Genomic DNA, 144,179 nt, shown 5'->3' with positions numbered 1-144,179 from the left:
TTGTAAAATCGAAAAATAAATATGAAAAATATTTTCAGTTTTCCATTTTTAATACTGAGCATATTTTTTTTTTCTTTTGAAATGAAAAACAAATGATTAAAAGACATTTCCCTCACTAAGAAAAAAAAGCTCAAACATTGTTTTAGATCTACATAAAATTGAATATTTAGGACTTTTGATCCGTTTCTTTTAATCCGAATTTTTTCTTCTTCTAAATATTATGTCTAAAATGGTCTGGCCCACATAAAATCGAGTTGACGTTAATGTGGCCCGCGAACCAACCTGAGTTTGACACCCTATGAAGAGACTGAACCAATTTTGTATATTCTGTAATGGCTGTAATAATTCTTTAAACTACTGTCTTAATGTCTTAATAAAGGTGAAAAATGCATGATCTACCCTATTTGTGAAGATAAAATAGGATTCTAGCGTTTTCTATTTTGTCATGGAATTAACTTTCCATTTATGTCTCCAGAAAAAACAAAGACTAGCAAAAGAATAAAAAGTTCATCCAAATGTTTGTTCGCTTCCTGGCTTAGATCAATGTTTACTCGGCTACACAGTTTGGCATCATTTAGCATTGTTTTACCATATCGTTTGTCATCTGCCGGGTTTTACGTGCTCATTTCATTTCACAGACCTTTGGAACGCTTGGATTTAATGAGCGTTGGCCTTATCCCGCAGCTAGTGTTATCGCTTTTAAAGCAGTCACTATTCAGACTAAAAATCTTGAGGGGTGATTAGTATAAAAGGCGAGGGCCTGTGCTTATTGCCGAGAGACTGAAGCCGTGGGCGGCCATTTATGAGCTGTTAACATGAATGAAAGAAGCTTTTAAAGGCACAGGAGGTAAGAGAGGATTTGTGTGGTGGGCGGGCCCTCGACTGGAACACAGGTTGCTTTTAAATTGAGGGGCGGCGGCCTACACCACTTAGACTAAACCTCTCAGTACCGGAAACTTTGAAGATGAGGACATTTCTCGAACAGGAACCCAGTGAGGCTGGCATGCCATAAGGACCAAACGTTGGGTGAGAAGATGCGGGTCAGCTTTTGATTAATTGATTCCAAAATTTACTGGAGTTTTTATTAGGGTTGTCAAAATTCATCATGGTATATTCTTTGGACAATTTGGTTTGATACATTTCATTGATATACTGCAAAATTATGAACACACTTAACACAATTGGCTCCAATTCAACTAAGGCAATAACAAACGTGAATCAGTTTGTGGTAGGATGATTTTCAAAATGTTTTCCTTCAAAAAAAATCTCAAACACCATATTGTGAAATTATAATCATTTTGCATTTTTATCAACTAAGATCCAATTGTGCTAGACAAATAAAAAAATCAATATATACAATCAATATAGTAAATAAATGCCAAATTGACTGGAGTTTTTTTCGTTTTCATTGGTGACAAGATGTTGGGCGGCCCGGCGGATGAGTGGTTAGCGCGTCGGCCTCATTGTGGGGGACCTGGGTTCAAATCCAGGTTGGTCCACCTGTGTGGAATTTGCATGATCTCCCCAGGCCTGCGTGGGTTTTCTCCAGGTACTCCGGTTTCCTCCCATATTCCAAAGACATGCATGGCAGGTTGATTGGACACTTTAAATTGCCCCTAGGTATGAGTGTGAGCGTGAATGGTTGTTTGTCTCCTTGTGCCCTGCGATTGGCCGGCCACCAATTCAGAGTGTCCCCCGCCTCTGGCCCGGAGTCAGCTGGGATATGCTCCAGCACCCCCCACGACCCTAGTGAGGATAAAGCGGTTCAGAAAATGATATGAGAGGAGATGAGCCAACTGGGATGGCAAGCCAGTTTTTTTGGGTGGCACTTGCCACCCTGGTGGATGCACCTATGGGCCATGAGGTGCTCGATAGCGACAGGGGTCCAAATTGAATTTCCGCATTCATGATTTTATCCATCTGCTGGGGTCAAGCCCAAATGTTGTGATCTGCTAATGCATTATTTATCGTAGGTGTGTGTGGGAGGGGAAACCCCGATGACAAGTTTCCCACCTTATCCCAGCTGCTCTGAGCTGCCAGCTGATTTAGGACGTCCTCCACCCCCACCACTCAGTCCCACCATCGCCGCCGCCCCGGTATGTAAACCATGTGCTGCAGGAATGTATAAGCAAGCCGTAAAAATGGGATTCGCCGGCGAGATGTACAAGACGGATTACGCCGTAAAACAAGGTGCTCTTTGGGTTGTTTTGGGGGTTTGTGAAGGGTGGTGGGGGTCGTGGTTCCCACATGATGTGGAGAACTATTGTGGGTTTGGGCGGAGTGCTCGTGTTTAAAAAAAAAGCCCAAAATGGATTACAAGTCGGATAATATACGACCCTCGGGAGGGAGCAGAAGGACTTCGTCCTGCTCGCGTTTACGTCGCCTCACGCAGTCTCGAGATGTTTCCTAAACGGGACGACACCCCAAAACTTAATACCACAACACACCTTATGCTAGACTACATGCAAAGTTACATACCAATGTCATTTCTATGCTGAATAACATGATTGATTAACATTTATAGTTCACTCATATATATATTATATACAGAATATAAGTGCATATGAACATTATATACTGTAGTATATGAGTAAGATTGTATGAGTGTATGGTATAATTTACTGAATGTGTCGTTTTAAGTATATTACTTATTGAATTAAAAAAATTAACCTGTATCATATTTTTTGTGAATTAGCTTGTCTTTTGTTAGTTTAAAATTCATTTATTTATATCGTAACTAATTTATTTACATATCATTTTTTGTGCCCTGTCATTGGCTGGCAACCAGTTCAGGGTTTACCCTGCCTACTGCCAGTGGTTCGCTAGGACAGGCTCCAGCACCCCCTGGCCCACATGAGAAGGTGTACAGAAGATTACTGACTTTTCAATGTAATGTGGAATTGTTTTTATTTCAATTTTATTAAGTCATGCATTTGTTTACATGAATCGTATTTCCAAGTTTCATTTGTATTATATAACCATGCTTTTTAATTAATTCTTATCAAGTGTTTTATTTTCAAATTTGTATAATGTATTTATATCCATTTTAATTGAGAATGTATTATGCAATTTTATTTGTGTCGTTTTTGTATTTGGACCACCCCCCATTATTTTCATTTTGACATTTTATGAATTCATGACTAGATACAACATTATTTTGCCAAGTGTGTATTTGTGCGCTTTTGACATCTGAGCAAACGTGACTTTAAAGTAACATTTGGGTGTAGTAAAGGACGTGGTTTCTTCTTCGTGTGAGTCATCAGCCCATTCATCTTGTTTCACGAATAGCTTTGACTATCCATCTCGAGCTTTGCGGTTCACATTAAACCAATACGATTGCTCGCATACCACTCAAAACAAAACAAAAAAACGGTTGCAGATAAAAGCAGAAACTTGGCAACGATTCTGGGGAAGGGAAGCGGACGCAACAAGCTCATGTAGCCCAAATTTGGCTGATGGATTTTTTATTTTGATAAAGAAAGTGTCATAAATGTTGACATATCAAACGAAGCCCTTGTGATGATGTCATACGGATGCTTCTTGTACTCATCATGATAATCAGATCAAGATGGACAATGTTCCTTAGAAGCCCATAATCTCCTTTTAATCATTTAAAGCTTCCTGAATGTTGGTTTTATTGTTATGGGATTTACTGATTTTTTTAAATTGATTTATTTCAACATGCAAACTCCACACATTGAGGACGGACCTGGGATCGAACCCACCGCCCCAGAACTGTGAGGGCGATGCGGTAGCCACTCGGTTGCTGTGATGCCAAAATTTTCATTAACCGTAAATTTAAATATACTTCTGAAACTGACAGAGATTGCAATTATTCAACGTAAAACTTGGATTGTACATCTAAGGCCGTCCGTCCCTGGTATCCAAAGAGTTCAGATGCATACTAAAAAAAGGGTGACTATCCCTCTTCTGTATTCCACAAGAATGACATTTGTCATACGGCGTGACCGCAACTCCCACATGCCCTGATGTCATTGACCTGCGAGTCACCAGTGGAAGTTCCGAGAGTCTTTAAATTTACCCGACTTGGCGACAGGAAGCACGACTCCCCCACGTGCCAAAATGCTAAAATTAACACTTGTCATACAGCATCACGCCAACGCTCCGCAGCGTTGCACTTAAAAGCACCAGGATTCGCTTGGGCCACGGGACTCCTCATCGTATGTAAGTTTACCATTAAATATGGCATGAACATTTGAAAACAATCACTTTTATATCTTACATGGCATCTAATGCACAACTGAGGTCGTGTGTTATAGAAGCCAAGCCGTAATAGAAAAAAAGCCCATGGGGCAAAAAATGGAGGGGTTTGAAAGCAAAAAAAAAAATGGGAGAAGGAAGGGCGGCAATACAGGGGGCGCCTGTTATCCCTCAGAGGACAAACGGACAAGTGGAGTTGACATGCAAAAGCCGGCGGAATGAGAAAATGGTGCGCGGGGTAGTGCGATCGCGCCTCTGCCAACTCCCAGAAGCCCTTGCCAAATAACACGCCGTCCTTCTCTGCCAGTGACGGCCATGGGCGTCCAATCTATTTGGACTAGGAGAATGGACGCCTGTCTGCGTCAATGGTAGACATTGCCCTGCTTCCCTTGAGCTTTATTTGACTGACATGTCATTCCAGTCCATTTGTTTGAGTTTTGATTTATTTGATAAGGGACAGCACATACATATATATATATATATATATATATATATATATATATATATATATATATATATATATATATATATATATATATATATATATGTGCTGTCCCTTATCAAATAAATCAAAACACAAACAAATGGACATATATTTATGTGTGTGTGTAAATATGTAAGATTGTAGCCGAGGGCTAATTTCCATCTTTAGTCACTTGTGTAGCTGTATAAGATAAACAACGACACACACTAGACACACACTCACACACGCACGCACACACACTCACACGCGCAAGCACACTCATACACACGCGTAGCACAATTTTAGACAGCGTCGTGATCGCAATTGTGTTCGTCTAACAGCTAGGCTTTAAGATGATTGGCGAAGAGGTTCAGAGATGGGAGTTCACGTATGTTAATTGGTATTGAGTTCCAGGTATGTGCGGCGCGGGCAGAGACTTTTGCTTTTACTTTTACTTTTGCTGAAAGCACTCTTTTTAAAGGGAACTACACAGTCACCTCTAGAGCCAGCCCTTGTCGATGTGTTGGAATTTTTGTGTACAAAATATTTCAGCGTAGGAGGGGCTTTGTGTTAGAAGATTTTGTGAACTAAGGTGGCATCTGAATATTTAACAGTATTGTCCAAGTTCAGGTGTTGGTGTTTTTTTTAATATCTGACAGTGGTGGTGTGTTTTTGGCTTTCTGTCCAATACTTTCAAAGCTTGCTTATAAAATGTTTCACTTGGTTTTAGCGTTATTTTGCAGGCTGATGACCAACTTGTTAGGCAGTATGTCATGTATGATTGATAGGTTTATTATTAATACACTTTAATCAAAACAGGGAGACATCATTAACATACTCTGGCTACAACTTGCAAGGAAAATCACTCCCAACTCGCCTTCGTCCAAGAGGATTCTAAAGAAACGGCATCTTCCTCTGTCAATTTAGTCAGCGCATAATCAAAACATTTAAGGTAATCTGATTCAAACAATTGCATAAGCTAACTGAATAACACCATTAAGATAAGCCAAAACAACTGTGAAAGAATTTGCATGAATAAGCATAATACCTTCTTTATAAGGTAAACAGAGCGACCGTATTTTTAAACAATAATGCAATTATCGCCATCTGCCGGAATCCAAGTCAAAGCAATTCAAGAGTCCCTTGTAGATCTTCATTGCCAACTCAGATCAACAGTCTCGGCCTGGAACATGGTGTCCTGTTCAGTCAATAGTCCTGAAAACAATTAACTGGCCTTGAAAGCAGCTGTGGGGGGAAAGTGTCGAGCTTACTCGGTCCCAACATAAAGCACAAATTAATTTATAGCTTCATTACCTATTAAAATGCTTAATGAACATATAGTAACATCCCAGAATAAACCCAACAGATATGATCATTGTGTCAAAATATAATTTTGCTCACTCAGGTGTTAGATTGTTTCTAATGAACCTAATTGAATTAAATTTTATCTAGCATGTTTTTTTTACCTGTCGTTGGAAGGCTAGTTGAGAGTCAGGAGTGATTCCTAGGTATTTAAATTCTTGGACTACATTGATTGTTTTTCCTTGCTTTGGGGTCGCTGTCGCTATTTTTGAGAAGTCCATACAGACAGTCTTAGATGTGTTTAAATTTAGTTGAGATTTTTCAAGTTTCAGATCTAGACATGACAACTTACCGGTATCTCGACATTGAGTCATCCCTGTGGGCAGCGTTTGATGATGTCATCACTGTCAGGACGTTTTGGGGGTCAGGGGTCCACTGGCACCAGCAGGGCTTATCCCAGATTGACCCCCAGCCTCTCATCTCTCCTTTCCCACACAAATGAGTGTCCTGGGCAGCCACAAAGCACTCACATTCAGATTTATGGGGGCTCCGATGAGCCCCATCTCACGTGTAATTTCATCAAGTTGCTCTTATCTTTACAAGTATTTTAACCCAGAAATCCATGCTAATTTATATCCAACGTTATCAGCCGTACACTTCTTCCCACACAACGATTAAATCTGCGTAGTGGCTTTGTCGCTGGGAGAAGCCGCTATTTTGCAGGGATGGACAAAGTGCGGTTCAGTAAAAATTAAATCAGAGTATGACTAATTAATATGGAAAAGGTAATGTCTCCAAATTGGGAAAGGGGAGGGTTAGGTGCAAGCCACAGCCCCCAAAACGGATACTTTTAGATCAGTGGTTCTTAACCTGAGTTCGATGGAATCCTAGGGGTTCGGTGGAGCCTCTGCCATGGAGGTCTAAACACACCGACTCATCATGTCTCTACACGATAACATGCCCCGCTTGACGATCACTGGCTGCAGATAATCACATGACATTGCTTGGCCAATCAGTACTGCAATGAATTTGAAAAAAAAAATCATTTTATTTTACACCAAAGTAGGGTTGGTGAACACGCATATGAAACTAGTGGGGTTCGGTAGCTCCAACAAGGACCACTGCCTTAGATGCAAGCATAACATTAGACTCTGAGAAGACTTCTTGTTCTTGGTAAAATTTAAAACAAACTGAAACTCTAGTTTTGTTGCTTTTGCACACAAAAAAAGTGCATACAGTTTTTGATTATTACTGAAAATTCAACAAAATCATCATTCTGTAAGAAATGAAAATCCCCACATTTGGGGATAGATACTCAATTTCGAGAATGTATAATAAAGAAATGTTTGGATTTTTTGGTTAAAGATGGCAGAATTGCGAAGAAAACGTGTTTTACCTCAGATTAAAAGGGGAAGAACATAACCATTTAAAGGATATTGATGCTATTTTTGAGTCACCTGTAAATGAAAACACATATTTTCATATCTATTTATTGTATACAGTGAACTTGTGGAAATATTTACTTTCCGCCTTCTTTTTACCAAAAAGAGGAAAGAAAATCTGTTTTTATTCATCGATTGTGCATATAGCATATTTTTGTCACTAGACAGTAACAATTTACAGAATATTTTGAAAGTTTGCTGCATTTTTTACTTAAATTTGAAAAATCTAAAAAGGTCTATAACATTAAGAATATATGTATATGTAATTGCGGCATGTACTGTACATCCAAAAATGCGGAGGGTTTTTTCACCCCCCAAAAGACAAATAAACAACACTGATGTATGCATGTATCTCCAAAAATATTTTTTCCAGACAGTATTGGAGATGGATGCATTTCATTTACCAGCATCAAATATTATTTCTACACTATTTTCATGTAATGAAAGGATACTTGTTTTGGTTGAAATGTAGAGAAAGCCAAAAAGTCACAATATTGGGAGAACCGTGGTTTTCATTGAGGAAAGGCTCCCATTGCAAGCTCAAATAAGGAATATTCTCTTCATTTTGCATGTTACAGTTTATATCAAATGAGAAGTAGAAACCGGCTGAGGTGTGAAAACAATCTGCTGGCCACTCCACTGCTTCACAAGGCGTTGCCGGTGTTCTGCGACTGATACCACAAAGGTCATCGACCAACCGCTACGTACAGCCTTGATAAGCGTCCAATGAGAGCGGGCATCGGCCGCCCAATCGGAGTCGGAAAGCTTTGTGTGGCATTCCACGAGGCCGATCAGACGCTATCACTAGAGCTGCAGGACTATTTTTAGATGTTTCCAGATAGGGCTGAGTTCCGACTAAAGCTGGGACACAGGAATCGCTTGGGGAGGCATTTACACAGCACCGACTGAGAAACCCCCCACAAAACAACTGAAAATGCATATTGTGTCCAACATGGTAGGCAGGGTGGCCAAAGAACAGCTCTTAAACTTGAGTTTAGATCCCCTGCCCCCCAAAAAATCACCTTCCAGGTAAAACTAATGGCACATCTGTGACCCATTGGTCGGCTTTAATGAGCCTGGATGGCGTCGTGTATGAATGAACTTTAACTAGCTGCTGCTGCCATTAGGGGCCGTTATGTTTAGCCAAAGCACAATGACCTCCAGAGTGTCGCTGCATTTCTTCCTGATTGGATGAATAGCTTTTTTTTGCTAAAGCGGAATCTGACTTTTACGCTGTCAACGACCGCTTTGTTTTATTCGTCCAGTGAGGTGAACGACAGGAAGATAAGGGAGGAAATCTAAGCTCAGATTCAGTTGTATCAATGTTTTCGGTGTGTTTATTTTTTAATTGCATGGCTAAAAGCAATATCATATTTTGAGAATGCCTATGGCGATGTCTTACTGTGCATTAAATACAGAGATTGATTATGTCATGGTGAATTCCTGGAATATTTTCACTTTCTGCTTGTGTTTCAGTGCTGACAAAAGGAAAGTGTAATACTATACAGTTCAACCCAAGTGGACTATAAAAGTAAATCCGTGCATCTGAAACAGATTGCTCATACAGGACAAGTAGACGTGGATTTTGGAGGGTTTCTTCTGTGGATTAAGAACAATTCGGGACTCTTTACATGAAGGTTATTTCATTTAAAACAAGAACAACTATCTGTGTTACAAATCAAAATGTTTTTTTCCATTTCATCGTCAACTAAAAAAGACCTTTTTCTATGAAAAAAGACTGCCTATTTAATTTTTTGGTGCCTTCCTACTTTTCAAGAAATGGCTTCTTAAGACTTTTTTGTGGGTGACTCATAATAGTCATGCCTACAATATTATCAGTTTTTAACTCATACTGAAATCAGGGGCTTGGGGCTTTTTTTAGTTAATTCAAGGGATGTCAAGGATACAAATATGTCTACTCCAAGACAAAATGGCAGCCTCCTGATTGATTGAGACTTTTTTGTCGGTCGACTCATGATCAACAATACTGAGGTCAAACGAAACCAGCTTTACAAACTGATTTTTGAAAAAAAAAATTGATATAGCCCAGGTTTGGTTTTGAGGCATTTTATCAGTCTTCGTCTACCCAATAATGACAAATCAACCAAATTTCAATTTTCTCAGCGAAAGCTGCTTCTGCAGTTGATTTTATAAAAGATTCAGCATGTACAAAATTTTCGCCAAAATAACATTAGGTTGAAAATTCCTTTTCAAACATTTGTTATTGCATCGGGAAAAGCCCTGGCAACAAAATAATTTTAAGTGGGCTGTTTTCTCAGCACGCCATAATAGCAATATTTGGGAGTCTGGAGAAAGGCTTCTAAATGCTTTTAGCGACTTTAGGATCCCCGAAGTGTCTCCACCTGGAGGTTCACTGGGGGTCAAGCCTTTACGTACCCCTCCACCTGTGTTTTGACTGTCAGGCAGGCCGCAATCCTCACGGGCTCGTCTGACACAGAGCAGCCCCCTTCCCCGCCAATCCCCCCTGTTAAAGCTGCTGCTGTGAAATCATTAGAGCCTGGGTTCGTCCACCGCACTCTGGCCATGCACGCCATGCTTAAGCATGGGCAACAAATCCACGATCATCTTTCATAAATACGCCCATTTCTATTGCACTTCAAGTCATTCTTACTGATTTTGTAATTCTGTTTTCAGTGGTTTTCTTGGTTTAAAAAATGCTAATGTGCACCAATAATAACTTTGCTTAGTAGCAACAAAAACTATACACTGTATATTAACAAGTTTTTTTGTTTTTTTTACTGAAGGCATGTCCGTTTCTTCTATTCAAATTTACTGATTGTGCGTACTTCCTTGTGGACTTCTTTTTTTTTTCCCCTGACTGCTGAAGCTCTGTTGATTCACCCTGCACTTAATGGCCATCAAAGAAAGAATTTTACGAACATTTATTTTAAAATAATACAAAGTATTAATACAGAGCCCACATTTAATCGGTAATTAGGTTAGATGTTCCTCTGTGGTGAATATTGATCTTTAAATAGAATATTAATCTTAAAGTACATTTTAAAATTACTGCTAGTGACCTCTTGAAATATCAAATCTGTTGCGGAGTTACTTAGGGCATGTCATGATGTGTCTTTTTCTTCTTTAGTCACTTTTCTGTGGCATTCCAGACATGCGCCTCTTATCTTTATTGGCTGTGGACGGGCAGAATTACAGCAGACGGGTCCTGCTGGATCACAGAGGGCCCGCAAAGTCCTTATCAAAGGCCTGCCGAATGAAATATAGATCTAAATGAGACGCTTTGGTGATGGCCAGCATCGGCAAGGCCGGGCGACACCCTCGATGGCCCAGAGTGGAGTGAAGTGGCTGCCGTAAAAGCTAAAGCTGCCAGATGAGCAGCAGTTGAAAATGTCTAAGATTCTCTTGAGGACGGCTTGAGAACTGTCCATCAAGATGCTGTCCAATAAAAAGCACAGATGATTTTTTTAATTATATTTTTTCGATTAAAATGAACACCCACACTTCCCTGAATGGACCCGGGCAATAGCTTGCGCATAACGTTTGGGTTTAGTATTAAATTAGCTCCATTAAAAAATGCTTAAAATCTGTGCCATGATTTACCAAATATTTGCAAATTGTCAAAAAATTCAAAAACCAAAGGTATTTTTTTTTTAATGCGCGACTTTTCTACGTGGCATTTTTTTGATACCATTCCCATTTTTTTCCAAACATTTTTTTCATAAAAATTTAAAATAAGCTAAATTATTTTACGCACTGATTTTTTAGTACAAAACATTTACATTTGCAAATGATGTGGCAGGATTCACAACGTCAAACTACTAAATATTCATTCATTCATTTTTTGGACCGCTTAACCTCACAAGGGTCACGGGGGGTGCTGGAGCCTATCCCAGCGGACTTCGGGCCAAAGGTGAATTGGTGTCCAGCCAATCGCAGGGCACGGGGAGACGGACAGCTATTCACACCCACACTCATACCTAGGGGAAATTTAGAGTGTCCGATCGGCCTACCATGAAGGTTTTGGGAATTTGGGAGGAAACGGAGTACCCAGAGAAAACCCATGCAGCCCTGCGGAGAACATGCAAACTTCACACAGGAGGACCGATCTGGATTTGAACCCAGGACCTCAGAAACTGTGAGTCCGATGCGCTAACCAATCATCCGCCGGGCCGCCCTCTACCAAATATTCAAACCTTTTAAAACAATGTTGGATGCGCTAGCATTAGCAAAATAAGAAATAAGACAGAATCCTAATAAAATAAAACATTGGTCAAAAATACATGAGAATGACCCCTTTTTTTCCTACTGGTCAACTGCCAGCGGCTGTCGAAACGGCGCCGCCGCCCGTCTCGAAAGGCCCGACTGGCTCCTCTGAACGATTCCGATTGTGACGTTTGGATAGAAACTTGACAGGATTTTTTTTGGTACTTCTAAGGGAGACAGCCGCCGTGACGTGACTGCCGCTTTTCCCAGAAAGACTAGCTAGCCGCGGTGGCGTCTAATTGAAGTCATTATATTGAATTAGCCTAGCGTGGTGTGCTGTAGCAATGGGTAAACACACTTTGACTCAAGGGCCCGATTATTTGTTTGGAGATGTAGGGAGGAGAGTAAGCACCCCAAAGAGTCGGGAAGAGGCGTCTGTTGAAAAGTCGACGCCACGACACAAACAATTACGCCGGGAATTCATAACACGGCCAAGATGGCTGCCCGTGGCCTTTTTAAGTCGCGTCCTGGCAAAAAGGGGGAAGTATGTGTGTGTTGGAGCTTTTCAGCACCTCGACAAACTCCTATCAAATCCAAAAAGAACATCAAGACAAGTTTTTTTTTTTAGAACAAAAACATGACGCAATGGTATGTAGAATAAAAGATTTCAAGAAGAGATTCGGGGAAAGATGGGATGATTGTTTTGGGGTTGGAGGCTTATATTTCATGTCTGTGTAGTGGATGTCTTAATTAACAGTGTCAGGTTTGCTTTCTGGACACCACATGGACTTTTTCAGGCTGACAGCGACGGGGAAGAAGCAAGGCGGAAGCGGCCTGCGCCGCAATACGGGAAATTCATTTTTAATGTCAACATTCAGATGACTGGGTATGCAGTAAAAGGAGATAAATTTGGGCATATCAGATAATCATTTTCTCCCCCCAAAAAACTCAGAAAATGTATAATTTGCAAAATTTTGACATCTGTAGGAAAATATGAAGAAAAGCCTCATGGTTTGTCATTGTGACAAACCAAAGGCACACAGTAACACAATTTCCATTTACATTTAGGGTTGAATGTCAGTAATTCCTCCAAATATTTCCATCAAATTGTAATCACACTTATATATTGTTAAAAACATTTTATCACACAAGGATTTTCTTTTTAACTTGTTTTGTCAAAGTTAGCATTTTTTTTCAAATATGCAATTCTGTTTTAAAATTTGCTAAATTTGGAGTTGCATTAATCAAAATGTAGCTCTTTAATTTTTTTTCATGGCAATTAGAAATCTGTTTGCTAATTTTATCTACATGCAGTTGGTTCTTTATACCCTGCATTTTTCTCAAATCCAATGAACAAGAATAACTTTAGGGTGGTTTTCGATTTTTTATTTTTTTAAGGGAAAAACAATATGCAAAATGTGTCTTTTTGTCGAACAGCAACATGTTGGGATTCAGAAAGTGTACTAAATTGGTTTAAACAGATGAAGTGCAAGCCACATTCTCCTAACTTTTTTTCAGACATAGTACGGACAGAGCTCTAAAGTTTGCACTGGCTTAATTTAGAGGTGATTATGAGCAAATTCCAGATATAAATATGAAAACACAATATAACATAATCTTTGATTTAAGAACTGTCTTGATTTTGCTAATTGGCCCCGCTTAAAAAAGACATTGTTCTTTAAAAGGAAATAATGTGGACCACCTCCCTCAATGCAGACAGCCTGTTGAATTAACGGCCCATGAAAGTGAAAGCAGGACTCAGGGGTTCAACTAAATACAGCTTGTTAGTCACGCACATCAGCACTTTACAGGGTGCTTTTTATAACAACATTCAGCTAGCTTTGTTTCACTATTTATTCAGAGTCAGCATGCATAAGGCCCTGAGATCTTCAAAAAAGTAGCCTCAGATATGAAAATGGAAGCCCCGTTCCTTACAAACTCACCCTAAATTCTTGACAGATGATTATTTAAAAGAAAAGGCAGCAAAGTGGTGATGTGTAAACACAGTAAAGAGAGAATGAGGAGCTTTTATGGAATATAGAAAAAAAAGAAGGGGAATAAGAAAAAGCAGACAGCCTGATTTATGATTGTATTTAGATATGCGGCTCTTAATGGTTTGAAAATAGCATGAAGGTCACGCATTCGTTTTTCTTTTGGGATGCCATCAAGATAGAACGGAGGCCAGAAAAAAAAGAGGAGATACAACAACTTAACACAAAATAGTAATTACCCAAGAGAATACAGCAACTAACCCAATAGCTTCCATTGACGACAATAGACGTCCCATCCATATGAACTGGAAGGACTGGATAACCATTTCCATGGCACTGAAGCGTATAATCATTAACTACCGAAAATGCCAGTTTAAACGGATTGGACGTCAATGGTCATAGGTGGGAAAGAAACAGCATCATGTTAAAGAGAATTCATTTTATTTTATGATCCAGTAAAATGCGGAAAATGCTTTTGCATTTACTTTTGATGTACTTTGCAATTGATCTGAATTTTGAAGTTTGGTTTCAAACATTTGTTAAAGTTCATTTGTTAAATTGATTAAATGTGTAAGAAATATGAATTAAATTGCCGTGTTATAGTTTCTGAATTAGACACAAAAAATATACATATACTACTGTATTGTGTATTTAGCCAAAGTTCCAATTAGAACGGACTGTGCCTCATTGAACATAAAGCCTGCCCTGCTACTTTATTTAATGTCAGTTATTGGTAGTACTTTTAAAAAAAGGTGTTATTACATGTAGAAAAGTCGAGAAATGTGAATGTGTTTTTCTTTTAAGTCTTCAGCCATCATCCTGACCACGCAGCAATGACGTCATTCAAGCAGTGAGCTCAACAGTGCGTCAAAATTGAGAGGAAAACAAACCCCGCCCACTCTGTACAACTCTCCACTTCATTGGCTACCTTCGGGATGCGCACTTCTTATAAACCTGGGGCCCTCGCACCTTCACACGGCTCAAAATTTCCGACCAACCGGTAGGACATCACCGCGTGTGAAGCAAAAGTGGAGTTTGGGGTGGGGGTTTCAAATTTGGAGACATTTTGTGTATAAAAATAAATAATAATATTAATAATAATACAATAAAAAAAACGATATGTTGGATAAACACGTGAGCGGCGAATGACTTACGGGAATCAAGAAGTAAATCGTGAAGCGAGAGCAGCAGCAGAGGCCAGTCCAGACCAGGATGAACCTGATCGGGGGCTACCAGCACCACCACCATCATCATCACCACCACCTCATGCACGAAGCCTTCCCGTTCGTGCAGCGCTGCCACCAGGATGCGCCCTACTTCCAGAGCTGGGTGCTCAACCACGGCGAGGTGCCTCCAGACTTCCAGATCCAGACGCCCTACCCGGCCACAACGGAGCTGACGCCGGGCGCCTCCGTCGCCGCCTCCTCGCAACACGATCACGGCCGCCTGGAGGCTCTGCAATCGGGCATGAGCAAGCGGAGGACGGCGGGGCCCAAGAAGGAGCGCCGACGGACGGAGAGCATCAACACGGCGTTCGCCGAACTCCGGGAGTGCATCCCTAACGTGCCCGCAGACACGAAGTTGTCGAAAATTAAGACTTTACGCCTGGCGACCAGTTACATCGCGTACCTGATGGACGTGTTGGCCAAGGACGCCGGGGACACGGAGGGTTTCAAGGCCGAAATTAAGAAATTTGAAAACCGAGACCTGAAAAGGAAAAGGGACATGGTAAGTGTGAGCGTTCACACGGCCCGATTTAAGGGAAACGATTGTCAAGCATCCGTTTTTAACGCTGGTTGGCCTGACATGAGAGATCATCATGTAACAAAACTCGGATGTGTGAAAACACACATTTTGCAATGGGGATCCAAATACTAGACGGTAATACATTTGGAATTTTACATGCAATCTACTTTTCCGGAGTGAAGTCGATTCAAATGGTGTGGTATTATTTAAATGATCGAGATTTTGATCGGATTTAAATTTTGAGTTTATTTCTTTCTTTTTACAGGGCTTTGCATTACATCAACTATTTTAATGAGAGCTTTGTGTTTAAAATAACATTTTAAAATCGTGTTTTTGCCATCTAAAAAAGAGAAAGGGACAGGATCAATTTGGACATTTAACAGGCAAGGTTGTTGTTAAATTGGATAATTTAAATAATAGTTTGGTAGGCTTGTGCTTTTTTTAAAAATCAACATGTCAAGTTAACACATTTTCAAAGGCAGTCTGTGTATTCTAAAAAGTGTTAACTTTTTAGTATGTTTTAAATTTTAACTGGGTAGTTTTGAAAGTAAATCCTTTTTTAAAATTGCATTTGACTTTACGTTTAATAATTGGTAGAAATGAAAAGGGCAGTACAGAATACTGATGGTTGAATTGTCCACTCGACTGGAAATGAGAGAAAGGAAATTTGATTTAATGTTCTCTTTAAATTAGAAGTGTTTTGCTGGAGGTTTCGATCAAATCGGCAGATTTCTAACAGGACTCTACCAAAAAAAGACATTGAAAATCTAGGCTCTGAGGGAAAAGGGGCGATGTCAAAAGCAAAAGTTGGACGTGCATGCCCAAAATTGAGGGAAACAATAGTAAATATACCCCACTTGATGCTGTGTTCTGGTTAACGTTGGCAATTTTGATCAGTAAGAGTCTATAATTTACAAATAGTAGTCATATTTAAGAATTTGAAGCCGGAAAGAGATAACTTTTAAGTGGAGACCTTCACATGCTCTATCATGACAAAAATATTAGGTCAATTGAAGATCCTTTAGTGGAGGTTTGCTTTAAAGTTTCTTCAATTGGGATACAAAACTAAATCTGGGATTTTGGAAAAAAAATGTCGGGGGCAAAAAATGGGGAATGGGGTTTATCATGCTTTCCATTGGCATTTTTAAAAGCCTTTTTTTCCAATTACATTGAATAGCAGTTTCCTATTCTAAAATAAGATCGAAAATGATGTTATTAAATACATTTAAAAATATGCAGTTGGTACTTTGAAAATATATACTTAAATGTGACATTCTCTTCTTACTTAAATAGAAACTGAATGTGATCTTAAAATGATTCAAAATAAGGATTTTTAAAAAAGTTGAAACGGAGGATGGACATTTGCATGCATGCTTAACTCTTGCAAAAAATGGAAAATACATGTACTATTAATATCTACTATTAACATTTACCATTGATATTAATATTTATATTACCATATTTTTAAATCGGAAATAGGTTACAAATCCATGCACCAAGTCTAGTATTAATACAACACGTGAAATTACATTAATAAAATTTGAACAGGGCGTTTTTTTGTGAAATAACTGATTTTTCCCCATGATAAAACTCTGAAAATAGTTAATATATAAATTTATGTAGAATATATAAGATCACATGGTCAAGAGTTGATTGCTGCTGTGTTCATAAATATTATGAGTAGACGTATATTGAGAATGTATTTTCACATTGAATACAAGATGAATAAAAAGGGGAAATACCGAACCACTTTATCCTCACCAGGGTTGCGGGGGGTGCTGGAGCCTATCCCAGCTGACTTCGGGCCAGAGGCGGGGGACACCCTGAATTGGTGATCAGCCAATTGCAGGGCACAACGAGACAAACAACCATTCACGCTCACACTCATACCTATGGGCAATTTAGGGTGTTCAATCAGCCTACCATCCATGTCTTTCAAATGTGGGAGGAAACCAGAGTACCTGGAGAAAACCCACACAGGCCCGGGGAGAAGATGCAAACTCCACTAGGTGGACCGACCTGGATTTGAACCCAGCTCCCCCACTGTGAGGCCGACGCACTTATCCGCCGGGCCGCGGAAATATAACTATAAGCAGTAATGAAATAAACGCAATTTTAGTTCATATTGAACGTCAGGTGCGCAAATATATATACAGATAGGAAAATAAAATATTTTACAAAACATTTTGAACATTGGCTATTTTCTGTTGTTTGTGCTTTTACGTTTTTTAATTACGAATAATGTGGTTGTCTCCATCTGGCCCAGAACGAAGGGGCACCACAGGACTCGTTCGGCACCGAGAAGAAGGCGAAGGGTCGGACCGGGTGGCCGCAGCAGGTTTGGGCTCTGGAGCTCAACCAATGACACCGTACGACCACCCTATAAAACAGCGTCAACCACTTGTACGACCGTACCTGAACGCATCAATCGACTGAGCAAAAAGGATCGGTTATTCGTCTGTCCTGCTTTGTTTATTTGTTTATTTGAGAAAAGGGGAATATTTTATCCCCCCGTCACGTTCTGATACAAAAATCCGGTGAAAAACGTTTAAATTATGTATAAATAAATAAATACAAATAAAAACACTAAAGTAAATTATTCATTTCTTTTATCACTAGTTTTGTAATTGCATCACGTGTACTGTCTTCTGCCATTTTATTTGAGGATTTAGAGGTTACTTTTATGGGGCACAATTTATTTCTTGGTAGATTATTTGTCATTTTTTTCTGAATTTTGTGGTAAAATCAACATGCTCAAATACGTCAAATCGAAAGGATTATATCAGATGACGGTGTTCATGGTATTTTCCACGGAGTGTGAAACCATACTCAGGCAAAATACATAAATATATTGATATGTTTTTGTTGTTTATTCATGTTTTTGTTGTACCATAAGAATGTCAATCTACCTCAACGTGCTCACTGTCCGCTTGAATTGACCCACGAGAATGTTGTTCACTCTAAACACCGCTTGACACTAGCAAATGACAAGGAAAACCACCCTTTCAACTGTATATTAATATTAATTTTGCAAAAATATGGACAGAAATGTACGTTAGACGTGAAGTTATATAATAAATTGTTATTTTATGGGGTCTGCCATTTTTATTTTAATCTTAATCAGTTTGAGAAAGGTTAGGTTTCATTACTTCAAAGATGAAGCTGTACTTTGACAAGAATGTCAACGAGCATCGTTTTTTACACGTTCCTCTTAATGCTAAAGGTTTCGCTAACGTTTTGTCATTGTGTAGGCAATTCATGGCTTGTAAATTTGTGATTCTTAATATGAATTTTAACAGGTTTGTGTCATTAATGTGATTGTAAGGTAGCAAAATTGAAATTTTGCAAGAACGTACTTTGGAGTCCTTTCTCAATATTTGGAGTTAAAACGGTAGAACGTTGTTATGATTTTTTTCTCTCGAAATTACTGTTTTAAATCTCAAATGTGAATGTCTAGATTTAGCATTGAACAATTTTAAAATGAAGTAAAGCTTTATAAACAGTTTGGAATGTTACAGTAAAATAAAACAAACCATGTTTGCTTAACAATACTGTCACCTAGCGGTGTTTACCTAGTACTGTTGAAGTTTTAAGATGTTTGCTGGGTCACGCTTCAATCAAAATAAAGTATAGTATTATTATCCCTAATTCAATGTATCAAAATGGACGAAAAAAGGTGTTTGGAAAACACTACCATTACTTCTTGTTTTATCCAATCATCCTGTACATAATAAATAAGCACGTTCTCAAGACAAGTACTCACCCAGATGTGTTGACCTGTACATTTATTCTTAGGAGCAATAAGAAGCCTTATTTAAATACAAGTTAAGTTTCTAAGACAATAGTTATATGCTGCTGTTGTCATTTAAGTGTGAAGAAAAACAAATGTTATTTTCTAGCGAAGCTAACAGAAAAAAAGGTAAAACAACCCCTGAAAAATCCCACGTAAGCATGTACAAGGACCCATGTGGTGAAAAGCAGACAAGTACAACATTTAGGGTTAAGAATGGTAAAGAAATGCTAAAGAAAAAGCAAACCAAAAGGGGCATGTTACATATTAACGCCCACCTGCCGAGAATTTACCATGCATGTAGTTTAATTTGACCCTTATTAACGTTGCTTTCTCAGGAAAAGTGGGAGAATGGGTCAACTGACTGACCTATTATGCAAAAAGTAATAGAAAAAAAATCCCATTAAAGATGGCTTGTGTCATAAATCATTCCATTACTTAGTATTCCAATCACTATTGTAGTTGTTTACAGGCAGCTAGCTACTGTGCTTAATACTTTTGGCACACAACATAACAGGAGGGTTTGAAACTGGGCCAAGACTTTGAAGCATCTCAGTGCTAAAAGTTCACAAATACATTAACATATCTCAGGAGAACATGCAAGATGTCAGCAGTGCTTGTCCAGGGTCCCTTTATTTGGTAAAAATTTGTGACGGTAGCTTTCCCGACAAGGTTTAGTCGGTTGGTGGGAAAGTGAGTTGTTATCCGTCAAAACCCCCAAAAACCAAAAAATCAGAGTCCAGGTGCCCGAGTAGCGAAAAGTACAGGGAAAGGGAACGACGATCCGTGGCTGCTTGCGGGAGGAAAAAAAAAGTCCTCCAAGGAAACCTAATAGTGCTTGCAGAAGTGTCCAGATTTTAGCTGTTCTTAGATTAGAACTTGATTTCATTTTATATTCGGGAAATGTCTTGGTGGCAGTAGCAAGACAGACAAGACACACAAAACATTGCAGACCTATGTAAAAAATTGGAACCACACACAGGAAGTCTTCCATTAGATGGGGAACTTCTCCAGACTGTGACCGAGGTTGAAAATATGTAGAGTCACTCTTCCAAGGTTATCCGCACACACAGTCCCTCAATAGTCTGGATCTGAAGAATCAATCAACAGTAACAGAGTACAACCCCTCAACTCCGTTTCCGGCCTGGTAAGCACCGACCGCTCTTCCATCTTATCGGGGAGGGATCTCACTTTCCCCATAATAATTAGATGGAATGGTTGGTCTGAAGCGTCGCTTTTTTCATTTAGTCCAGTGGTTTGCTGCTGCTGTCGGATTTCTGGTCCAATCGACTTTTGCTGCTCTTCACCATGTAAATAAAGTAGTTCAACGTGTCCTTCTCGTTCACCGGAATGTTCCTGAAATGACGGCTCACCGTCTACAGATGCACAGACAGTCGGAGTCAGAGGAACGCTCTCTTGACATTGAGGTGCAACATATCAATTTGACAACTAATTATCATTGGATTGTAATGTGTATATTCAATGCTTAACATGTAATGGTCCAAATTGGTTGATTTCAGTCTCAACACAATAAATATTGTCGAATATGCATCCTGTTGCCTTCCATGACAGCAGACTGACCTGAACTGTGCTAGTTACTGGTCGACCGACCATCCATACTTGTATCCAATCTTGGCCTATTCATGACTACAAATTTTATTAGCATTGGCTTAGGGAGCATTTTTTTCTGCAGTTCTAAATAAATCACTTCAATGGATGTTGATTTACCTTATTGGCCATTTGTAAGCCAGGGTTTTAGGGTCCTGACTGAGAAGTGTTTCTGACATTTGCTTGACAGCACCTGAGCTTGGCGGACAAAGTCTAGCTTTTTTTCCTTTAAAATAAAAGATAAACAAAGAACGTGGCTAAATGCTACGGCAGCAGCCAGGGGCACAGCTGCGGGTGCTAGCCGGCTGTCGCAAAGCATTATTAATGATGTGCGGGCCTCGTAAAAACCAAGTCTCGCTATCCCCGATTCGGCGCGTCTGGGGAAACATTCAACTTGCAGCCGGTGCCATTCATCCGGCGTTCAAATTTGACGCCCCCCCGCCACCCTCTCCCGCCGGTCGGGACGCATACAGGAGGTTTTCATAAGGTGGCTGCGTAAAGCCCACCTGGCGATGCGGCAAATTAGTCTAACAATCTCTCAGTCAGCAATTACGACCAAGTGGGTGCTGTGACACTGCGTACGTCAAAGTGAAACACCACTACAATTGCAAGTAGCGCCTATAATGAGGACAACATGGTTGGGGTAAACGTCAAGCTAAAAAAAGCAAATTTCATAAAAAAGTAGGCATTACAAATCTGTTTTTAGCCCCCGCTGCTACAATTGAGTGAAGCCGATATCAAGGATATGGAATAGTAATCCCTCAAATATCGCGGATAATGTAGACCAGACATGGCCGCGATGATTGAAAAATTGTGAAGTAGGGTCAACCCTATTATAACTTTTTCTTTCTTTCAGTGTTGAGTCCTAGCAGCAAAAGCGGCTCCGCTTACGAGTTTCAGCGTGGATTTTCACATTTTGATGAACTTAAAAAATAAAATTAATAGCGGTGAAAAAAAAATCAGTGATTTCGCAATAAGTGAGGACGCGATAATTGAGGGATTACTGTGGTTGTACTTATAGGCAATGCCTACTATTATATGTAGGCATTATAAGTAAATAAATAAATAGTATGTGACAGGCAAAAACGCTATCTTTTCAGGGATAAAAATCAGAAAAGTTTGGACTACAAATGTAGTAGATTGGATGTACCGTATTTTCACACCTATAGGGCCACTTAAGTCTAAAATTCTCTCTAAAATGGCCCAATTGGTCAGTGCGTTTTGTCTGTGCACTAAACTCAATTTTTGTATGGCCCTGACAGCTTGAGTGACTGGTTTTATTTCTTCCCGGCACGCTACTTATTGCGATCAAACCAGCGGACGTTCACTCTAAAAATAGCCTCCCGCGCATTCCAAGCATTACGGTAAATCCAATCAAAACATCCCAAGGGAGTGGCAAGGCATTTGACTTCCGTGTGATTGCAGCGCTTTTAACCCTCAAAAACACTCAATACTTAAAGAAACAGCATATCAGAGCTATGCAGAGTAAATTCCTGGCGTGAATTACAACACAATGCGGGTGTGAACGCTTGGAAAATGGACTGAAGCCATGGATCGAACACAATTTAACAGCTTTGCTAAGATGGCCAACGTTGTAGTTCGGGCAGGCAGCGTCACACGAGTTACGTGACGATTTGGAATGAATTGTCGATGGCGATAAAACAGCGAGGAGAATCAAAGGCTTGGGAGTGTTGCATGTCGCGAGTTACAATGGATTGTGGATGACTGGGCTCAAGTGTCGGCCAGCACTGTTCGAGCCTTCGCCAAAGCTGGAATCAAGTTCCCAGAATACACAACTCTGACTTACAGTGGAGCCTAGCATGTTAAATGCCGAACTCTTTATATCAGAGTGTACCTTACACCTCAATAAAGCATTATCAAACTCAGTTTTGCTCGTGCTGCCTTTAAAAAACACGCTAGTGCCAAGCCTAACATACGCTAGCAGCTAGCATAATGTACGCTATCAGATAGCATAACATATGCTAGCGGCTAGCATAACATAGATACGCTAGCGGATAGCATAACATAGATACGCTAGCGGCTAGCATAACATAGATACGCTATTGGCTAGCATAACATATGCTAGCCTAGTGTCATGCTAGCCCCTTATCGGACGAGGAGTCTAATGTATTGACAAAACCAGAAAATATACCTGCAAATGAGACTGCGCACTATCACACTGTGTTTTATAGGTATGAAAATACGGGGCATATTTGTGGTTGCCCAAAAATATTTCACCGAATTTGCGGAAATGTGCGGTCACCTCGGCAAGTTGGGCTTTGTTGAGGCCTGGCCTGGTCTGCAGCTTGTAGTGTCGCTTGTAGCGTCGCAATGTGTTTACCTGCAACTGGAACAGATCCACCTGGAAAGACATGAGTCAGTTTACCATCTCTTTCAGTGGCCATGGTGTACCGTATTTTACAGACTATAAGTCGCACTTTTTCCTCACAGAGCTTGGCTGACTGAACCTGCGACTAATACTCAAGTGCAACTTAGGTATTTCTTTTCTCTCTCTGACCCCGATAGACTCTTTTTTTTTTTTAAATTTAGGTTATAGTTATCTGAAAACCTGTTATATTAACATCTGTCTATTTAGCCTGTTGTTCTCCATTTTGCTATTGTCACTTTAATGAATGTTTGTTCTTGGTTTCTAATAAAATAATAAATTGCCCTCCCAAAAATCCAACATATATTTTTTTCCTCTTCATTGTGTATTCTTTGGCTGGTGCGACTTAGTGCTAAAAATACTGTACTTGGGCCATTTTTCCAATAAAACTGATGTAGAAAAGAGGCAAGAGAGTGGAATGGTAATGTTGTATCAGCATGTTTTCTCTCTTTTGTGGGTATAGAAGCTCAAGTAATCCTGACTAACAACAAATTTTAAAAAATCCAAACTCTACACCAAAAATTTGAACTGTATTAATTTGTGTCTTAAAAGCGTCATAATGGAAAACTCTACCTCTGGTACCTCCACGTCATGATCTGGGGACTCTCCGCCGTCATCACTCGTCTTCCTCTTTCTCTTGTTGCGCACGCTCTGAATGAAATTCTTGTGGAAGTCGCAGATGTACAAATGGCGTACCTGCCAACAAAAATAAAAAAACATGTTGGGCATAATGTGTTGAAGTGCATTTCGTAGTGGAATAAAAGTACTCCCCTGACTAATCTGAACATTTAGCCCAGTAGATATCTGGAGTGCATCAGCTATGCGCTTGGGGAGAAGAAAAAAAAAATTCACGGGCTTATGTGTCGTCCACACTTAAGAATGAAATGAACTTCCATCTAGCAGCTTGTGTAGACTTCCTACCAAATTGTTCCATTTACTATTTCCTTCTGTGACCTTGATGACGTAGCAGTGTTTCTTTCCCAACACACTGGTGTGCCGTGAGCAATGTTCAGGTGTGCCGCGGAAAAGATATACAATGTAGTATTCAGAGAGAAAAAATAATTTGAATATAACAAGATTAAAATCGAACTATTACAAGGTTAAAATCAAAATATGATGAATGCTAAATTATAGATTATACTATTACAAGATTCAAATTGTGAAAGTCATTTTGTTGCTTATTTTTCTATTGAAGTTCTTTGGTTTCTAGGGCATCAACTTTTGGCAATGTAAAATCTGTGAGCACAACATTTTTTTGCTTAATATTGAGATTAAAGTAATATTTGGAGATAAGTCATAAAATTATGTGATTTAAAACATTACATTACTTATTTTGCATCACACGAAATGGAAGCTGTTCAGGGTTCGCAGACATCAACTTTTGGTAACAAAAATTAGATTTTGGAATAATTTTGGATGTTGATGTGATTCCTGCTATAAAACTTTGATGAATGACTATTGTTAATATAGGCGACATTTTAAATTAAAAGATTTTCAGATGGTGGTGTCCTTTGAGATTTTTTCAATGGAAAAAGTGTGCTGCACCTCAAAGAAGGTTGGGAAACATTGAAGTAGCAAGCACGCCATTTCTCCATCACTGCCTGCGGCATGTGATGGCCCACGTGTTCTTAAAAATTGACGTTGGTCTATAGAGCATCGTGTGTGTGGAGTTACAATGTTTTGTTACATCTTTTGCTGCAATTGTAAATCTTTTTTCGTTTTACTTGGTTTCCGAGTTTTGAAGCGATTTGACAATCAACGTTCTTAATTTAAAAACCTATACAGTAATACCTCGAGCTACGCGGAATTCTGAGATACGACTAAAATTCTGAGCAAATATTTATCTTGAGATACAAGACAATTTTTGGGATACGAGCATTCGAGACAGCCGCAAGAGGCTGCCTTTGATTTCAGCGCACTGTCTTTCTCGCCGCATCTCTCTCGTGCAAAGATATCTACTTTTCCAGTTTAAGATCCTATTTTTTGGTGTGGTTTTTTTTCAGAGGGTGGGAACAAATTAATTTGTATTTAGTTCATTTCTATTGGAAACGTTGATTTGAGATACGAGTTAATTGACATATGAGCTCAGTCCCGGAGCGCATTAAGCTCGTATCTCAAGGTATGACTGTACAGAAAAATATTTTTTCAAAGAGTGGCCTGGCCACTGACATATTTGCAATCTCTATCATCTTACTGTTGGACAATGTGACGAAAATTTACTCAATTTGAGATTTAAACTTTAATATTCATTTCTGTCTTCCACACTAGGAGGGGGTCCACCAGAACAGACTAAAGGAAAGGGTTCACATGCTCCATTTTCTACTGTAACGTGAGGGTCTTCTTCAATCAGAAAGTCTAAAAAAACATCTAAAATGATCTCCCAACATACAATTTATTACAAACACAAATATATAAGCCTAATTGACTTTACACAATTATTGGTTCATACTCCGTTTGAAGTTTCCAACCAAACAAAATGTAAAAAGGTTGTGATTTCTGGGAGATATTGTAACGTTACTATTTTCACGAGGGCAGAGTACTTTGGTGCACCTACACTACAGTATTTTCCAATATGTAATGTTTTAAAGCCCTTTAGATTGTAAAAGTAGTGAAGTTTATTAATGTTGTGTACAATTAGAGTGACGTGGTGTGTTGGTTGTCCCGTTCATTTTTCAAATAACTTTGAAGTCATTTCTTAAGAATAAAATTAGTGGGCAAATGTCACTTGGACCAAGTTGACCTTTTTATTACTTATTTTTAAATACAGCAAAGGTTAAGGTAACGTTAGCACAGTAGTTTAAACGCAGTGGCTATACGAAAGGAGCATTAAATAACCCATCCTTAACCTTAACAAAACAAACTTCAAAGCGGCTGACCCCCCCAAAACGATCCAAACGGTATTAAAATCCAAGATTGAAGAAATTCCGTGTTCACTTAGCATTAGCTGTCAATCAACCGGCTAACTTGCATTTGCCGAATGTCTTCCAGAACCCAACATGTGCAAAAGTAGCCCTTTTGGTTCTTTCTAATGTCACTCACGCTCTTGTCGATGTCCAGCTTGAGCTTCTTCTGCGAAATGCTCTTCTGAATCCGCTTGCTGAAGGAGGCGTTGCCGGCGGAGCGGCCGCAGCGTTCGCCGTCTTCGATCAGGCAGCAGCTCTGGCCGTAGAGGGGCGGCGCGGGCGGCCCATCGTGGCTGTCCTCCTCGGTACTGAAGCCATTCATCCTGGAAGGAACTACCCCGGAGGGGATTCGGTGAAATAATGTGGGGCGATAAAACCCGACACCACCAAATCCCCTATCAAAAGTGTACGCTCGGGCTGATTTTGCCAAAGGTAGCGTTTTATAGCCCAATTCCTCCGTAGTGCCTTGATATCATGCTCCCGTCTTCTAGCGAACCGCGGCCGGCTAACGTGTGCTAGCCCTGACGAGTTAGCGCAAACGCAAGGTGGGCTGGATATTCCAAAACAGCTAACGTTTCGCGAATGACAGCAATCGCGAGCGACTCGTGGGTTGGTAATGATAAAACTCGACGAGCGAAACAACTTTGTTTATGATAAATACAAACAAATCTGTAGTTTAAATCGAGACAATCGCATCGTACAATAGACGTGCTGGAGTGTCGGTAACGGAAGTTTCCCTCGCTCGTCACGATTGGTCATTTTTTGGAATAAAGGCGGGGCAGTGACAAAATGCCACTGTGTGATTGGCTTTGAGGAACGCCGGTCTCGAACTGGCACCGCCCTATACAACACTTCGGTGTTTTCCACACAGCTTGAAAAGATGTCGTTGTTGTTGGGTCGGACGGGGTATTAAACCAACTATTTAGCCTCGTAAGAACACGCTGAGCCACAAAATGCTCAGTAAATCGCGTGACAAAATCATGATGGGTGAAATTAGAATCGCGAAACAACCTGTTAACGCGACGTTACACTACACCCACATTCACTAGTCCAGTGTTTCCCAACATTTTTTGAGCTGTGGCACACTTTTTGCATAGAAAAAAAACTCAAGGGGGACACCACCATTTGAAAATCTTTTAATTTGAAACTATGCCGCCTGTATAAGCAATAGTCATTCTCATCAAAGGTTTATCAGCAGGAATCACATAAACCTACAAAATTATTCCAAAATCTAATTTTTCACACTGACCTAATGTCACTAAAAGTTGATGTCTGCGGAGCCTGAACAACTTCCGGTTCGAGTGATGCAAAAATAAGTAATGTAATGTAATGTGAATTTAATAGCACAATTTTATGACTTTTCTCCAAATATTACTTATATCTCCTAATATTACGCAAAAAATGTTGTGCTCACGCAGACATTACGTTGCCAAAAGTTGATGCCTTAGAAACCAAACAACTTCCGGTTCATGTTAGAGAAAAATAAACAACAAAATGACTGTTTCACAATTTCAATCTTGTAATAGTAGTATAATCTATAATTTAACGTTCATCATATTTTGATTTTAACTTTGTAATAGTACAATTTTAATCTAGTTATATTCATATTAATTATTCTCTCTGAATTTTACATTGTATTACTTACGCTTTTCTGTATATCTTGGTTACATACATCGCTGTACTGTGATTCTATCTGTCACCATCTGAGGGGCGATAAAGTCAACTATAATTGGTCAAAACAATATTACTAAACTATTTGGACCTAGTTAGCAACACATTCGAACGTGACTTTATGTACACAAACTGTAAACAACACACGTGATGTTGTCATCATGTGTTGTTTGTTGTGACTTTAAAAATTGGGTGTGAATGTTGACTTTCCGTCAAATTTTAAAAGCCTATTTGCATAGGAACAGCCGTCTTAATTAGAACATTTAATGATTTCATTTCGGTTATTGTCTCATCTCATTTTCTGAACTGCTTTATCCTCACTAGGGTCGTGGGGGGTGCTGGAGCCTATCCCAACTGACTTCAGGCCTGAGGCTTCGGACACCCTAAATTGGTGGTCAGCCAATCGCAGGGAACAATGAGACAAACAACCATTCACGCTCACCCTCATACCTACGGGCAACTTAGAGTGTCCAATCAGCCTACCATGCATGCTTTTGGAATGTGGTAGGAAACCGGAGTACCCGGAGGAAACCCACGCAGGCACGGGGAGATCATGCAAACTCCACACAGGTGGACGTGACCTGGATTTGACTTACGTTTGCCCCAAAAAATATATATAAGGGCCGTCCGGCAGGTAAGTGTTTAGCGCGTCGGCCTCACAGTGGGAGACCTGGGTTCAAATCCAGATGTCTTTGGAATGTGGGAGGAAAATGGAGTACCCGGAGAAAACCCACGCAGAACATCAAACTCCAAACAGGTGGACCGACCTGGATTTGAACCCAGGTCCCCCACTGTGAGGCCGACACGCTAACCACTCATCCGCCAGGCCGCCCTCAGGTGTCATTACTGTAATAGGACCGGAGCACAAATTCTCTCTCGGATGATGTAGCGGGTTCAGACCGAGGACAGCATTAAAAAAGATAGCAGCAGCAGAAAGCAAATTAGGTTATTGTGAAGATGAGGCCAAGAAATGTTCCAATGGAGCGTTAAAATGTGATGGGACTGTAATAAAGACATATGGGGATGGCCTGGCATTAGATGATACAGCAAACAATAACACAAGTTTCTATGTGGTTTAGTTATTGTGGTAATGCCTCTAATGAGGTCATAACAAGGATAGCTGACATATCTGCTAGGAAGGCCATGTAAAGAGAACTTTGGTGAATGTGTTTTCTAGAGGAAATGATTTAGTAGTATTTTGTGAATCTGGAATTTACTAGAAATGATTGCTTCAAGGCGGCAATCTGGGCTCCTGGGTTCAAATATAGGTCGGCCCACCTGTGTGGAGTTTGCTTGTTCTCCCTGGCCTGTGTAGGTTTTCTCTGGGTACTCCGGTTTCCTCCCACAAACCAAAAACATGCACGGCAGGCTGATTGGACACTATAATTTACCCCTAGGTATGGGTGTGAGTGTGCATGGTTGTCCATCACCTTGTGTCCTGCGATCGGCTGGCCACCGATTCAGGGTGTCCCCTGCCTCTGACAGCTGGGATTGGTTCCAGCACCCTCCGCGACCCTAATGTGGATAAAGTGGTTCAGAAAATGAGATGAGGGGGAGAAAATGAATGAATGGTTGCTTCGAACCATAATGCTTGACTTCAATTTAGTACATGGATGGGTAACACATTTCATTCATTAATTTTCTGAGCTGCTTATCTTCACAAGGGGCGCGGAGGTGCTTGCGCCTATCCCAGCTAACTATGGGCACTGGGCGGGGGACACCCTGGTGACCAGCCAATCACAGGGCACAAGGAGACAGACAACCATACAAGCTCAGTCTCATAACTAGGGGCAATTTAGAGCAGTGGTCCCCAACCATCGGTCCGTGGACCGGTACCGGTCCAAGAGCCACCTGGTGCTGTTCCGTCAGCGTAATAAAACATTAAGGTTTTCAATATCGCCCTCCTACTTGAAATGAGAAAAGTTGTTATAATAATAAATAATTTCTATTATGCTTGGGACACGCGGTCAGAAAAAGGTTGGGGACCGCCGATTTCGAGTGTTCAACCTACATGCAAACTCCACACAGTGAAGACCAACCTGAGATTGAACTCTCAAGCCCAGAACTGTGAGGCTGATGAGCTAACCACTCAGCCGTCGGGCTGCCCATGCTTTTAGGTATTTTTCAAACATTTTCGGAAACAGTACTGCATAGGTTTTGGAGCATCATTTTTGGGACCCCTTAAAAATTTGAATTTCAAACAAGATTCACGGTTTTGCCTAAGGTGATGAGCTTTAGAGCATGTTAACGTCCTCAAAAGTAAATTTGAATTATAATTATTTTTAGAGAGGGTAACATTGAGTGAATTTTTGTTTTACTTTTGATTGAGTATATCCCAAAAATATATATGTTAAACCAGAGTTGAAAAGTCTCAACTTTTTTTCCTGAAATTGAACTGATACCCCAAATTCCCAAAACTAATTTCAGATAGATGTAATCGCCGAAGTTTGAAATGCTTGGTTTTTTCTTCACCAATACTATAACAACTGACAAATTTTTGAAAACTGGTATTTTTCTCAGGCGGCCCAGCCCGTTGGCGCGAGTGGTTAGTGTGTCAGCCTCACAGCTCTGGGGTCCTGGGTTCAAATCCAGGTCACTTTCACCTGTGGGGAGTTTGCATGTTCACCCTGGGCCTACGTGGGTTTCCTCTGGGTACTCTGGTTTCCTCCCACAATCCAATAATATGCATGGTAGGCTGACTGGACACTCTAAATTGCCCCTAGGTATGGGTGTGAGTGTGCATGGTTGTCCGTCTCCTTGTGCACAGTGATCGTCTGGCCACTGATTAAGGGTGTCCCCTGCCTCTGGCCTGGAGTCAGCTGGGATAGGCCCCAGCACCCCCCGCGACCTTAATGTGGGTAAAGCGGTTCAAAAAATGAGAAGAGATGAGTGAGAGATGGTATTTTTTTCTCAATAAGGACTCAGGTCACACCATTTAGCCAGCACAACACTAGATGGCGGTGATGTTTTGTATGTGTTAGTGTATGTGCCTCTGGACCCAATTTTCATCCCCAATTTGAAATACATAACACTCCAAGTTATGATTCCTAAAAGTCACCGGAAATCCTTTTTTAATGCATGAAATGATTTTGCTTCTTAGTTGGTATTCAAATAAACAGAGAGCGTTGAAGGAGGGTTCATATAAAGGTCGTGCTCGAATTTTGGGCTGACGTTTATATGAAAGAGCAAGGAAGTAATGGCTGTAAGAGTGCCCCAAGGAGATAAATATTTAGGAAACTGGGAATTTGTGAAGCGGTGAAATCAGTGACATATCAACCCGGATTTCCTGCCTCTGGATTAGATCATATTTCTGCAGGATGTGTTGAATATGCTATTCATAACACATTGCTGGGCGGCCCAGCGGTTGAGTCTTTAGAGCGTTGGCCTCACAGTACTGGGGTCCTGGGTTCAAATCCAGGTTGGTCCACCTGTGTGGAGTTTGCATGTTCTCCTGTGTGGGTTTCCTCTGGGTACTCTGGTTTCCTCCCACAATACAAAAACATGGATGGTGGCTGATTGGACTCTATAAATTGCCCCTAGGTGTGGGTGTCTGTCCATGGTTGTCCGTCTCCTATGGCCCTGCGATCGGCTGGCCACAGATTCAGGGTGTCCCCCCGCCTCTGGCCCAGAGTCAGCTGGGATAGATTCCAGGTGAGATCTTTAAATCTCATTATACTTGTATCATGACAATAAAAGCATTCAATTCAATATACTACAACTATAAGCTATCAGAACTGCGAGGACTGGTAGTGATCAACAATGCACTTGCAAAGGGTCAATAATTAAAATGTACAAATATGTTCAGTTTATTACCATCTGGTGGTCAAATGATAGCAGAGCGACACGAATCAATCAGGTTTATTGTGTACTTTTGACTGCTACCGTTTACGGGGATTTATCTATACTACTTTTAGTTAAACAGCCACGACAATGTATGTGGACCATAAAGTACAGCACATAATGCTTCGATGCAATAAATGAGAGCTATAAAAACACGTTCATTGCATGAAGTGACGGAGATAAAGATGAATTGCAATATTTACTGGAGTGGCGGAGCAAGTGGGAAAATAGAAGGATCACAAAAGCGTCACGTGTGATGCAAAGGGCGGGCGGCAGTAGTGGCGCATTAAAGGTTGGAGTCATTCATCACATGAGAGTTGTCTTTGTTCTCCTCACTTTAGTGAGGGTTCTCCATCGGTCAATGTGTCCACTCGGAAGGCTAAATGAGCGATCGATTTGGCCACTCTGGGATAATAGCTTGTCAATGGTGATCAGTGAACCAACATGAGTTTCTGCATGGGACACCTTTTCAAGTCCATCTCCTCCATTCTCATTTTTCACCAGTTTAAATGGGATGGAAACATTCTTGCAAGGCTTTTCCTGTCTACTTTGGACAATGGAAAGTGAAGTAATAGATGTCCGTTGGCCCTATATAAGGAAGGAAATTAGTAAAAAAGGCCACAATCACCCGTGAGTGTGGCATACTTTCCTACATACTCAGACTACTCATTACATACTCTCTCAATTGCATGTGGAGAATAGCTCAAATGGGCCCGGCAGCTGAGTGGTTAGTGCATCAGCCTCACATTGGGAGACCTGGGTTCAAATCCAGGTTTGTGGATTTTGCCTGCGTGGGTTTTCTCTGGGTACTCTGTTTCCTCCCACATTTCCAAGACATGCATGGTAGGCTGATTGGACACTCTAAATTGCCCCTAGGTATGAGTGTGAGCGTAAATGGTTGTTTGTCTCCATGTGCCCTGCGATTGGCTGGCCACCAATTCAGGGTGTCGCCCACCGCTGGCCCGAAGTCTGCTGGGATAGGCTCCAGCACCCCCGGCGACCCTAGTGAGGATAAAGCAGTTCAGAAAATGAGATGAGAATAGCTCAAATGACCCAATTTGTTCCCCCAACCAAACTGACAAATTTCTTGTGGAAAATTTCATTGGAATTCTCCTTGATAAATTATGTTAGATTAGTTCATGACTATTATGCATTGCTTGAGTGCATTTAAAAAAATGTCTACAACTCTTTGCTACCCACAAATAGTTTATTAAACCAGGTCAAAACTGAATAAAATGTGATAAGCAATTCATGTTGCTAAGTATGTCGCAATAGCGCAGGGGTGTCCAAACATTTTATCTCAGATGACAGCTTAAAATAATAATAATAATGATAATAATAATAATAAAATAAAAATCAAAGGATGTGAGGGCCAACTTGATAGATGCTCAATTCATTTTGACCTGGCAGGCTAGCAGCAAATGAACGATCATAGTCAAATTGGATTGGTCAACTATTGCCCTCAATGGAAGTTAGACATGATGGATTAATAGCAGCTTTCCCAAGTTGAAAATTCATGCAATGTCTAAAAATATCAAGGGAAATGAATGAGTTAAGCGCTACAAGCATATTGCCTAATATATTAGATTCGATTAGATAACTTTATCCATCCTGTATTCGGGAAATTCACTGTCGCATAGCAAGAGGGTGAGAATACAAACACAGAAAAAACATTTTAGACATAAATAAATAGGTAATACATAAGTAAATAAATAAGCATGTTCAGACGTTTCTTTTGTTAAAGAGCCTGACAGTTGATGGGAGGAAGGATCTGCGGAAGCGCTCCTTCCTCCAATGAGGGTGCAGCAGTCTATTGCTGAAAGAGCTTTGTAGGGACTCCACAAACTCATGCAGGGGGTGGGAGGTGCTGTTCATGATGGACAGCATCCTGGCCAGCATCCTCCTCTCTCCCACTGCCCCCATAGAGTCCAGAGGACAGTCCAGAACAGAGCTGGGCCTCCTGATCAGCTTATTCAACCTGTCCCTGTCCCCTCTCCGTGCTCCTGCATCCCCCAAAAATGAGATGAGAGATGATATATATACATATATACATATATATATATGTATATATATACATATATATATATATATATATATATATATATATATATATATATATATATATATATATATATATATATATGTATATATATATATGTATAATATACATATTATTATACAGGTTAACACAAAAGAAAGGAAACTTTTTAGCAATCCAATAAAACAAAGAGTGATAGAAGAAACATTTTTTCCAAAGTAAATGAAAGCTTTAAAACATGCTATTTAAGAAATACTGACTTAATTTTAATTTGTTTAAAAATAAGTCCTCTTCCTGTACAAATGCATTCTTAAAATTTTCTTTTTAGATTCCTCATTGACTGCCAAAACATATACATATGCTGCAATAATAATAATAATAATCGGACATAGGCCATGTCGTCATTACCACAACACAAAAAAGCCTACTTGTCATCACACGCAGAAACTGCGTGTGACGAAATTGATGGTGCTTCTCCATAAGCTACGTTTAATCGGCACAAGACCTAAATAAGTGTAAGTTACGGACAATACTTTGAATTTTATCCTGAATTCACCATGGTAACTAAAATAGTGGCCTGATCACACGCTCAAGGTTGCGGTTTTGTAGTGCTCTCCCTTGCTCAAGTCTGCCAGTACACATTTTATAAATTCCCATTTTTGGGGGGTCACTCTGTACACTTATATTTAGATGTTACATTACTAAGAAAATTCTAAACAGTTTTTTACATTTCTTTTAAAATGTTAGATTTTCACCCTCAGTTAATGGCGAGGGACTATCTAAGTGACTAGCTCCATCTTGTGTTAAAGCTGAAAAGTGCAATGGAGGTTGAATTTAAGCTTCTTGTGCGGATCGTGTGCAAGCATTTGCTGCGGGCCAATAAAAACTGGGCAACGGGTTTGAGTTTGAACACCCCTGCTATGAAAATGTAGAAAACGGCTGAATTTTAAAGTTGGATTCCTTCAAAAATATGATAGTCAGAATGTACCTGAGCAGTGAGTAACCTGCCCTCCTGACATTGGCTGCCGTTTTATCTCCCATGTTCCCTGGCCTATATGCCCACAAACGCCGTAAACCCTCCTCTCATTGACCTTTGCTGCATGACCTACGAGCGCCATGTTTAAATATTAAAAGGACCCAAAGGACCCAAAATGCCTGGCTGAGCGAGTCTCCGGTGGCTTCGACCCGGAGAATATTAGACGTCTTCTTCCTAATGGGGGTTAATGAAACGAAGCGATGTTCCTCCTCGCTGCCTTCATTTCTAATTCTGTAATCCGTTTTCATTTATTCAAGTCTCTGTCTTTGTTGCTTGCGGAGAGCATGTCCTCGGAGGCCAATTATTTTTTGGGTCTCGTCTATCTACTTGTGCACACACACATGCTTAGTTCATCATGAGATGATGGCCCTCTGTCCGGGTCATGTCACGTAGTAATGAGATGGTGTTCAGGTAAAATCTCGAAACCCCACGAGTCATGTTGCATGTTACTAGAAAATGCAATTTCTGGAGATTGTGTCAGAATGCATTCATAGTGCACAATAAAGTCCCTTCCAGGTCAATTCCTATTGATTTGATCTTTCCGGGCCACCTCCTACTGTTCCTTTGTATTTATCAGTGAAATTGACCAGAATTGAGATATTTTTTGTAGGTCCACCTATTTGAGGTTTTTTTGTGGGTCTGAGTTGAAACCCAGGAGGAGTAAATAGATAATTATTTGATGATGATTAATGTCAATGTGTTAATTTGAATGTACTGTTGAAAAGAAAAAAAGAAAAGAAAAAATGGTTCTTGGGAAGCATTGAATTTTTGGACAAAAATACCTCGGTGTTGTTTTTGAAACTGAAAAAAATTCTAATAGTGACTTTTGTTTTTCTCATATCAATACTCTACTGTGCATCTTTTCATCCACTGCCATTGATGGCAATGGATGTTCAATTCCTTTGAACTGGGAAGGCTGGCAGGGAATGATAAATGGCAGCAAAAGAGTTACTAAGTTACACTCACCAGTCCTGATGATCAGTCATTTGATTTGTATTGAATTGAATGCTTTTATTGTCGTAGTCATGTTACCAGTGTTTATAGTACACTTACATTATTATTCATGCAGATTATATTATGGAAATTGATCCATCGGAGCGGGGGGCAGTAAAAGTGAAGGTGTGTCACGGTCAAAGTACCTGCCTGCAGGGATGCCAGCGCAGGTGCACGAGGGGAATAATTGTTTGTGACGTTGTCCAAACCATTTACGTCTGCTGTCTGTCTGCACGTCTCCGTAGCCTCGCTATTTGATTTTTATTCTCCCCTCAATAATTGACATTCAACATTTTCCCCCAAGGATGTAAATTGAATTGATCCGAAACTGCCATCATCGTAAATATTATATTAAGAGGATGTTGGAAGCAACAATTTAAGAACCCTAAGTGTGAAGATATCAGTGGCGGGCGCTGCATTTTCTGGTAGCGCCTTCAACGTATCAATCCAACCCTCAAAAACTATTTTATTGCTATAAAACCTCTACTGCAGCTACAGCTGCGACACATAAAAAATAATCAATAAATTAATGCACAAAAATGGGGTAAAATCCACTTCCTAGCAGCAGTTCATGATTAAATACAAATACTGGAGCTTTTCAGACATTAAAACCAGGCCAGGGGGTGATTTTCGCGGGAAAAGACAGCGATGAACGTCAATGGCGTACGGGCAAACATTGCCCGAAAATGGGGTAAAATCCAGCCGAAAACAGCATTTATTGATTAAATACAAATACTGGAGCTTTTTAGACATCAGAACCGGGCCCGGAGTATCATTTCCCCGGTAAAAAGACAGCGATGAACGTCATACGTCCATACGTGAAATGACAAAAAATGCACTAAAATACTAAAATTAGGTAAAATCCACTTCCTAGCATCATTTATTGATTGAATACAAATACTGGAGCTTTTGAGACATTACAACCAGGCCAGGGGGGTGATTTTTCCCGGGAAAAGACAGCAATGGACATCAATGGTGAAACGCCAAAAATTAAACTGGGGTAAAATCCACTTCCTAGCAGCATTTTGTGATTAAATACAAACACTGGAGCTTAAATACAAACACTGGAGCTTTTCAGATATCAGAACTTGGCCCACAATTGAAATATTATTTAGGAATTTAGCCATATTTGTAATTTTACTCACCAAAAATCCTTTTTACACAATATCCATCCTCCTTTCTTTCTTCCTTCTTTCCTATCGCCATCGAAGCTAATGATGAAAGTCGAGCCTGTCCTGTCATATTTCCGGCATAGTCCGTTTTGAAAATGGCATTAAATCAACACAACAATATACTATTTGCTTGTGGAGCTAAGTTAGCACGCTGAAAGTGCCCCACACACCATTTTCCCGGCTGTAACAGGCTTGCTAGCTTCGGAGTTGACCGCCCTTTCTTAATGATGTCCATTTTTTTCCTGAAAAAGTCCATCTAGAAAATAGCTTTGTGAGCAAACAGAATCTATTTGTTTTTGCTTCTGTCGGCCATAGTGGGTGGAGTTTGCGATCACGGCTGCCTCGGTACTGCTTTGGCCCGCCTACTAGCCAATCATAGTTTGTGAAAGCAATGACATGTCCCAGCCAGGAAAATGCTAACGCCTATGAAAAATCATTGTGGGGTTGCCAACTCGAAATCTGATTGGTTAAAAGCAACAGTCTAGTTTAATGCAGCAGAGCCCGCAAGAACTGATTGTGCAGGCTTTGAGGCAGATCTGATCTGGCAACAAATAATGGCTGAAATGTGATTGGTTAAATGCTTCAATATGAAAACACACATCTGGAAGCACTGCAACCAGGGGGAAAAGCAATGAAAGGAAGCTAACAATCCATTTGGAATAATAAGTACGTATTGATGGACAAAATATAATATGATTCAGATATTTCTTAGGCCAGCAGAGGAAGGCCTTGAAGGCCCTGACGGCCCGCCACTGGAAGATATACATGAGATATTCCCTCATTATACTTTCTTTAAAATGTGATCCGTTCCACTAAAATTAGACGTTTTGGGATTTTTGGGTGTGCTTTTGGCACTTTTTGATGAGCTTTCTGAAACTGCAAAAGACATGTAAAATCCAAATCGAATTGTAGATTTGGCAAAATTATGCGAGTTTGCTTTTGAAAAATTCTTCAGCAACTATGCTTTGTTTAGACAATTCACCTCATTTTGATAACAGACAGTGTCATGTAAGGGGTGTCCCAACTTTTTTTCTTCCAGAGCTGCTTTCAGAAATATCAAATCATGCAGAGGCAAACTTGAAAAGCTTCCACTTTCATTTGGGTTAATAAAGATTGGGTTTTTAAAAAGTATTTATTTTTATGTGTTAACTCATGGCCTGGCATTGATGGTGATAGATGTCCAATCCAATTTGTCTTTGAGGGAAGGGGTTCTTGCATAACGGTCGAGCTGCAATCCCTTCTGTTCAATATGGATATGATGTCTATCGCTGTCAATGGCAGTTAAACAAGATCACTCAATGCCAGCCTTGGTAGTTCAAATGGTTATGTGTCTATAACTGTCAAAAGCAGAGAACAAGTTCAGGGTTACAAGCAACAAAATGAACCAGAAGTATTAGGATTTTGAATATATTTACCCGCATATAAGCCGCCCCGCGTATAAGCCGCACCCTTAAAATTGCCTTACAATTGTTGAATTTTACAATTTCTCGCGTATAAGCCGCTCCCTGATTCAAAATTTGGTTTTAATAAGGAGTACAAATATGTTACTTTGTAGGGATTTTTTTTAAAGAAAAATGAGCGCACGGGGTATTTCTGAGATACTGTATGAATCAAAAGCACATAATTAGGATCAATATCATAAGGAAGTTAATACGCCTGTCTTTGTAAATGCAAAATATCAAATAATTTAATTTGAAAAAAGAAATAAGTCCATCTTGATGAGAACCTGATGCCTTTTAATGAGAGAAATTACAATTTTCTTACCAGAAGTTTAAGATGTCATGGCGGCCACTTACTTCTAGTGTCAAAATATCTTGTTTTTTTTTAGGGTTCATATTACTGCAATAGTTGGCACTGTCAAAAAAGAAATACAAAGAAAAAATAATCAAAGCGGAATTTTGTTCTAGTATTTCATAATCACAAATGTAGAATCATTTCCTTTCAAAAAGGACATGACGTAAGCACAACCAGGAACTGTGTCCAAATCTCTGGGTGCAATAATATCATGGGATACGTATTACGCAGGTATCAAGGCTGATATTTTAACGATCGACCGCAAGACCTTCGATCAGCGTTAACAACTATTGGGATGTGCTGACATGGTAAAAGCTACGAACACATCAAGGCTACTTGCATCTGGCCAGTCAGTGCACATTTAACTAGGTAAGACGGTGGCGCCGTCGGTAAGATGGTGGCGCCCTTAGCGAGCAGGACAGGCACAAGTGAGTTTTTTAATGTTTTATGCAAGATAAGGTTTATTTTTTTCTTAAGTTTCATTCATAGATGTCAAAATAAATTTTGTTTAGCGTTTTATCTGCTTATCTTTTCTATATTTTGAAATAAATTACCGTATTGGCCGCATTGTCTTGTGTTATGGCGCCATGGCGTTATTGTGTTATGGCGTTTCGTCTATGTCACTTTGCAGTTTCGTGCATGTCGTCTTTTTATTCGCATATAAGCCGTACTCTCGATTCAGTCATCATTTTTTTGTCCGACAAATGCGGCTTGTATGCGAGTAAATATGGTATGTATATTTACTGAAACAAAGAGGCAAATGTTCAAGTGACAGAAAAAAAAAAATCAAGAAAATAACAACCATGACAGCTCAATTTCTCACATTGGATTATTCTTTCACTTGTTTAATTTTATTTATGTAAAACAGACGGCCCGGCAGCTGAGTGGTTAGCGCGTCGGCCTCACAGTGGGAGACCTGGATTCAAATCCAAGTCAGTCCAACTGTGTGGAGTTTGCATGTTCTCCCCGGGCCTGTGTGGGTTTTCTCCGGGTACTCCGGTTTCCAGTTTGAAACCAAGACTGGTCTTGAGTTTTACAATAATAATCAAAACTCAAATTTGTCTTTCTAATACAGACGCTCCCCTACTTACGAACATTCAACTTACGAACAACGGTACATACGAACATGTCTGCAAATTGCGTTTAAGTCCAAAAATGTTCGCAAGTCCAATTTTGTATTTCGCCCCTTTTTCGGAGTAGTACTTCTTTCCGCCGCTAATACCGACGCCTGGCGCTGTGAGAGCTCAGCTCACCCAGCATCTACCTTCTTCTTCGTTGCAATGCGGAAGTGCCTGAATGTATCTCCAGTGTGCAAAGAACCTTTTTCATTTGTATCATTAAATATCTCATGCATCCAATATTGAATATGGTTGGTAAAAAGCTAAAGGCTTCTATTGAGGGAGTTGCAAGGAAGAGGCAAGCCATTTCATTTGAAACGAGTGGCAATAATAACGAAGCTTGATGCGCGTGAGAGTGGTGAGCGTTGCACATTCAGTACCATTTATAAACAGAAAGATCGAGCAGCAGGACCCAAATATTGAACGTTGCACAAAGTTTGCAAATCAATTGAATGATGCCATACAGTGCTACCGCATCATTTATGATGAAAAAAAGAAGAAAACTGTGCAATCGTCATTAGGTCGCTTCTTTTGGCCAGTTTCTAATACATAAATCTCTCTCTCTACAGTACTGTACATATTCTCTCCATTTTATTAAATGTTTTTTTTCAGTACAAACCAATGCGTGTTACTTATACAATCCTTAAACATACAAATGCACTTGTATAAACCTTCAATATACTTATATCGGCCTTAAACATAAATTATAATACAAAATATAGCACTGAATCAACTTACAAACAAATTCAACTTATGAACAATCGCTCGGAACCAATTGCGTTCGTAAGTAGGGGAGCGTCTGTACCTTGACATTGCATTTTATCATCACTGCACTCTATGGGGAAGGGATAAAAAAACCCAAAAAACAACCAAACCAAAAAAGCCCTAGAAACTGCGCAATCCCTTTAGTAAACAATTCGGCCTGTCCTCATGCTTGTGGTACGTTTTTGGGTTCATCTCAAGCTGCTTTGCTATCTGCTGTGCTGCAGTGAGGCTGCAAAAGCCCTGAGCAAGAACCCTCATTTATTTTACTGCTGCCTCGGTAACTATTTACCCTGTGAGCTTTTCGTTTCTATTTTTTTTTTCAAAGCGCATGCATGTGTGTGTATTCAGTTGCAGTGGGATAAAGTAAATCCCCCAAGGGTGAAAGTGATCGGCAAGGAGAGAGAATAGGACCTTCTCTGGAAATCCGTTTGTCGCACGCTCGGGAATGTCCGGCCATTTTAATGACATTTCACAGCACGCTGATTTAACGTCTCACGAAGCAGCAGGAGTCGGAGAGGATCACAAATGGGCCTCACGGGTAGTCTGTGGCTTTGCTTCACTACTAATATACCTTACACCTTAATCCACACCTGAAATACAAGCCTCTTCTTATTACATCTCACTCTTATATCTTTCAGTATTTGAGTTTGTGATAGTCAGTGGTAGTATCGTAATAATCCATAAATTAAGAGGCCCTCTCACTCTTTCAAATCGTGGCAGATTTCGTAACATCGGCAAATATCGTGTAAGTGCCCGAATAATCGATACCTTATCGTCATGAAATTGATTTACACCCCACGTTACATTGATGGAAATGGAAAACATACATTGTTAACTTTTAGATAGGATAAGGTGAAAATTTGTTTTCAAATTTACTTTCAACATTAAGAACATATTATTATTCAACGAAAGAAAGCAGTCTTTAAATTGAGAGTGATGAGCGGCATGTTGTTCTCCAAGTTACACTCCAACAAAGGTCTAGACTAGTGCATTATCTATCGGGGAAACGAGGGTATTGCAGGGCAAAGGGAAATGAATGAGGTCATTGATTTTTACTATAATTTGGACAACGTCAGCGGGCCGGATTAAAAAGCCTAACGGGCCATATGTGGCCTGCGGGCCGTAGTTTGAAAAACATGTACACACACGCCAATACGAGCGATCCGGGAGTGAGCGAGCGAATCCGGCGATGAATAACATGTACACACATGCCAATAATACGCAACTTATTGATAATTTTGATATTAGATATTTAGATATTAATGGTGCAGTAGACGTAGTAAAAGTAGTGGTTAGGAGGGCTAGGTTATGCATCCACACTAGAAGGAATGTCATGACTTGATTAACCAATATTGATCCATTTATAAGGCGCATCCGATAACAAGACGCACTGTCATCTTTTGAAAAAATGTAAATCTTTATGGTGCGCATTATTAGATTAGATTAACCTTTGTTCATCCCGTATTCGGAAAATTCAGTTTGTAGCAGTAGCAAGCACAGACAAAGCAAAAGATAATGTAGACTAGCATAAAAAACTAAGCTAATAGCCTTTCACACGCGATGGGTGGAGTCGAGTCGTAAAGGTCGTGAAAACATTAAAGAAAAGGTATAAAGTACAAAGTAAAGTATTAAGAAAAGTATTAAGAACTATTAAAATGTAATAAAAAAGATAGAAAAGCTGTAAAAACAAAGAAACGAATAATAGCGGACCAGCTGCTCGTTGAGTGGCGCCATCTTGGTTGCAGTAGCAAGAACAGATACAGACAGGAAAAGACATTGTAGAGCTAAATAAAACTGGAACCACACACAGGAAGTCTTAGTGCGGGTTAACTTGATTCAATAAGTTAGGAACACTCCAAAAAGTTATTTAAAAGAACCTAAGAAGTTAAGTCGTCTACTCTCAGCATAACTTAAGGTAAAATAAAACTTCCAAATAATTAAACTAATTGGAGGTTTTATTTTTATGATGCAGTCAACGAATCAGTTGTTCAAATGACAGACATGTTTCTTCATATTGTGTTTGATTTCAGCTACAAACCGCTACCATGCATTACTTCAAATGACACAAAACCAAGTTGAAGCTTTAATTCATATTGTTACGGCATTGCAGACGCTGCACTGTATGTCTGAAACAATCAGGGTGGACGAGCACGGTTGTCTCTGCGCTTAATGCCGCCAGATGGAACCCTCCGAAAAACCACAATTGGATTACCGCAGCCGCTTTGAGTGATTGCGAGAGAAGAAGAAGCGGTCGTCCATTGCAGATAACCAATAGCCCATTGAATAATTCATCCGCGAGCACAAAAACATAAGATAATATGTTTTTCTAAGTATGATGGATGGCGTTTGGTTCAAACAAGCGGAACATGAGGCGGGGTGCTTGCCAGGCCGTCGCCGAGGGGGAGGAACAGTTCGGTTAGCCGGCTGCAACCCCATAGAAAGTGACAGGTTTGATTTTATAATGAAAATATCATTTATCTCGAGAATGCAATTGGAATGCAGAGTAGTTTGGGCCATAGCCACATCAATAAATTTGAGGGTTTTTTTGGTGTCTGTAAATCATTGGCAAATAGATTCGACATGCAGAGCTGGCAACCCCAGTCGAGCCCATTTCAGGAGTACCCTTGTCCCATTTCCAGGTTTTTTCCGGAGTGAATGCGATTCATGCAAAATCGATATAAAATGTAAAAAAAAATAACGTAGGACAATTTAAATCAAACTGTTATTATCATGTCTCATCTCATCTCATTTTCTGAACTGCTTTATCATCATTAGGGTCGCGAGGGGTGCTGGAGCCTATCCCAGCTAACTCAGGGTCAGAGGCGGGAGACACCCTGAATCTGTGTGCGGTCGATTGGTCGGCGGTCTTCTGGTCGCCGTCTTTTGGTCGCCGGTCTTTTGGTCGCGGTCTTTTGGTCGCCCCGACCGCGACAACGGACGACCAAAAGACCGGCGACCAAAAGACCGACGACCAAAAGACCGGCGACAAAACAAGGTAAAACAACACGGTCTACGCATCAATAAAGGCCAACAATGGCCATGAGCAGTTTCACTGAGCCGACGTGTGAGTGTATAAGAGTTTGTATGTTCATGTGTTGTCCCTTTAAGAAGCTACGTCAGTCAGGGTCTTAACAAGTTCTCCAACAAAAAACAATAAAAGTCCGGGAAATTTGGAGCTTTTCTTTAGCCTAATAATTACTAGGGCATTAAGTATGACTAAATAGTAATTCACAATTTGTATTTAGGGAATTTGAGCAACGATTTAAATAGTAATTATCACTTACCTTCCGGGCGACCAAAAGACCGGCGACCAATCGAACGTGTACCCCCTGAATCGGTGGCCAGCCGATCGCAGGGTACAAAGAGACGGACAACCATGCACACTCACACCCATACCTAGGGGCAATTTAGAGTGTCCAATCAGCCTACCATGCATGTTTTTGGAATGTGGGCGGAAACTGGAGTACCTGGAGGAAACCCACGCAGGCCCGGGGAGTACATGCAAACTCCACATAGGTGGACGTGACCTGGATTTGAACCCAGGACCCCAGAGCTGTGAGGCCGACGCGCTAACCACTCGCTCCGCCGGGCCGCGATGCCTTTCATTAAAAAACAATAAAAAAATAAAAACACAAAGACGGCTTGCAACCTCTGTTTGATACTTCTAAATTGGGGGTTCAAATTAATTTTTGTAGCGGGGCACATTGTAGTTAAGGGTTTCCTCTAGAGGACCATTATGTCGGCAGACCCATTGGAATATTGAACTCATTTGGCTGCCATTGACAGCATAAAACGTCAAACGTCCAATCCAATTTGACTGGAAGGGGCAAATGAACAAATGTTCAAATTTGATTGGACGTCTTGCACCGTCAACTGCAGTGAAACTGGAGTTGCCATGGCTGACAAACAACTAATTGATTAGCAAAAGAATATTTTAGAGACATCTACGACTTCTAAACATTCCAAATCCTTTTTTGAACCAATTAATAGAATTTTCAAATGTCTATAATTTTTTTTTTACGGCCTTAAAATTGTGGAAAAACAATATTTTATTAACATTTTCTTCATATTTAATTAAAAAGGAAAATATACGACTTATTTTTAAAATCTATTTATTTGGGTTCCATTTTGGAGGACTTTTTGTTTTATTTAGTTTTTAATTTCAGGATTTCAATGTAATAAAAGGGAAAACAGAAGAAGCTATTTTCATTTTTTACCAACAACATTGTATGTTATCTAATATCTTTAATCCAGGAAGAAATTTTATATTGATTTTATTTTTGAGAAAAATATCAAGTTCATGTGTATAATTTACCTTTGGGGGCCGCACAAATTAATGTGGCGACTCGGATCTAGCCCCAGGGCTGCTAGTTTTACACCCATGTTCTAAATGTTATGCTACATCCAGAATATGTTGCATTACATAGCATAAATTGTTCCGCTACAGCAGAATACATTTTACCGTAACACTCCATTTACCACTAATACCACAATCCTGTTGCGCTTGTGAAAGACAATTGTGACACAAAACTGCTTCATTTGGCAGTCACAGCCGTGAATTATTCAGCTCAACTACGACCGTCTTATCTGTACAACACAATGTGATTTCACTGACGAGAAGACTCGCAATCTCATTTAGTCAGAGACGACATGCAGAGTTAAAAAAAAAAGTTGTGATGTATATTTGATGCCATGTTGGACTTTGCATATCACGCTTTCGCTACCTCTCCAGGACGCCATGAAACATTAATCGGCTCAGTTGAATATCAGGCCACTTTTACGCCAAACTAAATTTGGGGCGGAGGAATTACCTCGCCGGTTTTATTGGATAGCTGTACACACGCATAACACACTGAGGGCCGGATGTCTGTTTCAGGGTACAGTTGTTGTTTTTTTCTTTTCTTTTCTGGCACTTATACCTCTCCGAGTTTGACACCCATTCTTGTTTTTTTGTATTCTTTTACACCTTAAAAACGTGAGATAAATTGTCAGCATGTAAATCTCTCATGTGTGAAATCCTCTGTGCTTAAGGAAGACGTCTGCTTCTATGTCGTTACTGCTGACAGCGGGCCGTGAGTGACAACAGAAGGTTTCATTTTTCAACAGCCGTCACGTCCCGCTGGAAATATTTTGACACCGTACTGTCGTGACGGTGTCAGTCACGGCTAAGTGGTAGCACTTTGTGCCGACTTTATCCGAAAGGCTTACGAAAGTGTCACTACTAATACCACTCACTAGCAGGAAGCCAAATCACATCAAATCTTAAGTGTTCCCATTTTGGTTGCGTATCCTTTGTTACGCAAAACTAGGAATTTGGGGATGACTGTTGCAGAAGAAATTTCTTCTCAAGACATTTCCTTGTTACCCTATTGTATGTAATAGCATCTTAAAAAAACATGTGTCAGACAAATAGCCATACAGCGAAACTTTCTAAACAGAATATAAGTGCTTAAAATGAAACCTTGAGGCATACCAAATGCAAGGGTGGAGGTGGATGGACAGTGGTCATTTATATAGTTATTGCAAAGTTGTGCACTATCAGATCATATTAATGTACTCCAGGACCGTTTACACGGTAACAGCAGTGAAAACGTAAAAGCTTTTTCAAAGAGCCCCATTGTTTACAACAGCGTTTTGGTTGGCTGAAAATGCACAAAATTTGACATTGTTCTGACCCGCCGTCGGAGTCTAAATGGTTGACAATGCCATTCTGATATTTGAGTGATGTCTGACTTCTGTATGGAACAGTAAGTAGCAATAACTTTTCAATATACTGTATTTGTTCACGTAGCAACCTTCCACATGACGCCATTGTCGTCAACATCGACATCTAAGTCTCCCTGCTTGTTAAGAAAAAAAATAACAACTTTGTTGCTATTAACAACCCCAATTGAAATGGATGAAGATCTAAACTTTTTGGCAGTTCATTCTTTTTCTGACCCACTTATTCTCACAGGAGTCGTGGGGTGCTGGAGCCTATCCCAGCTAACAACGAACATTAGGCAGGCTATACCATGAATTGGTTGCCAGTCAATCGAATGGAACACAGAGACTAACAACCAAAGGTGCACATGCTTTTACCTAGAGCCATTTTAGAGTGTTCAATAAGACTATGCATGATTTTTTGGGGATGTGTGAGCAAATTAGAATACCTGGAGAAAATCCACACAAGCCCAGGGAGAACATGCAACTCCACACAACAAGGTCAGAACCCACCATCAATCTCAGAACGAGGTGGACCACTCTGTCACTGTGCCTCCCTTTTTGGCAGTTTCCTGCAGTAACAATTGTATTCAATAACCCCCCCCCCCCCCCCCCCCAACCCTAATTTTAATATAAATTTTCCAACTTCCCAAATCCCTCTAAATTTTTAAGCCTATTTGTGAATGTGTGCAGGTGGCTGGCTCACCCCAGGTGCATTTCTGATGCTCTGTAGTTCTGACTGATAGAGACCAGATGGCCCCTGGCTCAAAGCGCCCTTGCGTGAGGGTCACTCCATGAGACCTCTGCTACTTTTTCTGCCTCATTAGGAAACTGGCTTCCTCTCCTGCGCTGGCCGGCAGTCAGCCAGGAGTGAGTATATATATATAATATGTACATTTTTAGGGTTGCAGGTAGCTAGAACTTACCCTGACTGACTTTTAAGCACAGTCCCGAGGGTTCACAAAGGTCTGGCTGACAGTCAATGAGCTACGTACTTGGATGCTGTACGACCAAACAGTGGCAATTTTTTCATTTTCTTATTTCTTTCATTATTTTCACAACAAAAGCATAAATAAAAACTTATTGGTATACACCCTTGACTAGTCACAACTTTTGCATAACAACATGTTTCATTACCGCAGTGATCCTAGCTCTATAGGACTAGGTCCTGTACCTTCTTTCATCTTTTATCAACATAATGGATCCTCCTTGGCAGCGCAATTAACCTCCATGGATTGGTCACGCTTCTTGGTGCAGGCTCGGTCGTGTGCGTCCAAGCGGGACTGGCGCACATGGAGGAAGGAAAAATGAGCGGCAGAAAGTTCTGTCGGTCGAAGTCACCTCAGGAGCGAATTCCTATGTAAATTCCTACACTAAACCAAGACAAACCTAAAATACTTACCAGTTTTGATTCTCTCTTACAAGGGATAAAAACGCATGAGATGTTTATTAGTGTAATATAGTGACTGCTGATCTAACTGGATAAACAAAAAGCGTCTTGTTCTGTACTCTGTAAAATCTTTTTTTTTTGTTGGAATGGGTCTAGAGAAAGCTGTGATGTTTAAGTGCAGCCCAAGGCTCTTACTGATCAAATGATTAGCTTGCTGCCGTCTTGACAAAAGAAGAAAAATAACCTCAGCTCCCCTTCTAAGTTACTGAAAATATGAAATTGGTTTGTAAAAAAAAATGGGCGACCGTGAGTTTGCTTTCTTGGGTTTTCATACATTTATTTTTCGCTCGTGCATTGGTTTGCCTGGCTGTCTACGCACATAATTATCACCACTGTGATTGTGCAAAGCGGGCACGCATACTCTGCCTTTGTTTAAATTCACCTTGGTCGTGCACTACATTACACGTGCAATGAGCCATGTGTGTGCCTGTGATAAAACAAGTGCCATCAAGTGGTGGAGTCACCATGGCAACACCGCATCGATGGACCATAGTGAAACTGAAGGTTGTTTATTATGAGAAAGTAGAGGAAAAAAAATCTCTCCGTGATTGAAACGTCGGTGAAAGGTCAGACAGATATTTGAAAAATGGTAGAGATTTAACAATAACAAAATAGAGTGATATGCGACCTGATATGAGATCGTAGGAAGGCAAAGAAGCTACACAGTCACGCGGCTAAGGAGATTACTGCGGGTCTGAGGTTCAAACAGCGACTGGAGTTCATCATTGTTGTGCTGAAAGCCGCCCTGAGCTAGTCTTGCTCTTCCTTCCCTTCCCAGCCACTGTGGCTCTGCCTTTGATTCATCTCCTTCGATCCGTCTCTGCCTCTAAGCAAGGTGACACTAGCAACTTTAATGGATATTAATAGGATTTCTTTGGGAAGATGCAGAAGTGAAGCCAAGTGAGTACGTCACACATCCTGATGACTTTTACATGGCTGGAAGACGAAAAAAGATAACGAGTCGCTATACCAGGGGTCGGCAACCCAAATTGATAAAAGAGTTACTGCATTGGAAGAAAAAAATTGTCTGGAGCTGCAAAAAAAAGCCTTACAGAATAATGAAGGCAACACATGTATCTATATTAGTCTACTATCAAAATGTCTAAGCATCATGAGCATTCATGATTAAATGTTTATGTTCCCTGCAGTGCATTCTGGAGAGAATGACGCACCACGAGACTGCTCTGTTGTACGATGCCGCCTAAAATTTAACTTCCTTACAATATTAATGAATTATGTTTTGATGAAATTAAAGAAATCCGATTTTTGATGTTATTTATATTTTGAGGAGTCGACAAAACCACAACAAAATGGAATGTGCATAACACGCTCTTTTGCCATCTGTGAACGGTTTTCTATGCTTTATAATCTTGCGAGTTGCAACAAAAGTAGTGGAATGTGGAGATGGAATCCACTTTTTCCAACTATTTTTGCACTTTTCTAATTTCTCCAGAAGTAATGCAATGGCACTTTTTCGCTCTTTCCCGACTGGGTACTCGGCTGCAAATATAGCATGCCTTACCTAGAAATGTTGACAACTTCTTGCTACAGAGCGAAGATTCCAGCAATCTTTCTGCATTAGCAATAAACGCAAATGATTTCGTTAAAGAAACATTCCTCTTCCGTTTTCCCCAATTATTTTTATCTTTTTCCCTTGGGATCCATGGCCCATCACACAGTCGCCGGTTTGTTTACAACAGCAGGGGCAAATCTTCATTGACAAAAATGTTGAAATTTAATATTTATTCTACACATTCTTACAGCATTGGAAAACGTTAAGAATGTCTGTGTCATGTTTGTCCTCCTACAGAAACTATATTAAAACAAAAAATATACTTCTTTCCCATATTTTCAAACATTTTTAAACAAGCTCCAGGTAGTCACTTGGGCAGTGCTAAAGAGCCACATGCGGCTACAGAACCTATGGTTGCCAACCCCCGGGCTATATCAACCACTATAGTATAAACGGTCTTCCTGTCTTTTAGTCCTGTCTACCCTACAAATTTCTGTCTTTGACCAACATACTGCAAACAGGTGAGGACTTTACCTACAACTTTGACCTTCAACATAAACTACAGTGGGACAAGATATCGGAACCTTCTAGTGGTGTCCCGCGAAGGACTCCCCCGGGAGACCTTCCAATCCGTATCGACACACCCAGACTCGTGCCATGGGAGGCGCTTTTTTTTCCTCTCTGTTTCCCTCAGTTTTGGCTCTTTTTTGTTTTCTTTTTTCTCTCAATCTGCCCAGTACTGACGGCAGCTGGGTCTCTCTTTCGGCGAACTTGCCGGCCTCCCAATAGCGAGTCTAGCGCTTCTGAAGATTACCGTCAGGCACTTTGGGTGATTCCACAACAACAACAAAATAAATTACATATGGATGTGAAGTATATACTACTAACGTTGTATGTACATACTGTGATCCTTCACCACTTCACAGCTTTAACATTCACAGCTTCAATACATCGCGTTTTTGTATAGTAAGCATACAAAAAAAACATAAAAATGGCAAAATTCACGCGGAAACTCCCGAGCGTAAAACAGGATATGAAAAATGGCGGAAGTCACGGCTCTGCTTCTTCGGTGCTGAATCGGTGACAGTCAGCACAAAATAAGAAGCAAAATTTCATTGTATAGAAGAAGAATGATGCGCCGAATAATACAAACAGCTGAGAAGGACGTCTTCTTGCCTTTTCTTTGGATTACTACATTTCGCGTCGTGCACAGAAAGATTAAGCTGACCCTATTCCAGCATTGTTTGGATTTTTGAATCGCCGTTTAAAATGCCTCCTAAGCGTCCTGCGTCATCCAAGGCATCCTAATGAATCTACCGCGTGTAACATTGAAAAGGAAGAAGCGAACATTTGGAAAACAGCAATGGTATATTTTTTCCAACGACACCAATCGAGTGGTAACCACTAGGAATAAAATAAAAACATCGTTAAGATGGAGAATGCCCTATGCGTCTGGATCTCGGACTGTAGGGAGAAGAAACGTCTGGATACCAACATGATTAGAAACAAAGCCAAGACCTTTTACGATAGCTTAGCTCCCTAGCTCCTCAGCTTCATACCAGTGCTGCGAGTGAGCGTCATGGTTTTATTGCATGCAAGGGCCGGTTTGAAAAGTTTAAGAAGAGGTATGGTCTACAAAGTGTTTCGCTGTATGGGGAAGCCTCATCGGCAGACCAAGAGGCAGCGAACGCCACGTCGAGGAAAAGTTCCCTCACATAAGTGAAGAGGATGGTTATCTTCCAGAGCAAGTTTTTAACATGGATGAGACTGGCCTTTTTTGGAAGAGGTTGCCTTCCTGGACATTCTCCCACAAGGATCAACATGTTTGGGAAAGCTGCTGGCTTCATGATAAAGCCAGGCTTAATCTACAAGTTCGACCGCCCTCATGTTTTAAAAAACAAGAACAAAGCCTTGATGCCTGTCTAGTGGATGAGCAACAGGAAAGCCTGGATCACAAAAGCCCTCGCAAAGGACTGGTTCTTAAACTGTTTCATCCCGAACGTGAAGCTGTACCTCGCTGAAAGGGGGCTGCCCTTCAAGATACTACTACCGGATTGTGCAGGGCGACTTGGATTGAATTCAATGCCTTTATTGTCATTATACGAGTATAATGGACATGGATTTAGACTAAAACTCCCTTTAACTGTTTTATTTTTTATATCAAGCGGAGATGAACTATTTTTGCTGTGAGTACAGTATTTAAAGTATTTACTTTTTCAAGATATAGTAGTTTATATTTAGATATTAATACATTGGTCTTTTCATATGCCTATAACTAATATTTAATAAATACACTTCATGATAATTATACTTGTGCACTTGTATTTTTGTATAGGCAATCTTATTGAACTAGAGCAGTTCTAATATATTGGACGCCTATCTCAATCCGGAGTACCTAATGGTTGGTATCCAACAATGTGTTCTATAAACTTTAAATGTTACTAATCCCCCGCTGTTTTTATCTGTCAGATGCATCTGTTTTCACTTGAAAGCCACCGTTGTCGCCAATCCTCACATCTGCTTTAATTGAAACCTTGATCATCCCACACTGAATGTCAACTCGGCAAAGACAAGGTCCAATTAGCCTCATTGCAAAACCAACCCCCCAAACCCAATCTGTCCTCCCTCCACACCACGAGTGAGTTCCAGGTGCTTCCAAAGGATCTCGTTTAAAGAAAAGCCGAGGTGAACACTTGAGTTGTTTCAATAAGAGTGACAAAAAGGCTTCTCCACTTCTTAGTCCCATGGCTTTATTTAGCTGCCAATCAATTGCTCTTGTAAGAAATCCAACAGTCTGAAAAGAAGAATGTTTTGAAGATAATAACACACTGATTGCATCGTCTTCTGTGATCATTATAATGAGAAGAGCAGCTGTAAGACACCTGCAGAAAGCAAGAGAAGAGGGGAAGGGAGAGGTGCATCTTGGGAAATATCACAAAGGCATTATAAAAATAACCAGAAAGGCACATGCGGAAACAGGAATGTATAGTCACTGTCAGGACCGATACTGGCCTTTATTTCATCAAACGTTGAAACCATGGCCCAAGTACGATGACAAAAAGTCAGTTGTAGTTCAGTTTCCGAATGACCGCACGTCTAAGATGTAGATAGAATTTCAAAATGATTGTAGAAAACCTCTGTGAAACCTTGAAAGCCCAAAAAAACAATGACAAAGAACAAACAAAATGGGAAAAGAACTCTAAAATGTCTGCTCAAGTCAAAATGACTTCTTTTTCTTATCCACCCTTCATGGTCGCCTGGAAAAGACAGAATGACTCAAAACTGGTTGCTCCAGTCAAATAGGCTTATTTTTTTAATTCTACCCTTCTATGTAAATTTGGCTCCTGGGGGTAAATTTAAAATAAAAAATGGGGGTTGTAGCAACAAAAATGACCCTGTTAGGGCAGATTCAGAACCAAAATAGCCGACTTCCTTATGTCTTTCTTAGCATTGGTCCGTGAAGCTTTTTTGTGGGTCTCCCTTAATGATAGACACGCCAACCGAATTTCTTGGTGCTAAGTTAAATCGGCTGTGGGGGCTGCATTTTCACGCGTCCTCACATCTGCAGTTGACTGTTAGTGTTTTGACTGAGTGTGCAGCCAGCAGCTCTCGACAAGCAGCCTGACACATGTTGTGATGCGTTTAGGGAGCGTTGGCCCTGCAGGTGCTTTCAACAACTGGGTCACATATCTAAAGAGCTCTGAGTGCGTTTGCACCAACCACGCAACATTTGACGATATACAGCAGGTGTTGAATTTATAATGGGTTGATGCTTAAACAAGGCGGGGCGCAAAAGTAGCCTGAGAGCGTCAAGGCTAAAATATTTTCTCCCAAAAGTGTAAATACAGTTTAGTGATGATAAGATGACATCAATGTAATCTAATGCAATTTTCATGAAGAAATTTTATTGGTCAATGTCAAAGTGTGTGGAAAATACTAGTTATGATGTAGCCGCCGTTGAAAAGGAAGTCAGTTTTTAGCCATTTCCACCTCGACCTCAGTTTAAGGAATTGACAGGAAATTACCGTTTTTTGGACTTCAAGTCGCACCAGCCAAAGAATACACAAAGAAGTGGAAAAAAAGTATATTTTTGGGAGGGCAATTTCTGATTTGATCAAAAACCCAGAACAAGCAAACACTAAAGTAAGTAAAATAGTAAAAGGGAGAACTGGCTAAATAGCATCAGTAAACTTAACAGTTTGTTTTAGAGGTCTTATAAATTACTAATAAAAAGAATAAAAATATTATCGCGGCCTCATGGTCTAGAGCAGGGGTCCCCAAACTTTTTCCTGTGAGGGCCACATAACCTTTTCCTTCTCTGATGGGGGGCCGGTGTCAGTTTGTAACAGAAAAAGTGTGACGATCGTAGGGGAGCTTAAAAAATTTATTGTTTTCCAGAAAGCCACACATAACCAAATAACCCTTTCCAGGTTCTTTACAGAAAAAAAGTCAGGAAACAAATAATAACACTATTAATGAAATAAATAATAACTAAATAACCCTCTCTGAGATCTTCACAGAAAAAACAGGAAATAAATAACACTATTTATGAAATAAATAAGAACTAAATAACTCTCTCTGGGTTCTTCATAGAAAAAAAGCCATGGAACGTTAACTTTCTGTTGTGCCATGCACAATCTTCACAGATAAAAGTTCAGCTCAGTTGTCAGAGCAGAATCTCTCTCACTTCAACACTTTGCAGCACAGTGATTGCTGGTGAATTAGGCAGTGGACTCGTAGCGGGGCGGTGAGACCCATTTTTTACAACTCCCGGTTCATGCGTCCCATTATTAGACCGCGAGTTTCGCCCACCATGCTAGGAGCCCCGTCAGTCGTAATGCTAGCTAGCTTTGACCAGTCCAGGTCCAACTTCTCCATGGTTTGGCACACTTTGTCAAAAATATCCTCTCCCATTGTAGTCCCTTTGAGACTTTGGAGGGCTGCCAGATCTTCGCAATTCTCAAAGTTTGCGCTAACTCCACGAATAAAAATGAGCAGTTGCGCTGTCTTGCACGTCCGTGCTTTCATCCAGTGCTAATGAAAAAAAGTCAAATTATTTCTTCTTCTGCTGCAGCTGGGCATATACATTACTCCCGATTTCTTCAACGCGTCTGGTCATTGTACTCACCGACAGACTTACGGCATTAAATGCATCTTTCTTCTCGGGACACACCTCCTCCGCGACAGTATCCATACATTTCTTAACAAACTCTCCGTCAGTGAAAGGCTTACCGCTGCTTGCTATCAATTTAGCAACCCAAAAGCTGGCCCGAACGGATGCCTGGTTCTGCTGAGATAGTAGTCCACTTTTTCGCTTTGAGAGTTTGTCTGCTCGTATTTGGCCTTGCAATTTATCGTACTTGTCTTTGTGACGGGATTCATAGTGTCGGCAAAGATTGTATTCTTTGAATACCGCCACCGTCTCTTGACAAATGAGACAAACAGCCTTTTCTTTGCATTGAACAAAAAAATAATCGTTTGTCCACTCCAGGTTAAATACCCTGCATTCTGAATCAATTTTTCTCTCACCTAACTTTTTCGCCATTATTCCGTTCTCAAACAGGTTGCAGTTTTAATATGCTTGAATAGTCCGCGATGGTCCCAGGGCTCCGCCCTCACCTGCGATCGTCCAGATGTCTCGGTAACACTGCTCGTGCATGCAACGGTGGACGTGCCCGCATGCATCAAAGGGAAACACTCTCCCCATGCGTGTCACCAAAGAAGCAATGCGAAGCCCCGCTTCACTGGGATGATTTGTGGGCTCAGCAGGGGTGCAATGAACCAAACACAAGATTAAAACGTCCCAGTCTTCAAGGCCAAATAGGACAAAAAAATCCGATAGCGTCTCTGGTATTGTTCAGAGGGCCGGTCCAAATGTGCCGGCGGGCCGCATCCCCCCCCCCAAAAAAATTCCGATAGCGTCTCTGGTATTGTTCAGAGGGCCGGTCCAAATGTGCCGGCGGGCCGTATCCGGCGCGCGGGCCGTAGTTTGGTGACCCCTGGTCTAGAGGTTTACTCTTCTGACTTCGGTGCGGACAGGCACGGTCTTGATTCCCAGTGGAGGCCGTATGATTGTGAGTGCAGATGGGTGTTTGTCTTCATGTGCCCTATGGCTGACTGGTGACCAGTCTAGTGTGTACTGTGATCCTTCACCACTTCATGGCTTCAACTTTTGCGGCTTCTGTACATCGCGTTTTATTATCTTAAGTATAAAAAAAAGTTCAATAAAATGTCAAAATCTGTGTTGAAACTCACAAGCGAAAGACAGGAGATGTAAAATGGCCGAAGTAAGGGTCGCGCTTCTTCAGCTGAAATGGCAGCAGAAGGAGAAGAGATATTTCAGCGTAGAAGAATGACACATCGATAATACAAACAGCGTCGTGCCATTCTTCTTCGGATCATCACATTACATATATTGCGCTTCACGTGGGGAAAGACGACAGCGAGCCTCTTCCAGCATTCTATGGATTTTGAAAACGGCGTTGAAAATGCGTAATGTCAAAAGTCACACTGAAATTCTCAAGCGGAAGACGGGAGATGGAAAATGAAATGAGGCAGAAAGCAGGGCAGCGCTTCTTCTTTGGCGCTGAAATGGGTGGAACTCAAGGCTTTGTGCGTATTCAGAAGAAGAAAGGCACGCCAAATAAAACATATAATATGATAGTATTAATAGGGGTGATCCTACTTCACGTTTTGTCGATTATCGCTGCCAGGTCTGAGAAAGAGAAAGAAACAAAGCGCGACTTATTGACCGGAAAATCCGGAAAGTGGACAAGTTCATGATAGTAGAATCCATAATAAAGTTACAAAAACGTGTGTCTAACTATGATTAGTCACCGATTCTGTTCAGAACTTTTATGGCTAGAATATCTAGTCACAGCTGTGGCTTCGAGGGGGTCTGGTTTGGTGGCCTCAGTATTGCATCCCTGCTTTTTGCAGATAATGTGGTTTCTGTTGGCTTCATCAGGCCGTGATCTCCAGCTCTCGCTGGGACGATCCGCAGCCGAGTGAGAAGGGGATGGGATGAGAATCAGTACCTCCTAATCTGAGATCATAGTCCTCAGAAGGAAAAAGGTGGCGTACCTTCTCCAGGTCAGAGTCCGGATTCTTCCCCAGGTGGAGGAGTTTAAGTATCTTGGGGTCTTGTACACGAGTGAGGGAAGAATGGAGCGCAAGATCAACAGGTGGATCGGTGCAACGTCTGCAGTGATGCGGACTCTGCATCGGTCCGTCGTGGTGAAGAAGGAGCTGATCCAAAAGGCTAGTTTCTCTATTTACCGGTCGATCTACGTTCCCACCCTCATCTATGGTCACGAGCTGTGGGTCGTGACCAAAACAACGAGATCCTGGATACAAGCGGCTAAAATGAGTTTCCTCCGCAGGATGTCTGGACTCTCCCTTACAGACAGGGTGAGGAGCTAGGTCATCCGTGAGGGGCTCGGAATAGAGCTGATGTGAGCCAGATGAGTTGGCTCGGGCATCTGATCAGGCTGCCCCCTGAACGCTTTCCTAGTGAGGTGTTCCGAGCACATACCTGTCAACCTCTGCCGATAACTGCTCTTATAAATGATTATGATTCCCCTTACTAACCCCCAAAAAACCTTACAAACACCGTACGAGTCGTACGGTGTTTGTAAGGTTTTTTGGGGGTTTGTAAGGGGAATCATAATCATTTATAAGGGCAGTTATCGGCAGAGGTTGAAAGGTATGCGAGCACGTCCCACCGGGAAGAAGCCGCGGGGCCGACCTCGGACATGCTGGGGAGACTATGTCTCCCGGCTAGCCCAGGAACACCTTTGGGTTCTCCCGGAAGAGCTGGGAAGAGGGAAGTCTGGGCTTCCCTGCTGAAGCTGATGCCTCTGCGACCTGACTTCGGATAAGCGGAAGATGAGCTGAGACGCGACTTTGATTTTTCATGATCAAATTCCATATTAGGAAATTTGGCCAAATGAAACTCATTTGGAAGCGGAGATCCCAGTCAGACGGAGACGTTATACGATGATGCTTTGCTTTGTTGCCTGTATGCTCTCTAATGCTGATGGAAGATGGCGTCAAAATTGGATTGTCGTGGGGGATTAACCATAAAACATTGGGCCGTAAGCGCCCCTTCATCATTGTTCGCAGCTTCAATTATTTTTGCTTGAGAGCTTTTCCTCCAGATGACAATCCTCATTAGCATCGCAAAGGGTCCCTTTCTGTTGTTTTCAGTAAAACGTTGCCTTAAGAAATAAAAAAAAACAATATGAAAGCACTCATAACCCCAAAGTCACCCCTAAAAGAATCATAATTATTACTAATAATGATTGAATAATAAATAATATGATTATTGATCATTGTTTTCCCTAAAAGCGCTACTTTGATTTGATCCAAGATCGACTCGATATGAAGCATTTTTTGTGCATAGAAGTGTTACTATATACTTAAAGTATATTCTCACCAGCCTACAACCCTATTGACATTATTCACAGTAATCATATAGTGTTTATATTATGACTGAAGTTGTTTATACATTGTACATTACACACTTATCTTGAGACTGACCCATAGTTCCTTCTTTCTAGCTGTCCAAAAAGCCTGAAAGCTCTCAAGGCCTAAGTATTAAATCAAGTTCATTAAAAGACTAGCAAACCTTGGAAAAATCCTAATATGGAAATTCATTTTTAACTGAAACCCACACACTAATATTCAAATTAACGCCCACCTTGGGCTGAGAGAGAGATCTTTTAAGCTGGAGTCAGATCACGAGAAGTCGTCCTTTCCCTTGCGAATAAAGAGAATTGACCATTGAAGCTTTAATAATGTCTTGTCTTTTTTATCACTCATCTCACAAAAATCCTTCAGAGCAAAAATGAGAACACTATCGGAAGAAAAACACCATCAAAAACAGAATCTTAATGTCACCCCAGGCTGAATTATTCTGGGGAATTAAAAAAGTTATAGCGATACTCTTCATCTCTTTATTGCCGTCGTCTTCCCGCTGCACAGATTTACGAGCGCATTAGCGTCACGCTAACGCCACACGCTAGACCATATTTCTTAGTGAAAGAATGGAAGAAAAAAAAATATCATGATGATCATTTGGACTTTCACTTCTCAATACAGCTGGAAGACAGCAAGTCGTTTTAGCATTCATTCCATATCTTTGATAGCCTTTCTTTGTCCTACCAGTCTTCATAAATATCCTATCATGGTTTGATATCTCATCTCATCTCATTTTCTGAACCGTCTGCTAACAAATGCAGCACATGCTGGTTGGGTTACCGGCGCATCATGCAGCACCAAAACCAGTAGAAAAACAGCAAATTTGCTACTGGTTTTACTAAAACCAAGGTAAACTGGATTTTTTTAATCTAGGTAGTGTGCTGAATTTTATACCGGTGATGGCAAAGACAGTACTAGTACCCATTTGCTAGCCATTGATAGAGAAGCATCCGTTTTAACATTGGCGGCCGATAGATTTTTGGTGCGTACTGATGAAAGAGGTTCCCTCCTGATGAGACGGAGATGAGTCTCTGGCGATTTGGAACAGATCCTTCTCGTTCGCTGACAAGCGCATTTATCAACGGCGCTTGGAGAGCAACATTTAGCCGTCACTGGCCTGACAAGAGAGGCGACGGGGTGTACGCCAGAATGCCAATGAGGGACGACCTAAAAGAGACATCGGAGAATACCTGAAGTACATGCAGAACATTTAAAATCTTTAGATTGTGTGCAGATAGTATGTACTATCTTGCTCAAATTCTCCGTATTCTCCGTTTATGCTATTTGTCATTTGTTTTTGAGTTTTGCCCCCAAAATGACACTTTTATATAAAATGAAAATAGAGTACTGCAAAAAAAAAATCTCAAGATTTTTGGATAGTTTTTACTCCCAAATAAATTAACTTTTAGAAGTAAAATTATCATTTATAAGGAGAAAGCATTGAGAGGAATCCCTCAAAATGACACCTCTCCCGCTTGCTTTATTACCAAAAAGTTCTATCCAAGAAATAAATGACATAAATACGACCAAAGGCATATAACCTGCCATTTTACTTTGCAAAAATGCCAATCAGGTGACTAATGGCGTATAAATTTCTCTTGTTTTTAATTCTCCAGCTCATGGAAAAAATGTCCAGAGTGAATAAAATGCATCGATGGATTGATTGGTGAAGCGAACAATTGAAGTTGGCTAAGTAAAACACAGGTCAACACGGTCATAAACTGTTTTGTTAAAAAAACATAGTTTAATTCAAATGTCTGAAACATTTCACCATTAAAATGGTCCGAAATGCCACATTTTAGGGAAGGAAAATGTGTTTGCGTGCTACTGAGGTTAAAATAACAATCAGCCGCTAATAACAATTGACAAGGGCATGTAATGGAAATGGCCAGTTAATGAGACAACATGCCCCAAATGGCGTTCCATCATTGCAAAAAAAAAAAGGAATATAAGGTTGACATTTTAGGAACCCTAAGCCAAGAATGTTAACATTTAGTAATTTAGGTCATTTTCAAAAATCTCAGAGTGAACAATTATATAGCTTCCATATTAATAATTTATGAAACAAAATGAGCAAAAGATTCTTATTTTTTTGCAATCTGACATTTTTTACAGCCCTTAACAATGATGACAGATAATTAAAAACATTATATCCATTAAATGAGCTGTAATGTCCAATCTAAAATAATAACTTCAACTCAGAATGTTTTTCAAATATAAAAACCTTTTATTTTTATTTTTTAAACAATTTCCGCAAAATATCTTACATTTCCAGATCCATTCTATATTGTTAAATATCGAAATAAACCTTTTTTCCCCAACCACTTTTTGTGACATCAGTAGAAAATAGGATGTCACAATTCACGCAGTACAAAATTTACACTTTGCTACACACAAATTGGTCACATGGCAACAAAACACGGAATAGGATTCATTTCTTCGCTGAGTTTAACGCAAGAGGAAAGTTCTCCTAAAATCACCAAACTGCCCAGAAATAAATGATTGAAACGGCCATGAATTTGCATAATACAGCATGGATTTTAGACATAAAAAACCCTTTTTGGTTGCCTCAACAAGCCCAAAAACCCTCCGATTTTGGCAAGAAAGTATATTCAAGTGAAAATTGACAATTGTAGTTTGAAGCAGCATTTTTGCATCATGCCAGCCAAAAGAGTGCAAAAAAGCCCAATTGTTGACTAGTCATTAATTAATTAGATGAGGTCAAAATAAAGAATGGTTGATGAAAAATTTGAAAAGGCAAATATAAATCATAACCGTTGGATATTTTCTCATTCACAAAACGTGGATTATTTCTTCAATTCTGATTGAATTTCAAAGGAAGCTAATCAAGAGCAAGAAAAGGACATCCTAAAATCGAATTTTATGTTTACAGCAAATTTGTTTCCAAGCAACAACGACTGGTTAACCCAACTCCTCAGGAAAGAAGAGAAAAGAGCCGCATCAATCTTCTGTTTACTGGTGAAATGAAACCGTTTTTGTTCGATGCTTCTTATGTGACAAAACAAATTTCAGTAGGTTTGAACTAACAGTTGGAATGCCTGAAAATGTGCAACAATAGTTCAATGAGCAAAATGCAAAAAGCCTGACACGAGGAAGTGATTAACAGGCCTGTTAAGTTTTCCCAAATCATCACATTTAAGGATCACAAAAAAAAAAAAAAACGTAAAACAAACAAAGAAAGCCAAAAGAATTGGTTTCATAAATCAAGCAGAGCATCATGTCATGATTCGAAATAGCCACTTAATTCTCAAGTGTGGGAGAGGTCAGTTTTGTTGCGATGAATCCACATTCTTAACATGCACACGCACTTTCACACAGAAAAAAATTCAACAACAACAAGGCACTAAGAATTTGTTCAAGTTTATCACAAGTGCATTAAAGTCGGTCCCAGTTACTCTTTCCGACCTGCCAATCACATACCAAGTGAGGCAAGACAGGGTGACCCCATGCTCAACCGCCTGTGACGGGGTCCTCCCAGTGAGCAGTGACATCCACAGAGTCCAGAAAAGGAAAAAATGAGGAGATGTAGAGAACAGGGGTCAAAGATATTCTGAGTGGTCTTTTCTGAGAGATTGTGCCTGCTTTCACTGTGATTACGGCCATGCGGCCCACTCCAAAAAGGAGGCAGTGAGACGTAAAAGAACGGCGACAGGACGAGATAAGGAATTCGGCGGTGAAGAAAAGGCTGGAAAAATAAGGCGGCGAAAGGAGAAAAATAGGCAGTAGTGGGGGAGCGCGGTGTCAAGTCCCATCCTTCCAATCCAGGTGGCCCCCAAAGGGATGAGATAGTCAACAGCAGGTACAGGAGGTCCGCATTCAATTGGCGGCGAGGTGGTTAAATCGTTCCAGCACGGTGGCGTTAGTCTTCTCGAAGAGCCAACGCTGGCTGGGCGAAGAGGGGTCACACGTGTTCATGAAGATGCGCCGCTCGGCTGCGTTACCGTCCACGCAACTGTTGCTTACCGGGTGGAACAAGCTTTTATCCTGGTGGGTTGGAGGTAAAAAAATGATAAATTGGTGTGTTGTGGACAAACTTTAAAGATTTTTGTGGTTAGAAAATGGGATGTGAACATGATTTACATCGACACAATGATGAACGGAGGTCGGTGAGTAGCCAAAAAATTGTACTCAAGTAAGTGTCGAGTTACCTTAAAAGTGGAAGATGCAGTTTTGATAAAAATGCATGAGGATTCTTTGCTGTCTGTGGACTTTAGGTTACTTCCTATTAATTAGGGGCATTTTCGGGTTATCATTTTGTTAATTTGTCACCTGCCATTTATGGCGTTAGAAGTCTAATTCATTTTATGTGACTAAATTGTTATAGCTGATTAGTATGATGGAGTCCTGTGATTATTGTTGCTACGTCTCATTGGTGAAATTGGTAGAGCCACTTTGGGCAGCACCACTGTATTTTCCACATTGTACGCCGCACATTCAATGAATCAATCTTATAAATTTGTTCCATATATCAGGCGCACCGGATTTTAAACAAAGTAGCAGTAGTGATTGTGGTAGTAGTAGTAGGGGATTTTGTTGTACATCCAATAGATCAGTGGTCCCCAACCACAGGTTCATGGACCGGTACCGGTCCGCGAGCCACATGGTACCGGTCAATCAGAGAAATAAATATTACCATTTTCAATCTCCCCCTCTTACTTGAAATGAGAAAAGTTGTTAAGATAGTAATAAATAATTGATAGATATTATGCTTGGGACTCGTTTTTTGCTGTCATGGATGTCCTCCATGGAACATACGGCACTCCCCTCTCCACATACGCCGGACCACGAGAAAACAGGAAAAGCTTTACCGGTTCGCGGTGAGAAAAAGGTTGGGGTCCGCCACAATAGATGGAGCTTTGGTGGTAGTGGTTAGGGGTTGTGTTACACATCCACTAAAATAGTGGTTCAGTGCGGTAGCAGTGGTAGCGTTAGTAGTGGCAGCGCTAGTAGTAGTAGCAGTAGTAGTAGTAGCAGTAGTAGTGGTGGTAGTAGCGGTAGTAGTGGTGGTGGTAGTGGTAGTAGTGGTATTAGTGGTAGTTGTAGTAGTAGTAGTAGCGGTAGTAATAGTAGCGGTAGTATTTGTAGCGGTAGTAGTAGTAGCGGTAGTAGTAGTAGCGGTAGTAGCAGTAGCGGTAGTAGTAGTAGTAATAGTTGTGGTGGTGGTAGTAGTAGTAGTAGTAATAGTTGTGGTGGTGGTAGTAGTAGTAGTAGTAATAGTTGTGGTGGTGGTAGTAGTAGTAGTAGTAGTAGCAATTGTGGTGGTGGTAGTAGTAGTAGTAGCAATAGTGGTGGTAGTAGTAGTAGCAATAGTGGTGGTAGTAGTAGTAGCAATAGTGGTGGTAGTAGTAGTAGCAATAGTGGTGGTAGTAGTAGTAGCAATAGTGGTGGTAGTAGTAGTAGCAATAGTGGTGGTAGTAGTAGTAGTGGTATTCGTGGTGGCATTAGTGGTATTCGTGGTGGTATTAGTGGTATTTGTGGTGGTATTAGTGGTATTTGTGGTGGTAATAGTGGTAGCGGTATTAGTGGTATTTGTGGTGGTAGTAGTGGTAGCGGTATTGGTGGTAGCGGTAGAGTGGTAGTGGTAGTGTGGTAGCGGTAGAGGTTGGTAGCATAGTGGTGGTAGCGGTGGTCGTGGTAGCGGTAGTGGTGGTAGCGGTGGTCGTGGTAGCGGTAGTGGTGATAGCATAGTGGTGGTAGCGGTAGTGATGGTAGCAGTAGTGGTGGTGGTAGCGGTAGCGGTAGTAGTGGTAGCGGTAGTAGTGGTAGCAGTGGTAGCGGTAGCAGTAGTGGTAGAGGTAGTAGTAGTGGTAGTGGAAGTAGTGGAAGTAGTGGTAGTAGTGGTAGTTGTAGTAGTGGTAGTGATAGTAGTAGTGGTAGTAGTAGTAGCGGTAGTAATAGTAGCGTAGTAGTAGTAGTAGCGGTAGCAGTAGCGGTAGTAGTAGCGGTAGCAGTAGCGGTAGTAGTAGTAGCGGTAGTAGTGGTAGTAGCAGTAGTAGTGGTAGTAGCAGTGGTAGTAGTGGTAGTAGTAATAGTGGTAGTGGTGGTAGTAGTAATCGTGGTAGTAGCAGTGGTAGTAGTAATATTGGTAGTAGCAGTGGTAGTAGTGGTAGTAGTAATGGTGGTAGTAGCAGTGGTAGTAGTAATAGTGGTAGTAGCAATAGTGGTAGTAGTAATAGTGGCAGTAGCAACTGTGGTAGTAGCAATAGTGGTAGTAGTACTAGTAGGGGATGTGTTATACGTGTTATACATCCACAAGGAGGACCTGTAGTAGTAGTAGTAGTGGTTGTAGTAGTAGAGGTAGTAGTAGTAGTGGTAGTAGTGGTAGTAGTAGAGGTATTAGTAGTAGTAGTATTAGTAGTAGTAGGATTAGTAGTAGTAGTATTAGTAGTAGTAGTAGTAGGGGTTGTGTTATCCATCCACAAGAAGGACCTCTAGTAGTAGTAATAGTAGTAGTGGTTAGGAGTTGTATTATACATGAACTAGATGGAGCGGTGCTAAAGTGAATTTCATACAATGATTAAGCAATATTGATCCATATATAAGGTGCACTGACGTTTTTTGAGTCTTGTAGTTTTATATTTTTAGTTTTAGCTTTATAGTGTGGAAAATAGGGTAGCGTTTTAATCTTCCACACATCTACTAAAAAGAAAGTATAACGTATGGTGTGGTAAACTACTTTTAGAAGTACAGTCATACCTCTACTTGTGAATGCCTCTATGTACTAAACTTTCAGGTTACGAAAGCTTTTTATATGCAAATGAATGCCTCAAGATCCAAGTTACGAAGTACCCCAAAAAGTAAATACATTTCCTTGTTCGTTATTTTATTTTGAAATTGTCGCGGATGCATTGACTCACTTTAGAACACAAAAAACACTATCCATGTTTCAAGATTCTCTCTTATGTACTTTTGAGCGCGGAGTTCGGACGGTGTTTTTACAAGTGTGGATAAAGCAGCTGCTTCTGTTTTTAATCATCATATCTCCCAAGAAAATTACCAGTGCGAATGAAAAGACGTGGTCAGCGAGGAGAACAATGACAAGTTGGTCGAGGGGCATAGAAACGAACTCTCTAGAGCAGGGGTCTCGAACTCAATTTACCTGGGGGCCGCTAGAGGCCAAGTCTGGGTGAGACTGGGCCGCATCAGGATTTCCACAAGAAAAACACTGATAAAACTTTCCAACGTTATCAAATATCTTTATTTTTTAACAAAAAATAATGAATTAAATAAATTAACTTAAAGATGAATAAAAAATAAATCAATCAGTAATATAAAACCAAATAATACTAATGAGCATACAGTAGATATACACTGGCTGGCTAAGTAGAGAAAATGAATTATTTTTATTCCGTTTCAAATGTCTGTATTAACAGCTCTTTAACCTTTAACTTTCTGAACTTGAATGGAACATTGAACATGAAATATTCTGAACACGGCTTCTTTTGCCTACTCCTTGCTGCTAGAGACCTGGCAGCGCTTCTTCTCACATAGTCACATTTGGCTTGAGGGAGGAAGCAGTGGAGACCCTCAGTAGAGCTTGAAGATGCTCATCAGTAAGTCTGGACCTGTACTTGGACTTATTGAAGTTCAAGGTGGAGAAGAGCTTCTCACACAAGTATGTGCTCCCAAAAAGGCACATGGTCCGCTTGAACCTTCGGGAAAGTTCAGGGAAGCTGGGGGTCAACTCTCTCAAAAATTGCCCAAGCTTGTCTGCTTCTCCACTCACCTCCCTGAACTTGGCTTTGAGTGCAGAGTTGCACTGCAGGTCAATGAGCTCCATTTGAAGCTCAGGAGGGGCATCTTGCACATCAAAGGAGAAGGGGTCCGCAAAAATTTGAAATGTGGCTTTGTGTGTCTTGAAGTCTGCAAATATGTGATCAAATTCCTCCTGTAGCTTCGAAATGGCCTCAACATACTTCTCACCACTGAATGGTGTGCCTGCATCCACGAGAGCCTTGCATGCTGGGAAATGGCAAAGGTTTGTCTGAGAGAGCTGGGCTTTCCATAACACAAGTTTAGTGCAGAATGCTCTCACGTTGTCATAGGCAGCACTGACAAGTTGCCCCTGGCCTTGTAGCTTCTTGTTCAGTACATTAAGCTCATGTGTGATATCAACAAGAAAAGCCAAGTCCATGAGCCATTTGGGATCACTTAGCACAGGATCAATCAACTCACAAACGGCGTAGCTAGCTTTGACTGCTGCATTACTGTCTTTGGTAGCCTTCTTGAAGAGATCCTGTTGCCTCAGAAGACGTGTTTTAAGACTGCCAACCTGGTTGGCTCTCTCATCTCCCTGGTATTTTTCGTACTCCTCAGCATGTCTCATAGTACAATTACGTTTCAAATTGTATTCCTTGTGCACCGCAACTTTTTCAGTGTAAATGAGACACGTCGGGGTGCCCCTGTGTTCAACAAAGAAATATTGCACTCCCCACTTTTCTTGAAACTGTCTGTGCTCATCACCGACCTTTCTCTTCACGGCAGGCTTTGAAAGAGACATCTCTGGGGCTCTGTAATGTTTTTCCACTTGGAATGAGTCTCGGGTTGATCTTTCACATTCAGTCGCGCGGGTTTGTGGCGCATGTGCACTTTCGCTCTCCGTTTCAATCGCGGAGATGGCTACAGACACTGACACAGGCTGGATCACGGATCATAGCGCCTCATTCAGTTCTATGCTGAGAGCAGCGGAGGAGTGTGCGCGCCGAGCGGAGTGATCGGCCTCACGGCTTCTCCTCCGCCCAGCTGATTGGAGGAATGAATGAGTGAGTGAGCGAGGCACTGGACAGCCCGGCCGATGTCCCGCCCTCCAGAGCCGTATACCTCACCGTGATTGGTTCATTCAGCTCCGAACCAAAGTTCCCTCTAATTTTTTGTTGGTCTGAGCAGAAAGACAACCTCCCTGAGCGCACTGAGTACCAGTGTGAGCGACATCATCGGTACTCGGATGATTCGCCTAAAGACGTTTCGCCGACGGACGTTTGACAGACGGGCAGGTCGCCGAATGGACGTTCCACCGAACGTTCATTCGGCCGAACGGAGGTTTCGCCGAAACGGGATTCGAACGCTCGCCCCGCCGGATCGTGTGTGTACAAGTTTTTCAACCTCGGCCCGCGGGCCATATACGGCCCGTTAGGATTTTTAATCCGGCCCGCCGCCGGTGTTGTCCAAATTATAGTAAAAATCAATGTTCGTCTACCATCAATGGCAGTCCGGGAATAAGCACTCTTGGGCAGGCAGATGTAGCAGAACCGAGCCGTAAAATGACAGCAATCGGGTCAAATCCATCCTAAAACAGCATTTAATGATTAAATACAAATACTGGATGATATCGCGATGGAGGCAAAAAAACGTCTATAGACGTCCATTCGCCAAACGGCTCAAAATGCTCTCAAATTCGGTCAAATCCAGCTGAAAACAGCGTTTAATGATTAAATACAAATACTAGTATTTGTATTTAATCATTAAACTAACAAATACTAGTACGACCTGTCCGTCTGTCAAACGTCCGTCGGCGAAACGTCTTTAGGCGAATCATCCGGTCACGACATCATCATTGCTCGCTATCGGCACACCAGTATCACACCTGCCACAAGCAGGTGCATGTCAATGTTCCCTCTAATTTTTCATGTAAAACATGCTGTAAAACAAGAAAAACATGAGTGGACAGAGCTACTGCCACTGGCTGCCACTTAAACGGCGCCATCATGGGGAAAGGGGTAAAAAAAAAAAAAAAAAAAAAAAAAAAATTAAAAAAAAAAAAAATCGATCTTTCATATTAAGACGGGGGCCGCAAATTATCGTCCCGCGGGCCGCAGTTGGCCCGCGGGCCGCAAGTTTGAGACCCCTGCTCTAGAGTTAATAGAACACTCGGGAGGGACAAATCCTGAAAAAGTGTTCACAAGTTGTGCGATCGCCCAGTTTGACGACGTTTGTCCGTTGCATTATAGAAACATCATTAAAAGTCAGCAAAGACAATCGTCTTTGGAGTAGTTTATTTTTCAAAACATCCGTCAACCAGCCCTGCAGAAGGGCAAGTTAAATCCAAACAGGTAAGAACCAGTAGTGACTAATAAAATGGGTGAAAAATGTAATTCCAAGGAAATCATAAAATGTTAATGTTTGTTGTTGATTAATGTTGTTTGAATTCTTAATGATGCGTTTATGAGATGTTCATGTGTTCGTGTGTTTGTGTGTGCTCTCCCTGTTGCCTACCGTTAGCTTCCTCTTGTTCTCCTGCGTTTCAACAGGGATAGATTTTGTATTCTTGTTATTCATTTTAGACCATTAATAAATCATTTTCTTATCATTTTCTCTCATTTTTGTGTTTCTCACATCTTTCATACAAAATTGGGATGCTGACCAATTTTAAAGGGTTTAGTTGGTAATTGTGTGAGGACCGTGGAAGGAATTAGAGAATTTACATACAAAATGTTCAAGTTACGAAAAAAGTTCTGGAACCAATTAATTTCCGAAGTAGAGGTACGACTGTACATTTTCCTCCAAAAATCAACTAAAATGTAACGGAGTAAATGTACCGTGTTTCTACCCACCTCTGATGATGAATATGAAAGCTGATGTGCGAGCCACCAGGTCATAGTATATATCGAGTATCCTTACCTTGCGGTAGCGCCACAGCTGGTTTCCTTTCATGCCGTGGCAGTCGTAGAGCGTGACGGGGCTGCTGTGGGAAACGGCGTCGAAGCAAACCTTCTTGGTGTGCAGGGGGTCGCCCACGCGGATGTCCTGACGCCAACCAAACGTAAACACCTGAGAGCAGGAAGAGTTGAACATTTTGAAACGAAAATAACTTTTTGTTCTTGTTTAGACTAGGGCCCTTGAAACTTTTTCTGGTGTCCTGTTTCTTGAAATAAAGGCTGTCTAACCAATTTCTTACCGTCTTTTGGGGTGAATTCCCTTGTGTGCAACATTTTTATGGATTGTGATTGACATTTCATGACACAGGGTGTATTGGATAATTATAGTCTATGCGAACAAATAGTACCAAATGAAATAACAGATTCTTGTTTCACCAGAAAAAATGGTTTGTACAACTTTGTTTTTCAGTAGGGAGCAGTACAACGTTGCTTGGTTCCATTAAAATGCTTCAATGTCTTTTACAAAGTTCTTTGGACTAACGAACTGGGCTAATCTTATACCGAAAATAGAGAGCTTTGCTTTCTACTGCTATCTGTGATTAAAAATGTTCATAAACTTCTACGGTGGAACAATATTGGACCAACCCTGTCCAGTCATAATCATAAAAAGGCAGAAAAAGAGTTACTATACCCGCTGTGGAATTTGCCAAAATTATCAGTCTCAACCATAAATGGGAGACTTCGTCAATTTCAATCGTTTGTTCTGGAGATGTTTGCTTGAGCCACCGTTCAGATGAATTATCTACCAAAAAATCTAACAATATAATATGGATAATTTCAACCCAACTGACAAACCACTTGTTTAATTTCATCCCTTTTATTCAAGACTTTCTTTACTCCTGTTTTGATTTTAATGTCTACCTCATTTGTCGGCGATTTGTGAAAACGGCATCAGATACAGACGCTCCCCTACTTACGAACATTCAACTTACGAACAATGGTACATACGAACATGTCTGCAAATTGCGTTTAAGTCCAAAAATGTTCGCAAGTCCAATTTTGTATTTCGCGTCTTTTTCGGAGTAGTACTTCTTTCCGCCGCTAATACCGACGCCTGGCGCTGTGAGAGCTCAGCTCACCCAGCATCTACCTTCTTCGTTGCAAGGCGGAAGTGCGTGAATGTATCTCCAGTGTGCAAAGAACCTTTTTCATTTGTATCATTAAATATCTCATGCATCCAATATTGAATATGGTTGGTAAAAAGCTAAAGGCTTCTATTGAGGGAGTTGCAAGGAAGAGGCAAGCCATTTCATTTGAAACGAGTGGCAATAATAACGAAGCTTGATGCGCGTCAGAAAGTGGTGAGCGTTGCACATTCAGTACCATTTATAAACAGAAAGATCGAGCAGCAGAACCCAAATATTGAACGTTGCACAAAGTTTGCAAATCAATTGAATGATGCCATACAGTGCTACTGGATCAATTATGATGAAAAAAAGAAGAAAACTGTGCAATCGTCATTAGGTCGCTTCTTTTGGCCAGTTTCTAATACATAAATCTATCTCTCTCTCTACAGTACTGTACATATTCTCTCCATTTTATTAAATGTTTTTTTTTTCAGTACAAACCAATGCGTGTTACTTATACAAGCCTTAAACATACAAATGCACTTATATAAACCTTCAATATACTTATATAGGCCTTAAACATAAATTATAATACAAAATATAGCACTAAATCAACTTACAAACAAATTCAACTTATGAACAATCGCTCGGAACCAATTGCGTTCGTAAGTTGAGGAGTGTCTGTACTAATGTTTTTCAAAATTTCAAAGAGTGGAGTTTTGAAGGTTTTGCGTTCAACACTATCTAACTGACAAGCAGTGTCAACACACTTGCAAAAATTGCTTTTTTTAAATTGAAAAATCCCATTAAAGAATGGCTTTCAGATGTTTTTACTTCAATTTGCATTGAATCAGTGTTACCAGAACACAAATGATAGATAAAACAACGATGCGTCGCAAGTTTCAAGCAATTAAAGTATCAGAGAAGCTTAGGCGTGCTGACTCTCAAAAACAGACACACATTCCATTAGGGCCATTCTATAAACTGGAATTAGACATCTCCCAACAAATACATTCACTCCTCTGGGAGCGTGCAAACTAAATCAAGCTCAAAGTGTGTGTGGGCATACGTGTTTGGACATAGAAACACAATTACCTGCAAGACAATTTACTGCAACAACAATAGGACACTGTGGCAGGAGTTCAGCTGTGCCTATCTCAACGCAATATGCACATTGTCAATGTAATTAAACTAGCATTAGTAGCTAATTTGAGCATGTCTATCACAGAATGGAAGCGTCTCCGATTTGACTTACAGAGGAGCAACTCGCCCAAGAGTGAATAGCAAAAATCAGAACATTGTAATGCCCAGTGAAAATGCATTGGGGGAAAACGCAAAAAAAAAATTGAGGATGATTGAGATTTAAGTTTTATAACATTTAAATATAGAGTGTACAGTCATGGGCGTTCATGTATTCCACCGCGACTTTCGGGGCGAACTTTCTGCTTCTCCTTATGTATTGACGAGCCAGCTCAGTCACCCGTACACTACTCATGTTTTTTGATTATTTCGTGTTTAATATCGATTGTCATCATACGCTTTTTCTTCGCACTACCCTTCATTGCACCGGCTTGCTTTAGTTCCATAGTGTTTCCCTTAATTTTGCACTGACTAATGCAAAAAAACAACAACAACAAAAAAAACGGAAACAATGCAATGCTCCGCCCAGTGCGCGTAAAGATCTTTGCACGAGGGAGATGCGACAAAATCATAAAGCAGCCTCTTGCTGCCTAGCGAACTGGCTGTCTGAAATGCTCGTATCTCAAATTTTGTCTCGTATCTCAAGGTAAATATTTGCTCTGAATTTTACATTTTACTTGTATCTCAAATGTCGGGGCACTCGTATGTCGAGGTATTACTGTGTATATAAATATAAATATATATATATATATATATATATATATGTATGTATATGTATGTATATATATATATATATATATATATATATATATATATATATATATATATATATATATATATATGTATATATATGTATATATATATATATATATATGTATATATATATATATATATATATATATATATATATATATATATATTCATTGTCTTTCCTTTTTTTAAATGAAAAACATGATTAAATAAAACTGTTTTCCCTTTTGGAGAAAAAAAGTTCAAATAAATATTTGTAGACATCTTTAAAAAAACTATATTTAAATTTTTCCCAATTTTTTCATCCCAAAATTAAAACAAAAAATTGAAAAATCAAATAAAAAAATGTCTATTCTTAAAAATATATTATTAGATTTCTTGGCCCGCGACAAAAATGAGTTTGAGACCCCTGCCTAATAGGGCTAAATAATGGTTGGAACAATAACTCATGAATGATTGAGCGTTCATTTGTATTCACTCACCTGCCCATGGCTCCAGCTGACCTCACCCCGTGCATTGCCACAGTTTTCCATGCGGATGGAACTTCCCGACACAAAGTGCTTTGTTTCCATACACATTCTGCTTGCCTCGTTTCGTATCTGCGATGCAGACAATAAATGGTTATAACAGTCAAAGGATAGCATTAAATAATATAAAAAATAGTGCTATCTCACAATTCAGAATGTGCAATGAAGAATATCATTGATTTTCAAGTCATTCTTTTTTTTAAACTTCTTAGTGGGGTTGTTTCAAGGCTTCAAATTACCATCACATTGATGGTCATTTTTGTGTGTCTTTTTGCTTATAGTCAAGTCTAAGAGAAGTAGTGGGCATACCGTGCCCCAGGCTGCGGCAGGCGGCTCTACAGGGGGGTAGTGCTGGGACAGATCCCAGGCCACCTCGTTCATGAACCACTTGAAGTTCTTGCATCCAAGGCGGCTCCTCAGTTCCTTCTGCTCCCTTACATCACCCACAGACATGTGACGGTACTCGGGCCGCCGCTGATAGATGTACTCGGCATACTCGTCCATCCAGACCTCCGCTACGCGCTTCAGATTCTGGAAAAAGAGAAAGGCTGCTGTGAGCTGAGTTGGAAAACAGCAACTCTTTGGGCCGGAGCCTACTTTGTTTTGGTAATTTGTAAATGATCACAATGGTTATGAGGGGCATTGGATTGGATAACTTTATTCATCCCGTATTTGGAAAATTTCATTGTGACAGTAGCAAGTAAAGGCATAGTTATAAGTCAGACAGTAGAGTCAAAGGCCGCAGAACAACAAAGCAAAAGCAAAAAGCACAAAGTACAAAGCAAATCAAAGTCAATGGGATCATTAAGAATCACCAAATCATTGAGACAGAAAAGCAGCAAAAACACAAAAACGAGCTACGATTTTCGGTAGCAAAAACGGATAGACTCAAAAAGACGTAAAGTTGGACAAAAGGGCAGGGGCAAAAGTAGTAAAGTACTCGTCTCCCAAAGCACTATCTTGGGGGTAGAAAAGTGTTAAACTGTAAAAACCCATTAACAACATTGCATTAGACCACTTGTGTTCAACCTGTGGCCCTTTGCCTACCGTATTTTCACGACTATAAGGCGCACATAAAAGTATGAAATTTTCTCCAAAATAGACAGGGCGCCTTATAATCCAGTGCGCTTTATAGATGGACCAATACTAAAATTGTTATCACGATAAAATAAAATAAATCCGTCGATAGGACAACTATGGCAAGCAGGCCCTGACTCTACTATTTTCCCGCAGATAAAGTACTGCGCAGTGACTGCTGGGATATGTAGTTTTTTTTGTCAATACACCCAATGGATTGTGGCCTGCCGATCGGCATCAACACTAGCTAGCTACTATTTGTGAATGGACTGGCCTGGCGATCGGCATCAACACAGTTGCGAAGCATGGAAGACAGCCTGGGAATACTAGTTACGCTAGCTACTAGCTAGCTACCATTTGTGAACGGATTGAGGCCTGGCGATTGGCATCAACACATTTGCGAACCATGGAAGACAGCCTTGGAATAGTTACGCTAGCTACTAGCTAGCTACCATTTGGGAATGAATTGTGGCCGCCTGGTCGAACGTATTAAACTCAGCGTTTTCGATGGACAAATGTTCAATTCGGACACAGATAATGAGGACTTTGATGGTTTTGTGGGTGAAAATGATGTGAGTACATTGTAAAATGGCTAAATAAAGTACAACCTAACTCAGTCTTGCTTTCGTTGCCTTTTTAAAAACGTGTTTTTAGCGTGCGGGTGTTGCGTGCATTTGGTACATGTAGCACCAAATTAGTGTGTTTGCTGTTGTAGTATATTGATATTATTGGATTGGATAGGATAACTTTATTCATCCCGTATTCGGGAAATTTCGTTGTTCCAGTGGCAAGAGGGTGAGGATGCAGGAATAGGAAAGGCATTTTAGACATAAATAGATAGGTAATAAGTAGGTCAAGAAATAAATACATGAATAAATATATAATTAAATAAGCGTGTTGCTTAGCACATATATACATACATACATACACATAAATGTACATGCATGCATATGGTAGGTCTTAACACACAACCATTTTTTGTTAAAGAGCCTGACAGCTGATGGGAGGAAGGATCTGCGGAAGCGCTCCCTCCTGCAATGAGGGTGCCGCAGTCTATTGCTAAAGGAGCTTCGGAGGGACTCCACAGACTCATGCAGGGGGTGGGAGGTGCTGTCCATGATGGACATCATCCTGGTCAGCATCCTCCGCTCTCCCACTTCCTCCACAGAGTCCAGAGGACAGCCCAGAACAGAGCTGGCCCTCCTGACCAGCTTATTCAGCCTGTTCCTGTCCCTCTCCGTGCTCCCGCATCCCCAACGAAGCACTGCATAAAACACTGTAGATGCCACCACAGTGTCGTAGAAAGTCCTCAGCAGTGTCCTGCATACTCCAAATGACCGTAGACTCCTCAGTAGGTAGAGGCGGCTATTAGAGGCCTATTAGTGCAAAGTTATCACAGCCGTCAACCTGGGTGTATTGACAAAAGGACTATTTATCCCAGCAGTCACTGCGCACCGGAAATAGCGTCTGTGGCTGCTTTCGTAGACAGCGCTATTACGGTTCGATAATCATCCATAAATAATATATATATATGCCATGGCTGGCTTCACGAAAAGTGGCAGGCAGCGCCGGGCTTCTTACGCTACGATTTGTGAATGGATTGATGGAAATGACGGTGACTCTGAGAACGAAGAGAGGGGACCCGGCTTTTTGGAAGGCTCGTTTGGGCAATTGTTTAATTTGGACACAGAAAATGAGGACTTTGAGGGATTTGTGGGTGATGATGACGTGAGTGAGTTGTAAAATGTCTAAATAAAGTACAACCGAACTCAGTTTTGCTTCCGTTGCCTTTTTAAAACATGTTTTTAGCGTGTGGGTGTAGCGTGCAAGAACTATATTTCCCAGCAGTCACTGCGCACCAGAACCCGGAAATAAGCTGCTTCCGGTAGTCAGCGCTATTGCGTTTCGATGTTCATCCATATATAATATATAATATATATGCGTGTAATGAAACGGTGCGTGCTTTGTGTGTCTAAAATACAGAAATAGCACTCGTTACTGACACTGCAGCTTAAATACAATGCGCCGAATAGTCGTGAAAATACGGTACTTTTTATTGGCCAGCGCACAGGAAGCTTAATTTCACTCTACATGTTTTTGAAATTCTCAGGTTCAACACTAGATGGAGTTAATCAATTAAACAGGGTTTCTCCATTATATAAGGGTCTACTCCTGACAAAAGAAATCAATGTTGAAAGCTGTAGAATTTCAGTATTTTTTGTTTACATAAATACATTTATAGATACAGTGGTACCTCGACATACGAGCATTTCGAGATATGAGTAAAATCACTCCTATTATTACTACATTCCATACTACATGTTTTCTCGCCAATACAAAAATACATGTACACGAGTAAAATGATCAAAAAACGTATTTATTAAATATTACAGTTAGAGGCATATGACTAGTGTGTTAATATCGAAGTACAGTGGTACCTCGTCATACGACCGCTCGTCATACAAAATTCTCGTCTTACGAGGGAAATTTCGATCGAATAATTGCCCGTCATGCGATCAAAATTTCATGATGCGACCATCTTTCGTGTATAACAATATCTACGAGCACGGAACGATTAATTCAGACGAGTTTCTCATACGACCAGGAAACGCACAACGCGCGGGCAAAAAGAGGGCTTTCTGGGTAATGAATTATACTCGTGCACACAACACCCATAGGCAATGGCAACCTTTCTCAGAATAAAACTTCATTACCCACAATCAATACGTGGGTAAGCTCAACTATTGTATTTCCTGTTATTCTTTCTAAGGAAAGACGCTCCCGCGATCGTTCTTTAAAGACTATTTCTCGTTGGCAAGTGGTCGTGCCTTATCCTATTGTGATGACATTTGTATGCGACATTATCGAAATATTTTGAAGGGTAGACAAAAACAAACAACTCTTGATGCGTTCGTTTTGAAGACTTCGGCGGAGCGGCCAGGTGGTGTCAACCCGTAGAACTACGCAAGGTAAAAAAGATTACAACAAATTTAGAATTTAGTTTTGTTTGAAGTTACATAAAACGTTGAGTGACTGTATATAGTTATCCAAGTTAATTTAAATTTGTTTGTTCGTTTACGAGTGCATTGTTGCCGTGGATAAAGCCCCCCGAACAGCCCCCCCGCCTCCGTGTATGCCGCTGTCTCTACCCTCCGCGAAATGTGTCTAATTTTACTCCTTTTAAACACATTATTACTATCAAACCACTCGTTATTTATTACTTTGTCAATATATGGCGAATTATAAGAAATAACACATTTTTTTCAATCCAATATCCTGTTTTTGGTGTTTTTTTCAGAGAGTTGGAACGAATTAATTTGTTTCCCATTCATTTCAATAGGAAACTTCCGCTCGAGTTACGAGAATCTTATCATACGAGCTCAGTCCCGGAACGGATTAAGCTCGTATCTCAAGGTACCACTGTAGAATATATTAATTAAAATTGTAAATACTTTAAGTACTGACTCACAATGAAAATAGCTCCTCTGATTCATTTAAAAAAAAACAAAAAAACAAAAACAGGTTATTGTGAGGTTTAGTCCAAGTCCTCTTCGTCAGATTCGAGAGGTATTGGATCATTAGTGGAATCTTCAGGAGGCAATATAGGGCCAGCAGGAGGAGCTTCTTTCTGCGGGAGGTTTTCCGGCGCACAAGGAACATGGCGACCGCCGTTTCTTTTCTTGTACAAATATGCTTTGGTAAAAGGGCATGACACTGTCAAGACGATTGCCAAATTCAATGCCTCTGACCATTTTGTCATCAATCTCCTGGACCCGTTGTTGCAAATGTGTGCCATATGCCAGGAGTTCAAATTTTTCCTCTGTAGACGACATTTGTAAACCTAAATATCTCCCACCCAGTGGATCCAATCGCATTAACTCCTATTGTGCTCTATAGAGGATATTCAGGGGTTTTCAATGATACCAAATTTCCTTTGCAGTATTCCTATTACTTCACATAGATTGGGGAATTTCAAAATAAATGTGATTGGACAACATTTTTTTTCCTGGTAGTCAGGAGGCTATTGAAGATCTCTGGCAGAAGGAAGACCATGTTCCTCATCCTCGTCGTTGTCTGCTGCTTCTTCTTCTGCACTCCTGCTGTTGACGTCCTCTCAACATCACTTTTTTCGGTCACTGTCATCATGTTTCATTTTTTTCCTGGGCTCAATGGATGCCAGGACGCTGAGGACATTATCAACGGAGACTCAAAATCCAAACAAAATTGGAATGGGCTCGGGAAATTCACTTGCAACAAAACAGGAGAAGGAAAGATGTGGCCCTTCTCGAGCAACGTAATTCAGTGCCGAAGAAGAAGGAGAGCCCTGTCTTCGACTTGCGAGTTTCTGCGTGAATTCTGACATTTTTATGAATTTTTAAAATAATTAATATGAAAAAACGCAATGTACTGAAGCCGTGAATGTTGAAGCCGAAAAGTGTTGAAGGATCACAGTACAGTAATAGCTTGACATACGACTGCCCCGACATACGGGTGCCCCGACATACGAGCAATTTGAGATACGAGTAAAATTTTGAGCAAATATTTATCTTGAGATACGAGACAAATTTTGATATACGAGCATACAGCGGACGCGAGAGGCTCCTCATAAGAACAATATGGGCACTGTCTTTCTGGTCGCAACTCCCTCATGTAATGTCTCTGCGAGCACTAGGTGGAGCGTTGCATTATTTCAGTGTTTGTTTTTCCAATCCAATATCCTGTTTTTGGTGTTTTTTCAGAGGGTTGGAACGAATTAATTAGTTTTTAGTTCATTTCTATGGGAAACATTCATTTGAGTTACGAGTAAATTGACATACGAGCTCAGTTCCGGAACGCATTAAGCTCGTATCTCAAGGTACCACTGTACAGTCATATCTCTACTTAAGAATGCTTCTAGATATGAATTTTTTATATGCAAATGAGTGCCTCGAGATACGAAAAAGATCCAAGTTACAAAACCCCCCAAAAAGTAAATGCATTTCCTTATCCGTTATTTTATTTTGAAAATATTGTCGCGGATGCATTGATTCTCACTTTAGAGAGAAGTTTTTAACAGTGCTGAGTTCTAGTAGCAAGCGGAGGACAGGGGAATGGCTTTCAGCAAGGATTTTGACATTTTTATGAACTTACAAAAAAACGTAATTAACCCCAAAAATTTTCCGCAGAAAAAAATACATAATGTAGTGAGGTCGCAATGGTTGAAGCCGTGATATTCGAGGGATTAGTACCGACAATAAAAGTATTCAATTCAATTGGCTGTCTCACAATAACCACTATCCATGTTTCAAGAGTCTCTCTTACATACCCGTCCAGCTCGGCTAAATGCGCCCCTTATTAAGCGATTAAAAACTGTACAAATGCAATACGACACATACTTTCACACTCAAACGCGCGCACACAATCACACGCACAAGCACACAAGCACACGCACAAGCACACAAGCACACGCGCGCACGCACACGCACAAGCACACGCGCACAAGCACACACGCGCGCGCGCACACGCGCACGCGCACACACACACACACACACACACACACACACACACACACACACACACACACGGCAGACGTTAAAGTCTAAAATGTAATATAGAGTGAACAGCTTTCAGCCCTGGTACATCTGGCGGAAAAACATGGGTATTACGTCTCCCATATAACGGCGGCGCAGGGTACATTTTCATATGCTTGTTATTCATTTTAAGACATTAATCAATCATTTCCATATAATTTTCTCTCATTTTTGTATGTTTCCGGACATCTTTCAAACAAAATTGGGACACTGACCAATTTTAAAGGGTTTAGTTGGTAGTTCTTTGAGGACCGTGGAACAAATGAGAGTTTACATATAAAGTACTGCTATACTTACAAAATTTTCAAATTACGAAAAAAGTTCTGGAACCAACTAATTTCGTAGGTAAAGGTACGACTGTATGTGGCTTTAATGTTGGATGGCTTTGTTTAAACTTGGAATAACTCCATTTGGATGTGCTACTGGTGAACACTTACCTATATATCCGCAAATAATCAAGCAAGTCACGCAAGGTTATAAACACAGCACAGTTTCTTTCCAGACACCTTTTTTCAGGCTCTAACAATTGCTACCATCAAAGACTTGAGAGTAATGAAGAACAAATCACCTATCTAAAACATTCTTTACAGGGTCGCTATGTACAAACAAAAAGAAATTATAAAAAAGTCAGCCTTAAGTGCATGAGCCGACAAACGGAAGTACTGTATGAGTTAGAATGAAGACAAATCACCCAGCCTTGGAGGGCCGGAAAAGATGCACCCACACAGCCTGTTGCATGCTTCATTGCTTTTAGCATGGCACAAGGTGAAGCAACCCTCTTCTGTGCTTTCCACGGTGATAAAATTCAAGGAGGTGGAGAGGTTGATCTCTTGAACTGCACGAAGGCTAGATTTTCAGACTGGAGATTGAGGAAAAATCTGTGATGCATTTGTCTGCTCGTGTGGATGTTTAGAGCGCCTCCACCTCGATGTTGACTGTAATTGTGTACGAAACAGCAATGACCGAGGAGAGGCATTTTTGTGTGTGTGGGATTCGGTTGTGACATCATCGCCATCAGCATGGACGCTGGCTTGACTAGAGTGCCTCGTTGCTAGGCTGTGAGCGTGCATGTCATGCATAAAGTACAAGTTAAATTATGTGTAGGCATGCAGATAATGTTTTTGGCAGCAAGAAAGGTAGATTTTTTTGTACTTGTGTTCATTCATTCATTCATTTTCCATACTGCTTATTCTCACAAGGAATGTAGGGGGTGCTAGGGCCTTTCCCAGCCAACTATGTGCACCAGGCAGGGGACACCCTGCTAACCACCGGGCCGCCAACTTGCGTTCAGTTTCAAGTATTTTTTTTGGTACCACTATCACTGTTTTACAGACTAAATAAATGATGGAATCTTGTCAAAGTGTATTTAAGAATAAACTATTAAGACTCACAGAGATCAATAACAATTGAAATTTTAGATTTTTTTTCTTCTTAATCTAATGCTGAAGATCATCGGTCCTAAAAAACGAAGACGTAGCAGGAGGACAGGAGCCGGCACACGGCATATGACTCAATGGAAAAAGAGTGTTTATCATGGGATGAAATGGGAGTAGAAAATTGAATGTTGGTCAGAGGAGGAACTCAGTCCCCAAAAACATGAAATTTTACTCTACAAGTTCAAAGCTGGGGCTCAAGCTCCATAACACCAACATTGCGACTGAGAGAAAGACGGGTGCCCGACACGGAAGAATCTTTGGGCCCCAGTAACATCGTCTATAATCCTTATAAAGCGTGATTTATGGGTTTGTGCGTGTATGTTAAGATTCTATCGCTACGTTTGTCCAAACCATGCAACGTAGAGAGTTGAAATTTTTTATGGTGCCCAGAAACGGCTGTCGGATCCTAATTGAATTTTGAGTAGGTTCTCTAAGTGTGTAAACTCAACTTTTATTTGTTACAGCTGAAAGCAGAGTTGATGTATGAATCGTTGTTTTCACATAATGTGCCCTAAACGCACCGCATGGCTGATTGGTCCGCCAGCGAGTTTCTAGGTGCTCCCCGGAACACTTTTTTTTCTGTCGTGACGGGAGTTATAAAACATCCACCCATCCATAAATCACGCTTTATCTATTCTCTAATCCTTATAAAGTGTGATGTATGGATGGATGTGTGGGTGTGTGTGCACCTCGAAACTCGCTGGCAGAAATTATTCCCAAAATAACGTTTGTAAATGACCTTGAAAGGGGTCTTGGGTCAGCGCGTCCAGCACCATCGTGTCTCGCCGAGTCTTTTCCGTCACGATAGGACACGATAAGTGTTTCGGGGAGCAGGAATACATAAAGCGTGATTTATGGATGGGTGGATGTTTTATGTTAACATTCTCACTCTACTTTTGTCCAAACCCTGCATTGTAGAGAGTTGACATTATTGTGGCCAGAAGCGGCTGTCGCATCCAAACCGTGCATCGTACAGAGTTGACATTTTTTATTGTGGCCAGAAAAGGCTGATTGAATTTCTTTACCTTCTCTAAGTGTGTAAACTCAATCTTTTATTTGTTAACCAACCATTTTTCAAAAGAGAATTTTATTGATAGCGCAACAATCTTTTGGTTCTAAACAAGTTGGTGGGACCCTCCTGCTTGTATCTACTCAATGGTAAATATCTTACATTTTCAACCCTGGACTTTACACACAAGCATCGCGATTGAAAATCTAATTTGAAATTTGAAACTGGGATTTTTTTTCTGGTGCATTTTTGGTGACACTGGCCACGGCCAAGAACACTAGCCTTGTTGTTTTGGCTCCCATGTCATTGTTAACTATGGCAGCTAGCCATCATGGTAACTACTTAATACTGTTATATTTTAATGGAGTTTAGCCCAAAAATAACCCAATTCATTGGCAACACGTCATTTGTCACTTGGTCAAGGCACCCTTCAGTAAAATGTTTGGGGAGTTTTTTTGCTAAAAGTAACAGAAAAAAAAGAAAACATTTGTGGGAACACATAAAACTAAAACCTTGGCCACCAAGGCAAAAAAACCAAACACTTATTTTGTTTATTTTACAAAGAAAATGTCCATGGGTTGTGGCTCAGCTAAATCCGATCTACACATTCAGTAAAGTAACCCATTAGGCAGGGGTGGCGAACAAAGATTTTAAACTGTGAGAGTCAAAGAGCCACACCTTATGTCAGAAGCAGCATAAAAAAATCCAATCTGCCAAATTATTGTTTAAATATAATTTATTATTTGTTTTTGATAAATTTGGGTGTGTTTGAAGAGAGAAGTATATACAAAATATGATAAGAAACAAAGAGCCACGTGTTTGCCACCCCTGCCCTTATGTGATAGTCCAACTTGAAGTAAGAGATTTGAAGAGTCTTTGTTTAACTCGTGTGCATTCTTTACCCACCAATGCCAAATTGATGTGTGTTCGTGAGGGTCAAACTGAGGAAACTTACCCTGGCAAGGCTGACTCCACCGGGCACTTTGTATGGGACGTACTTCCTGTAAATATGTCCCACCCTGGAACACGGGATGTCTTCCATACGACCACCGCACATCCACACCTGGGCGTAAGTACAGTATTTAGTATCATTATAGCCATATTATAAAGTGTATTTTCTCATTCTTAAGAATTCAGTCCCCGTCAACAGGTTCATCTGAACAGACAGTATATAATAAAGCAGATTTGACACCTCAATTCATATTCGTATCAAAGCCGGTACGGCGCAGACAACATTTAATCTCCCATCACAGAATCCGTCTAGTTAAATCAGACTCCCCTAACGGAAGAAGGGGCGGGACAGTTACGGGGTGGGGGCCCTTTGTGCTTGATTAAGTGAGACGACAAAAGCGAGGTGCGCGTTCAAAGCACAATTCGATTACTGAGCGGTGCAAGGCCATCAGCTTACTCGACTGACTGGAAGAGTGGCGGGACGGCTCTTTACGATTCTGACCATGTCGCTACCACTCATACGGAATAATTCACGTTGAAATGGCAAACGAAAGCTCAATCTAATAACAAGGCATTGTGAGCGTGATTGATGTAAAGTCGCTTGGGTTTAACTCTAACAAGAGCCAAAAACTGTGCGCCTGGGGACCTTTTTCCTCAATCAGGTTTAATATTTTTGACATTATTACACATTATGAGCTTCTGTGACTGATATTTTTGCCTCCTGCCGAGAACCAGCCATTGTTGAAGTTCCGATCACTGTTGGATGAACATCATACATATATATGTACGTATGTATATGTATAGATATGTACTACATATCTATACATATGACTATTTCTGAGAATGGGTGCGCACGTGTGTATGTGTGTCCGTGAGGTCCGAGTAAAATGGAGACAAGATCGTTAGTCCGATTTGAATGCGGTTTCCACCAAAAGTTGGCAAATTTACGCCAGTAGGGATGCACAGCAATTTTCGAATTTGGACTCCAGTTTTTCAGAAAATCCATATTTGTACCAGGGTGTCGAATTTTTGAGGTCGGAAAAGGGCAAATTTGGGCAATTTTTTTCGGTACTTGCGAAACTTTCAGATCAAAACCACTCTGTTTTGTAAAAGCACCATGACGAGGACAACATTGCACCTGCATCATTTTCCAGGTCATTCGTGTTGCCTTGCTAAAAATCGATAAAAACCCTCGATTTTGGACGCTTCCAAAAACAGCCATTTAATACGGATTGGACGCAATTTCCACATTTTACGTCTGATTTTAATGTGGTTTTCGACTATGGTTAGCTTCAATAGTGAATTGTGTCATGACAGGGCCCGATTTTTGAATTTCACTTTTGGTTCTTCAAAAAAAATCGATTCAAATCGAACCCGAGGTCGCATTTTTGACCTTTGACAGTTTTTTAACACATGCAAAACTTTTAGACCACAAACGATTACAGTTTTTGCAGCACTATGCAGGCGCAGATGCGGCATTTATCTGCTATTTAAAGTGGTTTGCCTAGAGGCGTAAATTTGCCAACTTTTGGTGAAAACCGCATTCAAATCGGACTAACGGTCTTGTCTCCATTTTACTCAGACATCACAGACACACACACGTGCGCACACATTCTCAGAAATAGTAATATGTATATATATATATATACATATATCTATACATATATATACATATATTTACACATATATATATATATATATATATATATATACACATATATACATATATATATATATATACACACACACACATATATATATATATATATATATATATATATATATATATATATATATATATATACATACACATATACACACACACCCACCCACACACATCTATATCTATATATAACTATATATCTAGATCTATATATATATATACATATATACATACATATACATGTACTGTAATTACTTTCTGTATAAAAAATAATTTTATGTTCAAAATGTCTTTTTTCAAACTTGAGTCCTGAAAAAGAGGGGGTCGTCTTATATTCGGGCCAACACGGTAGATATTGGTTAATATCTCATCTTATCTCATTTTCTGAACTGCTTAATTCTCAATAGGGAATGGAGTCTATCCCAGCTGATTACGGGCCCGAGGCGGGGGACACCCTGAATTGGTGGCCAGCCAATCGCAGGGCACAAGGAGACAAACAGCCATTCACGCTCACACTCATACCTAGGGGCAATTTAGAACATCCAATCAGCCTACGATGCATGTCTCTGCAATGTGGGAGGAAACCGGAGTACCCGGAGAAAACACATGCAGGCCTGTGGAGAACATGCAAACTCCACACAGGTGGACCAACCTGGATTTGAACCCAGGAATCCCACTGTGAGGCCGACGCGCTACCCACTCATCCACTGGGCCGCTCAACATCTTGGTTAATACGATAAACACATTTCAATGAAGCCATTCATTGTTGCGCCTCCACAAACAACATAGTAATCACATAAAACATTTCTCATAGCTCCAATGGTGAGTAAAGTAAGAGAAGGTAATTGTTTCCATCACCTTGAAGGAGATCTCATACTGCTCTCCTCCCCAAATCTCCAGACCTGTGTCGTACCCTCCTAACTCCCAGAACCACTTCCTGTCCATGGCAAACAGCCCACCGGCCATTACAGGAGACCTAAGCCGCCAAGGGAAAAAAACATTTTGGTTGACAGGGATTGGTCACATTGGTTTCATTGACTAAATTCCCAACTTCTACTAATGAACCTGTGACACCAGGCTGTAATTAGTGTTTAACATATTGAAGCCGATATAAATTCTAATCTGAAAACTTGTCCACAGTCTCAAATGTCAAAATTACATTTGAGGAGGAAATTTGAACCAAGACAGTACATTTAATTACAGACGACTTGATGCTTTCTATTTCTGCTCAATTGACATCGAGGATAGAATTTTTTTTGGGTGGAGTCTTTTTTTTTTAATAGCTCAGGCCACAACTGTGTCAATGTCAATAAAAATGAAAATCTTTGCAACTTCAATTGGATTTGCGTTGAAGGTCATCTTGTCAGGCAAGACGAGATGACTAATTCCAAGAAATGAGGATAGATTCCGTCTGTCAGGCAGCTCTATTTTTCTGCTTATCTTCCCCTGCCACAAGTGTATTTGCTCCTCAAGATTCTTCAACAGCTTTTTTTACAATGACCATGGAAAATCAGCTTTTTCATAGCCTGCTGGCCTTTGAAAGGTAAAAGCAGGAGCATGGATTTGGGGAGTGGGAATCATTCGCAAGAGCGCATCAAACTCGAGAAATTACAATACTGTCGGCTTAACTGTTGGAACTTAAAATAGAACAAGTCATAGTGAGTGCAACTCACTCAAAGGGCTCGCTAAGGTCGGTTTTCTGCAGCCGGGCGGGGATGGGGATGCGCTTGTAGTACATTTCCCAGTCGAAGGCCCCCCGCATGGCGTCACCTGCCTGCGTCTCGTAGCCGAAGGTGTCATGGTCGATCACATCGATCATCGGGCACACGATGGTCTTGCGGTTTTCTGCGATTCGGTCTGAGAATTACAGACTGTGTTACGGATTTGATGGGGCTTGCTTTTCATAGCTTGCTGGCTTGCATTTTGCATTCATGACATTTATTGTTTAAATTAAACTTATGACTCATTCTGGCTCATTGGTGGACACTATTGTTTCACAATCCTTTGTTTATTGGAGAATTTATTGTTGACAGCTTGCAGGTTTTGTTTTCATTTAAAAGGTAATTTTTTTCCATTCATAACATGTACATATCAAGAACCGAAACCTGAGTGCCCACACGATTTTGATTTTTCTCAATCTCTCACACAAAAAGTTACTATTGTCACTAATTTTCTAAGTGTCTGACAGACTAATTTCCTCACCTAGTAGTGGAGGCAGCCAGTTGACATTAGCCTCGCAGTGCGAGTCCAGGAAGGTGATGACCTCGCCCTTGGCGGCAGCAGCCCCCAGCAAGCGAGTCCGTATCAGACCCTCCCTCTTTTTACTCCTCAGAATGCGCACTTTGGGGAAGCGGACCATGTACTCATCCAGAGGGGCCTTGAGGTGCTCTGTCCGAGGAGAAATAATAATGACTGTTTCGAGAATGACTGCTTCAAGTTAAAAAAGCTGACTTGCTGTGTCTTTTTGAATACGGTTTAATTTTTTTGACGAGCATGGAGATTAATTTTTAGCGTAATTCAATTCAATCACAGCAACAAATAAACAACATAAATATAACCAGTTACATGCCTAACATATATAATGAGAGAGAATGTGAAAATCCTGAAACAGTGAATTATTTGAGTAATAAGTATTCAGAGCAGCATAAATACTGTGAATTAAAACTTCAATAGCACCTTACTACTCTTACAATAGATGAAAAAAAGTTAACCATCAACAATAAATAAGGCATCTGGCAGTGCCACCTGCTCCAAACTTAAAATGTCCCCCTTTTGGCCTTCGAAATTATAACTCAACTGGAAATTCTTTTTCCTCTGCAAACTTTTCTGCAATCTGCTGATTTTTTACTTTTTACTGCTGTCGTTGGACTATAAGGAGGGTGAAACGCAAGTGTAGGACATAAAAAAGTGGATGCATGCATAAACACTGCTGGCACAGGAGTAAGACTTTAAATGGTCAGTATTCAAGAAGAGTATGCATTATCAGAAATGTATGTGGCTAACAAGGGAGTCTTATAGCAAGTCATGCCTGGAAAGAACATCCAAACTCCACAGAGAAGACCGGCCTCGGGATCTGTTGGGGTTATTCTGGATAATATTATAGATGTATGCATTTTAATTACTTTTGTATAAGAGTGTCTTTAATTTGAGACTGGGGCAAACTCAAGGTCACCCTGCTGGCTCCAGCTTGTTGACGCAACACCTCACCCTCCAAGGACTGTTTACTGGGAGATACACCTCGCAACCCAGACACCCAGATGCAAGTTTGCAATGAAGATCTGCGAAGGACTCATAAATTGATTTGACTGGGATACCGGCAGTTTACCTTATAAAGAAATTATTATGCTTATACTGCAAATTCTTATGCAGGTGTTTTGGTTTCGATCTAATATGAGCAGTTGTTTTTTGACCTTAATGGTGTTATTCGGTTAGCTTATGCAATTGTTTTGAATGAGATTACATGAAATGTTTTGAGTATGTCGCGACTAAATGGAGAGAAGAGTATGCCGCTCTTCAGAATCCTCTTGAACGAAGGCGAGTTATGAGTGATTTCTCCTTGCAAGTTGTAACCAGTGTATGTTTAAAGATGTCTTCCATGTTAATTAAATTGTATTAATAATTAATCCATCAGGATCGAACCCACAACAGTGTGACATACTAGAGTGTTTGATCTATTAGTGTGACATACTAGAGTGTTTGATTTATTAGTGGGACATACTAGAGTGTTTGATTTATTAGTGTGACATGCTAGAGTGTTTGATTTATTAACGATTGCATGTAAAGAAGCTATGACGAGTTTGGATTGAATGTGTGTATCGGTGTTCGATTGGTGATCCTTGGATCCACATGGCAAGTGTGGGGCATGTTAAAGTAGATCGGTATTCGATTATTGATGTCTTAGCAAGTAGCTTGAGGCACGGGAGGTATGCTGAATCATTACAGTAAAAGTTGGATTGAACTAACAACAACATCTCGCTGTTCTGATTATTTCCCCCTGTGTGTCAAGGTATGCTGTTTGTTGTAAAGGTTGTTTGAGTTTGGGGTTTGTAATATACACTGTTTAGCGTGTGAGAAAAGAGATAATGGTTATTAATGTTTATTTACTTTTGAATTACGGGCGTGAATGTGAGAGTCTCGGGGCACGCACATGGAATAGCATTTAGCACGCTACCTTCGGCCACCATTATCGTTGACAGTGTCTATAACGGTCATAGAAAGGATGTTATATTGTTGATATTGCATTGTTTGCCCTGTTGAATAATAGTAGGACTACTAGAAGTTGTAAAAGTAAAAGATATAACAAGTTATGACCGTGTGTTGAACGAGTGTGTGTGTGCATTGGGTTTTGGGTTCTAAAGTGTTGAATATATATATATTTATATATATAGGTGTAATTGTACATTATGTTTTGGGTTCTAACGTGTTGATAATGTATATATATGGGTTTAATTGTATGTTATGGGTTTTTGTGTTGAATGATTACAGTAAAAGTTGGATTGAACTAACAACAACATCTCTCTGTTCTGATTATTTCCCCCTGTGTGTCAAGATCGAATGCAGGGTGTAACATTTTGGAGGCACCGCTGGGATTGCTGTTCAGATGTCCAGTGTCCAAGACCTGCTCACTGAATTCTGAGCCAGCTAAATCCCCCCACAAAACCAGGCCGATGGCAGTGAGAGGAGGTGTTGCTGTTTAAGAAGAACTGGAAGTTGGCGGTTGAGTACTTGTCATCTGAGGCCTACGAGATCATCAGATGGACAGTAAAGACGTGCCAGTTCAGAGTTCACTCCTGTACAGTCAACAGAGCTCCTAGATCGTCAACAAAATGGAACAGTTACTCGAAGAGGTGGTAGGAACATTGAACAACCTGACGGAAAATAACCTACTGGAAATATGTGATTTTCTTAACATATTAAGAAGTGTTAAACGGAAATTGCGTCTATCATTAGTGGCTCACATTGTAAAGTACCTAGAAAGAGAAGAACTAGAGGAACTGCAGGATGAAGGCATGTCTGAATTGTTGAAACTGAAAGAGAAAATATCAGATATGAAGCATGAAGTCAAAAGAGATGAAAACGAAAAGCAAGGATCAAGATTGGAAGAGACTCCAATAACTTTGCCCCAGCTACCAGATGCTGCGGACCCTCAAGGGGGTGTGTCTCCCCAGCCCCAGCCAAGCTCATACTGGCGCAAGGACTTCAAAATTGCCGGCCAAATAGGTGAACCAGGCCAGAGGGACAAGCTGACATTCTCCAGCCTTGTTCATCAAATTGAAAATGGACTGAATAGGGGTTACCTAGATCTGGAAATTATTGATGCAGTTATCAGAGCTATCTCCCCCAGTTTGCAGCTACGTAATTATTTGGAAGAGAAACCTAACCTCACTCTTCCCACACTCAAACGCATCCTACGCGCTCATTTTCAGGAAAGGAGTGCTACCGACCTGTATGTGCAGTTAGCTTCAGAAGTGCAGCATATCAAAGAGACTCCTCAAAGTTTCTTAATGCGAGTCTTAGTTCTTAGGCAGAAGGTACTGTTTGCATCTCGAGAATCAGAATCAGGAATCCAGTACAACCAAAGTTTAGTCCAGCGTATGTGCTTGCACACGATACTCACTGGTCTCCAGAGTGACAGTGTTAGAGTAGATATGCAGCCTCTCTTGCTGAACTGTAAGACTTCAGATGAGCTTTTACTAGAGCGGTTAAATATAGCCTGTGCTAATGAAGTGGAAAGGAGAAATAAAAAGAAGTTTAGTACCCCACAGGCAGCGACACATGTTAGCAAGGTGCAGTCAGAAGAACTACGACCTACCAATTGCCCTGTAGAAGAAAAACCAAAAGTGTCCCCTGAGGTACGAGCGGAGTTGACTGAACTTAAGGCAAGTGTTGCTTCTCTTAAAGATCTCAGTGCAGAAATAGCTCAGATAAAGGAGATACTACAGCAGTCTACGTTTCAGCCTCAGTCCTACCTCCCACCTTCAGTTAGAAGACCAGTTAGGGAGCCCCAGCCACCGTTTGCAAAACAAAATTACTACAGCAAGCCCCCAGCACCCCCCTGGAACACTAGCCGCCCTGCTTATGTCCCAAGAAGGTGTTTTGCTTGTCAGCAGGGAGGGCGAGATGTGAAGTGCACACATTGTTATCGGTGTGGGAGTGGAGAACATTTCCAAGCTGGATGTAAAATCCGAGGAGGCAGACCACTAAAAGAAGAGACAATAGCAGAGCTAACTCAGGAAAGGGAAGGTGTGGTTCGTGTGCTTTGTGGCACACCCAGTCCACTGGCCATCGTCAATCCTCCCAGCATGCAACAGCAGCAGGTGGGAACTCAGCAACACCTGATGGTGGAACCTACCGATTCAAAGGCAAAGATCAGACGACTTAGACAAGAGCTAGAAGAGAGGAATAGACAACTGCTAGACAACAGACACCAGCAGGAAAACATGGAGGAAGAAATAAAGAGGCTCCAGCAGGAGAATTTGAAGCTGCTCGTAGACGCCCGTGCAGCCCGCGCCTATCGTGATGAACTGGATGCGCTGAGAGAACGCGCAATCAAAGCTGACAAGCTGGAGTTATACAAGGCCAAAGTGGAGAAAGGGAGACAAGGGATGGAGGAGGCGTACACCATTGCCACCGTGAGTGTACGAAAAGCTGCAGAACGAGGTAAAAAGCACTATGACACCAAAGTGAGGAGCTCCGTGCTACAACCAGGAGAGCGCATCCTGATAAAAAACCTGACACCAGAAGGAGGAAAAATTGACAAGAGTATGGAGAGAAATAAACAGCAGCCGGTATCTCATCTTCAAGAGACAGACCAAGACAGTGGTTACGAAGATGACTTTCACTACAAGCCCCTCCAGGTGCTAAATGAGGGAGATGCCCAAGGGATGGAGTCTAAGTACAGGCCACTGCCAGCGAATCAGAGACTCGGAGTGAAGGGCCCTGCTTCCGGACCAGTACAACGAGAAGAGGACTATCAGCGGGAGGACCTGCCTGGTGAGGGAACAAATCTGGCTGTTGAAGATCCTCGTGATGATCATTTATCAGAGACCTCTCCGCCAACCACTGTGAATGAACCTGAGGCGTTGACTTATGAACGGCCAAGAAGGGAGAGACATCCACCACGACGAACGACCTATGATCAGCTTGGTGTCCCCTCCTGTTATAGTACTCAGTCACCACATCAGCTGCTACCTCCTTACCCTGCACCAGGAGTGGTTCCTTGGTTAGTACACTTGCAGCCATATTACATTCAACCACCCTTTATGTATGGACTCCAACAGGCTTGAGCCTACAAGGGTGGCATGTATTATGCGAACATGGACTGTTACGGACTGTGATTACAGTTTCCATCCAGTGAACGTGGACCGTACGAGTTGTGGATTATATTTGAACTGTGGCCCTTGCCGCCTGGAGTTTTCATGAGTATCAGTTTACAGAAGAGGATGTGAAATGACAAGTTCGCTAGACTGTTCAGCATAACAACCAACAAGGGGAAGATATTTGGAATATACTGATGTCGGGACGACATTTGTTTTTGTGGGGGAGAGTGTGACATACTAGAGTGTTTGATCTATTAGTGTGACATACTAGAGTGTTTGATTTATTAGTGGGACATACTAGAGTGTTTGATTTATTAGTGTGACATGCTAGAGTGTTTGATTTATTAACGATTGCATGTAAAGAAGCTATGACGAGTTTGGATTGAATGTGTGTATCGGTGTTCGATTGGTGATCCTTGGATCCACATGGCAAGTGTGGGGCATGTTAAAGTAGATCGGTATTCGATTATTGATGTCTTAGCAAGTAGCTTGAGGCACGGGAGGTATGCTGAATCATTAGAGTAAAAGTTGGATTGAACTAACAACAACATCTCGCTGTTCTGATTATTTCCCCCTGTGTGTCAAGGTATGCTGTTTGTTGTAAAGGTTGTTTGAGTTTGGGGTTTGTAATATACACTGTTTAGCGTGTGAGAAAAGAGATAATGGTTATTAATGTTTATTTACTTTTGAATTACGGGCGTGAATGTGAGAGTCTCGGGGCACGCACATGGAATAGCATTTAGCACGCTACCTTCGGCCACCATTATCGTTGACAGTGTCTATAACGGTCATAGAAAGGATGTTATATTGTTGATATTGCATTGTTTGCCCTGTTGAATAATAGTAGGACTACTAGAAGTTGTAAAAGTAAAAGATATAACAAGTTATGACCGTGTGTTGAACGAGTGTGTGTGTGCATTGGGTTTTGGGTTCTAAAGTGTTGAATATATATATATTTATATATATAGGTGTAATTGTACATTATGTTTTGGGTTCTAACGTGTTGATAATGTATATATATGGGTTTAATTGTATGTTATGGGTTTTTGTGTTGAATGATTACAGTAAAAGTTGGATTGAACTAACAACAACATCTCTCTGTTCTGATTATTTCCCCCTGTGTGTCAAGATCGAATGCAGGGTGTAACAACAGCAGGACTGTGAGGCGATGCGCTAATCACTCGTCCACCAGGTCACCCCCAATTACTCATACAGATCCATAATTATTTAAATTGTGCAATAAAAATGATTTCTATAAGAGTTTGCCTCTGCATTCAGCAGAGGGCATATGACTCAAGGGAAAATAGTAGACAAGACTCGTTTGTATTGTGCGACAAGTTAGAATCCAAAATGGAAAGTGTGTAAAAGGAAGAAGTCAACCCCGAAAAGCATGATTCCGGGGAGATTTTACCATATACGTTCAAACCGGAGAGATAATTACCATAGCGTAACGGAACCATCTTCGGCTACATTAATTTGGGATTTTGGGTGTCTACAAAAGGGTATATATCTTTCATTCATGCCTCTCAACTCTAAAAGCAAGAATAGTGTTTTAAAAACTAATAATTACTCATCTGAAATTATTAAAAGCCCCAACAGCACCGTATATATCAAAACTGCAAGTAGTGTAGCCCGTGTGTACTTGGAGTGGCTGTGTTGACATTGTGTCAGCATTGATCAAGTTTGAAATATGCACTTGCTCGTACTAGTTCCATACATTTAACACAAATCAAATTCACAAAAAGAAATACCTTGAGGTACAGAGCATATTAACTGACTTCTGACTCTCATTTTAAATATGTATGAAACATTGTTCCTGCCACTATGCCCTCGATGTTGTTCATCATGTTTACAGCAGATACTGTAAATAAACCACTTGAAAACTGTTATCTTTGAGTTATTTTTCAATGCCTTTGATCTCTTTACACAAACATGCTCAAACAGAGATAAAAAAACAACAACTAAACAGTAGTGAACATAACATAACACCACTGTATCTAAAGGATGTTATCTCATTTTGCCAAGCATCTGCTTTTGCAGGAACAGTTCATATATTTCTAATATTTCCCATTTTAATCTTCCACAGAAAGTTACAATTTTTTTTGCTGTGATTCAGTGTGGGTCTTCATTTCATCCATGAATTGTGTACTGTATTCCCTTCAAGACATAGGTGTTTGGGCTTTTGTTGTGGCTTGAAAAAAAGCATCAATCAAGAAAAAAATGGCATCTGGCTTTTCTCCTTTGTCACTTTTATGGAAATAAAACATGTAAATCTTCACATCTTGAGGTTGTAATTTATACTGTGCCGTAACTGTCGTTTCAACGTGGTGGAACAAACAAAGCGCTCAGCTGCGCTGTCTGTTTTTTTTTAGCGCTAATTCAATAAAGGGAGCATTTACAAGGCCCGAGCAAGCTCGCTCTGGTCCACCCTGTCTCATAAAAACACTGTGTTAGGCCAAAGTCAGTCATGAACAGTGGAGGAGGTTTTTAAGGTCTTGCATTAGCTTCCCTTTCAAATTCTAATAGTAATTTCATTTATCATTAAGAATTATTGGTTCACTAGCATTTGGTTTGTCATGCGATTTGGTCACCTGGTGTGAGGCCGCTATAATTATTGCTCCTAACTTTTTTTTACAATTACGTTTGGGACTCCAAGGCCACTGCCTGGCTAACTATCCTTGTCTTGTCCTATCTCCTACCTGTTGCGCCCCCTCACCATGTCCTGTTCTATCATGTCACATTTTGCCACTCATCACATTCCCCATTCTCGCAGGCTATGCTGCCAGGCTCAAATACTTTATCCTGTCCAGTTTTAGACTGTACTTTTTTTCACTACCCCTGCCCTTGTACATCCTCTCCAAGTCGCTACCGGTCATATTCTTTGTTAAATAGCACTGTCTTACTCACTCCCACCGTCGAGTCCTCTTATTTGCTACTAGTTGTGTTTCTACTTTACAAAACTCAGAAGTTTACGTACACTAGTGCTTTCCCGTATAGTGGTTAGTGTGTCAGTTCCGAGAAAAGGGTTCAATCCCAAGTTCGGACCTTCCTGTGTGGAGTATGCATGCTCTCCCCGGGCTTGCATGGGTTATCTCTGGAGTATCCTGTTCTCTCCCACATCCCAAAGAGATGCGTGGTAGGCTGGTTGGACACTCTAAATTGCCCCTAGGTATGAATGAGAGGATGAATGGTTGTCCGTCTTTTTGTGCCGTGCGATTTGCTGGCCACCAATTCACGGTGTCCCCCACCTGGTCCCTATTGTCAGCTGGGATAACCCCTGCCACCGCAACCCTTGAGAGGATAAGCGCTACAGATAAAGAATGAATAGGGCTTTCCCGTCCTGATTGATTGCTGCTGCTTTTACACATGTACTTTATAACGTATTGGCTATTGTTTTTCAATTTTATTTCTTACTGTTCAGTTTGCTTCATTTCCTTCTTCACACCTGCTAGTACTACCTGAAAATTGGGAATCAGAAATTTTATGTATTTATTTATTTTTTAATAGGGGTGATACTACTTTGCGGCTTTTCAATTATCGCGGCCATATCTGGTCCACATTAACCACGATATTCGAGGGATTACTGTATTACACTGTTCTTTTGCTATTTAGTAAAGTCTGAGTGACATTTGTTTAAATCTTAAAGCCAAGAGTACATGTTTTTGTTTCTGACTCCTCAAAAGTTATACACAAATTCACTCAAATTTTCTTTTGTACCAAAGCCTAAAGTGGACTATAGTTACTTGGAGAACATGAGGTCTCATTAATAAAATATTACCACAGTCAGTGTTCCTCCTTGATAGCAGTTCTTACAAATGGGCTGCTCACTAAGACATCCCCCGTTCCCTTAGCCCCAAGCCCCCCACCCTCGCAATGCATCTACTAATTGGATTCTGAATATCAGAGGACATGATGGAGGACAGGCAGTGGTCCTTTTAAACCATTAAAGGATAAACTGCGGCTGTTCGAATGACACACAGGCATGTTTTATCTGAGCACTGACTCAATTTTCCATTACATTTCTTGCTTCCTTGCATGTGCTTGTTGGTTTTGATATCACTTGGCACCCAGTTCTCTCAGGAAGGCATCATTGATCTGGCAGGCAGCGGGACCAGCCAAAACTGACAGAATCTTCAACAAGGCCTTTCAAGCCTTCTGTGGCTTTAACTATCTTTTTGGTGTCTTATTGAGTGACCTTTTAACAGTTTAATATATTTACCTACTGTATTTTCACACCTATAGAGCACACTTAAAAGTCTTAAATTTTGCCCAAAGTGGACAGCCCAATCAGTCGCCTTTTTTATGCACTAAATTCAAGATTCTGTGGATGTCGCTGTATGACGCTGACCGTTTGATTGTCTGGGTGCATTTCTTGCTGACGTGCTATTTATATATAGTGGACGTCCGACAAGTACGGCATATGAACTCCGGGCTTGCCGTCATTCCGGGAGGCTTGACGAAGGAACTACAACTGCTGTACATTGCCATAAACAGAGCATTCAAAACAAAGTTGTGAATGGCTTGGGAGCAATGGATGTCCGATGGTATACACAAAGACCGGTAGGCAGCATCGGGCCAGTCTCGTGACAATATGTTAATAGATTTGTGGATGCCAGCACTGTTGTTCAAGCTTTTGCCAAAGCTGGCATCAAGTTCCCTGAATACCTCGGCGACAACGCTGACTCTGATAGTGAGATGGAGCATTGCATGTTGAACGGCGAACTCGCCCACTTGGCCGAACTCTTCATATCAGATACAGAAGATGAGGAGTTTGACAGTTTTGTAGATATTTAACTGCTTTAACTTCTATTAACGTGAGTACCTTTTACCTCAATAAAGCACAATCAAAGTTAGTTTTGCTCATGCTGCTTTTAACACAAGCTAGCATAACATACGCTGGCATAACATGGTAGCATAACATACAATAGCATAGTGTCAGGCTAGCGCCCTTTGGGCCAAAGTGCCTTATCGATGGGCAAAAAAACAGCATTTACACCCGCAACTGAGGCGGCGCCATTTCAGGCAGTGCGTCCTATGGGAGTGAAAATACGGTAATTTACTCTACTTAATGTAGCTCACTTTATACGGTGATCTGAAATAATAAAGTAAATGTCAAACAAAGTATCATGAAATAACAAATTAATGTCATTGCAAGCAAAGTTACCCATCGTGCATAAAATTAGACCTAAAAGGCTCATGATAGCAAAGAGGTCCTATTGCTATCGAGTTATCATACTTCGTTGGCATACTAACAAGCAATGACCTTGGCTTGATTATCATACCTTGTTTGGTAGTGATCAGGCAAAATCTCTCAGAAGAGTTAGCTTTTGAAGGAGTTGTGGAAATGATCAAACTGCATTGAAATGTCAAATTCAAACTAAAATGGCAATCTTCCTGTTTCCTTTTGGAAATGGCTTCTTAGATGTACAGTCATGAGACAGACCAACAACCTTTAGTAGTGCTAAGTGAGACTGGCTTTAATTATAGTTTTGATGCCTAATCTTGCCTAAATTTCAAATAACTTTTATTGGATAAACCGTTTGAGGTTATGCTTATATTGCCTTCCGAAGTTAAAATTTCAACAGAGTGAACACTGAAAAAGGCAAGGTATGTACTTGGTTTATAATCCTTCAGGGACCATTTGGGAATCAATCTGACAGATATGCCCCTAAACGTTTTAAAATTATGTCCTCAATATCATCATATAATAGTGTAATTTGTTATTCCATGTTCCAAACAAATGAGTCTGCCAAAGAAAAGCAATGAGTATAGAGAGTTGGTGCCACTTGAGGTGGGGGGGGGGGGGGGGGGGGGTCAGCCGTCACCTTCATAACATAGCTATAGGTCAAGCCATTAGCGAGAACCCATTAGCAGATCGATTTGGGCTAAACTCCAGGCATCCACAGACTGAATCTTGCATAACCTTCTCCCAAACAGGCGGAAGCGGCAATCATTTCATTACATGTTCACACATTAGGGAACAATGCAAGGCAAAGGTTACAGCATCTAATTATTTATGGTTAATTTGCCTGGAATAAATTGGGATACGGCTTCACCGGTTTACGACCAATTGGCAGGGCTCTAAATCACGATAATTGAGGAAGGGTCTATGTTAGAAAACAAATTAGTCTATATTAAGAGTGCGGTACTCTTAGGTCATGTATGTAGACTTTATTAAAGGGTCATTTATGCGGTACATGCATCCTTTGTATCTGTTTCCACCAAAATGGCGAACTTCCTGTTAATTTTCAGCCAACAGATGTTTTTGGTAGACATACTAAAAATTTCACTTCACATTTCACTCAGAAACATGAAATTCCATGCTAAAATTCCAAGTACCTTTTCCTTGCTACCAAGTGTATACAATAATCCCTCGAATATCGCGGATGATGTAGACCAGAAATGGCCGCGATAATCGAAAAACCGTGAAGTAGGATCACCCCTATTATTACTACATGTTTTCACACCTATACAAAAATACAAGTACACGAGTACAATTATCAAGAAGTGTATTTATTAAATATTACAGTTATAGGCATATGAAAAGACTAATGTATTCATATTTAAATATAATCGATAAATAAAAAAATGTAAATACTTTAAATACTCTACTCACAGTGAAAATAGTTCCTCTCTACTTGATTTAAATAATAATGAAAAAAAAGTTATTGGGAGCTTTTGTTCAAGTACTCTTCATCAGATTCAAGAGGCATTGGATCATCGATGGAATCTTCAGAGGGCGCCGTAGGTGCAGCAGGAGGAGCTTCTTTCTTTGAGAGGTTTTCGGTTCACAAGGAACATGGCGACCGCCATTTCTTTTCTTATACAAATACAGGCATACCTCTACTTACGAATGCCTTTAGGTACGACATTTTCAGGTTACGAAAGCTTTTTATATGCAAATGAGTGCTTCGAGATACGAAAAATATCCAAGTTCCGAAATCCCCCCAAAAGTAAATGCATTTCCTTATCTGTTATTTTATTTTGAAAATATTGTCGCAGATGCATTGATTCTCACTTTAGAACATCTCTACACTTTACTGGGCTCTCATTGGCTGTCTCATAACAACCACTATCCATGTTTCAAGATTCTCTCTTACATACCTGTCAACCTCGGCTAAATGTTCCCCTTATTAATGATTGCAATTCCCTTATTAAGCAATAAAAATGTACAAATGCAAGGCGGCACACATTTTCACACACGGAACACGTAGAAGTCTAAATTGTACTACAGTGGGCAGCTTTTTGACGCCGTCGGTTCATAGGGAAATGCACGTGCGCATATCATGCTTCAACACAGATAGATTTTGTATGCTTGTTATTCATTTTAAGACATTAATAAATAATTTTCTTATAATTTTCTCTCATTTTTGTGCGTTTCTCACATCTTTGACCAATTTTAAAGGGTTTAGTTGGTAGTTATTTGCGGACCATGGTGCGAATTAGATAATTTACATATAAAGTACTGCTCTGCTTACAACATTTTCAAGTTATGAAAAAAAATTCTGGAACAAATTAATTTCGTAAGTAGAGGTATAACTGTATGCTGATTTACAAGGACATGACACTGTCAAGACAATTGCCAAATTCAAGGGCTCCGACCATGTTGTCATCAATCTCCTGGAGATGTTGCTGCAAACTGCGTGCCATATTGAAGATCTCCTGCAGATGTCTCGTCATGCCAGCTTCATGGCCGTATCTATGGTGTAAATCCCTCATAATGCTGGTTCTTTTTTTTTTTTGTATTGGTAGTGGTTAGCAATCGGTTGGAAAAGGATATTGTGGCCGTCGTCCGAATGTTCATTTCTTCGTTCTTGGTAAAAAACACTTTCAATTTATTTTTGCCGCAATGGCGCACTACAATTTTAGCATAGCAACGTCCCTTTTTTTAGGTCACTGTCATCATGTCTCGTTTTTTCCTGGGCTCATTGGATGCCATGCGTTATCCCTTGTCTTCCACTTGGGAGTTTCAGTGGGAATTTAGCCATTTTTATGAACTTTCTTTTAATACTTAATATAAAAAACGTGATGTATTGAAGCCGCAAAGTGGTGAAGGATCAGTAGTTCACATTAACTTCTTCAAAAACACCAAAACTTTGGTTGCCAGCTGCCTTAATTACACGTTTGTGAAAACACCCTAATATTCATGAATTAGATTACACTTTGAGGTCTTTGAGACTTTCCTGCATTTTACGTCAAATTCGTTTAATTTGTGCCAAGGGCAAAGTTTTCAATTTTGTTCAGGTGACCCTGGCACATGAGGACACATTTCCTATGAGTTCATGAAAATATGCCCAGTAATTTACACTGGAATGGCTGCCCTACAGTTCAAATTGGACCATTAGTCTGAGACTTTTTCATGACTCCTGTGGAGACCTACATAAATATTATGTCAGTTGGTCTGGGGATATTTTCATCTTTTTAAATAATGCAAATACTACAATTAAAATTAAGCATGGAAATCTTGGCATTACACCTAAAAAAAATCTGTGTTGCGAATGCGTAACCCAAGTTGAGCCATAGAAATGCAAATTCATTTTGTGGCCAATTTAATTAGCCTCCATTTAGAGCAGGATCTATTAAAGCAGCAGCACTTTTCCCTGTTAAAATGCTGGATTATTTCCCGCAAAGGAAGATGCCAAGATGCTAATTCATCCCTCCAAAACATGCCGCACATACTGCACTTTTTTTCTCAGTCTGCCAAGAGGGGCATATTTTGAAGCTGTATTTCTGCAAGCATCGTATAAAAAAAGGAAAGCATACGCCAAGGAAAAGTCTGTGATAATATAAGACAGTCTAGAGGGAATTTAAAGATCCCCTTCCTCTACCTTATGTTTTTCTACTTTCACATAGAATACAGTTTTAAGAGCCTATGAGAAAAGACATTATTCACTTATGCTCAGCATTGACATTGTAACTTTATGAAAGGAGAGGACAATTTAAACTTATTGCTAAAAGCGCTGCCTGAACATGTGGCTATCTGCATTTGATTTAGTCAAAATTCAACAGATTAATTTTCTTCCACACTGTGGTAAAAACTAAACAGAGATCAACAGTTTATTATATGGTCTGCTCATCTTTCATTCATTCATTTTCTGAACTGCTTATCCTCATAAGGGGGTGCTGGAGCCTATCCCAGCTGACTTCGGGCCGGAGGCGGGGGACACACTGAATCGGTGGCCAGCCGATGGCAGGGCACGAGGAGGACAACCTTTCAGACTCACACCCATACCTAGAGGGAATTTAGAATCTGCTCATCTCCCACCCAAAATAGATAAGAATCCCTAACGGAGGATTTAATGCAGTCTTCAATCTCCTCTTTTCTATACAGGAAGTTGAGAGTATTACTTGTGTATATATAAAATCGGTTTGACAAAAAGATTTTCGATTGCAAACTTCTCCAAATATGCTTAAATGTGCTTGCTTTGAATACTCCATTTATTTGTTTACCGCAAAATCTACATGGAAAATGAAATCAAAGAGAAAAACTTCATTGGCTAAAGGTTCAACCAAACAAAAGGAAATTTGCATTGTATTTCTACATCTTTAAACTTTTTAATAGGTGATCTTTGGCTTCCTAATCTTAATTTAGATGGCCATCTTGCACTAGACTTCAGCACTGCTCAAGGCACCGTGGGTCAACGGGCTCACAGCGTAGGCTGGCATCTCTAAAAATCCATGCATCATTGCATGGGTGACCAAACGTGTGTTCAGGCAAGCAAAAAAGGGGGGCAACAAATTGAACGCAACAAGGAGAATATAAAGTGGCTTCAAAGAGGCAGTGCAGAGTCACCATTAGTCACTGTTAACACGACCCCCCTCGTTCAAAATCGCGTGGCTGACAAACATTGCAGAAATATACTAAGCCCCCTAACCGAACTCAGACCTTGAGAGTCTTTGCCAAGAGAGTGTCTTTTCACTGGGTGAACAGTGGTGATTGGGTGGAAAGCATCTTGAAATTAAAAAAAGCAACCTTAATTAATGTTAAAAGGCAAATTTGATTGACTTTATTTGGTCACTGCTGTCCAGACAAAATAATATTACATTATACATAACGTTGCGTAAGAAAGGTATTTCTTTTTTTTCTTTGAAATGCACATTGATGTGTTTTTTTTTTCCACGGGGCTAGCTCAATAGAAAGAAATCCACACAGGCGAATACAAAGAAATCTTCAGAGAACAAAATTCTCAATTTTTGTTAACACTGGAGAAATGAATGGGCGAAAAGTGTATGTAGTGATAAAAGTAAGTACACATGCAATCGACATCCGGCTTGTTCTTTTCAAAAATGTGCTTTTCGTTCACAATGACAAGGCTATTAAAACGGCAATAATGATATCAGACATTTGCTAACTTGATGCCAATTTTTGTTTGAGGTCCAACAAATTAAAGCCGGGAGACTTCGAATTACATATTCAATTGAAACTGCAAATGTCAGTGACATTTTGAACTAAAAAAGAAGCGCAATTCCCTGGTGCAAAACCAATACGTTTCAATACTCAGCTGGGAACAATAATAAAAAACAATTCCAAGAAGGCCTTCTCACCAACTACGCCAATGTTGTTTTTCCACAACAAATGAGTATTTATTAAAGTCAAACCAAACACAGCTTCTCATGCTCATCTCTGTCCTCTAACTAGCATGGAGACTTAACAGGTGCTAATGAAGTGTCCCCCGAGAGCAGTTCGCATTTCCAAAATACACATCAAATAGAAGCAGGAGGAGGAGAGGGGAAAAAAACAGTTGCTAAAACAAGACAGCACATTGCTTTGCCTCTTGTTTAAAAACACACACAAAAAAATGTCACTTTATACAATGAGTATACGCATTGTTTTCAGAAGCTGCCAACAATATTGCAACTCTGCTTTGCTTTTGGCTTTAATCTGCCGAGTAATAGTCGAGGAAACTCCATTTGAAGGACATGTTATTGAAAATAGCCTAAAATAAAAGTAGGGTGCTATGACTAATTCTGTAAAAAAAATCACGTAAAATTACAGCTTTATTCGTGCATACAACAACCTTATTTTGTCACAAAATCAAATGAGAAAATCGAGTTGATTTGATATAAGCTCCAAGACAAATAGAACAAATAAAGCCAAATTGAAGAAGAAATGAAAACCTATTTCAGGGCTACTCCGGAATTTCAGGAGTTTCTTCCGAAATGCAACGCAAACTCCGGGGCTCTGGACAACCTCCCTAAACTCCGGAAATCCCCAAAAATGTTCTTTTTTTTTGAAGCAACAATTTTGGCAAAGTACCAAATTTCCAATTTAAATCTCTCGAAATTCACACCATCACTACGGCCGGCTTCCGCCATCTTGATTCAACTGCACTGTAAACCGGAAGAATTCGGTAACACGAGTGCATTCTGAATCATCCGAGTTACAAGTTCTGACGAATGATTCGTCTTGTGCGACTTCAGCGTTGCAATCGATTCGGAATCGTACCTTCTATCGCTTTAACATTTACGTTTTCATTTTTTTCCCCACAAGGGAAGTATTATTAGGGCTGACTAAACCACTAGTCTTTTGTTTTTAAACAAATCCTATCAACTCTGGGGTTGTTCTAAAGCAGAGGTCTCAAACCGGTCCTCAAAGGGCCGCAGTGGGTGCAGGTTTTCATTCCAAGCCAACAAGAGGATACCTTTTGCAAGTGTAATCAGTTAATCAGTTGATTGCAGCCAGGTGCTACTTATTTTAGAAGACACCTGATTGGTTAAAATGTTGGCACTGGATCGGTTGGAACAAAAACCAGGACCTACTGCGGCCCTCGTGGAATCGGTTTGAGACACCTGTTCTAAAGGAATAAGCGTACACAGCACTGGTAAGCCTGCTCGGGTAAGTACCAAATGGATGGCAATTTGGATGAAACTTCTAATTGCAAACCCAGACACTCGCAGAAGTTTATTGGTTCCTACTCGACGAAATATCCCATGTTGAAGCCGTCTCCAAATGGACCGACATTTGCCCATTGTAGAACATGCAAGTGCGACTTCAGCGTGACACGTTGGAATTACTGACTGTAAAACGGACGTAGAAGGACCCAAACACAAATATAAACTTAATTTCATTATGCTGTACTTTTTCAATAGTTTGCAAAAACACAATATTTCAATTAATGTAAAAACATGATAATAAAAGTTTGATTTAAATTGTCCTACGCGTATTTTATTTTATTTAATATGGATTTTGCATGAATCGCATTCATATGGGACAAGGGTACTCCTGAAATGGGGTCAACGGAGGTGGGCAGCGCTGCTATTTTCAGAAATATATTTCTAGTTTTCCTGTGTATATGTTACATTTATGAAGTTACAACCAATACTGGGATGCAGGTGGAAAGTTATCTATTTAATACTTTTCAGAGTCTTTCTCGTTAGTTAAAGAAGTTGAATACCAAGTGTGGCTTGTCTGAGTCACAAAACTAAGATCAGAAAAAAGCAGCTCTTGAACACACTAGCATGTAGTTCCACAGTTTTGTATCTAGCTCTCGCTGCCAGCAGGGTAAAAATTCTCATAGTAGAACAGATGGTGATCACAGGAATCCACAGAGAATGGAGCCTATTAGCACGCCTCACCTTGAAAGGGAGCTGGGGTGGGGCACCCTCCAAATATCTGCAGGGGGACTGAGAATTGAACAGGATCCCTGCACTAGCTTCGGAAATTCAATTAGGGGTTAATGAGGCTGGAGATTCTTGTACACACCGAAAGGTGGATTAGAGGGTTCTACCATTTTCAACACCGAATTCCACTCCTGCTGCTCTGTTTCTAGCGATAACGAACTGTTTTTCCTGCTTCTCGTCATCCTGCCTTGAAGCACTGCAAATTTGGAGAATGTTTCAGAATTTAGATTTGGATTTAATTCATGTAATAGCCAACCTGATAAATACTGTCATCCTTCACCACTTCGAGGCTTCAACATTAAAACAATTCAACAAAAAAGTTCATAAAAATGTGAAAAATGCATGCTAAAACTCACAAGTGGAAGACAGTTCCCTCTCTTCTGCTTGGCATAAGAAAATGGCGGAAGACAGTTCCCTCTCTTCCGCTTGCCATAAGAAAATGGGGGAAGACAGTTCCCTCTCTTCCGCTTGCCAATAAGAAAATGGCGGAAGACGGGACTGTCAGTTAATACGATTTGCGCAAAATGTATATAAAGTGTAAAAAACAAAAAATAACGTAAGACAATTTAAATAAAACTTAATATCATGTTTTGGCATTAATTGAAATATTGTGTTTTTGCAAACTATTGAAAAAGCAGGAAAATAAGGTACTATTTCTTTTCAATACAACCTGTCGAACTGAACTGATGTTAACATTTATATTTTGTTAACATGCTTTCATAAGTAAACACAATATTTGAAAATCTCTCATCTCATTTTCTGAACTGATTTATCCTCATTAGGGTCGCAGGTGGTGCTGGAGCCTATCCCAGCTGACTCCGGGCCAGAGGCGGGGGACACCCACCCTGAATCGGTGGCCAGCCGGTCGCAGGGCACACTCACACCCACACCTAGGGGCAATTTAGTGTCCAATCAGCCTACCATGGATGTTTTTGGAATGTGGGAGGACACCGAAGTACCCGGAGGAAACCAACAAAGGACAGGACAACATGCAAACTCCACACAGGTGGACGTGACCTGGATTTGAACCCAGGACCCCAGAGCTGTGAGGCCAACGTGCTAACCACTCACGTCACCGAGCCGCCCAATATTTTAAAATATAAAAGACAAATAGTTTTTATGTGACTCACAAAATTAAAGAAGTCCCCTTTTGTCACTGGTATTGCACCTTAATTATATCTCATTTCCTCTACATAAGTGCATCAGTCAAAGGCTCTCTCAACTTGTGCACTCATTTCATGTGTTTTCTGTGTCTTGTCGCAAGTTGTTCGTCAGAACCGGACTTTAAATTCAGCTATAACTGTTTGGACTTATTAAACATCAGTTATCAGCAATGAATTAAGGTTTCTAGTGACTTCCACCGAGAACACAGCATCTCGGAAGAAATTAAAGGCGCCCCCATGGTTTGTTATAGGGTCTGGTCGGCGAAAGAGAAGGTGTCGGGAGAGAAAATAGAAGCGATGCTGTCGAGCGGGCCTGTTGTGTTAGATCAGGAAACAACCACTTAAACCACGCCTGCCAAGCATATATTCCTCTCCAACGTCAGATCTATTCTAAACTAAACAGACAATTTGGAATTAGAGCTCGCTGCTAATCGCTACATTTGCGAATGCTACATGCTAATAATCACAGAGATGTGCCTCCACCCACAAATACCCAACGCTACAGTGCAGCTAGCAGGCCACACGGTACTGAGATCAGACAGGCCATGTGACTCAGGGAAAAAAAGAGGTGGTGGGCTTTGCATTTATGTGAATGAGGGATGGTTTAACAATAGCAATGTTCTGGTTAGACACTGTTCCCCAGACATACAATTCATGTCGGTGAGATGCCGACCCTTCTTTCTGCCTAGAGAGATAGCTGCTGCCTACATCCCACCGGACGCTAAGGTAAGTACCGCGTTCTCCCTACTAATGGACACAACGAAAAATCACACGAACGCCTACCCAAGTGCCGCGCATATATTTGCAGGAGATTTTAATCAGGCAAATCTCAAAACTGTTTTGCAGAATTTTCAACAGCACGTGAAATGTCCAACAAGAGAGGATAAAACTCTGGATCATGTTTACTCTAACATCAAAGGTGCATACAGAGCCATACCAGGCTCACACTTTCAGTCAGATCACATCTCTTTTGTCTTGGCCCCAGCATACACTCCCTTCAGCCGACAAACAAAGCTACAAAGGCGAACCATTATCATATGGCCTGACGACGTCCTCTCCCGACTCCAACACTGGTTTGAACAGACATAGTTGAAACTCTCCACCACGAGGACCTGGGCACATTCACAGACACAGTAGTGTCTTACATCAAGTACTGCATGGCTACGGTCACTGTGGCGAAGACCATCCAGGTGTACCCAAATCGGAAGCCTCGGATGACCAGCCAAGTCTGATCACTGCTCCGCAGCTCGCGCCAACCTGAGGAGAGGCATCAGGGATGCCAAAGCAGATTCCAAGGGGAAGATAGAAGGACAACTCGACAACCCCCGAACAATGTGGCAAAGAATACCGTCCCTCACCAACCACAAGAGCCAAGCTGCAACTCCTGCGGATTCAGATGTGGCACTGGCAGAAGAGCTAAACAACTTTTTTGCACGCTTTGAGTCCTAAAGCCAGCACCCAGTTACAACACCCCAACCTTCAATACATCCCACACCAAGCTCGGGAAAAAGCTTCAACCCACTCACTGTGGAGGTAGGGGACGTAAAACGTGTGCTCGGTGCAGTAAACCCTAGGAAGGCCACAGGACCAGATGGAATACCAGGCATAGTACTTAAGGCATGTGCTGACCAACTAGCACCAGTCTAGTTAGACTGAGGCAAACACCACAGAACTCGCCAAGAAGGCGCAGGAGAGGCTACATTCCCTGAGAGTACTCAGGAAGGAGCAAGTAAACACCAACCTGCAGAGGGTGATCAACACAGCCCAAAAGATCATCAACTGCCCCCTTTCCAGTATCTACAAATCCTGGTGCCTAGGAAGGGCAGAGAGGACCACAAAAGAAAATACACATCCCGGTTTGCACCACTTCAACCTGCTGCCCTCTGGCAGGCGTAACAGGGCCATAACGGCCACGACAAACAGACTAAAGGACACATTCTTCCCAAGAGCCGTCACCATACTCAACTCGAGTTCTGCACCTAGAAGGACCCAATTAAGACTTACTGCTAACCACTTTGTACGTACTTATTTACGTGACCACTTATTCATGTGACTACTTATCTATGCTGACTACTACTTATTTATTATCTTGACTACTTATTTATTGATGATTTATTTCTCATCATTATATATTGATTTTCTACCTGTTTGTTTGTTTGTTGTTGAGTCCTTAGACTCAGCGAGTGGCGCGCTCTAAAAAACTTGGCGCTGAACGTCTCCAAAACCAGAGAACTCATCCTGGACTTCCGAGGGAACAAGACCGCTCCACTCTGCTGATCTCACTTGATCTAATTATTTATTTATTGATTATTTATTTAGTATTTATTTTCTGTTTGATTGTTGTTGTATTTGTACACTTCGTGGTGAAGCTTTAAATCTCATTATACCTGTATAAGGTCAATAAAAGCATTCAATGCAATTCAATTCAATTCAATGCAAAAAAGTTTTTAAACTGGGTATCCAAGGTGCCACTGTGTTTCTTCTCATCGTGATAATGGCCTGATATTTGAATTATAGCATTTTTATGTCACTCGAAGTGTGTGGTCTCATATTTCCCTAATGTGCTGGCAACTTCTGCGGATTTCTAGTTAAATTGATATTTTTCATTAGTCGGTGGCGACAGTTGAGTGAGTTTGTTTGAAATGCTTCTAGGTGAGAGGAGGAGACTTCCAGTGTTGGCGTGTGTTAGGGTGAGTCACGGCCCAGCGTAGGCGAGGAAGCATGCGAGCGGGAGGTTGTTGAAGAGGGCAAGAGGAAAACTCTTGAAAAAATTCATATTCTGGCATATACATAGCGAGATACAATTCTTCGTTGATGTGGGCAGAAACATTTCTTACTGCACGAACACATTTAATTAAATAGCTTCTCTTAGCACGAGTAAATTGCAGGGGTGGTCTATGCATTAGGTGACGAGATCATAAGTACAGACGTTTTAGTTCACCTTGCAACTATACAAAACATCAATGCTATCAAAAGGAGAAAAAAACAGCAAACAATTATAAAGTAATCCCTCAAATTTCGTGGATAATGTGTTCAGACATGGTCACGATAATCGAAAAACCACGAGGTAGGATCACATCTATTATTAATACCATACTACATTTTTTGCGCGTACTCAAAAATACAAGTACGCAAGTTAAATTATCAAGAAGTTTATTTATTAAGCGGCCCAGCAGTCGAGTGGTTGGCACGTTGCACTCACAGCTCTGGGATCCCGGGTTCAAATCCAGTTCGGTCCACCTGTGTGGAGTTTGCATGTTCTCCCCGGGCCTGCGTGGGTTTCCTCCCGGGAATGTGGTTTCCTCCCGCATTCCAAAAACATGCATCGTAGGCTGGTTGGACTCTCTAAATTGCCCCTAGGTATGGGTGTGAGTGTGCAAGGTTGTCCGTCTCCTTGTGCCCTGCGATCGGCTGGCCACCGATTCAGGGTGTCCCCCGCCTCTGGCCCGGAGCCAGCTGGCATGGGCTCCAATGAGGTTAAAGCGATTCAGAAAATGAATGAATGAATGTATTCATTAAATATTACTGTTCTAAGCATAGGAAAAGATTGTAATGTATTAATATTTAAATATAATCTATATATATAAAAATGTAAATACTTTAAATACTGTACTCACATTGAACACAGTTCCTCTCCGCTTGATATAAATTAAAAGGTTAATGGGAGTTTTAGTCCAAGACGTCTTACAAAGTCCAGACCTTGAAGGGCAGACCCCTTTGAGCGAGGTACACCTTCGCGTTTGGGATGAAACATTTTAGGAACCAGTCCTTTGTGAGGGCTTTCGTGATTCAGGCTTTCTGGTTGCTCATCCAGTTGACAGGCAGCAAGGCTTTGTTCTTGATTTTTAAAGCATGAGGACGGTCGAACTTGTAGATTAAGGCTGGCTTTACCACGAAACCAGCAGCATTCCCACACGATGATGATGAGCTGCACTTTCAGTTCATCTTTGAACACTAAGAATGTTAGGGAAGGCATCCTCTTCCAAAAACCGCCAGAAGATAACCATTCTCTTCAATTATGTGAGGGAACTCTTCCTCAACGTTGCGGTTCGCTGCCTCTTGGTCTGCCGATGAGGCTTCCCCATACAGCGAAACACTTTGTAAACCATACCTCTTCTTAAACTTTTAAAACCAGCCCCTGTTTGCAATAAAAGCACAAGGCTCACTCGCGGCACTGGTACGAGGCTGAGGAGCTAAGGAGCTAAGCTATCGTAAAATGTCTTGGCTATGGTTTAATCATGTTGGTATCCAGAGTTATCTTCTCCGTAGAGTCCGTGATCCTGATGGATAAGGCAATCCCCATCTTAATGATATTATTTTATTCCTAGTGGTTACCACTCGCTTGGTGTCATTTTCCGAATGTTCGCTTCTTCCGTTTTGATTTGACGCGTGGTAGATTCATTTATGATGCCTTAGTTGGTGCGGGACGCTTTGGAGGCATTTTCAATGGCGAGTCAAAATCCAAACAATTCTGAAATAGGCTCGGCATAATGTTTCTGTGAGCGATGCGAAATTTAATCCAAAGAAAAGAGGAAAAGGCAAGACAAGGTCCTTCTCGAGGTCCTTCTCGGCTGTTTGTATTATTGGGCGCGTCATTATTTTTTGACAGTGAAATTACACTTCTGCGCTGAGTGCCACCCATTTCAGCGCCGAAGAAGACGCGGCGCCCTGACTTCCGCCATTTTTCATCTCCTGTCTCCTGCTTGCGAGTTTCTGTAAAATTGCTTATGCACACATCAAACCTCCCTCCCACCAACCCAAGACACACAAAGCACAGAACTGTTACACCATCAGATCTTTAAAGGAGAATTTTGACACACTTTTCACTCAGACCTTTCAAATGGTCTGACCTGTAATATGTTGAATATACTATTTCATGTGGGAGCTTATGTCTCAGTGGATACATTTGCAATGAGTTGAGAGCTCAATATCTTTGGGTTGCAGTATTCAAATCTGATTCACAATGCTTTATTGTCCTATTTTTAAAACTATGTTCACAATATTTTGCCGAGAATAGTAAACCTACCTAAGAGATGATAATTTTACTGATTAAATATTATGTTAATAATGTTAATATGCGCATATTCAAAATACAGGAACAGGGTAATAATTATTGTGCACCCCATACATTTCCTATTCGTCTCTTAAAACTAACATCTGGTAAAAGGCCTGCAGCAAAGGCAGGAACATAGCATTTTTATTTGCTGTACCTTTATCGCTGAAGTCGTCCACCAGGATCACCTCGGCGATGAGCTGCGGAGGCGAACGGTTAAGAACGCTGTGGACAGTCCTCAGTAATGACGACCAACCCTCATTGTGGAACGGAATAATGATGCTGGTGCTGGGAAGCTTCTTGCTGTACAGCTTGTTTTTGCAGCTTAAAATAAAGAGAAACACAATTGAGCGGTATTCATGTGAATGTCAAATTTTAAAAAACAAAAAAAACATCACAGGTTTCAAATAATAAAAGTTGTTTAGCTGGGAAGCTAGAATAGAAAGCTCGTCAATGGGTAAACGTGCAAACATAGTGGTAAATATACCCAGTTGGTAAGATAGAAGCTATATAACTAGAACAGAGTTCATGAAATTAATAGTGGTATCATTCATTCATTCATTGTAACCATCAGAGAGATGGCTTGTTAATTTGTTACTATGGTAATTTTCTGTACGGGTATAAATGAAATACGTAATTTTAGTTAGTTAATTAATTCATTGTATTAATTTGTTGACCACAGACAGATTGACAGGCACACAGGATGGTAGTCTTAGGCATTATTCAGATATTCTACTGGTCAGTCAATTAGTAATCTAATTCATTGGTCCTAACACATAAATTTATAGGACATCATTGCAGCGCATCTTCCCTCATTATTGCTCACACAACCACACAACCTTTTGAAAAGTTTCTCAGTGGAAAAACAGTGATTGTAAATCCCACTCAGGAACTAAGCACCTGGAAATTCATTGCCATCCCCTTTTCTCCCGCCCAACCACGACAGTTGATGAGGTGCCAAAAAAGAAAACCTGCTACAGCAGTCCTTTCTTTCCTCTCTGCTCTCATCAATCCATATACACATATATACAGGTGTGCATAGACAGATATATATCTATAAAAAATTCACATAAGCACATGCATTGCCATACATGTAAACATAAAGCTCTATTTGAATAAAACTGAAATAAATACCTATAAGCATTTATACACCGGACTATTTGAAGCATTGAAAAGAAATTTGAGTTGCTGGTCCTTGTGAACTAAGCTTGCAGTTGTCATTGGGAAATTGCAAACCTTCAAAAGAGAAGAGGAAGGACATGCCCTTTCAGTGAAATGAAGGACAATAGCATAAAAACTGACAGAAAGATAGATTGTTAGGCAGATAGCTCGCGACCAGGTTAGATATATTCCTACTGATTAAGCAACAACTTACTTGGGATGTCGAATGTCGGGGATGGAGCGATTAAGGGAGATCCTGTCACTGACAAAAATGTTGAAACCGTTCTCCCAGTAGGCCTGGTCCACCTTGTCAGCATCTGTCAAAGGGAATGGCTTTCCATGTTCGCCGTTACCTGAATCAATCATGCACAGGTTGCCGTTAAGGTAGAATGCAACTATCTTGCGAGGTTCCTCCTCAATGTTTAAATTACATTACAGGTGTAAGCAATGTACAGTAAGGAATACCTTGACATACGAGTGTCCCAACATACGAGAAATTTGAGATACGAGGAAAATTCAGAGCAGATTTTTGCCCTGAGATACGAGACAAATTTAAAATTGGAGCATACGATGCGGCCGCTAGGTGGTCCTTTTCCAGCTGTGCAGTGACATTCATGGCGAGAGGGAGGGGCTTCTTTTAACATGAATAAAGGAGAAAAAGTTCAAACTGCTGAGAAAGGGACTACAGATGCTCCCCTACTTACGAACATTCAACTTACGAACAACGGTACATACGAACATGTCTGCAAATTGCGTTAAAGTCCAAAAATGTTCGCAAGTCCAATTTTGTATTTCGCGCCTTTTTCGGAGTAGTACTTCTTTCCGCCGCTAATACCGACGCCTGGCGCTGTGAGAGCTCAGCTCACCCAGCATCTACCTTCTTCTTCGTTGCAATGCGGAAGTGCGTGAATGTATCTCCAGTGTGCAAAGAACCTTTTTCATTTGTATCATTAAATATCTCATGCATCCAATATTGAATATGGTTGGTAAAAAGCTAAAGGCTTCTATTGAGGGAGTTGCAAGGAAGAGGCAAGCCATTTCATTTGAAACGAGTGGCAATAATAACGAAGCTTGATGCGCGTGAGAGTGGTGAGCGTTTCACGGGCATTGAATCGTTCGACCGTCAGTACCATTTATAAACAGAAAGATCGAGCAGCAGGACCCAAATATTGAACGTTGCACAAAGTTTGCAAATCAATTGAATGATGCCATACAGTGCTACCACATCATTTATGATGAAAAAAAGAAGAAAACTGTGCAATCGTCATTAGGTCGCTTCTTTTGGCCAGTTTCTAATACATAAATCTCTCTCTCTCTCTAAGGTACTGTACATATTCTCTCCATTTTATTAAAAAAAATGTTTTCAGTACAAACCAATGCGTGTTACTTATACAAGCCTTAAACATACAAATGCACTTATATAAACCTTCAATATACTTATATCGGCCTTAAACATAAATTATAATACAAAATATAGCACTGAATCAACTTACAAACAAATTCAACTTATGAACAATCGCTCGGAACCAATTGCGTTCGTAAGTAGGGGAGCGTCTGTACTTCGACGCCAGCTGAAACCTTCAAAGCGAGTTGTGCCTGGTTCGATAACTTTTAAAAAACGAACTGGGGATACACTCGGTTGCGAGGCACGGGGAAGCAGCTAGTTCTGACACGAAAACCGTGGCGGAATACATTAGCACCTTTGCTTTTTGTTATAGCACAAAAAAGGTGTGTGTTTCGTAAGCTAAGTTCATTTAAATTAAATTTAAAGTTTATGTTATGTTATGAAGTGTCACAAAAGTGTAGCGATCCGAATATGTCACGTCTCTCTCCTCAGCCGTTTAGCCGCTACCGTCCGTCTCAAAGGTAAGAACTCCATACAATACTGTACACAATAATGTCACATTTTATTACAGATCATAAGCCCTTGATAGGTATTTGTTACTTTGTGAGCGTAGGTGGTGAATTAGAACAGTTAAAAACATTTTTCCATTGTAATATCCTATTTTTTGCTGTTTTTTGAGAGGGTGGGAACGGATTCATTTGTATTTAGTTATTTTATATGGGAAAATTGATTTTAGATACGAGTAAACTGACATACGGGCTCGGTCCCGGAACTTATTAAGCACGTATCTCAAGCTATTACTGTAGTATGACATTTTGTTAGTGGACCCACCAGATCTAGAAGCGTCCCTTTTGATTGCATCGTAGTCGTGCCAGTCTTTCCTCTGAGGGCCGTTTTGGCCAACTGGATTGTCCTTCTGCTGTCCGTCTCCATCCTAAAACAAACATGCATTCAGGCAGTCTGTTTTTTTTTAAATCCACCACCAATGATTTGTAAGCATTTTTGGTCTTTCCATACACGGCCAAATTCATTTAATGTCTCACAATGATCTTGATTGAATTGTCCAAAAAATCTCAAGAGCTCAGCGAGTCAACATGAGGGACGGGATAAGGTGGGCAATGTATTCATGCGTTCTTGACGAGCCAAGAGGCACAGGTGGTGCACGTAAACGTTTTTGTAACTCCAGAGAAAGTTTTCTGTTGAAAAAAAACTGCATCTCGACAACTAATAGAGCTTTATCTCTGGCTCTACCCCAAAACCAGCCCCTTTAGTGTGTATATTGACAAAAACGTAGATTTTTTTCTTTTCTATAACTACAATAAAGTAAACTTTTAATTAGACTACATGATTTCTCGTCTGATGGTATCTGTGGCATTTTATTTGAAGCAGCATCAGGCTGCTTGCTGCTCCACTGAGAGTTGAACCACAGTAAAGCGTACTCTTCTATTTCACGCTTGGTGAAGCTTGCGGGGTGAATACCAATGCGGTGACACTGAGTTTAACATGTGCTGTAGATAGGTAGCACTCCAGCCAACCCACAAGAAAAGACCCTTTTGCACTTAGTGGCTTGCACGTAGATACATTGTGGTGCATCACACAGTACCAGCGCGGAAATAATTAGTTAAGACGAAGTGGCAATTAGCCCCACTATATTAATACAAATGTCGTGACCACCAGACATTAATTAGCATGAATCATTAACCTGACTGGTAGTTCACGGCAACGTGACACCAACTAGCAAACTACCATCACACATGCTCTAATATTCAGCAGTTGTTACTGCAGGTTTGAACAGGTCGCTGTCATATATTTTGAGCTAGATTACTCCCAATTACATTTTTATGCGCAGTTTTTGGATAACATCATAACATGATAGCCACTTAATAACATGAATTATTGATTATTACAAATGGCACATTGAGGTGTGCACCTATCTTACATGAATACATAAAGAAAAAACAAGCAGGCTTGAGAGGAGATTCCAACCTGGAACCTGAAACTGTGTGGCAACTGTGTTAACCACTGAAGTTCAAAGGAAAACTGATAGTTATTTTAGCAAAAAGGTATCTTTATCCTTACAAGTTAAAACCAACTCATGAACCAAAATGTCGTACACTGGGGGAATGTTTACTGCACTGTTACACTGTGACAACTGTCTGGGTCACAGTAACACACACATAGAAAAGAATGAATTGCTTCTTAATGTTGACGCTCAAGGGGAGCGCATGTCGGGCATTAGTCGGTGTCCTCTCATGCGTCCTTAATGCACCCAAGAAACCAAAACACAAAAATAAATTGCGAAAAAGCAGCTGATTTCAATTTGACTTTACTTCATTTTTGTCAGAGGTGAACACATCGAATGAGTCACAAAAAGGACCAGACAAGCAAAGAATCTATCTGTGCAAATGTATACTGAAGCAAAAGTTGACAGAATTTTTGTGCTGCCCCATTTTTTACTCCGGTTTAAAATTGTAGCACGTCAACCCCGTGGTCTTACTCTGGGGGTTTTGTAGCTTACCCAGTGAGAACCTTGAGAAATAAAGCAAGGAGAAAGGAAGGGGGTGAAGGTTTTTAGTCAATGCGCACACGTGTTAAGCAGAGAACGTGGGCAGCGGATTGTAATCGGGGCAGACAGTCAGCGGAGACCAAAGTGGGATAAAGATGGAATCGTCAAAAGGAGCAGATGGGACGGTATGATTGCAAGAAAGAAAAAAAACAGTCCTCAAATCACAGTAAACACTTATTTCAGAACAATTAAGAAGTCTCCTTTAAACTTGGTAAGTATTGAAAGATGGAGTTCCCAGCTCACACAATAAGTAGCACATGTTAAGAAGAAATTAATACATTGGATTTTTAAATTAACCTCATGGTTAATTAAACCTAAGTGCCCAAGTCAAATAATCTTTGCCATATTAACGAATGGGAAGTCAATTAATCCATCCCATCTACTTATCAAGCAGCAGCTATGTTAGTTTTTCTTTACAGAAGTTTAAGAATGTGTCAAAATGTGTCCGGGATCTACTATGTGGTACAAACACTGGTATTTTACACTGGTACTTTTGTTTTTTTTCTCTCCATTTGGATGCAACTACTATGGTGTAGAATCTCTGTACAAACACTGATTGACACCTGGCCTTTTGTCATCGGTTAAATGGCTCACTAAAAGGCAGCATTAAATTTAATGAGGCAGGGTTGAGGGGATGTCAAGCTGCGGGGGTGTGGGATAGGGTCACGCTTCGCCAGGTGCTCTCATCTCGTGTCTTCCTTGTTGAAAAAAAATAGTGTCACACTTCGAATTTATGCCGCTGTTAGCATATCGCAGCTTCTTCGGTCAGTGCATCGTGTCTGACTTAAACACCCTGTTAATATTCATTGAGTGACTAAGCCTGCACCAAGAGTTTGCTGCGGTGCAGAGATTTTCTTGATGATGGCACTTACAACAGTAGAGGAAATTAACAGTGTCATGAAACACAGTAACTTCCTCAAAATGTGACTCTTTTTACTCACTTACACTCCCACACAAACTTAGATTATTGGTTAAATATTGTAATTTTCGGATAATATGCTACTCCCCCCCCAATTGTCACCCTGCATTTTATAGTCGAGTGAAGCTTACTTAATATTTTTTACAGGCTAATGATACAATGTAGACATCTGTGGTTTATAGTGTAGCACATTTTATATGTATACATTCTAATTTATTGTCTAACTCGGTGATCCTTGTAGTACCAAAATAAATAAAGTAATTGACATTTTTTTATCATAAACACTTTTCTCAGTTGAGGAGATGCCGGAGTCCTTTAAATTACTTATTTTCTGATAGATATATGAGCAATATCAGTTTTATTCAACATCACTTGTCAGGCCAGATACTATTGTTGCCAGCGTTTTAGGAAATTTATGTAGTATTTTATAAGTGCAGAATACAATGCCCATTTACTCACTCAGTGGCACCCCTGTAATGTTGGAAAACAATAATAAATGCTTGGTGTAAAGAAATCAACTGTGGGAGCAATTACTAGAAAATGGAAGACATACACGACCACTGATAATCTCCCTCGATCAGGGGCTCCATGCAAGATCTCACCCGGTGGCGTCAAAATGATAACAAGAACGGTGAGCAAAAATCCCAGAACCACACGGGGGGACCTAGTGAATGACCTACAGAGAGCTGGGACCACAGTAACAAAGGCTACTATCAGTAACACAATGTGCCGCCAGGGACTCAAATCCTGCACTGCCAGACATGTCCCCCTGCTGAAGCCAGTACACATCCAAGCTCGTCTCCGGTTCGCTAGAGAGCATTTGGATGGTCCAGAAGAGGACTGGGAGAATGTGTTATGGTCAGATGAAACCAAAATAGAACTTTTTGGTAGAAACACAGGTCCTCCTGTTTGGAGGATAAATAATACTGAATTGCATCCGAAGAACACCATACCCACTGTGAAGCATGGGGGTGGAAACATCATGCTTTGTTTTTCTGCAAAGGTACCAGGAGGACTGATCTGTGTAAAGGAAAGAATGAATGGGGCCTGGTATCGAGAGATTTTGAGTGAAAATCTCCTTCCATCAGCAAGGACATTGAAGATGAGACGTGGCTGGGACTTTCAGCATGACAATGATCCCAAACACACAGCCAGGGCAAAAAAGTAGTGGCTTCGTAAGAAGCATTTCAAGGTCCTGGGGTGGCCTAGCCAATCTCCAGATCTCAACATCACAGAAAGTCTGTGGAGGGAATTGAAAGTCCGTGTTGCCCAACGACAGCCCCAAAACAGCACTGCTCTAGAGGAGATCCGCATGGAGGAATGGGCCAAAATCCCAGAAACAGTGTGTGAAAAGCTTGTGAAGAGTTACCGAAAACGTTTGGCCTCCGCTATTGCCAACAAAGGGTACATAACAAATTATTGAGATGAACTTTTGGTATTGACCAAATACTTATTTTCCACCATGATTTGCAAATAAATTCTTTAAAAATAAAATAATGTGATTTTCTGTTTTTTTTTCACATTCTGTCTCTTATGGTTGAGGTTTACCCATGTTGACAATTACAAGCCTCTCTAATCTTTTCAAGTAAGAGAACTTGCACAATTGGTGGTTGACTAAATACTTATGTGCCCCTCTGCATATGTGGATTTTTTAAAAATGTATCATTCATTGAGGGTGCGCCCTATAATGCGGTGTGCCTTATAGTGCAAAAAATACGGTAATTCATTGCCCTGAAACTATAGTCGCAAACAAAGATCAAAGATGCACCATGTATGATATCTTTGGCCTGTATTGCTATCTCGCAACAACTGTTGACAGTCTGAACCTCCAGTGGTGGCACCAATCCAGTCCTGCCCGTCTGAAGAGCAAACTTAATCTGCTGGCGAGCGGATTACCAGTCAACCACAACGCCATGGAAATGAGGTTAGGCAGTCATCGTTTCGGAGAGGCTTGCCCTAATCTGAAAATCCTTCTACAGAGGTCAGAAAGAGGAAACCCAGCTCTCACTTGATGTATGACTACAGATTTAATTTGTTTCATCCAGTCATAGAGAGAATACTGCTCCCTGTTGATTTAAATTTTATAGAAAATCACAGAAACACCCAAAATAAAATTGCAAGATTTTTCTAATTATACTAATAATAGATGATTTAATTAATCAATAAAGTCCCCGGGATTTGCTCACATCTAAAGGTACTGTGATCCTTTTTCACTTCGCGGCTTCAGGTTTCACGGCTTCACTACATCGCAGATTTTTTTCTGAGGTATGTTTAAAAAAAAGTTCATAAAAATCTATGCTTAAACTCGCAACTGGAAGACAGATGAAAAATGGCAGAAGTCAGGTCACCGCTTCATCTCTCAACACCAAGGAAGGAACAGGAGTAGCCTTGATATTTAAATAAAACAAAATTCCACTTTGATTGTTATAAATTTTCTGTTTTCCGTTATTTTCATTAAAAGGCAGGTTATATCCTTTTCGTTGAGGCACCTAGGCGGACAGCTTGGGGTCCTATAGTTGTAGTTTGAGTTGTAGTCTTTAGTAGAGAGCACCGCGAACGTTTCCAGCAGAGTTTGATTCAGTGTTCATCAAAGTAGAACATCATTTTATTGCCAGCAGCTTGACACCCTCATACACTCATTATGAGGAATGTTTGCCCTGGGCCGATAGCCTGGTAAATTACTCAAATTAAACAATTACATTTGGGGTGGTGGGACAGTGGTTCAACAGGAAAATGTGTAATATTGCAGAATTTGTCCAAATGAATGAGGAGAGTGGAACAATTCCACTTTAAAAGTATTTTGACTGAGGATAAAGCAGCACTATCCGTCCGTCCTTGCTAAGGTTGTTCCCTCACCTTTCGCTTTCCTTGACCTCTTACTGAGAGAAAAAAAAACACTCGTAGTGATCAGAAGGAGACCTCTGGTTCTGCCAAGGCCCACAGAGGCACAATTATCCACCTTTCACGTGGCAGCCTGGCCTGTTTCCCGTCCTCCACCTTTCACCCTGCAGATGTGTCCATTTGCTCTCCTTGTACTGGCTCATCGCACAGAAACAAAAGCCGCCAACCTGCTTGATCTAAAAATAGGCGGCAGTAGTCAGTGTTCACTGTCAAAAGCTATACTTCTAACTGGAAGCAAATCTACTAGAAGTCTATCATTTTTTTACCACTGTATTTCATATACTTCAGCCAGTCATGTTGACTAGTGGGTAAATATCTCCGTATAATGTGGCATTTATTAACATGTGGCCTTTTAATATGGAGTTCTTTGAGTAGTTTCACAAAATTCCACTGATTTAGTTGACAAGAGACCAAACCACCTTGTAGATCTAGGATCCTTTTGAGTACCAGTTCAGGCTAGAACAGTGTGGGTGCAGGATTTTGTTCCAACCTATCCAACAGAAACAATTTAAACAATTAGGTTTCTGCTGAAACAAGAGGCACATGACTGCAATTCACTGGTTGCACTTCTAAGACACCAGATTGGTGGAAAGGTTATAGATTGGAACAAAAACCACCCACTGCGGCCCTTTCTGGAATAGTTTCCCCACCCCTGGGCTAGCAGGAATACGAGCATTTGTCACTCCAATTGAAAGACGTCAATATTCCATCAACTTCAGTCAGGTAGAGAGGAAAGTGTAAAAAAACGAGTCTAGTTCAAAGATTAATTCACATACCCTTTAATCTTGAATTCCGGATAAAAGTTAAAGACAAAGTTGCATGCATTCCAATCGACACAGCTTAGTCTAGAGCTGTTGATTGACAACCAAACAATTTCGTTTAGACACAATGAATATGAGTGCCTTTTAAGATCAAATTCCAGCAAGAAGCAATATGGTCATTACATTGATGTTAATAATTTTAATGAACAAAAGTAGGTTTCAGATATGAGACGTCTCTTTAAAGATAGAAATTCAGCAAAATTGTCAGTATTTCTCTCCATGTATTCCCCCAACCTCCATTAGAGCACAAGTTCCAAGTTTCATAAACATCCGCTGCGCAGGCTGCATATGTGAAACTTCCATCTCGGATGTCAGGAGCTATTTTTACACATCCCCGACACCAACAGATCATGAAGAAATTGGTGCATCAGTCATAAAAGTAGACCCAGCACCGATTCACGACTCCACAAAGCGAATAATTACTGTAACTGTAAACATCACACACCAATGACCTGAGTGAGATATTAGTGCTACAACCATTCAAATACTAAATTGAGGAATTTGGCAGACGGATGAACAAATCAATCCTCTTTTAAGGTCAGACGCATCTGCCTGTCATTATACCATGTGTGCCATTGCATGTTGAAATAATAATAATCACTTCAAAAAGATACAGAGAATATATCTCTGGGACAAGTGGGAGCAAAAAGAAAAAATAACAAAAACAGCAACAGATCTTAGATGTGAAGTAAAGGCCAAAAGGAAAGAAACTGTTATGAATAAAACATTGAACTGAGACGTGAAAACATCTATTGGCATTGACTGGTTTGCCAACTACTTTTGGACAAAAAGAGTTTGACAAAAGCCAGCTGGGAGTTTTGTCAGTGAATCTAATCCAAAAGCTTGAACTGTCCGCCCCCCAGGATCCACTTCCACGGTCTCTTTGCTGTACACGTCGAGGCTGGCCAAGCAGAGATTGAGGCACCGGGACCTCCAGAGTAGCGCATCCCTGCAGTGCCGCCTCACAGACTCTCATCTCCCGACACTAGTCATTATCCATAACTCTACTGCTACTGCGGATACTGGACAAAGGCCATGACAGATGGCTGCCTCCCTCCTTTCAGCCTGCAGAGAATTGTACTCGGTGCTTGCAAAAGCGGCAGTTTAGACATTCTCATGTCACTCCCCTTGCATCGTATCTATCCTGCCAATAACAGTGAATCAGTGTTTACCTTAGCTTTTATGAAAGCCAAAAGGAAAGCATTTCTATTGACTCCGTTGAGTATGTGGTCTATCAAAGTCTACGAGTGGACATACATATAGGTTTGTCCAGAATCTCTACCTTGAAGACTCGCATGAATCGTCTAAAATACACAGATTAATTTTACTGCGGAAGCAAGCATCATTGCACGAGGAAACTGTGCATGAAGGATACATGTCCAAACTCTGAAATCGTTTCATACCTAAAAAAGATGATGCATTATAAAACATCTCTTGCACAGCATACATAACTGGCTCACATAATAGCAGTGATGAGTCTGACTTCAACAAGCCAAGGTCAAATAAACATAATTTGCTGAGTTAAAATAGCCTACTACCGCTTTAACATTTAAGATTAAGGTATTACTAGTTTCTTAAACATGTGTAGTAATCAGTTATGATACCTTTTGTGTGTACAATTGGAAATAAAATGGTACAATTAACACACCACCTTGGTTAAACTAATTTGCTAAAAATAACTAAAGCATCAAGCAAACATTTCGTTTCTCTCTGATGTTCCTTTACAGCACACAAATTCTGTGAAAGTAGTTGCTCATTTTTTGAGAAACAGGTATTTTTACTGCTTTGTTTTGATTTCATTTTGGAAAATATTGATTGGGTTTATGATTGTATCATGGATCTAGACTGTTACCATTGATTGGTTATGCAGCGATCCAGTAAAATCGATCAAAACAATGATCAACATCATTTTCAAATAGGCTGTTTTGTTAAAAGGAATGGTTTTCATTTCAGCACAAAATTGTAAAAAATATAAAATAATTAAATTAACCGAATGAGGGCAATTCAATTGAAACAAATTGTAACTTCTTTAAAACTAGCAATCGTATTATTGTGCAAGGGATCAATATCGGATCGTCCTGCACTTGGTCATTTACATCAGTAAAGTTTTCACAAAATGACACCTAAGAGCTCTAGGTAAAACACAGTACAGTGGTACCTCGACATATGATCTTAATCCGTTCCGGGACTGAGATCGTATGACGAGATTCTCGTAACTCGAGCGGACGTTTCCCATTGAAATGAACGGGAAACAAATTAATTCGTTCCAACCCACTGAAAAAACACCAATTACGGGATATTGGATTGGAAAAAATGTTTTATTTCTTCTAATTGGCCATCTATTAACAAAGTAACACATAACTAGTGGTTTAATAGTAATAAAATGTGTTTAATCTAACTAAAATTGGGCAGATTTCGCCAACGGGAGACAGAGACGTTTGGGGGCGTGGGGTTCTTTTTTTCCCACGACAACGCACTCGTAAACGGAACAAACAAATTTAAATTAACTTGGATTAATATATACAGACACTCAAACATACGTTTAATGTAACTTTACACAAAACTGAATTCTAATTTTGTTGTAATCTTTTGTTACCTTCGTTTTCCGGGTTGGCGGTTTGCCACGCCTCCACCCTCATGTTCGCTATCGATGGGCTGTTTGCTTTTGTACTACGTATTCCCTTCAAAATATTCCGAAAATGATGCACACAAATGTCCTCACAATAGGATAACGCACGACCACTTGCCAACGAGAAATAGTCTAGTAGTACATTTTAGCGATCGCTCCGCTGCTCATAAAGACCGGCTCGCAACTCCCTAGTCATAATGGCTCTGGTTGCAACCGCTTTGAACGGCGCCTATGAGAGACAGTTGCGACCAGAAATATTACAAAGTGGGAATTGCGAGCCAGTGCCGCTGATGTTCTTAGGAGCAGCGAACGAGAAGTAATATAATACTCCTCGTATTAGATAATAAAAATAACAGGAAATGCAACAGCTCAGCTTACCCACGTATTGATTGTGGGTAATGAAGTTTCATTCTGAGAAAGAGTGCCATTGCCTATCGGCGTTGTGTGCACGAGTATACTTCATTACCCAGAAAGCCCTCTTTTTGCCCGCGCATGCGCGTTGTGCGTTTCCTGGTCGATGCGTAGGAGGAGAAACTCGTCTGAATTAATCGTTCAGTGCTCGTAGATAATGTTATACACGAAAGATATGCAAAAAAGCTTGGTCGCATCACGAAATTTTGATCGCATGACGGGCGAATTATTCGATCGAAATTTCCGTCGTAAGACGAGAATATTGTATGACGAGCGGTCGTGTGACGAGGTACCACTGTATTCCCAATATTTTTGTTCAAATCATAAAAATCAGAAACTGACCAATGACTAGTTAACATGTTAGATGTTAAAATTTTAAGTTTGTAGGACAACCGCCTTCTTTTATTTATTCATTTTATAACTTTGTATTTATTTATTTTTACTTGTATGGGCTCCCTTCATTGAGGATTTCTACCTCAAAGACTGGGTCTGGAATATATTCAAATGATAGAATGACTTTCACTGCCGAATTGGCAGGCCGCTCCTCCTCCTGCTTTGTTCAGGAACAATCCACAGTTGAGCTATATTGCCTGGTTAGACTGCTCTACTTTTGTACAACACAGTCAGCATCGTCCTCTCAGTGTCACCCCGAGTTTCTTGTCTTGAAGCAGGACATTAGCAATTCGCATTGCTGCTTGTTTTGTGTGGGCCGACCGGGAGCTCCTAGGGGATGGGGAGGGATTGTAGTGCAAAGGACAGATGTGGCTTACATAATGATCTGTACATCAGTGGTCTTTGTGGTCCTAATCCTGCTGGCATCATTTGGCGAAGCTGTTTGCGCTAGAATCTAGCGGCTAGATCATTGCCCCAGGAGTGTTTCTGACAACCACGGAGAGGAAATCAACAGACCCCGCGCTTTTTGCTCATATTTCTTCATAAATCTTATTTTGATTGAAAAGTACAGTGGTACCTCGTGATACGACACCTCGTCATACAACATGCTCGTGTTTCGACGGAAATTTCGATCGAATAATTTGCTTGCGATACAATTAAAATTTCGAGATGCGACGAAGCCAGGTGGCCATGACATGAGAGGCTGTTTATCATTGTAGCGCACTGTCTTTTTTGCCGCATCTCTTTCGTGTACAACAAACAATATCTACGAGCCCTGAACATTTATTCAGACAAGTTTCGCCCCTGATGTTCCCACGAGCAGCGGAGCGATCGCTAATACTAAAAGACTACTTCTCATTGGCAAGTGGTCGTGCGTTATCCTATTGTGAGGACATTTGTGTGCATCATTTTCGGAATATTTTGAAGGGAATACGTAGTACAAAAGCAAACAGCCCATCGATAGCGAACGTGAGGGTGGAGGCGTGGCAAACCGCCAACCCGGAAAACGAAGGTAACAAAAGATTACAACAAAATTAGAATTCAGTTTTGAGTAAAGTTACATTAAACGTATGTTTGAGTGTGTCTGTATATTTTAATTCAAGTTAATTTAAATTTGTTTGTTCCGTTTACGAGTGCATTGTCGTGGAATTATTTTTATACATTTGCCTCCAAACCAAAAGTTGCTGTGCAATATGAAATAAATAAAATAATCAACTGAAGTCATCATCACTATTGGCAAGCAGACTATTTTCAGCCTCACAAAAAGAAACAGAGTAAATTTACCTCACATATGGCCATTTAAAAAAAAAATTAAAAAAGTTGGATGAACTTATCCCAGAAGTTTTATATTTTTGCAACATTTTCAGAACATTTACATAAAATGGGAAAACCTCTTGATATCAAGTAAGAAAAATATTACAGGCTGTCCTCAAATGAGTTTGAGTTTGATTTATTTAATAAGGGACAGCACATATTAACGAACATATTTATCTTCATGTTAATGAACATATATAAGTAAATATGTAAGATTGTAGCCGAGGGCTAATTTCCATCTTTAGCCCCTTGTGTAGGTTGAGTGGGTTAAGTAAGGACATTTTCAATAAGGCTGCTCTGAGTGGTCAGGTATTTACGAGGCATTTTAAAAAAAAGAAAGAAAATGCCAGAGAACTCACTAGGATCTTTTAGTGGGTCGGCTCAGTGCATCTCAAAATCGCTTATTTTGGCAGTGTTTTTGTCCTTTTGCGTTCATGCTGTGTTAAACTCTATTGCTAACATGCTAAAAACACTCTAGTCTAGTTGTTTCTTCAACTTGGATGCTTTAACTGAAAACTATCTTTCAAGGCATAGACGCGTCACCTGTCAAAGACACTGCAACAAACACCACTATTCAAGTAAAAGATTAAGATTGTTCCTGGCTTGTTATTGCTTTCTTTGTCTACTCATAGAAGTCATTTGTATAATTACATCAGATGCAAGGAGTTAATACAAAGTGTGCCATGAAGAATCACAACTGTTATAATGGTAGAATTTTTCCATTTTTATTCAGATAGCTTGCTGATTGGGGTAGCAAAACACCCATGCTCTTCTTCTGTTTGATTTCAAAGTAAACTGTACCAGGTTGAATACTTTCTCATGTATTTATTTATTTATTTTACCAAAAATATTATGTCCCGATCTGCCAAATTGCTACTTTTTGTAATGTGAGTTCGGTTCTCCGAATGATGAGTGTAACAATGGCTCATATCCGGAAAAACAAAAACTCAAGTTACTCATATCTCAAGAAAATACTATATGGATTGTAATTGTAAGCAACAGTTGAGGATGAACACTGTGATTCAATGTAGCTAAATTTAAAAAAAGTATGCATTCAAATCAGTAAGTGATTTCTTCCACTATTATTTCGTGTACCACACTTAAGAACAGCTTCTCTACTCCTAAGCATAAAAAGGGCAGGAAGCGTCTGTGTATTGCACTCAACAGGGAAGCAAAAGATTAATAGCAGGGGGGAAAAAGACTTATCTACAAGCTACAGTAGCTTCAAGCAGGGAACAAAACGACACTGTCATGCACGGGAGCAAAATGTTAAAGCCAACCCTTTGCACAACAGCTAGCCATCATGAGCAGTTATGCCCAAAACTGATATTTTGATTTTGAGTTACATATTAGAATTAACTGAAAATGGCCAAAAACCTTTTTAAGTGAATTTAAGTGGTATTGAACGCTTGTCTGACACACACTTTTTAACTTATGATAATATAATGACCATTATATACAATAAAGCCAATATTTTCATCTCCCCACTTCATAGTTATGAAAATAATAAATAAATCCCATCTCATCTCATTTTCTGAAGTGCTTTATCCTCATTAGGGTCACAGGGGGTGCTGGAGCCAATCCCAGCTGTCTGCAAGCCAGAGGCGGGGGACACCTTGAATCGGTGGCCAGCCAATCGAAGGGCACGAGGAGACAAAGGACAACAATGCACACTCACACCCATTCCTAGGGGTAAATTAGAGTGTCCAACCAGCCTACCATGCATGTTTTTGGAATGGAACCGGAGCACCCACACAGGCCCTGGGAGAACATGCAAACTCCACACAGGTGGACGTGACCTGGATTTGAACCCAGGACCCCAGAGCTGTGAGGCCGAGGCGATAACCACCCGCAGCCACCAGGCCGCCTGATAAATAAATGAATATAGAAATAGATAGATAAATAGAAAGAAAGAACGAAAGAACAACTAGACACTTGACAAGTGACGATCCATCCGATAGGAGTTCATGAATTGGACTGGTTCAGACAATAATGAGCCCAATGTTCAGCCCAGCCGTAAACATGCTTTTCATCTACTGTTGTAACAACGTATGTCTTATAATGATACCCATCTAGTCAAATCCACCCTTCTTCCTAATGGAGTGTGGAGTCACATTTCATTTATGTGCCCAAAAATAGTGTCTTTCACTGTTTGTCAAGGACTGACATTTATGAATAACTTTTAAAAAACAGCACAAAAATGTCAATATTTTTTACATCTACAACAAAATTGAAAAGGTGAAAGTTCTAGAAAATAGCCACACTTGTCTTTTTTCCACCCAGTGCTAATGCAATGTAAATATGGATAAAAAGCACACCACACCTAGTCATACATTTTCAATTTCTTCAGGTATTGTCTCAAGAAAGGAAAGGTCCAAAATCTGCTTTTCCGAAGCGGGCCAATTATAAAAAGAATGACTTACACTAGTTACCGTTCAAGAGGCTCAGCAGAATTTAAGCAGTCGTGTCCTTAAACTGATTATGTAAATTATCCAAAATATTAAAGGTTGAAAATTAAAGTGATAAGGATCATGTTCTGATGTAATCAAAAGGCTAACGTCTGGCAGACTGTCTCAGTAATGCACCTGTCCCTGGTTTGGCCAGCTCATCCTGAGCGGAATACTGAGTAGCTTCAGCACCTCAATCTGCTGGCGGCAGCCACGAGTCAACGTCCGCCTTGTATGCAGCAGGACCCGGGGGAAGGAAACGCTCTTACAAGGTCAGCCTGTGAACAAACATTTCTTTTACCTGCACACGCTTGCCTTTTCCTCCAGAGGTGCTTTATCAGGACCACCACAAGCAAACTGACAGTCGCGTGCTGATACAAGTCTCCTGCAAGCATCTCCAGTAGTCTTTGTAAATGACTTTCAAGCTCTCCTCCTCCCTGGTTTTGAGAGGTCTCAGATATTCAACATGCAATCTCAACTTGTTTAGCAGTCGATATCCAATCCTGTGTTGTAATCAAGTGCAAATACAGTTCTACCTTGAGTTGCTCGAGTTTGCAAGGTGTCCCATGGTCAATTCTTCTGCCAAAAATGTGATTTAAGGGCATGCTTCAGAGATTCTCGACTCTAGTGAACCTTCTGCATTCCTGAGCTGTGTCTATTTTTAAGATGCTCTGAGTTTCCTTGTTTTGTTGGCAGCCCTTGAATTCACAAAGTAAAAGTAAAAATGAAGTATATTTTTGCAATACTGCTAATTGATTGTACTTTCTCCTTAGTGAACATTATTGTGTGTAAATGTCAAGCATTTAATTGAATGACTGGTCCAAATGAAGATAATTTGGCTGTTAAGAAAGGTTAGGCTGAAAAAATGTGAAATATTATAGTATACCTATCATCTAGGAACTATGACTTTTTTAAAAATCCTTATGGGGCACTCATTTGTCCTTCGACCCTACCTGTCTGAATAGATTGGACTTCTAGCGTCGTTAATTACACTGAAATGTGACCTATAATTATAATATCTTAGAGAAAAAAGTGGAGATAAACATTCAGACAAGAAATGCTGGAGTGTTCAGGCTCTGACAGCCGAAAGTACAAAAAGGGTATCGCAGTCTGACACATTGGGTTCACACTTGTTTTCTATAGAGAACGCCAACTTACACTGTCAGGCTGATCAGAAAATATTCCCAATAGAAATTATCAGAAGGGCAAAACGTGGTAGCCGTGTGATTTACTTTGTGTGACAAGGCTCTGGTTGAAATATAAATGTAGTCAAGAATAAAATTGGGATGGTGAGTTATCCAAGTATTCCATTTCTGGAAACTGAAAATCACTCAAGCAACATTGAATGCACCCTTCGTAATGAGACTACAAAACGGAGCTACCATAAAAGCACATGACTTTTCTAAATCACTTTTTTCCCAGTGATTTAGACAATTTTGTAGTTAATTATTTTGATGGGGTGGTAAATTGCCACATTGTTATAAGAGCTGTACACTAACTAGTTAACAGTGCAAAATTTAAAGTGCAGAACTCCTGCTACATGGCCGAGAAGTGTCAGGTGAACTACAAAGTCCAAACGCTTTGCAAAAAGAAATAGCAAAAATGCAAAGTGCCACAACAGGAACGCCAATTCAAAATACTTTGCAAAGGAAAAGCACGAACGCTAATTGGCCAATCCACAAATATATAAGTAGCCAAGACGTGAACGTCAATTGGCACAACACAAACCCCATGTGCCCACAACAGGATTGCAAAAAGTCAAAGCATGTATGCAAATGGATGACGTGGAAGTGGAGTAAATTCCACTGAAGTAGAAATTAGGACTACAACCTGCTGCTACACAAAGCAATATATATACTATTTAAACTATAAAAATATGCAAACAATATTTATTCACTGTTTATCCTCACAAGGGCCGTGGGGGAAGGGGGTGCTGGAGCCTATCAGAGCTGACTTCAGACACAAGGCAGGGGACACCCTCAATTGGTGGCCAGTCAATCACAGGGCACGAGGAGACAGACAACCATTAACACTCACACTCAAACCTAGGGGCAATTTCGAGTGTTCAACAAGCCTAGCATGATGGTTTTGGAATGTGGGAGGAACCTGAAGTACCTAGAGAAAACTCACGCAAGCCCGGGTAAAACCGATCCAGTGTCGACAATTTAACCAATGAGGGGTCTTCTAAAATAAGTAGCACCTGGCTGCAATCAACTGACTACACTTGCAAAAGGTGTCCCCTTTTTGGTTTGAATGAAAACCTGCACCCGAGCGAGCGAGAGAGCGAGAGAGCGAGAGAGCGCGAGAGCGAGAGAGCGCGAGAGCGAGAGAGCGAGAGAGCGAGAGAGCGAGAGAGAGAGTTTGAGAGAGTTTGAGAGAGAGACAGAGCGAGGACAGGAGAGACTTGACTGACGCCCACGCGCTCGTAACATAACAAACTTTAAATTTAACTTAAATGAACTTAGATTCCTATACACACTTAAAAATAGGTTTTAATCTCACGTTACACTAAATTTAAACCTTCTTGTGTGATAACAGAGGGAAAGATGTTAATGTATGATACCGTGGCTTTCGAGTCGGGACTTGCCTCTTTTCCAAATCTCAGAACCAAATGTATCCCAGTTCGTTTTTTAAAATTATCGAACCAGCCACGACTCACTTATAAGGGTTTCGCTGGTGTCTTTTTCAGTAAAAAAATGCAACCTGTACGGCTCTTAGATATCTTTACGGGAGAGCGATGCGGCGAGAAAGATAGAGTGATGCTGTTCTCATAAGCAGCCTCTCGCATACTCGGCCAGCTGGACTGCCGCATCGGGAACCATCTCGTATGCTCGTATCTCAAGGTGAAAATTTGCTCGGAATTTTCCTTGTATCGCAAATTTCTTGTCTGTTGGGGCACTCGTATGTTAATGAATTACTATATTGCAATAGATGTAAAGTGTGAAGATACAATGGATTATGAACATGATTGAATGATATTCTCCTGTACGTCTACTGTAAGTGTGGCCCAAACTCACAAGATCCCCTCAGTGATGAATTTGCAGCAATGGGCCTAACAATGTGCGGCTTGTCAATGTAGCATCCAGTGTCCAGGCAGCCCACATGAATCTCATTTGCCCGAGACACAGCTGTCAATCTTTGTCAATTCCCTATCAAGAGTGCACTCCATCTTCCCTGACTGGCTATGGAACACACATCAGAGCACTCACTGCTTCCCGGCCCCTCTGAAAATGGAAGTTGACAACTAGGATTTGTGAAACATTTTCCATAAATTTTAAGAAAGTGAATTTCCATTATGATAACTTTCCAAGAATATTATCTTAATTAATGGTAATTTAAATGGTTACCGCATTTACTTGCATATAAGCCGCTTTTGTCGGACAAAAAAAATGACGACTGAATCGAGGGTAGGGCTTATGTGCCCATAAAACACGACATGCAAAAAAACTAAATTGACGGCGCCGTGAAACAATGACGTCACGACAAAATGACGCCGTTGCGTCAGCGCGTGACGTCACAACGCATGTGAATTCGGCCGATACTTTCATTTATTTGAAAATAGCGAAAAGATAAACAGATAAAATGCTAAACTAAATTTATTTTGAAGTCTACGAATGAAATTCAAGAAAAAAATTGTGCGTATCTTGCATAAAACGTGAAAAATCTCACGTTCCCGTCACTGCTCGCTCGGGGCACTACGTTGAGCGCTCCACGTTTGGAAAGACCCCAAAAAGACTCAACGTGAAATTCACAGATCGGAGTTTTGCATCGAAACGGTTCCTTTCCAAACGTGGAGCGCTCAACGTAGGAACCGTTTCGTGCGTAGTGTGTTTAGAGACGAGCACATTTAGTACTTGCACACGCCCAAATGTTAATGTGTTTGTGTTGTCGAGCGAGTTTTTGCTGTTTTATTTTCTTTAATAAAGAAAAATAAAAACTCCCATCTGTGAATTTCACGTTGAGTCTTTTTGGGGTCTTTCCAAACGTGGAGCGCTCAACGTAGGAGCCGTTTCGGGCGTAGTGTGTTTAGAGACGAGCACATTTAGTACTTGCACACGCCCAAATGTTAATGTGTTTGTGTTGTCGAGCGAGTTTTTGCTGTTTTATTTTCTTTAATAAAGAATAAGTGAATTTCCTTTGTCTTCTTTAATAGTGGTTAAGGTTAGTGGTTAAGGTTAGGCGAACTGTCTGGCGACGAAGTGTCCGGCGATGAATTGTCCGTCTACGAAGTGTCCGGTCGACGAACTGTCCGGCGACGAAGCGTCTGTTCGACAAACCGTCCGGGGACAAAGCATCCGGTGACGAAATGTCCGGGTATCGTGCGGATCAACTTGAAAGAGTGATTCTGCATATTTTCAACCTCAGCCCCATTCTGCAGGTCCTAAGCTTGTGTGGGCTTCCTGTGTGGTTCCAGCTTTATCTAGGTCTACATTGTCTTTTCCCGTGTCTGTGCTTGCTACTACTACAAACTGAAATTCCCGAATACAAGATGAATAAAGGTTAATCTAATCTAATTAGAATTTTATGATTTCTTGGCATCTAATTTTTCACCCATTTTATTTACCGCCATTGCTTCTTTCCTGTTTGGATTTAAGTTCCACTTCGGCCGTGCTTGTTGACAGACATTTTGGGAAAAATCGATCTAAAGACAATTGCCTTTGACGACTTGTAATAATGTTTCTAAAATGCACAAGAAAAATATCATCAAAGTGGGTGATCGCACGACTCGTGAACACTTTTTCAGGATGTGTTTTCCACGAAGTCGGAAAGTTCGTTTATCCCCCTTTTTGTGATGTTGCAATGGTGGATACTTCCTCCTCAGCCGCCTTCGCGTAGATTTCCTCGTGTATTGCTAATCGTTGCATTTAGTACTCATGCTCCGTTGAGAGTACTCATTACTGACCACAAGCCCCATCGCCTGCCCCCGCGACACAATTTCGGCCACCGCAGGCTGCGGTTCAGGTTGAGGCTCGACTGTGACTGCGCCGAGGGACTCGGCGGCCACGTCTTCTTCCAAGAAAAACATAAAAACGATGAATGACGAATGGCAGTGAAAGAACCATAAGAGAATCTTGAAACATAAAGAGTTGTTGTCGACTGCGAGTTCGTCCAAGCCTTAGACTCCACAGCTTCTTCCAAGCGTAAGTTTAAGCAGACAACGGGTCAAAGAAAAATGGAGGGTTGTTGTGAGATAGCCAATGAGAGCCCAGTAGAGTGCAGCGATGTTCTTAAGTGAGAATCAATCCGTGACAATCTTTTCAAAATAAAATAACGGATAAGGAATGTGTTCACTTTTTGGGGGCTTTCGTAACTCGGAGCTTTTTCATATCTCGGGGCACTCATTTGCATATACAGACGCTCCCCTACTTACGAACGAGTTAGGTTCCGAGCGATTGTTCATAAGTTGAATTTGTTCGTAAGTTGCTCAGTGCTATATTTTGTATTATAATTTATGTTTAAGGCCTATATAAGTATATTGAAGGTTTATATATGTGCATTTGTATGTTTAAGGCTTGTATAAGTAACACACACTGGTTTGTACTGAAAAAAAAACATTTAATAAAATGCAGAGAATACATACAGTACTGTATACATACATTAGAGAGAGAGAGAGAGATTTACTAGAAACTGGCCGAAAGAAGCTATCGAATGACGATTGCAGTTTTTTGCATCATAAATGATGCGGGAGCACTGTATGGCATCATTCAATTGATTTGCAAACTTTGTGCAACGTTCAATATTTGGGTCCTGCTGCTCGATCTTTATGTTTATAAATGGTACTGACGGTCGAACGATTCAAGTTGTAGTCGCGTGCAACGCTCACCACTTTCTGACGAGCATCAAGCTTCGTTATTATTGCCACTAATTTCAAATGAAATGGCTTGCCTCTTCCTTGCACCTCCCTCAATAGAAACCTTTCGCTTTTCACCAACCATATTCAATAATGGATGCACGAGATATTTAATGATACAAATGAAAAAGGTTCTTTGCGCACTGGAGATACGTTCACGCACTTCCGCATCGCAACGAACTGGGCAGAGGAAGGTGGATGCTAGGTGAGCTGAGCTCTCACAGCGCCAGACGTCGGTATTAGCGGCGGAAAGAAGCACTACTTGGAAAAAGGCGCGCAATACAAAATCGAACTTACGAACATTTTTCGACATAAACGCAATTTGCAGACATGTTCGTATGTACAGTTGTTCGTAACTCGAATGTTCGTAAGTAGGGGAGCATCTGTAAAGCTTTTGTAACCTGAAAATTTCGCACCTAGAGGCATTCCTAAGTCGAGGTATGACTGTACATAACAGAAATTTCAGACCACTATTTTATTAAGCAATCAGCATTAGTGTACTTACTTCAGGTTAGTGATTGCGTGACCTAATTGAATGGACAAATAGCGAGCGCCAGAAGAAAGTGAGTGAAGCCTTATATAAGTGTTTGTAAACTATATCTTTGCAATCAGACTTATTAAATGACTCCATAGCTTGACAGCTGTTAGTGCACTGTTTGTTAATATCTAACAGGCTCTCTGCGCCGTTAATCCCATTCATTACGTGGCTTGTCAGGCGAGATATCAAATCCAGACAAGTTAACTCCAGAGGCGACACACACTGAATAAAAACTCGATGACTCCCCAAAATTAGCAATTTAGCTTAAACTTACATCAAAAGGCGAGTTATTTCCCAACTGGAATAATCAAAACTTTATCATGAAAAACATACAAAAGGACAACAATCAATCAGTCAGGCCGCTTTTCACTGCCACTGCACAAAACTCACTTCAAGACATACATTCCATAATAGCCCCTATTCAGCAGAAAAAGAGGACCCGCAATTGTTGGCTAGCCAGGTTTGGTTTGGTGTGCAGACTATGGACAAGTTGAAATATAACTTCAATTGACCTATTTCTACATTTAAACCAAATGAAACCAAAATAGAACTTTTTGGTAGCAACACAGTTCCTCGTGTTTGGAGGAGAAATTATACTGAATTGCATCCGAAGAACACCATACCCACTATAAGCATGGGGGTGGAAACATCACACTTTGGGGCTGTTTTTTCTGCAAAGGGATCAGGACGACTGATCTGTGTAAAGGAAAGAATGACTGGGGCCAGGTATCAAGAGATTTTGAGTAAAAATCTCCTTCCATCAGCAAGGACATCGAAGATGAGACGTGGCTGAGACTTTCAGCATGACATTGATCCCAAACACACAGCCAGGGCAACAAAAAAAGTGGCTTCGTAAGAAGCATTTCAAGGTCCTGGAGTGGCCTAGCCAGTCTCCAGATCTCAACCCCATAGAAATTCTGTGGAGGGAGTTGAAAGTCTGTGTTGCCAACGACAGCCCCAAAACAGCACTGCTCTAGAGGAGATAAATACCAGCAAGTGTGTGAAAAGCTTGTGAAGAGTTACCGAAAACGTTTGGCCTCCGTTATTGCCAACAAAGGGTTCATAACAAAGTATTGAGATGAACCTTTGGTATTGACCAAATACTTATTTCCCATTATGATTTGAAAATAAATTCTTTAAAAATCAAACAATGTGATTCTCTGGGTTTTTTTCTCCACATTCTATCTCTCATGGTTGAGGTTTACCCATGTTGACAATTACAGGCCTCTCTAATCTTTTCAAGTAGGATAACCTGCACAATTGGTGATTGACTAAATACTTATTTGCCCCACTGTAATTATCACAACACTACCTAGACCTGTGCTATTTGTGTATGTTTCATGGTTTCCATGCTGTTTGTAGTCTTCTTTTTTCTTCTCTCCCCCCTACTATTGGCTTATTGATTTTATCTTGTATTTTTAACACCCACCTGCTCAAGGGACTAAATATGGAAATTAGCCTTCAACGATAATTTTACATATTTACATGTACAGTGGTACCTCGTGATACAACATGCTCGTCATACAACATGCTCGTGGTACGACGAAAATTTTGATCGAATAATTTGCTTGCGATACCATTAAAATTTCGAGATGCGACCAAGCCAGGTGGCCATGTCATGAGAGGCTGTTTATCATTGTAGCGCACTGTCTTTTTTGCCGCATCTCTTTCGTGTATAACTACTATATCTACGAGGAGTGAACGATTTATTCAGACGAGGTTTGACCAGGAAACGCACAACGCGCATGCGCGGGCAAAAAGAGGGCTTTCTGGGTAATGAAGTATACGGTACTCGGATGTTTGGTCGCCGGACGTTTGGTCGCCGGACGTTTGGTCGCCCGGATGGTTATTGATAATTACCATTTAAAATTGTTGCTCAAATTCCCTAAGTACAAACTGCGAATTATTATTTAGTCATACTTGATTCCCTATTAATTCTTAGGCAAAAGAAAAGCTCCAAATTTCCCGTACTTTTATTGTGTTTTGTTGGAGAACTTGTTAAGACCCTGACTGATGTCCCTTCCTAGTACACGGTGGATTGGTCGCCGGTCTTTTGGTCGCCCGGAAGGTAAGTGATAATTACCATTTAAATCATTGCTCAAATTCCCTAAATACAAACTGTGAATTACTATTTAGTCATACTTAATGCCCTAGTAATTATTAGGCTAAAGAAAAGCTCCAAATTTCCCAGACTTTTATTGTTTTTTGTTGGAGAACTTGTTAAGACCCTGTCTGACGTAGCTTCTTAAAGGGACAACGCATGTACATACAAACTCTTATACACTCACACGTCGGCTCAGTGAAACTGCTCATGGCCATTGTTGGCTTTTATTGATGCATAGACCGTGTTGTTTTACCTTGTTTTGTCGCCGGTCTTTTGGTCGTCGGTCTTTTGGTCGCCGGTCTTTTGGTCGCCGGTCTTTTGGTCGCCGGTCTTTTGGTCGCCCGTTGTCGCGGTCGGGGCGACCAAAAGACCGCGACCAAAAGACCGGCGACCAAACGTCCGGCGACCAAACGTCCGGCGACCAAAAGTCCGGCGAAACGTCCGGTCACGAAGTATACTCGTGCACACAACGCCCATAGGTAATGGCACCCTTTCTCAGAATAAAACTTCATTACCCACAATCAATACGTGGGTAAGCTCAGCTATTGCATTTCCTGTTATTCTTTCTAAGGAAAGAAGCTCCACGATTGTTCTTTAAAGACTATTTCTCGTGGCAAGTGGTCGTGCGTTATCATATTGCGAGGACATTTGTGTACATCATTTTCGGAATATTTTGAAGGCAATATAACAGCAAACAGTCCATCGATAGCGAGGGTGGAGGCGTGGCAAACCGCTAACCCGGAAAACGAAGGTAACAAAAGATTAAGACAAAATTAGAATTCAGTTTTGTGTAAAGTTACATTAAACGTATGTTTGAGTGTCTGTATATATATTAATCCAAGTTAATTTAAATTTGTTTGTTCGTTTACGAGTGCCGTGGATAAAGTCCCCCAAACCGCCCCCCCCCCCCCTCCGCCTCTGTGTGTCGTTGTCTCGCCCCTCCGCGAAATAAGTCTAATTTTACATCTATTAAACACATTTTATTACTATTAAACCACTCGTTATTTATTACTTTGTCAATATATGGCGAATTAGAAGAAATAAAACATTTTTTCCAATCCAATATCCTGTTTTTGGTGTTTTTTCAGAGGGTTGGAACGAATTAATTTGTTTTCAATTCATTTCAATGGGAAACGTTCGCTCGAGTTACGAAAAGCTCGACATACGATCTCAGTCTCGGAACGGATTACGATCGTATGTCGAGGTACCAAGGTATATGTTCATTAATGCGGCCCGCCGGGTGAGTGGTTAGCACGTCGGCCTCACAGTTCTGGGGTCCTGGGTTCAAATCCAGGTTGGTCCTCCTGTGTGGAGTTTGCAAAAACATGCACTGTAGGCTGATTGAACACTCTAAATTGCCTCTAGGTATGAGTGCGAGTGAGTGTGAATGGTTGTCCATCTCCTCGTGCCCTGCGATTGGCTGGCCACCAATTCAGGGTGTCCCCTGCCCTGTGCCCGAAGTTAGCTGCAGCACCCCCCGCGGCCCTTGTGAAATGAATGAACGTTGATGAATAGGTATTGTCCCTTTATCAAATAAATCTAACTCAAAAATAAGGTCTTAATAAGAAATGAGAAGCATGCTGCGATTAATTGTCAACCTGTGAACGCACCACCAGAAACTTCCTGTGTTGTCCCAACTTTATTCGCTCCGAGGTGCTACGTGGTCCCCGGACATCCTGGTCGCCGTGGCCGCTCAAACCACCACACAGAACTGGCTCTAGATGTAGATTAGTGTGTTGTTGTTGTTGTTGTTGTTTTATCGTTTTTGGGGGAATAGGACCCACGTCAACGTTGCTACAACTACTGCTCTCACATACAACCTACGCAAATATATATGTTAGCAAAAATCAGTGTTTCGAACCAAAACCAAAAAGACATCGGAGATACACGCATTAGTTTATTTACTGACATACATCCGCGTTACGACGACGCTACGGCCAGACTGCTTCTGACTCACCTGGATCAGTGGTCGGAGGTCTGGTCCGTCCACCGCCGCTGACATAGCAACGTTCGGCGGGTTATCGAAGACCCGGTCCCGGTATAAAGACCACAAGCCGACGTTGGGGAGGAAGAGGAATGCCGCTATGAGAACCCCGGCGAACTGCAGCAATCTTTTCTCCCTTCGCCTCATGTCTCCGGGAGGGGAAGAAAATAGAAGCTTAGGGAGGAAGCGGCCGTGAGGAGAGCCTCCCCCGGGAGTCCGCGTTCGCGTTTGGGGCCGAATATAGGGAACTTCCACTCTGACAGCGGGGCGGAAGGAACTCGTCAGCCCGGAACTGTGACGCCGAATAGGCGCCGCCAGCACACCGCTAGAGGGCGAAAAGCAAAATCTGAAAAGGAGAGGAAAGAGATTTGTTTGTATTTTTAGGAATATTAAAATGAACAAAGACCCACTCTAACTTTATTGTAAAACAATTGAGGTCTTAAACTTCAATGACAAGTTTTTTTTTACATATTTACATGTATATGTTCATTAACCGCCCAGGTGAGTGGTTAGGGTGTTGGCCTCACACTTCTGGGGTCCTGGGTTCAAATCCAGGTTGGTCCTCCTGTATGGAGTTTGCAAAAACATGAACAGTAGGTTGATTGAACACTCTAAATTGCCTCTGGGTATGAGTGTGAGTGAGTGAGTGTGAATGGTTGTTCATCTCTTTTGGAAATGTTTTCAAGCTTGGGTAGGCAACATTAGGCACGGGCATGTTTCGAGATATGTTTTCTGTCAAATTGTTCCGTTCCTCTCAACAACAGAAGAAAATATTTACCGTTTTGTGTTGATCTTTGTTTCATCAAAATATGACAACTACCCATTTGATCATTAAAAATAATCAAGAGATGATTATTTATTAAAATGAATTGCAAATTGCAGTCCTACACTTTTAAAGCACCCTCGTAGCATTCTAAGATTTTGGTTTCTGCTGATTTTCATTGTATTTCACAATATAGTGGGATGACTAGACATTAAAGGGATTTATTGTAATTGATATTTAAATTGTCTATATTGTGATGAATAAAATTATGAAACTGCATTTTTAAAATCAAAGTTAAGATAATATGCTGCACAACACAAAATCTACCTCAATGTATGGTAAAGTGATGTTTTTACTTTGTCATGGCTAATGGAAAACCTTGATCTATATTACTAACGCTCTAATTGAATTTATCTCAACAAATGCGAGCATTTGAAACAGCCTCTGAATTGTAAGTTTTATCTAATTTGAAGGCTATTTTACCTGTGTTGAAACTATAACTATATATGATCTCTCTTTTTATATAGTAAAAGTAAAATTATACACCTTCTCAGCCAGGACTCCCTTTAAAAGCTTTTTTTTTCAATGAAATATTTCCTGATAAAATAAAGGTTATATAAATATATTTCTGGGGGGTAAATTGTATGCAACAGATGAGAGGAAAAACAATTAACCACCCCACAACATGAAAAATGATTGCATGTTCCATTGCAACAAACTATGGGAAGGTCAAGAATCACAGCACAGTTGGTGCCAATAAGTTGTTTGGGTACTTACCCAAACAACTTACTGGCACCAACAAATATACATACAAATAGACACATATACTGCTGTGTTCCAAATGGAAGAAACATCAATCAATGGTAAACACTGTGGCGCTTAGTCTCAGGAAGGCGAGCAAACTGGGATTTGTCTCATTCGTATTCTCTGCTTGCAGGTCTCCACTCTAAAAGTTTTCATTCCGCTTGCAACCGTTGTCATTTTTCTCCCCTGTGTCGTTTCCTCGCTTTGCCGTATGAGCACGAAATGAGTCGTGAATTGCTGAGCAAGGAGGAGAGATTAAAATGTCCCCTTTGTAATGTCTTTGAGGGGGAGAAATATCCACCTCCATTGAAAAGTGTAAGTTGGAAATGTGGCACTTTAAAAGGGGCAAATACAGTGGGAGGAACATGCGACCCGTTTGGGAATTTGCATTAAGTGGTCAAAAAAACTTGTGAGCAAAAGTGTTACAGAAAATGAATGAATGGTCAAAAGACATGGTCCTAAAATTCGTAAGAAAAAACAGAGAGTACTTAAACTAATACCCCCACCGCCCCTACTTAATTTGTTAACACTGAAATAACATGTAAACATTGAAAGGACAGGTAAGTAACAGCAAGTGAACCTTTGTATCTAATTGTGTTGGAAGGTAAATTTTCAGAAGGGAGCTAGGTCAGTACAAAGTTTGAGATTTGTAGACGTAGGAAGGTAGGTAGTATGGTAGTTCAGACAGATAAAGTGCGATGTAGATATGAATTAGATAGGTAAAAGATGGTTTATTGCTTGCCATGAATGAGGCTTAGAACTTTTGAAGTATTCACTGCATACTGGTACGATATCCTTTTCCCATGTCTATTAGTCAATGGCCTGCAAGACTATAGGGGGCAGAGTAAGGCATCAACAGCTTTATAAAAGTAGAAAATATTGATATCAATAGCTCTAGTAGGAGATTTTCTGCCATTTTTCCCCATGGGACAACTACCTTTGTGTAAAAGGGAATTTCCGGATGTGTTTTATAACCCTGCAGTACAGGAGACTGTCTTCACAACAAAACAATATTACAGAAAAATTACATTGTAAAATGATTGGCACGTCGACCTGTAGTTGTTGTTGTTTTTGTGACAAAAATGTCAAAATATGATCATTTAATCTTTGTTACTTTGCAAAATGATGAATTCCATTTGCCCATTTTTACATACCGCAGTCAAAAGGTGGAATTGAATGATCCATGAGCATTAATTCTTATTCATACTAAAATCCTGACAACTGTTGTTGCAGTATTGTTTAGCTAATCTACTAATTACACCATCAATTGACAGTTGATTGCACAGCGTATATAATGGCTTTCTCCGTTAAGCCGTCAATCACAAACGAGCAGGCCAACCAGGCGAGTGTACCCTCTCCCTCCCCGCAAATCGCCTTGTTTTCTTTTTTTAATCATCACTATTCCTTGGCTCGAGTCTTGTGACACGCGTTATAAAGTGAAGGGCTTCTCGATCAACGTAAATCCTCTACCTCATTCTCAGCTTTTCGGAGGGGGCACGATGGGGTTCATCTATAATTCATAACGGAAAACCTGGAACAGATTGAATTGTCACAACTCAGCCTGGGAGACGGCAGGTTGGGGCGACCGAGCGTGAGCCATCCTAATCAGGAACAGATTAATGCTGCAAATCACAAATAAATAACTTTGCTCGATGCACATGGCTTGAAAGGATAGGTATTTTACCATGTTCCCTTGATAGATAAGGAAGTGTTGAGGATTAAGTCCGTGGAGAGCACTTATCATTTTAAACTAAAAAAAAACAAAATCTACAAAAAACATTGTACAATGTTGAAAGTTAAAGGCATTGTCCACAGTCTGACTCCAGATTAGTTGACCATTCGTGTGTATCACCTTTTAAGACAAAAAAATCTGTCTTGGACAGCTGTCGTACATGCATTTATTGATTTTAAGATGACATTACAGTAATACCTTGACATACGAGTGCCCCGACATAATTTGAGATACGAGTAAAATTCAGAGCAAATATTTACCTTGAGATAGGAGACAAATTTTGAAATAGGAGCATTTGAGACAGCCAATTGGCCAGGGCACAAGAGCTGGTTATGATATATCTCTCTCTGCATCTCCCTCGTGCAAAGATCTCTACGAGCACTGGGCGGAGCGTTGCATTTTTTTCGTGGTTTCTTTTTTGCATTAGTCAGTGCAGAATTAAGGGAAACACAATGGATCCAAAGCAAGCCAGTGCAATGAAGGATAAGGTGAAGAAAAGGCGTATGATGACAATCGATATTAAGCACGAAATAATCGAAAAACATGAGTAGTGTGGTGCTTGCAGTTGCCTCACTCTCGTTGGATGGCTCACCAATGGTCTCATTTTTCCTCTTTTTAAGCTCCCCAATCAGCCTTTAAAATATAAAAAGAAATACTGTTTCGTGCATTTTACATGAAAAAGCCCTCATTCATTCTAACCATTCGAAGGTCCCCAAAAATACCAATGAAATGCTTGAAAAATTTAAAAAGTATACAAATTTTGTTTGAAATATGTGCAAAGCACAAAAAGAGAAAAAAAGAAAATCATAAATTCATGAAATTAATGAGACATGATAAGACATTTTCAAATGTAGTCATTATATGCTTTGTGGACTTGGAGAAGGCATTCCCCACAGGGAGTTTTGTGGGGGGTACTCTGGGATTATGGGGCTCCGGAAACCCTAATACGTGACCATACGTACATTTTACAGTGGGAGTTGGACTCTTCCAGGGCTGCCCAATGTCACCGATTACATTCATAACTTTTATGGACAGAATATCTAGCGCAGCCGTGGCGTTGAGGGTGTCCGGTTTGGTAGCCTCAGTATTGCATCCCTGCTTTTTGCAGATCATGTGGTTCTGTTGGCTTCATCAGGCCATGATCATCAACTCTTGCTGGAACGATTCGCAGCTGAATGTGAAGCGGTCGGGACGAGAATCAGCACCTCTAAATCTGAGACCATGGTCCTCAGTCGGAAAAAGGTGGCATGCCCTCTCTGGGTCAGGGATCAGGTCCTTCCCCAGGTGGAGGAATTTAAGTATCTTGGGGTCTTGTTCACGAGTGAGGGAAAAATGGAGTGGGAGATCGACAGGTGGATCAGTGAGGCGTCTGCAGTGATGAGGACTCTGCATCGGTCCATCGTGGTGAAGAAGGAGCTGAGCCAAAAGACGAGGGTCTCTACTTACCAGTCCATCTATGGTCACGAGCTGTGGGTCGTGACCGAAAGAACGAGATCCCGGATACAAGCGGCTGAAATCGGCTTCCTCCGCAGGATGTTTGGACTCTCCCTTAGAGGTAGGGTGAGAAGCTCGGTCATCTGGGAGGGTCTCGGAGTAGAGCTGCTGTTCCTCCGGATCGAGAGGAGCCAGATGAGTTGGCTCTGGCATCTGATCAGGATGCCCACTGGATGCCTCCCTACGGAGGTCTTTCGGGCACGTCCCCCTGGGAGGAGGCTGCGGGGGCGACCTCGGACACCCTGGGGAGACTATGTTTCCCGCCTACCCCAGGAACGCCTTGGGGTCCTCTCGGAAGAGTTAGATGAAGTGGCTGGGGAGAGGGAAGTTTTGACTTCCCTGCTGAAGCTGCTGCCCCCACGACCCGAATTCGGAAAAGCGGAAAAAGATGAGATGATTTTATGCTGGTATATTACATTGTAAAAAATAATGACATTTTTAAAAAGCTGTTGCAAAAATATGTAGAAGAAACAGTAGAGCACGAGCAAAGGTACCTTGTGCAACAATAGTCTTTATTCTACAAATTGCTTAACACATAAAAAGTATGTGCAGCATGCCGGTTTGTCTAGCAAAAGACAGAAGTTAAGCAGAGATGCACCAGTGTCACGCAAAAAGTCAGGTTAAGTATTAAACGTATGTAACACACTAATAGACGGGCACTTTCTAATAATTAACTATAGAGACTTTAGTCCAATATTGCCTCATAAAAGGAGAATAAAGCATCGTTGGATTACTTTGCTAACTTAGATCAAGTGTCCCGGGTGACATTTACAGTCCTCGACATCTGGCTGCCATCTCAATTGCTCCCCTGAAGGCTGTTTCTTGGTGGGACATTATGTACGGGTGTGTGTATACATTCCTTAATTATTGAGCCACACAGATGCTCAACCTGGCTCACCCGGCCATTAATGCAATGCCGACGCCAATCCGACTAACATGAGAGCGAGTTGAAAGGATTTGTAGTGGTTTCAGAACCAATGGGGAAATTACCTACCCTTTCATATTCCACCACAGATCTTTGCAATGGATCAATGGGTAGTTATGTTGGTAGTTAGATCTTATCTAGGTTGGCAAACAGATAGCAGGCAAAATAAGTATGTAGAGGTTGGTTTTGGGTGGTATAGGTTGTACAAAGCTATGGACGTGTTGCTTTATGTGGTAAGATGGGCACAAGGGCGTTCATTTTTATAGTTAAACAAGAGGGTTTCGGGGGTTGATGCATCTAAATGTGTAGATAGAGGTGACCAGGTTTGAAGATGAAGGCTGTTGTTTGTTATATTATTACTGTAGTTGGGTCTGTCGGTAGAGGTTATTAACCAGCTAAGTAGTAATTTGAGTTAGGCTGCAAACTTTTAAAAATAAAGTAGTTTCCAAGAAATTTTATGTTAGTCTGCATAATCCCCACTTTCTTCCAGATTTTTTGACTAATTAAAACTATTCTGATTTAAAGCATCACATTCTGCAATTTGACAATTGAATCAACTCCCATGCATTTCAGTTTTGAGTAAGATCAACATTGACATATTCCTTTGATCTAAGTATTTTGTGGAATATGAATGAAGCTAGTGTTGGCCATCTATTGCGTGTGGCTGAATATCTCTGCTGAAGAATGCACTGAGGTGGCAGGTGAAGTGGAGAGACAAGAGTGATGGCTCCTTATCTCCCCGTCACCCGGTGTTGCCATGGCGATCGATAGATTGCTGCCACGGTCGATTAGCGCTGCCGTTTCCTCGTCCATCCTCATTTCACTCCACAAATTTTTATCCATCCCAAGTGAGCGGTGCAATAAAGAAAGACACTTCAGTACCCATTTGCTGGTATTAACTGTGAGCCGCAACATGGACTTTGGTAGTACCGTATGTCATGAGTATATTAAGAAAAATAACATGCTTGGAAAGACATACAAACTTTTTTTAAGTGAGTATTGTAGGGTCATTTTTTATTTTAAAAACGTTCGCGAGTCCGGCGACAAGCGACAACGTCTAGCTCCGTTGCCTCACAACGCGCATCGGAAATCTAGTCTGTATACACGATACCTATGGGAATACCAAGCAAAAAAAAAAGAAGACAACGAAGAATATGTGAATTTCCTTTGTCTTCTTTTTAATATTTTTTTTAATAAAATAATTTTACTTATTGCCTTTTATTTTAAAAATGGAGCGCTCAACTTAGGAACCGTTTAACGTGCATAGTGTTTAGAGACGAGCCCATTTAGTACGCACACGCCCAAATGTTAATGTGTTTGTGTTGTCGAGCGTGTTTTTGCTGTTTCATTTTCTTTAATAAAGAATCTAAATATGTGAATTTCCTTTGTCTTCTTTAATAGTGGTTAAGGTTAGGTGAACTGTCTGGCGACGAAGGGTCCGGCG

At 40.7% G+C, this 144,179-nt stretch overlaps 3 protein-coding genes across 7 annotated transcripts; 1 reads left to right on the top strand and 2 right to left on the bottom strand.

Annotated features, from left to right (window-relative positions):
* Positions 1–14,597: 14,597 nt before the first annotated feature.
* On the top strand, positions 14,598–19,114 carry LOC144068348 (heart- and neural crest derivatives-expressed protein 1-like). Of its 2 annotated transcripts, none has more exons than XM_077592801.1 (2): positions 14,598–15,332; positions 17,617–19,114. In XM_077592801.1, the coding sequence occupies exons 1-2, from the start codon at positions 14,817–14,819 to the stop codon at positions 17,713–17,715; spliced, it is 615 nt and encodes a 204-aa protein (XP_077448927.1). In that variant the 5' UTR covers positions 14,598–14,816; the 3' UTR covers positions 17,716–19,114. The 2 variants fall into 2 exon arrangements, with proteins under 2 accessions (XP_077448927.1, XP_077448926.1); XM_077592800.1 differs by having other exon boundaries at positions 14,598–15,485; positions 17,617–17,707.
* Positions 19,115–19,118: 4 nt separating this feature from the next.
* sap30l (sap30-like) lies at positions 19,119–26,793 on the bottom strand. Of its 2 annotated transcripts, none has more exons than XM_077592803.1 (4): positions 26,174–26,793; positions 23,717–23,830; positions 23,012–23,110; positions 19,119–20,516 (listed from the first exon to the last, which is right to left on the bottom strand). In XM_077592803.1, exons 1-4 carry the CDS (start codon positions 26,357–26,359, stop codon positions 20,385–20,387), a joined length of 531 nt encoding a protein of 176 aa, XP_077448929.1. In that variant the 5' UTR covers positions 26,360–26,793; the 3' UTR covers positions 19,119–20,384. The 2 variants fall into 2 exon arrangements, with proteins under 2 accessions (XP_077448929.1, XP_077448928.1); XM_077592802.1 differs by having other exon boundaries at positions 23,708–23,830; positions 26,174–26,792.
* A 31,449-nt stretch (positions 26,794–58,242) lies between these two features.
* On the bottom strand, positions 58,243–137,336 carry LOC144067684 (polypeptide N-acetylgalactosaminyltransferase 10-like). 3 transcript variants are annotated; one of them, XM_077591501.1, is made up of 12 exons: positions 136,991–137,336; positions 112,971–113,073; positions 111,009–111,147; positions 109,791–109,957; positions 85,680–85,865; positions 85,151–85,334; positions 84,336–84,453; positions 81,819–81,926; positions 72,081–72,302; positions 71,727–71,843; positions 68,250–68,399; positions 58,251–58,778 (listed from the first exon to the last, which is right to left on the bottom strand). In XM_077591501.1, the coding sequence occupies exons 1-12, from the start codon at positions 137,162–137,164 to the stop codon at positions 58,500–58,502; spliced, it is 1,947 nt and encodes a 648-aa protein (XP_077447627.1). In that variant the 5' UTR covers positions 137,165–137,336; the 3' UTR covers positions 58,251–58,499. The 3 variants fall into 3 exon arrangements, with proteins under 3 accessions (XP_077447629.1, XP_077447627.1, XP_077447628.1); XM_077591502.1 differs by lacking the exon at positions 58,251–58,778 and adding an exon at positions 59,816–61,616 and having other exon boundaries at positions 136,991–137,334; XM_077591503.1 differs by lacking the exons at positions 111,009–111,147; positions 112,971–113,073; positions 136,991–137,336 and adding an exon at positions 110,768–110,869 and having other exon boundaries at positions 58,243–58,778.
* Between the last annotated feature and the right edge of the window lie 6,843 nt (positions 137,337–144,179).

The sequence above is a fragment of the Stigmatopora argus genome, chromosome 22 (assembly GCF_051989625.1).
Source record: "Stigmatopora argus isolate UIUO_Sarg chromosome 22, RoL_Sarg_1.0, whole genome shotgun sequence".
NCBI classification, from domain to species: Eukaryota; Metazoa; Chordata; class Actinopteri; order Syngnathiformes; family Syngnathidae; genus Stigmatopora; species Stigmatopora argus.
This window is presented reverse-complemented; position numbering and strand designations above follow the sequence as displayed.

Excerpts from the sequence above, each read along its gene's own strand:
- sap30l (XM_077592802.1), bottom strand. The coding sequence starts at position 26,359 with ATGAATGGCTTCAGTACCGAGGAGGACAGCCACGATGGGCCGCCCGCG. Across the intron at positions 23,831-26,173 it reads AGCTGGACATCGACAAGAGC|GTACGCCATTTGTACATCTG; the intron begins GTGAGTGACATT and ends TTTTGTTGGCAG. Across the intron at positions 23,111-23,707 it reads ATGACGTGGAGGTACCAGAG|GTGGATCTGTTCCAGTTGCA; the intron begins GTAGAGTTTTCC and ends ATGTCTTTCCAG.
- LOC144068348 (XM_077592800.1), top strand. The coding sequence starts at position 14,817 with ATGAACCTGATCGGGGGCTACCAGCACCACCACCATCATCATCACCAC.
- LOC144067684 (XM_077591501.1), bottom strand. The coding sequence starts at position 137,164 with ATGAGGCGAAGGGAGAAAAGATTGCTGCAGTTCGCCGGGGTTCTCATA. Across the intron at positions 111,148-112,970 it reads AAGGGACGCTTCTAGATCTG|GTAACGGCGAACATGGAAAG; the intron begins GTGGGTCCACTA and ends TGATTGATTCAG. Across the intron at positions 81,927-84,335 it reads AGTATGAGATCTCCTTCAAG|GTGTGGATGTGCGGTGGTCG; the intron begins GTGATGGAAACA and ends ACTTACGCCCAG.